Genomic DNA, 144179 nt, shown 5'->3' on the forward strand with positions numbered 1-144179 from the left:
GCACGGGGGGGGGGGGGGGTGTATTATGTTGGCCCTCACTGCTGGTATATGGGTGGGGGGGGGGTTCTTTTCTTTAAAATTATGTTATAAAGTAATATAACTTACTTGACCAGGAACTGAGCTGCATTAACAGGTTGTCACTGGTTCACCACTACACTGTGTATTGCAAGTCCAGAGCAGCTGATGGTGGGGTGCTGGGTGTCTTTACCCTGCAGATCTTTTATCTGGCCCAGAAAAAACCATTGTGATTTGCATTATTCTTCTGTACAGAGGGGGCGCTGTCATGTCAGCACAGCTGATCAACATATAGAACTCATTTAACTGAAGAGAGCAGAATATCAGGGAGAATAAGGGCAAATGCCAGTATCTTCTCCCTCTCAGCCTCCGACCTATCCCTTATTCTGAATGATACCTGTGGCCCCCCTCCCCCACTTTAAGCAGGATGCTTCTTCTAGATCAGGGGTGTCAAACTCAGGCCATCAAGTGGTTTCAAAACAACTATCCCCATCATGCCTGGGCAACTAAAGCTTTAGCTGTCCAGGCATGATGGGAATTGTAGTTTTGCAACAGCTGGAGGGCCTGAGTTTGACACGTGGGCTCTAGATCCAGGTTGCTGGAGGTGTGACTGGTGCACACAGCAGGTTGCAGTATAACCCACAGACTGACTGAGTCCCTGTCAGTGATGTTGCCTCTAGATCCAGGTTGCTGGAGGTATGACGGCTGCAGACAGCAGGTGGCAGTATAACCCAGAGAGACCTAGGGTGCGTTCACACTACGGAATCCTGATAACTCACCGCTCTCATCTCCGTCCTGTCTCATAGAGTCCATTCTATGGTCATACATGTCAATTCTTTGGGTGGACGGAGGAATCCGCTTGACTATAAAAAGGAGTCTATGGGACAGGTGGAGATGCGAGCGGGGGCAAGCAGCGGAATCTATGGGATGTTCTCCGCACGGATTCCTTAGTGTGAACGCACCCTTAGTCCGTGTTGCTGATGCTGCCTCTAGATCCAGGCTCCTGGAGGTATGACTGGTGCAGACAGCAGTATAACTGTTCCATCATAACTCAACACAAGTCAAGTTTTGGAGGCCTCATTAACATCTCCAAGGCCTTTGTTCTTTAATAGGGAGACTGTCTGGAAGTCTCTTATTACTATACAATTGATATTCTTAGAGCCCATTATTACCGCTGCTTACTGACACCAGGGTTGTTCCTTAAAGTATATGGTATGGTTTCGGAAAATGAAGCTTCTTTATTGTATAGTATAATAAAGGTGACATGGAGGCCATTTATTCCTATGAGTGAGCAGATGACTGGTGAAGGGGACACGCGGCGTCGCTCTCTCCAGAGGACTTACCTTTGGGACACCTTTAGTAAAGACTGCTTGGATAGTTTTAGGCTGGGTTCACACCATGTTATACCAATACATTGCTGATATACTTCACAAACCTGTCAAAAAGGGATGCCAATATATATTGTGGCATAGTAGCTTCTGTATAATTCATACCGGTAGTTGGTTCCAGAATGTGTCCGCAACCAGTTATGTGACATCACAGCTACAGAAAACAGAGGAAAAGAGAACGTATCACAATGGGATATTAAAGGGGCACTCCAGTGAAAATCAAGTCTTCCAGTACTTATCAGCTGCTGTATGTGTGTTGGTTGCTACGGTGTCAGCTCAGCCAAAGGTGTTCGTGTTGTGACGCCAGTGCCTGTCCAGCACTGTGATGTTGACTCCTGCTTGTTTGTGCGGCTGGCTGTGCTCCCCGAATGGTTAGCAGCCTGCCAGGTTGTAGTGGGTCCCTTGGGCTCTTGTCATGGTAGTCCTGAGTACTGACTGACCCACCCGGACTATCGGTACCGCCACCCACAGAAAGGGTAAAAATAACCCAAGGTGTGTGTATGGGTTCTGGTGCGGATGCGGAGTCCCAGTGATGTAAAAATAGAACAGCTTTACTGTTATTCAATCACACAATACACTCTTGCGGAATAGATAAATCTTAACATAGACTTTTAGTGCATGACCTTATTGTGTTTGAGAGTAGATTAGAGGTAGTTGTAGTGGTGCTTAAAGCGTAGAGGAGAGGAGTGAGGCAGAGGAGCTCCAACCCAACGTAACTGTGTGCTCTGCCGGAACCTTAAGATATACTTTGTATTGAAGTGTCTATTTGCAGTTGTGTTTAGACGTTGGTCTGACCACCTTTTGCCCTACAGTTGCAAGCTACCCGTCTTGTTAGGGTAATACAAGTCCCAGTCATGGTTATCTGGGTGTAGCTAAGTGTCTGGGGGTGTCTCAGTTACCTGCACTGCGCAATAGAATATGTAGGCCATCAGTCCTGGCTGCTTTGTCCTATCAAGGCTAGTTCCTCTTGTGCTCAGGATACTGTCCTGCTTTTAGACATGTTCTTGGCGTTGGTTAGGGTGTTCCCTTTAAAGTGCTTAGCACTGCATAGTAGGTATAGTAGTAGTTGTGGAAGAACTGGTTGTCTCTTGCTGCATCTGTACACTCTTGAGCCTAGACTAGACAGCACTGAACTGACTTTCTTGTCCCCGACAGGAGTCCTGGCATCAGCCAGACCCTGGCTTAACTACAGCAGGAATAGTAGGTTTTGTGTCTTTCCTCTCTGAGAAACTGATTAAAACTCAACTGCACTTCCTCCACCATGTAACTCCTCCTACAGGGGCTTCTGTAATCCTCACTGAGTGGTGGGGATAAGTGTGTGCGGGAGAAAAGAGAGAGGTTAAAAGTACGGAGCTCCTGGACCCCGTCCAGCTGTCATCTTCTGGTTCTGGGTACGTCACAGACTGGTGGGATTTAAGGCCCTATTACACAAAATGATTATTGGTTGTATTCGGATGGTATCGGTCGTTAATTGTCCTGTGTAATAGAATGCAAGGATCAGCCGGCACGAACGATGTTGGCAAATCGTTGCAGTCGTTTGTCTTTCAACATGTTGAAAGCCAAACGACTAATATAGCAGCGGTCTGCTGCTGCAGCTCCGTAGCATAGGAACGGCAGCAGCAAACCGCTGCTATGGGCTGCCCGGACGATCTAGTGATCACGCTGGCCGCCTACGGACTCACCCGCTCACTGCCACCCTGTGTAATAGCGGCGCCAGCGAGCGATGAGCAAGCACTCGTTTTCTCCTCCAGTCACCCCGTGTAATAGGGGCTTTAGCCCGCTCAGCCAATCAGCGACTGCGGAGGTGTCCAGCTCAGCCAATCAGCGACTGCGGAGGTGTCCAGCTCAGCCAATCAGCGACTGCAGAGGTGTCCAGCTCAGCCAATCAGCGACTGCGGAGGTGTCCCGCTCAGCCAATCAGCGACTGCGGAGGTGTCCAGCTCAGCCAATCAGCGACTGCGGAGGTGTCCAGCTCAGCCAATCAGCGACTGCGGAGGTGTCCAGCTCAGCCAATCAGCGACTGCGGAGGTGTCACGCTCAGCCAATCAGCGACTGCGGAGGGGTCCCGCTCAGCCAATCAGTGACTGCGGAGGTCTCTGGCATCCATCAGCCGGAGACGGCGGGGGTCCAGGAGCGGGATGCACCTCTGTGCAGTTAACAGGACAGGTGACTATAACTTGCTCTTTATCCCCCCCCCCCCATCATCCCCAGTGAGTTTTCACTTCCCGGCTGGACTTCCCCTTTAAATCCTGACTTTCCCCATTGTAAATAGTGTTCCTCCAGCCGCCTTCCATCATGGATTAGTTTAGCAGTATGTGGAGAGCCACAGGTGGGGGTGACTGCTCTGGTCACACCATAGAACCTGAAGCATGTAGAGTGCGGTACCGCAGCGGTTGTCTCATGCACAGGGCGAGCCTGCTGCGGTCCCGCTGTCGTCAGCTGTTACGCTGCTGGCCGCCCGCTCGAGCCCACTGGCCGCTATCTCTACTTGTCAGAGCTCAGCTGATGCCTTTGTCTGCGCTGGGATGTCCTGCGCATGCGTGAATGGTCAGGGCCGCCTGTCCTGTCCAGGCCTCCGTACAGCGCTCTGTTGTCAGGAGAAAGAGGCGCCCGCTGTACATACTGATGGGGAGGACAGGTGAGTGCATTTAGCTTAGGAGAAAACGGTAACGTCGGGGCCCACGAACGGTGACCGGGTTCCCGGAGGTGGCCGCTGTCCCTGGTGCTGGGCCTATCAGTGGCAGCAGGCCTGCCCCCTCACGTAGCTCCGGGCCTGCACCGCCCCCTCCCGGCCCAACTCCCTGCTGTCATCCCGGAGCCCAGCTGTCACCTGCACCAATGGGAGGAGGAGGATGATACCCGTTATACGGTTATACGCCGCACTGTGCCCGCCACCGGGGCCGTGACTGACAGCTGCTCCCGGGGAGAGAGAGGGAGGGAGGGAGAGCTGTCACTCACATACCGCCCCCCCCACCTGTGCGCCCCCACCCCGGCCTCCTTATATGTGACGTCACAGCCTCCTTATGTGTGATGTCAGCCTCCCTATGTGTGATGTCACAGCCTCCCTATGTGTGATGTCACAGCCTCATTATGTGTGATGTCACATCCTCCTTATGTGTGACGTCACAGCCTCCTTATATGTGACGTCACAGCCTCCTTATGTGTGATGTCACAGCCTCCTTATGTGTGATGTCACAGCCTCCCTTATCTCCAGCCTCCTTATGTTATGTCATACCCTCCCTTATCACTAGCCTCCTTATATGTGATATCATAGCCTCCTTATATGTGATGTCATAGCCTTCTTATATGTGATGTCATAGCCTCCTTATATGTGATGTCATACCCTCCCTTATCACTAGCCTCCTTATATGTGATGTCATACCCTCCCTTATCACTAGCCTCCTTATATGTGACGTCACAGCCTCCTTATATGTGATGTCATAGCCTCCTTATATGTGATGTCATAGCCTCCTTATATGTGATGTCATAGCCTCCCTTATCTCCAGCCTCCTTATATGTGATGTCATAGCCTCCCTTATCTCCAGCCTCCTTATATGTGATGTCATACCCTCCCTTATCTCCAGCCTCCTTATATGTGATGTCATAGTTTTTATAATCCTTCCACTGTTTGGTCCACACTGTGACAGCTCTTTGCACATTATATTTATACTGTAACATCACTCGGTGCTTTTATCTGTATGAACAAGGAAATTAAAGTGATAATAATCAGTTCTTAAAGGGGTTCTCTGGTTACATTTTTTTTTTCAAATCAACTGGTGTCAGGAAGTTATATAGCTTTGTCATTTACTTCTATTTTTAAATCTCCAGTCTTCCAGTACTTATCAGCTGCTGTATATCCTGCAGGAAATGTTTTCTTTCCAATCTGACACAGTGCTCTCTGCTGCCACCTCTGTCTGTCAGGAACTGTCCAGAGCAGAAAATCCCCATAGAAAACCTCTCCTGTTCTGGACAGTTCCTGACATGGACAGAGATGGCAGCAGAGAGCACTATGTCAGACTGGAAAGAATACACCACTTCCTGCAGGACATACAGCAGCTGATAAGTACTGGAAGACTGGAGATTTTTTAATAGAAGTAAATTACAAATCTATATAACTTTCTGGCACCAGTTGATTTTATTTTATTTTATTTTTTTCTGGAGAACCCCTGTATTGCTTAGATTTTTCTTACTGATAAAAGCCGGATACTCAAATATGTTCTTTGTTCGGATCTCTTTCCGTGTTCTCATTGTCTTTTTATTATTTCATATTTTGTACATCATTATGGGCCAGCCATTTTGCCCCAACAGTGACATACAGCAAGCCCCATGGACGTAGATACAATGGGACCTGCCCCATCGATAGGAATGGGAAACATGGCTGAGCATGCTCTGTGACCTTTGAAGAGGTCATTCCATAGGGAGGGGGAGGCTGAGCTGCTGTTGTCTTATACTGGGGCTATCTATATGCTGGCGTCACCTATTACCGTAATACAGATGATTTTATAGATCATCTTTCTTCATTACATACATAACAAAACGTTAGAGGGGAATTAAAAAAAAAAAAGGTGTCAGTATTATTTTATAATATAGACAGTAAGATGGGAAATTGGGAAAAAAAAAAACAATCAGCAAAAATTCTTAAAAATATGTTACCTTTTATATATCCGGCTGTGCTTCCAGATTGATATCTGCAGTAGTAATAAATGAAGAAGAGAATGGATCAACTAAAAATCACCAACATGATGGATCCAGACCAGTGCGGCTTTACCGCAGGCCGATCATGTCAGACTAATCACATTGATGTCTTTGATTATGTCACAGAAGTGATGGATGAAGATGCCGGGGACATCGCCTGTCTGGACTGCAGCAAAGACTCTGATACAGTTCCCCATAAAGAGCTGATAGAGAAGTTAGAGAAAATTGTACTTAAAGGGGGAGTCCGGGCAAAATAATTTTAAGACATGTTGTTGCCCAACAAAAGTTATGAAAATGATCGTTTAACGATTTTGAAGCAACGATTTAGTTTTTATAACGATCAGCGTTTAGACGAACGTCTAACGAAATAATCGGTGTTGCTATCGTTTTAAGATCGCATAAGCCCATCTCACACACAGGGTGAATCGGTGAAGGACTGTTTACACAAAGCGATCTGTGAATTTTTAGCGAACGACCAACAATGACTAAAGAACATGTTGAAAGATCACAATGAACGATTTTTCGCTCGTCGCTTGATCGTTTGCTGCGTTTACACCAGCCGACTATCGCTCAAATGCGATCGTTATTGCGAAACTTCTAACAATCGTTCCGTGTAAACGCACCATAATAGACACTTATTATGGGAAACGTATCTATAGGGAATTTTCCCTGCACTTACTACAGCATGGCGTGTTCAGGTCTCTGTAAAGCTGCCGACAGTTTGTGACGTGACATCACCAACTTGACAGAGACCTGAACACGCCATGCTGTAGTAAGTGCAGGGAAAATGCACTACAATCACACACGACGGATCCGCTGCGGATCCCTGCCCTGTAATGTCTATGGGCAGACATACTCGCAGCAGGATTGACATCCCGCTGCGAGTATGTCAGGACACCGCCCCATTAACCCCCCGCCGGACGGAGCTTATACATTACCTGCTCCGCGATGCGGCTTACTTTGGGGGTTCCCGGCTAGATATCCCGCTCAGCCAATCAGTGTGCTGCAGGGTTAACGAGGCGGTCAATTGACATCCCGCTGTGTGTATGTCTGCCCATAGACATTACAGGGCAGGGATCTGCAGCGGATCTCACTGCAAATTCACAGTGAGAAATCGGCTGCGGATCCGTTGTGTGTGTTTGTACCCTACGGGTATGTTCACACTTAGCAAATCAGGCGGAATTCCGCCTGTCTCAGTGTGTCATTGCCTGTCTATAGGAGAGCGTGTGCTCCTCCGCTGCCGCTGCTCTCCACTCCACATGTCACTTCTTTGAGTGGACAGGGGAGGAAGCGGACGTGCGCTTGGCCTTCCATTCATTCACTGCAAGACACTGAGCACGGCGGGGTTCTGCCGTATTTACTCAGTGTGAACATACCATAAGTGCGTCTCCCATAATAAGTGTCTATTAGTAATTTTCGTAACTTTTGTTGGGCAATAACATATCTTAAAGTTATTTTTCCCAGACTTCCCATTTAAAGGGGAACTATCAGCATGCTAGACAAATTTTACCTGCTTATAGCTCCATAGTGGGCATGGGATGCTGAGGATGAAGGCATGTCTTTTAGCTTCATCCTCAGCGCCATTCCTGTGCTGTTGTTTCCGGTAAGCTGTTAGGAGTACTGTGGGCATGGATACTGCCCCTCCAGCACCAGTCTGATCGTGAGGCATCGGTAATCCGTCTGTTAGGCGATCGGCTGGATCAGTGCTTGGAGGAGCGGGAGCCATGCCACCAGTGCACCTAACAGCTTAACGAGCACAACTTTCACTGCAGGACTGCAGCCGCTGATTGGCTGAGGCGGGACTGCAGCCGCTGATTGGCTGAGGCGGGACTGCAGCCGCTGATTGGCTGAGGCGGGACTGCAGCCGCTGATTGGCTGAGGCGGGACTGCAGCCGCTGATTGGCTGAGGCGGGACTGCAGCCGCTGATTGGCTGAGGCGGGACTGCAGCCGCTGATTGGCTGAGGCGGGACTGCAGCCGCTGATTGGCTGAGGTGGGACTGCAGCCGCTGATTGGCTGAACAGCAATAGTGAAGACAGATGGAAGACTGGAACGGTAAGTATAATTTCCCTGCTCCCCTCCCTACCAACACAGCACAGACCGCTACTGCTGCCGAGCTGGAGGCACCAGGTTAAATACTCGCGTCTCCCATTGATTTCAGTGGGGCTTGTGACTTGAATCGAGCACTCGAGTATCAAAAAATATTCAACTTGAGTAACAAGCATTGGAGTATTTTGGTGATGTCCAGCTACAAGCAACCAGTGATGACGTCACTAATATTGTCTTATCTGCCCATGGCTGCAGGGGTGTAACTACCACTGTAGCAGCCATGGCTGCATCGGGGCCCCATGGCCTGCTCATGCAATACACTGGGCCCCCTGAGCTGTCCCCATTTGCAGCATCTGGTGGCCAAGTAGTCCTCCCAGGTTCAGCAAATGTCCCTTTAACATGACAGTTTGACCATAGGGTGAAAGGCATAAAGGCCCCCCCCCCCCCCCCTTCAAAATGTAAAGAATAAACTAAAAAACTAAAGTACAAAAATTAGCTCTGACCTTAATGGAGAAGTCTGGCAACATTAATAATTACACTGTCGGCAGGGGATTGGGGGGAACATATACTTGTCGGTTGTTGTGCCCTCGCAGCGCTGCATCACTGGCCTCCCGGACCCGGCTCGACCTTCTCTCCATTTCTTAGCCAATCAGTGACTGCAGCGGTGACTGCCCTAGTCACTGACTGGCTGAGTGGGGCATCCATCAGCCGAGTGGGGACGTAGCAGGGGGGAGAGATGGAGAATCCTGGCAGGGGTCCAGGAGCAGGGCGGGTTGCGGCGCTGTCAAAGCACAGGAATCAGTAAGTATAGTTCCCACACCCCCTGTGTTTTTTTATTTTTTTAATTTGTCCGGACTTCTCCTCTAAAGGGAAATTGGCAGCGTTAATATGGGTCACAGGGCACTCCGAATGGTAAGTATGCAATGCTCCTATGATCGGCAGTATGCTTATATTCATATATGTACTCTCCATTTCCCTTTAAGGGGATAAGATAAGAGACCGGCGCTGATAGATGGATGAAAAAACATCAGTATACAACAAAAGGATTGGGCACTTGGAACCCAACATGCTCAATCCTTCTCTCCCCTGATATCTGCCATGGAGGTAGGGGGATTGGTTTGGCTGACACATCTAATATGTACGGCTAGCTTTAGGCACTATGGGTGAAGATTTATCAAACAGGGTGTAAAGTGAGACTGGCTCAGTTGCCCCTAGCAACCAATCAGATTCCACCTTTCATTCCACACAGACTCTTTAGAAAATGTAAGGTGGAATCTGATTGGTTGCTAGGGGCGACTGAGCCAGTTTCACTTTGCACCATGTTTGATAAATCTCCCCCCTTTTGTATTATGTTAAAAACCTGAAGCCTTGATGTCATTGTGAACAGAGCTTTACCTAATAACCCGTTCCCAATAGGATCTCATGACATCTGTGCGCATAGCGAATATTTTTATTATGGACGATTTTAACCTTTCTTCTTTTGCCCTCCTTCTGTTTCAGGAAGCCTGTAAAGCTGAGAAAAGAAGAAAATGCATCATGGTAACGGCCCCCCAAACACTACACGACAGCTTCAGCGCTCCAGGTCCTTCACTGGCAATGAAGGAGAGGAATCTTCAATGCAAACCAATCTGCCTCAGTCTCCTGCTCCATCCTTTGCACCAGCAGTCAGCTCTCCCGGACCCCAGTCCCCTAGTTACCAAATACAGCAGTTAATAATGAGCCGTAATCCAGTTGCCGGGCAAAATGTGAACATTACCCTACAGAACGTAGGACAGGTGGTGGCGGGAAACCAACAGATAACGCTGACTCCACTGCCTATCCCTAACCCGGCCTCTCCTGGATTTCAGTTTAGTTCCCAGCCAAGGAGATTCGAGCATGGTTCTCCATCGTATATTCAGGTTACGTCCCCAATGTCTCAACAGGTACAGACTCAAAGTCCGACGCAACCCAATGCCGTGCCAATCCAAGCATTACAGGGGGTCAGAGCAGCCACAGCCGGAGCCAGTTTGGGAATGTGTAGCCAGAGTCCCACACGTGGATTCGTGGACGCCAGTGTACTTGTCAGACAGATCAGCTTGAGCCCTTCGAATGGAGGTCACTTTGTGTTTCAGGAGGGATCTGGCCTTGCACAGTTAACACAGGGAGCCACAGCACAGGTACAGCTTCCATCTGGGGCGGCACAGGCCAGCATGAGAGAACGTAGACTGTCACAGCCACATTCTCAAACCGGTGGAACTATTCATCACCTCGGACCTCAAAGCCCCGTGGCAAGTGGAGCCAATATGCAGACGCTGACCACACCAGGCCACATAACCACAACTAATCTACCGCCACAGATAAGCAGTATTATACAGGGACAACTCATTCAGCAGCAACAGGTTCTCCACGGCCAGCAGCTGGGTAGAACCATTAGTTTCGATAGGACTTCGGGAGGAATGATAGCAGGAGTAGCAGGGGGTACATCTTTTGGCATAACAACGCCGCCAACGCCAACAAGTCCATCGCGAATGTCCGGTCCACAGGGACTCTCTAGTCTTCCCCTTACTCAGACAGTGAAGAAACAAAGTAAAAAACTTGAGGAGATCCCACCGGCCAACGCTGAGGACGCCCAGATGAGGAAGCAGTGTCTGGAGCATCATCACAAGACTATGAAAGCGCTGAAGGAAAACTTTAAAGATTACCTTATCGAGCTGTTTTTCCTGCAACACTTTCAAGGGAACATGATGGATTTTTTGGCTTTCAAAAAGAAACCGTCAATGGGTCTCCAGGGTTACCTCAGACAGAATGACTTGGATCTAGAGGAGGAGGAAGAAGAAGAACAATCGGAGGTTATTAATGATGAGGTAAGAGCCGTCTTGTTCCATTGTGAGATACTGATAGGGATATGTATTGGCTCTTATTAACCATTTCATTCCTAGTTTGTTGCAATCTTCTTTCTTACACTAAAATCTGCCTTTTATGCATTATGTTGATGCATGTACATGAGGATACTGTACCTATGACCAATGTCATCAAGAACCTAGGGTTCTAGGATCTATGACATAAATGCAAAATCTAGATGTTAAAATGGTCCCCAGATGATGTGCTAAACAAAAATTTTCCCTGTTCAGGGACCCCCAGTGATCAGCTGTAATCTGTGGGGAATCCCAGCTGTGTTCGGGTTTAGCAGGGATGTGGATCCTTCTGTCATCCAGCTGTTGCAAAACTACACTTCCCATCATGCCTGGACAGCCAATGCTTTAGCTTTGAGAACTGTAATTTTGCAACAGCTGGAGGGCCGAAGGTTCCCCATCCCTGCTCTACATCGCCGCAACAGTGGAGGTGAGTGATTTCCCCATACCCATTCATAGCAGAGAGAGTGTAATGCCTGCCAGGCTAAGTCCTCCAGAGTGACAGGAGCTCTTTATAATTACTCTTCTCTGACCAGGACATGAGGATTCAGAAGAGGGGACCCCCCCCCCCCATCCCTTAAAATTTTTTACTACATTGATTCCTTAAATGGGTATTCCGGGCTGGGGTTATTTTTATTGTATGGCCAGGGAGGGGGTAAATATATAAAAGGAGCCGGTCACTTACCTCCCTGGTTCCAGCGCCGGATCGCGCCGCCCCCGTTCTACCTTCCGGCTGTTGCTTCCTGGTCTGAGCTGCGGCTTGAGAAGCCGCAGCTCAGACCAGGAAGCGGCAGCCGGACGGGAGAACGGGGCACCGCGATCCGGGACCCGGTGCTGGAACCGGGGAGGTAAGTGACCGGCGGCTTCTTTATCCACCCCCTCCCCGGCCGTACACTCAAAATACACATAGCCCGGAGTACCACTTTAAGGGTGGGTTCACATGTACCATATCCACAGCAGATTTTGTCGCATTTCAGTAGATACCTTCCCTGTCACATCAATGAGATTACTCGCAACGGGATTGTCATTGGTTACATTTTGATTTTAATGTACATATATATGCAGTGGATGAAGAAACCATAAAGTTTTGGTGGAATCAGCGGCAGGTCACATCTCCTGCTGTTCTGCAGAAATTGCTACATATTAAAGGGCTGTTAGTTATTTGTGTCTTTGTATTACGGGTGGGACCTCTATTAGCTGCCTAGTACCGTCCACATAACAGGCCGAGAATGGAAGCCACTTTTTGTTTTTGACATTTAGATGGTTGAGTGTTTTGTTTATTTATATAATTTACACATTTTTATGTTTAGAATTTTTTTTTTTACATTTTTATTTGTAGTTATGTGTTGTGTATATTGCATTTGTTAAAGAAAAAATTATCATGAGGTTAGAAGGCTGTAACTTGCTGATATGTCCCTATAGCGCACGGGACACTGAGGAAGGTGTTAAGTTTCTCACCTTCATCCTCGGGGCTGTTTGTTTATGCTATTTATGCATTTAGTGCACTAGGGGTGGGACTACTGCCCCCAGTGCACTGATTCGGCCCACTCCATTAGAACAGGCCGGTTGACAGGGGGCTGATTGCTAATAAGGTATACAGAAACAGTAAGAAACTTACCTTCATCCTCAGCACCCCATGCGCTATAGAGACATAGTAGCAGGTTGGATTGTTTTAGCCTGCTGATCCATTTCCCTTTAGGGTGCCTTCACACACACCGGATGCGTAGTGGATTTCACGCTGCGGATTCGCAGCAAAATATGCTTCTATATGTAAGTTAACCCCCCTGACGGCCGGAGCATACATCACCTCCTCCCCACTCCGGCTTGCTTTGGGGGTTCCCAGCGTCTGCTCGTCCTGCTCAGCCAATCAGTGCGTGAACAGGACGTCCTGCCGAGAACCCCAAAGCAAGCCAGAGCAGGGAGGAGGTGATGTATGCTCCGGCTGCCGGGGGGTTAACTTACATACTTACAGCGGGATGTCAATCCTGCTGCGAGTATGTATTCTCATAGGGATGCACTGACACCGGATCCGCAGCGGATTTCGCTGCTAATCCGCAGAATGAAATCCGCTGCAGATCCGGTGTGTGTGATGGCACCCTTAAGAACAATCCATGCTCACAAATCAGTTTAGGGAACGTTTTTTCATTCAGTGTCCTGACGTTCCTGACCATCTATATACTATAATGTACAGTTAATTTCCTTTAATCCAGTATTATAGGGACCAGAAGGGGCGAGAATATTTGATATTCTAGATTACGGATTACTGTAGACGCTTCATAAAGAAACACAAATACAAAATGGGCCACTATTGTTATTTCTCATTCGTATCTTGTTCTTCTGGTCTGGTAGAATCCCATATTATATCGCGATGTCCTGCAGATCCTCAGGTGTTGGATTAAGGGAATTTCACTGTATTTAGTATAAACTTGGTATAAACAGGTGATGTAAGGCTATGTATGTGCATTTGGTATATGGGTTCTGTAGTAAATGTATATAGGGGGCCGTTGCTTCTATTGGTCAGGCTGTCCTACCACCAAGCAGACTTCCAGCGTCCGCAGCGCAGTCAGCGATACAGGTGAATACATTTCTGCTATACTTGTGTTTCTTTCTTGTCTTTCTTTCTCTCTTCCCTTCTCTGTTCTTATTGTTTACCCACTTCTTGCTATTGCAGTGCTCCTCAAGCCTTCCCCCTTTCCAAGGGTTGTGTGGTCAACTATACGCTCCAGCATCCATTGCTTTCTAAGTGTTGGGGGCGCCTTTGTGTGACACCTGTCTGTCATGCCACTTTGCCTTCCTTTTTAGAGGTTCACGGGAGCAAACAACCACCCGGTGTCGATCATTGCTAGGTGCACTGACACAGACCAAAAAAAAAATAATAATAATAATAATAATTTTAAAAAATCTAATCCTGACATTGCATAAAAGGCAATATTGTATGTCTGATTATTGGAATCCATATTCATATAGGTGAGGAAACAAAATGATTTTTCCTCTTCTTGAAATATTTCCTCTCAGGTAAAGATTGTGACAGGAAAAGATGGGCAGACTGGTACACCTGTTGCTATTGCAACCCAGCTTCCTCCCAATGTTTCTGCTGCTTTTTCATCCCAGCAGCAGCCATTTCAGGTACCTTTTTGATGGTTCTACAATGTGGCCTCATCTCAGATTTCCTTTTTTTTTTTTTTTTCTTTTTTTACATCCATTCCAGTTTTTTTTTCTAAGCAGATCTATCTACTTCCATATATTAAAGGCCATCATGTATCATGTAAACTCCTTCACCCCGAGAGAAACATTTACTGCACCAAATGTTGACCAAATAGGCGATGTAGTTGGGGGGTGACGCGGCAGATCCGTGTTTATGGGGGTCACGTGATCCGCCGACTATTAAACACTCATCCCACTGCTGCCACCAAGACTCAGGGGTGAAAGGGCCCAATGACAAAAGTTTTCAACCCATCGAAATGCATGAGCAACATTTTTTTTGGGTGATATTCGCACACGTACCAGTAATGTGTGGTTCTTGCATTTGTCTATTTTTTTATTTTTTTCATTTTTCTCGTGAAGCATTTTTTTTTAATTTCTGTCCATTTTGAAGAGCAAAATATGTAGGTTCCAAAGCACAAGACATTGACCTGAACTTTTTCATTTGTTAAGACAGCAGATTTATTGCACACATTTAACAAGCAGGTGATGTACATGTACAAGGTGGGAAACTGCAAATATCATGGTCGATATGCAAAGAGGAAAAATAACATGGCTACTAGACTGCATTTTATGACTGTTCCAGTCTATACAATATTAGCAGATATATATATAATCAGGACTGGTGCTAAAAATAAATCTACAAGTTGAAAGGGAAACTAAAGGCTCTATTACACCAAACTATTAGTGGCTGTACTTGGCCGATTACTGTCCGGCCAATAATCGTTTAGTGTAATATTGCATGTTGAAAGACCACGAGCAGTCGATTTGCACAATATCGGCTGATCGTGGTTTTTCAACATGTTGAAACGACCCGATCAGTGCAGCAGCGACTGCAGCAGAGTGCAGCTGACTTCAATGGCCAGCCCGAATCTAAGGATCATCCAGGCAGCCCCCCTCACCTCCCTGCTCGCTGTCTATGCCTATAATAGCACAAACAGCGATCAGGGAACGAGGAGGAAACAAGCTCTGACCTGACAGGCTGGCGATGGCTTCCTCCTCAATATTGTGTCATGTAATACGGCCTTAACAGCAGGTTAGAAGCTGCTATGTTCTCATAATGCACAAGATGCTGAGTAATTTTCTTACTTTCACCTCAAGCACCATTTTCACTAAATCTTGTCTTTAAAAGAGAACACCGTAAAAAAAATACACTGTGGGCAGGAAATGTGGGGAACATATTAAAAAATGTATACTTACCAGTCCCTGTGCCCCTGCATCGCCGAGTCAACAGGCTCCAGGACCCCCGCCGGAAATAATTTTCTCCCTGCTTTCTTGTACATCACGACCTGGGGGAAAGCACCTGCTCAGCCAATCAGTGACTGCTGCTGTGTCCTGTCCTGGCTAACCGGGGCACTCATCAGCAGAGTCATGATATTGCCAGCTGGGGTCCGGTATTTGAAGGGCATTGTGGGGACACGGGGACCGGTAAGTATGCATTCTTTATTATGTTTCCCCTGCCTGCACTTTTTTTTTCTCCACTGTGTGTCTTCTCTTCATTTATGAAGATGAGCAGCGGGCAGATGGGTGCACCAGGGTGGTAGTCCCGCCTCCAGTGCACCAAACAGCCTAATTTCCATATTGATTAAAGTGAGTTGTTAGCCAAAACGGGGCTGAGGATAAAGGTAAGACAATTATCTATGTTCCCAGCTTCCGTACGTTTTGAGAACAGCGGGCTTCCCTTTAAGAGGCGCACACTTCTTAATAATTTTGGCCATGTACCATATACTAAAATGTACCTAAGCATTGAGGCGGTGTAACCACAAATAAGAGAAACACCAGGAAACCGGCATCGCACCAGGATACATTCCCCGACAGTGTGTACACTTCTACATATAATAAAGGAGAACTTCAGGAAGAGTCATGTCCTCTCAGTGTGCTTCCATCATGTAGAAGATACCTTATTCCTTCAGCCGTGTTTGGGCCACATGACAAGGCTCTTGGGCCTCATAACAATGGGAGATAACCCGCCACAGGAATGGGATATCCTAAAAACTGCAGCCACGTTTGTGTTCTCATTACATTGGTAAACCTTCCATTGACAGTTTCCACCTATTAATGCCGCTGTGCTTTCTGTCCCAACCACTTAAATGTCCACTAAACTCATAGTAAAGTCCTTATGGGAGACTGAGGGTGCTGACAGAGCAGCCTGGTTGCATTGTGAGCTCTGGTAGTGGTCACACTGCATATAAGACGCCAAATTTACAGATATACTGTAGCTGGAAATAACACAGCCATTGGGGTTATATATGTAGAAGTGGCGAGGACCCACATCTCCGTTCTATGATCCTTAGGTTACTTCCCTCCACTCTTGTGTGTAATACCTGTGGGATCTCACCTATTAAAAGGGCAACTCCAGCTACTTTTTGGTTATTTCCAGTCTGACACAGTGCTCTCTGCTGCCACCTATGTCCATGTCAGGAACTGTCCAGAGCAGCAGCAAATCCCCATAAAAAACTCTTCTGCTCTGGACAGTTCTTGTCACAGACACTGGTGGCAGCAGAGAGCACTGTGTCATATTGGAAAGAATACACCGCTTCCTGCAGGACGTACAGCAGCTGATACATACTGGAAGATTGGAGATTTTTTATATAGAAGTAAAATACAAATCTATGTAACTTTCTGAGACCAGTTGATTTTAAAGAAAAAAAAAAAATACAGAAATATCCTGTTAAATTAAAGGATAGGACCAACCTGAGCTGCCCCCCCCCCCCCTCTCCTACCTCTATGGTATGTATGCCCCATCATAATTTATCTGCTGCGCTCTCCTTTACCTTTTCATTTTATAACTATTATTATAAGTTGATTGGACTCCTAGGTTTAGTGGAACTTTTAAGGCCGCTGCTATTGTGCATTGGGATACACATAAAGCTGTGACTATAAGCTGCATACCCCCCCGCTTCTCAAGTCCCATTGGCTTCTGCTGTTACTTGGCTTTGCCACATAAGTTGTCTTTGTTGGCTTTCTTCTCGTGTTTTTCCCCGCCCGTCCCTTCTCTCTGTTCTCTACTCTGCATCTCTACTCTCTTGATATCAGTATGTAGATATGACATGTTTCTTGTGACAAAAACAGGTAAATTGTTCAGATATGTAGAAATTATGCCGTGCACTGTATTATCGACTATAAGGAACGATTGTGCCATCATTTTCTCTCTTTCTGGTTTTCTATCACCTAAACCTGGGTGAGTGATCAACAAGTGTTTCTCATATTCTAAAAAATCCAGAACATCTATAGAGGTATCTATAGCTAGTATAAAAGCACTCAATATGGACCCGATAGTTTGGTGTGATGTCACATGGATGGCCGTGAACCACTGCCAACCAGAGAACAGCTGACGCTAGATGGCAGCTATTGTTCCGGAAGACTTACCAACTTACTTAGTCCTGCCCAGACCCCACATACCACTATGCGGCTTGCTTCACACTGCCTTAAAATCTTGGAAAAACGCCACTAAAAAAGCCATGGCTTTTTTTTTTTTTTTAAGCAAAAAAGCCAGCTGCCTAAGAAAAAGATAGCTCAGACATAAAGGTAAAAACGTTAGAAAAAAACACAAATAAAAAAATCGCATTGGCAGTTTTTTTGGACATCTGAAAAACGACACACAAAAGGGAATTGTGAGGGCACCCTGCTGCTGTTTTTCTGGCCGTTCTTTGAGCCAAAGCCAAAAGTGTACCCACCGGGAAGGAAAGGTCTTTTCCATTCATTTCGAACCACCCCCCCTCCCCAACCCTACCTTGAAGATCTGCCTGTCCCATAGGCTCCATTCTATTCAGGCATATTCCGCCATCTGCCCAAAAAAGAATTGCCATGTCAATTCTTTGGTCAGACAGTGGAATCTACTGTAGAATGCAGTCTAAGGAATGGGCCGATGATAAAGCACACGGAATCCGCTGGAGCTTATCCGCGTGATTTTTGTAGTGTGCAAGGGCCTGTAGAGTGTGTTCACACTAAGGAATAGGCAAGGGCGGAGGAATCTGCATGGAAAAGTTTCCGCGGATTTTGTCTCTCGTGCCTGTGTGCATCTCCACTAGTGCCATAGACTCCATTCTGTGGCCTGATGGATTCCGCCGTCCACCGATAGCATTGACATGTCAATTCTTACGGCAGATGGCAGAATTCGCCCGACCATAGAATACTCCATTCTATGGCACGGGCGGAGATGTGCACAAACGGGGGCGAGCAATGGATCGTTGATATAGGTTTTAACCTATAATTGTCGGGCGCATCGCTACGTGTAATGGCGGTGCACGGCCAGCGACTGACGATATACATTACCAATCCAGACTGCAGAGCTCCTCTTGCGGTCTTCTTCTCCCCGGGTCCCACGTGCTCCAGCTTCAGAGCGGCCTGTCAGCTGAGACGGGCCACTCTGAAACTGCAGTGCGTGGGACCTGGGGAGAATAAGACCGCAGGAGAAGCTCTGCAGCCTGGATAGGTAATGTATAAAGTTTATGCAAGGGCTGGAAGGAGAACGGTAACTATGTCCATGCAGCCCTTGTTAAACGATAATCGGGCCGTGTAATAGGCCTAGTAAACGAGCGCCGATCTAGCAGATCTGAGCTCGTTTACAGTTATTATTGGGCCCGTGTAATACTACCCTAAGGGTCTGCTACCCTTTACTCCGTGCAGTAGGAGCGGCAGCGGCAGACCGCCGTTCTCCTCTGCAGGCCACCCGATCTAAGGATTGTCCAGACAGCCATCAGACTGGGTGGGGTATAATAGCGGCCATGGATATCAGTGTCTTTGTTTCAAGTTACGGGGAAAATGACAAAGCAGCCAATCACAGCTCACCTCATATCTGTAACGCACCCTGGTAACATGAAAGCCGAGAGATTGGTCGCTGTGAGCACGTCAGACAGTTTTGATTTTTGGCAAATCTGATGGATTGGTGGTATTATTGAGCTGTCAGGTCAGGATGCAGATTTGCCCCAATCCAAGTCCAAAAATCCACAGCAGAAAGCTAAGGCTATGCCCATAGTACTGTGCAGATAACTAGGATCACTGAAGAGATGTAAAAACCTATTTTAAAGCGACTCTGTACCCACAATCTGTCCCCCCCCCCCCCCCCCATACCACTTGTACCTTCGGATAGCTGCTTTTAATCCAAGATCTGTCCTGGGGTCCGTTCGGCAGGTGATGCAGTTATTGTCATAAAAAAAACAACTTTTAAACTTGCAGCCCTGTGCCCAACGGCCGTGACCTAGAGTGTCTGTGCATTAGGCTGGCACACCCCTCCGTGCCTCCTCCCCACCCTCCTTATCATTAGGAATGCCCCTAGACCATTTTCTCCATGCTGAACATTGCACAGGTGCCTTAACGATCAAGCCTATGTGCCGGGCTGACACAGGTGGGGAATAGAAGACAATAGAATAGCTGGATCATTCCTAGTGATGAAGAGGGTGGGGAGAAGGGACAGAGAGGTTGTGCCAGCCTAATGCATACACAATCTAAGCCCCGGCCATTTGGCACAGGGCTGCCAGTTTAAAAGTATTTTTTTAGGACAATAACTGCATCACCTGCCGAACGGACCCCAGGACAGATCTTGGATTAAAAGCAGCTATCCGAAGGTACAAGTGGTTTGGGGGGGTCAGATTGTGGGTACAGAGTCGCTTTAAAGGGGTTATCCAGCGCTACAAAAACATGGTCACTTTTCCCCCTACTGGAGACCAGTTCAGGTGCGGTTTGCAATTAAGCTTCATTTACTTCAATGGGACTGAGTTTCAAAACCCCACCCAAACTGGAGACAACAGTAGGGGGAAAGTGGCCATGTTTTTGTAGCGCTGGATAACCCCTTTAAGACCTTGTTTTTCTGAGAATAACTACTGAACAATGGCATCTAGGCTTTACTGACATCTCTGATGCCCCGGCATTATCCAGTGACCCCTGCATAGCAATGTCACTGAAACCTACGCATGGACACTTGGAAGGTTACTTTGCATGAGAGATTTTTCTTTATTGCTTAGTAAGAATACTAGTGATGGCACTGTTGACACATACAATTATCAGGGGAACTAGGTATGTCTCTGTTATGGGGGCCCTGTGATTGACAACGTTATGGGGGCATTGTGGCTGTCACTGTTATGGGGGCATTGTAGCTGTCACTGTTATGGGGGCATTGTAGCTGTCACTGTTATGGGGGCATTGTGGCTGTCACTGTTATAGGGGCATTGTGGCTGTCACTGTTATGGGGGCATTGTGGCTGTCACTGGATATTAAAGGAGAAGGCCGGACAAAGTTTTTATTAAAGTATTGTATTGCCCCCCAAAAGTTATACAAATCCCCAATATACACTTGTTATGGGAAATGCTTTTTTCCCTGCACTTACTACTGCATCAAGGCTTCACTTCCTGGATAACATGGTGATGTTACTTCCTGGATAACATGGTGATGTCACTTCCTGGATAACATGGTGATGTCACTTCCTGGATAACATGGTGATGTCACAACCCGACTCCCAGAGCTGTGCGGGCTGTGGCTGCTGGAGAGGATGATGGCAGGGGGACACTGAGGGACACAGGGCACTGGAGGGACACTGAGCATCCCCCTGTCATCATCCTCTCCAGCAGCCACAGCCTGCACAGCTCTGGGAGTCGGGTCGTAACATCACCATGTTATCCAGGAAGTGACATCACCAAGTTATCCAGGAAGTGACATCACCATGTTTTCCAGGAAGTGACATTACCAGGTTATCCAGGAAGTGACATTACCAGGTTATCCAGGAAGTGACATTACCAGGTTATCCAGGAAGTGACATCACCATGTAATCCAGGAAGTGACATCACCATGTTATCCAGGATGTGAAGCCTTGATGCAGTAGTAAGTGCCGGGAAAAAAGCCCTTTATAAGCATTTCCTGTAATAAGTGTATATTGGGGATTTGTATAACTTTTGGGGGGCAATAAAATTCTTTCACCGGACTTCTCCTTTAAGATCTATTTTAAGAACCATAACCCATTCCAGCACCTTGGCATAACGGCACATCAGAGGGCTTCTGGTTAACATACTATTACATCAGGGTGATTATACAGGCAGTGCCTCTACCATCACTGGTGGACATATAGCTGCAGTCGCATCCGCTAGGGTCAAGAGGACCTCAATGCCAGCAGTGAACCCTCTCGGTGCTGCCACCATGCCTGATCACTGCACAGTACATTGGACTGCGATGTCACTATGGGGACAGCCCGGGACCAGAAAATATTTTCTAATAATTTTTAGGGGTACAAAAATGCTAAACAATAAAATAAAAAATAGGCTAATCATACTAATCATTTATCTGTTTTATTAAAAAAAATTATCTAACGCCTATAACCATGTATTCCATTTTTAGCTCCAGTAATAAAAAAATGATGGTTATGGATTTTTACTGTATCGCCCAGTGTTTTCCCATCCAGCTAAATACATGTGTATGTATACTGTACATGAACACAGACTTTACTGCACAAAGGACTTCTCCATGTACTCCATAATCCGCTAAACCAGTGATTTTCAACCTTTTTTGAGCCGCGGCACACTTTTTATACTTAAAAAATCCCGGGGCACACCACCAACCAAAATGGCACAAAATGACACTAAAACAGTACATATTATACATATAGTTCACGGAGTTCACTCTTGGGGGTTTTAAATCAGCTTCTTATCACCACAAGAGCTGCTTTTTAAGCCCTCAAGAGTGACATATGCCGGGCAGAGATCCTTTCAATAAATTATTCATTTTAAAAAAAGTGAAATAAAAAAGGATAACCCCCTCATATATACAATCCCATGTAACCTCATACATACAGTGCCATGTATTCCCATATATATATATATATATATATATATATATATAACAGTCCCATGAAAACTCATACATACAGTCCCACGTATATGAGCACATAATTATCAGCACCATATACTGTGGTGATGTGCACTGTATAGCCACAGTATATGGTGCTGATAATTATGTGGCTCATATAACTGCAGTATAAAGGGGTACAATGAGACGTACTATGGCCATGAGGCCAGAGTACAAGTGCCCCCTGCTTTGCCCTCATACAGTAATAATGCCCCCTGCAGTATGCCCCCATATAATAATAATGCCCCCTGCAGTATGCCCCCATATAATAATAATGCCCCCTGCAGTATGCCCCATATAATAATAATGCCCCCTGCAGTATGCCCCCATATAATAATAATGCCCCCTGCAGTATGCCCCCATATAATAATAATGCCCCCTGCAGTATGCCCCCATATAATAATAATAATGCCCCCTGCAGTATGCCCCATATAATAATGCCCCCTGCAGTATGCCCCCATATAATAATAATGCCCCCTGCAGTATGCCCCCATATATTAATAATGCCCTCTGCAGTATGCCCCCATATATTAATAATGCCCTCTGCAGTATGCCCCCATATATTAATAATGCCCTCTGCAGTATGCCCCCATATATTAATAATGCCCTCTGCAGTATGCCCCCATATATTAATGCCCCCTGCAGTATGCCCCATATAATGCCCCCTGCAGTATGCCCCCATATAATGCCCCCTGCAGTATGCCCCCATATAATGCCCCCTGCAGTATGCCCCCATATAATGCCCCCTGCAGTATGCCCCCATATATTAATGCCCCCTGCAGTATGCCCCCATATAATGCCCCTTGCAGTATGCCCCCATATAATGCCCCCTGCAGTATGCCCCCATATATTAATGCCCCCTGCAGTATGCCCCCATATAATGCCCCTTGCAGTATGCCCCCATATAATGCCCCCTGCAGTATGCCCCCATATAATGCCCCCTGCAGTATGAGAATATGCACCAATAGTTTTAAAAAAAACAAAACAACAAACCATCATACTCACCTAATCGGCGCTGTGTGTTCTCCCTCCTCTTCAGGCTCCGTCCTGTGAGCCGCGGCGACTGAACCTCCGGCAGGCGTGATGACGTCACATCATCACGCCTGCCGGAGAGGTCACGTCCCGGCCTCCCATAGGCTGCTGGCATGAAGTGCCGCGGCCTATGGGAGTCAATGTCAGAGCAGGACGCTGACAGGTCCTGCTCTGACATTGTGCGCGATTGAATGTTTCGCCCGCTCACTGTGTGAGCGGGCGGAACATCAATCCATCGGCATATCCCTAGAAGCTGCGCGGCCGCAGCTTCTAGGGATATTAAAGGGACAGTTTCTAATTTCCGACCGGGATCCCGCGGCACAGCTGGCGGGTTCTCACGGCACACCAGTGTGCCGCGGCACCCCGGTTGGGAAACGCTGCGCTAAACCACATGTAGTTTTACAGATGATCCGTATTTAACCACAAATTACTTCATGGCGATGATTCAAGGGATTCCTATGAGTAAATATTCCATGTAACTTGTGTTATATATGTTTTATTTTATCCCACGTAGCAGTCTCTGACAGGGAGCGGAGCAGTAGGAGCAGCAAATGCCATAGATATCGAGGCCTTTAAAAGACAACAAGCCCTTACGCAAGCAGGTAAGTCCACAGCGAGGTGTAGTCTATCACTGACTAACATGTACCAGTAAAGCGGGAAAAAAAACAATTGTTTTTAAATCTATACGTTATACAGATTTGTAAATTACTTCTATTTAAAAATCTCCAGTCTTCCCGTACTTATCAGCTGCTGTATGTCCTGCAGGAAATGGTGTATTCTTTTGTGTCTGACACAGTGCGCTCTGCTGCCACCTCTGTCCATGTCAGGAACTGTCCAGAGCTGTAGCAAATCCCCATAGAAAACCTCTCCTGCTCTGGACAGTTCCTGACATGGACAGAGGTGGCAGCAGAGAGCACTGTGTCAGACGGGAAAGAATACACCACTTCCTGCAGGACATACAGCAGCTGATAAGTACTGGAAAACTTGAGATTTTTAATTTAAGTGGTTAATAAGTAACCTGCACCTGTTTTTTTAATCCAAATTATTTTTATTGAAATATATGCATTTTTTCTTTAACAAACAAAAACTCCCCAGAGGGCATACCCTCCGACCCCTACCCTCCCTAACCCTCCCCCCACTCCTCAGTCCTGTCAGTTCCAAAGTCCTTGTGAGCATACATAGAAGTCTGCAGTCCACGGTTCTCGACCTCATTCCACCGCGTGAGCGGGTCTGCAATTGAAAAATGTTCACCAAGGGCAATTAAATGTAAAGCACGACCAAGTAGCCTGACTGGGCCATGCCCTGCACACCTCCCACCAGCCAGCGGAGACAAGGTACAGGCAGTGATAGCATAAATCGTCCTTCCTCCCTGCCCACCCCACCTCCCAGCCTATGTGTGAGAGCCAGTGGACCCTAGTTCAGGGATAGCCAACCATTTTCCCCAGAGTTTCTCAAATTTCTTGGATGCTTTTCGTTGTTCATACGCGTACCTCTCCATGCCAATCAGCCAATTAACCTTCCCCACAAATTCCGAGACCGAGGGAGGGGTCTCGTCCAACCAATGCTGCGCAATGAGTTTACGCGCCATAAATAGAATACGGGCTACTGCAGTTTGTTCTACAACAGGTAGTGCTACGTCTTCCACATATCCTAACACATAAACCAGTGGAGACTGTTGCAATTCCACTGAGTATGCTTTTTGTATGGCCGACGCCACCCCTCTCCAATAGCGGAACAGCTTGGGACAGCGCCAGAACATGTGCAGTATCCCCCCTTCATGAACATGACAACGTTGGCACATGGGTGTGTCCCGGACCCCTATGCGGAAGAGGAATTGTGGTGTGCGATACACCCGGTGCAACAGGTAGAGGTGTGATAGCCTATGCTGCTCCCCTAAGGACAGTTTAGGTGTCATTTCCATTATTTCTGTCCATTGACCTTCCTCTATAGGGCCTATGTCTGCCTCCCATTTCTCCCGCAACTGAAGGGGAAATCTATCTAGGTGCTTGGATATAATATGTCGGTATAAACAGGAGATAAGTCCCTTAGTGGACTCAGAGTCCCCTACAATGTTCATAGGTGGCAGATAATGTACGTCTGATGCCAATATTTCCCCTTCCGCTTCACATGCATGGCGTAGCTGTAAATATTTGTAAAATTGAGTATGGGGCAGTACAAATTGACTTTGCAGTTGGTCAAACCGTTTCAGCTGTCTGCCATCATACAATTGCATTACTCTCCTAATTCCTGTGTCTCTCCAGGCGGAAAACCCCTCCAGAAAATACAATTCTCCCAACCATGGAGTATCCCATATGGATGTGTATTGAACCTGCACCTGTTGATTTAAAAATAATTATATATATATTTATTTATTTTGTCGGAGTACCCTTTTAAGTGAGCATCTCTAACATCAGCAATGCAGTTCAATAGTCACTGTCACTTAGCATCATAGCAGCGTCAGAGGTTTTGATCAATTGGGTCGGGGGTAGAGACCCCTACCGATCGCTAAAACAAATGTGCAGAAACGCCCATAGATCATAGTTTTACAGGCAAACAATCTAAATATTTAAAATTAGGTTAAAAAAAGGGGCCAAAATGTTTCTTTAATCCTGTTTTTTTTCCCAATTTTTTTTAACCTAATGTGAAATTTTCACCACCTTATTGTACTACAGAAAAAGTTAGAACTTAAAAAAAAAAAAAACTTTTTTGAGGTGTTTACGTTCCTCCAAACACTTGGTATATATGCCAGAATCAATATTTCGGCACATAATCAGCAAAAAAAAATAAAAAATAAAAAGTTCCCGACACTTAATTTTTACTTCTGTAACAGACGTAACATTAAACTGTGTGGGAACTAAGGGACATTTTCACTTCAAATTTAAAGGGAAACTGTTTGCAGGTTTGATTAATCTAACCTGCTTATGGTGCGTTTACACGTAACGATTATCGTGCGAATTTGCGCGATAAATATCGAATTCGAACGATAATCGTACGTGTAAACGCAGCGAACGATCAAACGACGAACGAGAAATCGTTCATTTTGATCTTTCAACATGTTATCAAATCGTTGTTCGTCGTTCGCTAAAAATTCGCCGATCGTTCCGTGTAAACAGTCGTCACGCGATAGTCCGGCGCCGCCTGGCCCCCCGCTCATCCGCAGTCCCCTGCGCCGGCTCGATCGCCACCCCCGCCACCGCTCTGATCACCACCCTTGCCGCCCCAATCGCCACCCCCGCCGCCGCTCTGATCGCCGCCGCTGCTCCGATCGCTCGATCCTCTTCAGCCAATCAATGCTGAAGAGGAGCACTGATTGGCTAAAAAGGAGCCGTTTGAAATTCCCGGCTCCCCTCTTCAGCCAATCAGTGCACTGAAGAGCGGAGTCGGGGATGTCGAAGACCTGCTACACGGAGCAGGTAATGTATGCTCACGGCCGGGCCGGCGAGGGCGATCGGAGCGGCGGTGGGGTGGCGATCGGAGCGGCGGTGGGGTGGTGATCGGAGCGGCGGCGGGGGGGGGTGGCGATCAGAGCGGCTGCGGGCGCCCTATTGCAAAACGATTTTTCCGTACAATATATCGTACCGTCTAAACGCTGATCGTTATGAAAAAAAAAAACGTTACTCCGACATTGTTAATCGTCCGATCGGGCCAATTAACGTTTCGTGTAAACTTAGCATTATATCTCCCTATTGTGCACGGTGGAATGAGGATGAAGATAAGCCACTTACCTTCATCCTCAGTGCTGTTTCAATGCAGTTTGTAGTGTAATCTTGTGCCCCCAGTGCTCTAAACGGCCTTACTAGATGCTGAATTAAACTATAAACAAAGCGAAACAGGGCCATAGATGAAGGTAAGAGACTTACCTTCATCCTCAGCGCCCCATTTGCTATAGGGTGATATCTGCAGGTTAGATTCATCTCATGTGTCACTATTACATGTCAGTAGTTGATGAAAGTAATACTTACCCTTTAAGACTTGCCTGTTTTGCTCGGTTGTTGTCTCCTGCGTTGATATGGCCCCGATGACATGATTGCTGCTTATAATAAGAGAAGTCTTTCTGATCACCACAGACCCTAGCAAGAGACCGCGCCTTGACGTAACACGCCATGGAATGGTTTACCAGCATCCCGGGGTGGCATCTGGTGTATCCCTACAGCAGCTCATGCCCACTGCACAAGGTATCACCATCTTTTTGACATGAACGCTTTCTATTTGTTATGTATAGATATAGACCATTTTTGTTATTTCTTTTTACCTGCTTTACACCTGACTATTATTTCCTTGAAAAGATGTGTGTTTATAATCTCCTTGTGTTTTTCTGTCCAGGGGGAATGCCTCCTACTCCACAGACTGTACAGCTGACAGGGCAGAAGCAGAACCAACAACAATACGATCCCTCCAAGGGACCCCCTGTGCAGAATGCTGCCAGCCTGCATACCCCTCCTCCACAGTTGCCTGGTAGGGTGCAGACTCCCAACATTCCCATATCTTCCCTTCCAGCTGCCCTGCACCTGGCACAACAGCAGCAACAAATCACAGAAGGTCAGATTCAGCCTCAGATCCAGGTACAAGTCAAAACACAGAGCTCGGGGGTGCCGCTCCAGGTATCTCCCCAGAATCAGCTGCCATCGCAGATCTCACAGTCCCTGCAGCCGGCATTTCATGCTCCGATACCTATAACTGTATCCCAGACACAGGGCACAGTTCAGCAACAGGTAAGGAAGGTTGAGTTTGCATAGGTTTCTACCATCCAGGATTCCTGTCTATATTGTATACTAAACCTGAACATTATTGCAGAAAAAAAAGAAATTTTGAATCATCTAACTCATTGTTTTCTTTACCATTTCTTTACCATTTGCTGTATATGTGTATACAGAGGTTAGGGAGGGCAGTGTCTCCTGTGTACCTTGCATGGCCAAGAAAAACTTTGTTTGATGTCCCAAGTGTCACTGCAGCAAGTGCTCAGGAGGTGGGCCCTTCTTTTTAGGCTGGGTTCACACCACGTTCTTGCAATCTGTTTTTTGTAAAAAAAACGGATGAAAACTGATGAAAAAAACGGATGCAACTTCCATTATAAAAAAAAAAAAAAAAAAAAGGATCAAAACGGATCAGTTTTTTTAGCCTACACAAACGTGGTCGACCTCATTTTTGTGTCCACTAAAAAAAAAATGATCCGTTTTTTTTAATATATATATATATATATATATATATATATAATGGTAGTCAATGGAAAAACGGGTGCACACGCATGCATCCGTTTTTTCTATCCGTTTTTCACCTGCTTTTTGCGAAAAAAATTGGATTGCAAAAATGTAGTGTGAACCCAGCCTAAGATGCCCAGATCTTTCCTGGCCCCTCCTCTCAGCTATGATTGACATTCCTGGTGGTTTCCCATTGGACACTAGAGCTGTCCGTCATTTGAGAAGCTAGAAGAGCTCTATACACAGAGATTTCTGGGCAAGCAAAGTGAAGAGTCCACTTCCTTGACATTTGCCGCATTGGCTGCCAGGATGCAGTTTGTATGTCCAAAGCACAGGGTGACAGGACACTCCGCCGTCGCTTTACCTTTAAAGTGTAATTGGAAAACGGGATAATCTGGTATTTTTTTGGCTAGGCTTCAGTCTACATTGGCGTCCCCTATTTTCATTGCTTTCGATAGTTTTTTTTTTGATACGGAGAAGACAATGCATGAACTTTATAAGCAATCTATTGTTTCCCCAATAGACTGTGACCCTGATGAGGCCGGCTGCAGAGTCCCAACAACGTCTTACCAACAGCAACACACAACCAAGTTCGTTTGTGGCTCCTGCCGCTCTCTCTATCAATAGCTCCGCTGCATCCTTCTCACTGCCGACCAACAGAACCAACCAAGCAGCAAATAAAGCCCTGTCTGCCAGCGTCTCCAAAGCCTCTGCTGGTACAGTGGGCATTAAAATCCCGACTCCTGCACAGAGTGCTGCTGGGGCCACTCCAGAGAGCTCACAAGACAAACTGATGGAACAGGTGAGACAAGTATTACCAGCAATATTACAAGTCTTCTTAGTCAGCTACTTCACCTGCAGCATGTGTTATCCCATCCGAGTTAACGTTATTGTCTCACTTATTCAATGTATTATTGGAGTATGTTTGATGTTGATAAAGCGTTGCTGTATAAAATATTGTATAAAAGTGCAGCTGACACTTTCCTTCTTGTTTTATTTCTTGCACCCTCAATGGCCAAGTTTAAAGAGGAATTTTGGTTAATAATGATTTAACACTGTTCAGTCTCCTCCCATAATGTAAGCTTGTGTGTAATAGGTTTCTATTACATGAATTGGGCCATTTCTCCGCAGCACATCCTGACTCACACCCTGAAGCTGCTGAAAATCCTCACTGCCTGATCCACTCTGTCTCCACTTCTCTGTCCTCCCCCTCCCTTCTGAGACAGAGGTTACATGATCTGTGTATCTTCTCTTGCCAGGCTAACTGTAATGTGCCGTCTGTAACCTATCTATGTAGAAAGATAGATATATACATAGATAGATGGGTACTGTGTTAACTGCACAAAGCAGAAGCAGATTGAACCAGTGGGGGGCAGATATACGGCAGTTGGCTCTAAGGTGCAGTGCATGCTGGGAGATGTAGTTTCCTGGCAGGGTGCCATGATGTACAATTTGGATCATTTGTAAAAGTTTGAATCTGGGGCTAGGAGCAGCGTAAATAATTGTGAAAGGTGTCAGACAATCGGTGGGGGGGGGGATCAGTGAGTGCATCTATATGCTTTTCTTTTTAAAAGACTATTTCCTCTGACTGTTGTACTTGGTATTGTAATAATGTATACCTCATAGGAAAACCTTGTCCATCAGCGCATTGCAGAGCTTCGGAAGGAAGGTTTATGGTCTTTGAGGAGGCTTCCAAAGCTACAAGAACCATCCAGGCCCAAATCTCACTGGGATTACTTGTTGGAAGAGATGCAGTGGATGGCTGCAGATTTTGCTCAAGAAAGGATGTGGAAAATGGCCAGTGCAAAGAAGGTAAACTGAGAGAAACTGGACCATTGGACCATTTTACAAATCTACCACGCTTGTTTTCTACTATATACGGTGTAGTAATGGAGTGCCATTATTTTCTGCACCTACAAGCATTACACCCTGAGGCCAGGCTCACAATGTAAAATAATATTTGCATAAAAACAACCTGAAATAAAGAACATCATTATAGTCAGCTATCCATTGCTCCCTGAATTTATATATTCAGCTACCCATTGCCCCCTGAATTTATAGAGCCAGCTATCCATTGGCGATAGTTTTATAACCGTTACCTTTTCCTGTTTTCTTTGTATAGTTGGTAAGAACTGCTGCCCGCTACCACGAAGAAAAGAGAGTGAACCATGAACGAGCCCAGAAAGAAGAAGAGAACAAACTGAAGCGGATCGCTGCTACAATTGCTAGAGAGATTGAATATTTCTGGTCCAACATTGAACAAGTGAGATTTTACATTACAGTTATCCCTCAACTTACAAGATGCAATATTTTCAACATACAATGTTCCTTTCTGGATCATCGTAACTTGAGACCAGACTCAACATACAATGCTATGGACAGTCAGGATCTGCAGGACATGTAAATAACTAGATGATCAACCAATAAAACTGGCCATTTTACTGGTAAATCCCCAGTATTAGTGAAGTGCCTGCACTGGTTGGCTGTCTAGTAGTGATTCTCTGAGTATAGTGTGATACTACATGTCCTGTGCTGCTCTGTACCTGGGCTAGTTTTCCATAAAATTTTGGTCTCAAAATACAACATTTTTAACATAGAATGGTCGTCCTAGAACCAATTAATATTGTTGAGGGACCACTGTATTACATTGACTACAAGTTCTTTAGAACCAATAAACATTTCGACAATAGATGTGTTGTGTTCCCTGGGGTTAGTGAAGTCACCATCTCTGTGTTCTGTTTAGTATTAGTACTACTACTATTACTACTACTACTACTACTACTACTACTACTACTACTACTACTACTACTACTCAAGAAGATGTTCAGCAGAAAATTACAGTGTATGACGGAAAACTAACATTGAGCCTCTGTTACTGCCCAGTAATGTCAATGTTCATGTTACCCATTGCAATCCATTTGCATGGTGTAGTTTATAAGAAGAAAAAGTAGTATAAAAGAATCTTTATAGTTTACTGCTTGTAACTAGGCTGTATTGTTTTTCAGGTTAGAAATAGTTTACTGTCTGTTGTTTTCAACTATGCCACTAGTAATCCTGTCAGACCTGTCTAATATGTAACCTCTCACAAAGACCCTAACCACCCCTGATCTAGGCCAGATTTTTATTGGACAGATTTATAATTCTTTTATATGCACATGCTCCTATTTTAGAGATAACGCCTTGCTAGTAGTGAGATTGCATTATTAGAAATTTTATTTCTATATATTTTAGGTTGTGGAAATTAAATTACAAATGGAGTTTCAAGAAAAAAGGAGGAAATCACTGAACCTGAATGTAGACTCAATGAAAGGTAAGTGATACCTTAAAGGGGTTGTCAAGCAAAAAATCTTTTTCTTTCAAATCAACTGGTGTCAGAAAGTTATACAGATTTGTAATTTACTTCTATTAAAAAATCTCAAGTCTTCCCATACTTATTAGCTGCTGTATGTCCTGTAGGAAGTGTTGTTTTATTTTCAGTCTGACACAGTGCTCTCTGCTGACATCTCTGGCCGAGACAGGAACTGTCCAGAGCAGGAGAGGTTTTCTATGGGGATTCATAGAAAACCGAGACAGAGTTCCTGTCTCAGCCAGAGATGTCAGCAGAAAGCACTGTGTCAGACTGAAAATAAAACAACATTTCCTGTAGGACATACAGCAGCTAATAAGTATGGGAAGACTTTAATTTTTTACAAATCTTTATAACTTTCTGATACCAGTTGATTTCAAAGAAAAAGATTTTCGCTGGATAACCCCTTTAAAGGGATGAATCTAACCTGCTGCTATTTCCCTATTGCGCACAAGGTGATGAGGATGAAGGTATGTGTCTTATCTTCATCCTTAGCAATGTTTCTGTGCAGTTTGAAGTTAAATTGCTGTGTTAATAAGGTAGTTTGGTGCACTAGGGTGGGACCACCGCCCCCAGTGCACCAGTCTGCCCCCTGGCCAACCCCTTCTAGTGAATATCAGCGGAGCGGGTGCTGCCACCAGTGCAGTAGTCCTGCCCCCAGTGCTCCAAAAGGCCTTACTAGACGTTGGATTAAGCAACAAATTAGCATATTATTAGCATAGCGATTTAACTTTAACTGCATGGAAACAGCAGTGAGGATAAAAGTAACCTTCCTCCTCAGCCGCGGATTTGTCCAACCTGCTTATAGCTTCCCTTTAAAATTACAGATCAGTGCCACCTTTTAGGTATCACAGTACTGATATAATAGTGTGGACCAAGTGGTACAGCCAGCTTAGTAGTAACATGCATGCATTTAACAGTACTATTGTGACTTCCATAGATTATTATCTGTAAAGTTTGTGTGAATTTAGATTGACAGGATACATGTATCCCACCACTATTCCATTATGGCCTACCTCACTATACCCTGCACGTTGTAGAGTAAGAAGCAGCACTGTGCCAACTCTACAGTGCTAGTAGAAACATAGAAGATTGATGGCAGAAAAGACTATATAGTCCATCTAGTCCACCCCTGATGGAACCCAAATACTCCATTAAAGGCATAATGGAAGCCATGGCACATATGGGGACACATTCTAATTAAAAAGATTTTAAGTTAGGCTGGGTTCACGTTTTCCCTATCTGTTTAACAAATACATTTTATTGAAAAAACTGATGCAATTGTGTGCCGTCTGTTTGGATCCGTTTTTCCCTTGATTTCCATTATAAAAAAAAAAATGCATTTTTTTAACGTACACAAAAATAGTGTTGACTACGTTTTTTCTGTCCGTTAAAAGTAACCAATTAATAAATGATAGGAAAAACATAAGTGTGAACCCAGCCTTGTAGTTTTCCTTCCAAAAGTAGGGATATAGGTAGATAATCTATAGAGTGATTTGATTTCTGGGAAGTCTGCTATAATTGCCTTCTTTCATTCAGTGGGATTTAAAGGGGTTCTCTCATCGGCAGCCAGCCCTTTAAAAATGTGCATGCCACAGTGATCCCTCAATTCCCCCAAGTCTCATTCCTAGCACTGCTGGAAAGAAGAAGCCGTGGATTTTTAAATGCAGTAAATAACATTACAAATCTTGACTTACAGGCCCGCTGAAAGCAATCGAAGAGGCTTGTGTGAAACATAAACATGGAAACAATAAAGTAAGAGACTCAATGACTTGTTTCTTTATTAGTTTAATTTGCAACACAAAGTTTTTATTTTATTGTATGGATAAATAAATCTTAAATGTTAATGTGCAGAGTACGTAAGAGACCGGCCATTCCGTGACCGGTCTGGGTCATGGAACGGCCGGTCTCTGAAAACATCATCCTGATGAGCTTTGCAGCTGCAGAGTTCTGATGCGGGCGCATCCCTTCTGATGCGGGCGACTCCCCACTGCACACTATAGAGCGTGTGGCCGGATCCGCTCGCTCCGCTGTGTGCACTGACAGGGTTTTCTGCGGCCGCTATTCAATGAATAGAAAACTGACATGTCAGTTGTTTGCGGCACCGCAAGGGATCCCGTCCAGAGCGTATACTATGTGTATACGCTTCGGCCAGGATCCCACAGACAGCAAGGTAACATATATTTTCATAATAATCATGGCTGTTGTACAACGGCCATGGTTTTATGAAAATATATGTTGTGTGAATAGAGCCTAAAGGGAAAATATCAGCAGTTTAGAAGCCTCTAACCTGCTGATATGTCCCTATTGCACACAAAGCGCAAAGAGGATTAAGGGACGTTTCTTACCTTCATCCTCAGCACAGTTTCCGTCATATTAGCAGTTTATCTCCTATGCCAATGAGGTGTTTTGGTTTACTGTGGGCTTGGCTACCACCCTCAGTTCACCAATCCGCCCCGGTCACTGTGCTCTGCTATTTATTAGGAGGGCCGGGTGGATTATAGTTGTTCTGCCCTCAGTGCACCAAAACACCTAATTACCATATGAGATAAACTGTTAATATCATGGAAAAGTCAGAGGATGAAGGTAAGAAACTTCCCTTCATCCTCAGCGCCCTGTGCGCTATTGGGTTATATCAGCAGATTAGATGCTTCTAGCCTACTGATCGTTTCCCTTCAGACTTTGATCAGTGGGGATGTAATCTGTAAGGATCCTTTTACATTAAAGGAGAAATCTGGCGAAAATTTTTATTAAACTATTGTATTGCGCCCCCCCCCCCCCCAAAGTTATACAAATCACCAATATACACTTATTATGGGAAATACTTATAAAGTTTGTTTTTCCCTGCACATACTACTGCATCAAGGCTTCCCTTCCTGGATAACATGGTGATGTCACTTCCTGGATAAGAGCTCCCAGAGCTGTGCAGGCTGTGGCTGCTGGAGAGGATGATGGCAGAGGGATGCTCAGTGTCCCTCCAGTGCCCTGTGTCCCTCAGTGTCCCCCTGCCATCATCCTCTCCAGCAGCCACAGCCCGCACAGCTCTAGGAGTCGGGTCGTGACATCACCATGTTATCCAGAAAGTGACATCACCATTTTATCCAGGAAGTGACATCACCATGTTATCCAGGAAGTGACATCACCATGTTATCCAGAAAGTGACATCACCATTTTATCCAGGAAGTGACATCACCATGTTATCCAGGAGGTGAAGCCTTGATGCAGTAGTAAGTGCAGGGAAAAAAGCACTTCATAAGCATTTCCCGTAATAAGTGTATATTTGTAATTTGTATAACTTTTGGGGGCAATACAATACTTTTAATAAAAAAATTTCGACGGACTTCTCCTTTAAGTGATTTTCGCAGATGATTACCAATCAGCAAGTACACTGCTCATTTGTATTTTTTTTTACAAGGCGCGATTAATCGCTGCATTGATTGTTTTCATTAACATTCATTGTTATCACCGACACATCCCCTATTTACACAGAAAGATGTACGGCTTATAACAATTGATTTTATCGCTTTACAAACGATCCAATCAGCTGACGAGCAGACTATTTCCCGTGCCGATTGTTGACCAAATGAGTGTTTCTAGGAGCGCTTGTTGGCTATAGTTGGCCTGCGTACAGGAGCCTTCCAGTCAGCACAATGGACATAACATAAGCACATGTATGATGGAAAGATAATACAAGTAGATGTGAACTATGTGTGCGCAAATAACACAAAATAGAGACACACAAGCACAAACTGCTTCTAATATAATAAATGAGGCACAGATAAGTATCCTGAAATAGAATATCATCTTTGTCTTTTTTGACAGATTTCACCTTCTTGGAGAAAACGGAAAGCAAGTGCCTCTTGGAGTGATGGGGAAGGTTTGTTCATATCTGTTCAGTAAAGGACTGTACATTGATTTTAATAGAGTGAGCTGCTAGACATCTTTAGGCTGGGTTCACACTACGTATATTTCAGTCAGTATTGTGGTCCTCATATTGCAACCAAAACCAGGAGTGGATTAAAAACACAGAAAGGATCTGTTCACACAATGTTAAAATTGAGTGGATGGCCGCCATATAACAGTAAATAACGGCCATTATTTCCATATAACAGCCGTTGTTCTAAAATAACAGCAAATATTTGCCATTAAATGGCGGCCATCCACTCAATTACACCATTGTGTGATCAGATCCTTTCTGTGTTTTCAATCCACTCCTGGTTTTGGTTGCAATATGAGGACCACAATACTGACTGAAATATACGTAGTGTGAACCCAGCCTTAAAGAGGTTAGACACGTTAAGCTGACTTGTCCCCTGACCACAGGATAGGGGAGAAGTAAGAGATTGTGGTCTGTCCTCCTTACTCCCCGCCACATAGAGCCGCCATAGAAAATAAATGGAGCCACTGGCGAGAGCAGAGTACAGCACTTGGCTCTTTCTGGCGGCTACATAGGAATGAATAGAGCTGCGTGTCACACTCCGTACACATGGCTATATTCAAAACAAAGGAGCCGAGGGGCGAACAAGAGATCAGTGGAGGGTGCGGAGGTCAGATCCCCCACAATCTCTTATCCTTATCTTGTGGATAGGGGACAAGTTATTTTAAGGTGGACAGCCTCATTAAGCATTGGGCATGTGATAATGCAAAAATACCCTGTTGTTTAATCACTAGGTGAAGGAATGACCATTGCAGAGCAGGAAACCAAAGAAGGGACTATTGACCACCAGGCTGAACTCTCTGAATTACTACGGGAGGGTAAGGTTATTCTTCTCTATGTTTTGCTAATGAAAGACTGTTTGTATACATGGCGGAGGTTCTGTTAGGAGCCTCTGTTGCAGACTCCTTCAAAGATGCCGGACACCATGCCGAAAACCAAATGGGCCCCATTAAAGCCAGTGGGGTCTGTTGGACACTTTTCTTGTCTGGCATGTAAGGGATCTAATCATACTATTATCTATGTTGTCCTGCTTTTATGACAGAACACAACAATGATGACAATAAAATTATGATGCAGGTATGAAGGCTCCTCTGTCCATGTCCAGAACTGTCCATACCAGTAGCAAATCCCCATAGAAAACCTCTCCTGCTCTGAACAGTTCCTGACATGGACAGAGGTGGCAGCAGAGAGCACTGTGTCAGACTGGAAAGAAGACACCACTTTCTGCAGGAAATACAATACTGTGGATTTTACTGCAGATGTACAACAGATTTATTCCCTTTACATTGAAGGGGAGAAATGCGCAGTGAGGCCATGTTCACACAACGTAAGAGATCGGCTGGTCTCTGAAAAGATCATCCCGGCCGGTACTGCAGTACTGGCCGGATGATTTTTAGGGCCGCAGAGTTCTGAAGCGGGCACATCCGTGCACGCCCGCATCAGAACTCCCCACTGCACACTATTGAGCGTGCGGCCGGGGCCGCTCACTCCATAGTGTGCACTGACAGGGTTTTATGCGGCCGCTAAGTTTTCTACGTTGTCAGTTTTCTACGGCGCCGCTAAGGATCCCGGCCAGAGTGTATACCATGTGTATACACTCCGTCCGGGATTCCCTCAGAAGGCAGCACTACGTGAGTTTTGTAGGAATCACAGCCGTTGTAACAATGGCCGTGATTCCCACGGAACTTACTTTGTATGAAAATAGCCTGAAAATCAGAATCTGCTTAGACCTCTGATCCAAAACAGACCTCTCCAGTTTCACAGTGCTGTAAACTACATGTTTATTGTGGAGAATCTGCTGCCAGGGCATGGATCTGACCTTTTGTTACATTTCTATGTTAGTACAAGTCGCTCTTAGTGTTTTAATAACTTTTATTTATTTTGGCAGACATGAAAGACCTGAGCAGAGATTCAGATGTGCCTCAGAAACATACGATCCTCATTGACTCTTTACTTGACACAGACCAGTTTAGATCGGCTGACAGGGCAAGTCCTGCACATTCGAGCTCCAGGAAACACACTAGAGATATTGGAGATGTGGCCAGGGCAGCAGAGTTACTTCTTCCCAGTGGAAGTGCACGGATCACGTGTGCAGTAAGCATTCAGTACATATGTTCCTACTACCTATATATAGGCTGGTGATGGATGTTTAGTTGCAGAATACGCTGTTACTGTTGATACTGTAAATCTTTCTTCAACAAAAAGGACACAGAAATGAGGAATATTTCATGTTAATATTTTTAGATAAAAGTAAAACCCTGTGATAGATCCACTCGTGATGTCCCACAAAGCATTGCAGTTGTGATGACAAGAAGATCAGTATTGCATGTTTCTAACATGGCCATAAAAGAGGGCATTACCTGTAGTAATCTGTGTGCTGTCGCTAAGATGGACATAGACCTGAGATAAACTGGCTGTCTATCTGTCAGTCTGGAGAAAGCTCATATCTGGGGCCAGGATTTGACAGCTTGATGCCAGAACAGGTTTAACTCTATGAAGGGTTTATCCAGTGCTACAAAAACATGGCCGCTTTGTTCCAGAGACAGCATGACTCTTGTCTCCAGTTCAGGTGCGGTTTGCAATTAAGCTCCATTCACTTCAATGGAAGTGAGTTTCGAAACCTGCACCCAAGCTGGAGACAAGAGTGGGGCTGTCTCTGGAAGAAAGTGGCCATTTTTGTGTAGCGCTGGATAACCCCTTTAAAGGGGAACTCCAGTTAGGAAAGAGTTAACCTTGTACAATCCCCACCCATAACCTAAGCTTGTTTGTAATAGGTTTCTATTACATGAATTTGGTCATTTTGTCTGCAGCACATCCTGACTCACACCCTAAAGCTGCTTAAAATCCTCTCTGCCTGATCCACTCTGTCTCCATTCCTCTGTCCTCCCCCTCCCTTCTGAGACAGAGGACATGTGATCATTGTCTCCTCTCTGGGTCAGGAAAGCTGTAACACCCCATCTGTATCCCCACCCAGCACTGACATCTCACCCATCAAAGTTTACTGTCCAAAGCAGAAGCAAAATGAGCCAGTGGTGGGCGGGTAAAAGGCAGTTGATTCTGGGGAGCAATGCATGCTGGGAGATATATTTTCCTGACCACGATGTGCCATGATGTAAAACTTGGATCATTTATAAAAGTTTGAATCCAGGGCAAAGAGTAGCGTTGACAAGTGGGAAAGGTATCAAACGACCGGTCGGGGTCTGTGAGTGCACCTATATGCTTTTTGTGTGTTTTATTTTTTAAGAGATTATCAACATCCTATGAAAAAGTGATGCCAATGTGTATTGAGGCATTCTGATCCAAGCATAGTCAAGTAGCGACTACATTCAGGCCATTTCCCACTTGTAAACATTTATTTTGTGAGACTCAAAAGCACAGCAGACCATGCCCATTTACCAGCTGACTACATTTGAGCTATTAACCTAAATGTGGTGGCTACAGGTATGCATATATGTCCCTTTTTGACTGTATGCTGACATCTATCTATACCCATTGAGTGGCAACAGAAAGGGGCGACGCTGCCATCAGTGGCAGTGTTGGGAACTGTGGGGCTGCTCAAGCCCTGGTGCCAGCACAGTTACATATCACTATAATGAGCGCCCTATTCTAATGGGTATTAGTATTAGACATTGCACTTCAGGAAGCAGCCTTGTCAATCACCACTGGCTCTGCTCCAAGGTGCATGCATTACAATAGACATCAGAGGCTTAGTAGTGCTACAGTAGCAGCACTAGTGATATGTGACTGTGCTAGGTCCAGGTCTTGAGCAGCCCTGCAGTTCCCAACACATCCACTGGTGGTAGCAGTGGTGCTATGCCACCCCTTACTACTGCCACTTATGGATCAAATGTGCAATGTATTATTTATGTGTTGTATAGGGATTGAACAATTTTGACTTCCCAGGTGAAGCCACGGCCTTCTCATCTGCTTCATGGTACTCTGCGGGAGTACCAACAGGTGGCGCTGGACTGGATGGAGAAACAGTACAAGAAAAATCTCAATGGCATTCTGGCTGATGAGTCAGGACTGGGGAAGAATGTTCAGGTGATAGCTCTCATGGCACATCTAGCCAGTCGTGAAGGTAAGGAATGATGGGAGCTGAAAATACACTCTTATAGGAGCAGCAATTTATGTGAGATTGTGTCATTCTGTGTTTTCCACTACTGCTACCTGGGATCTATGTGTTGTAATATTTGCAGGTAACTGGGGTCCACACTTGATTGTGGTCAGAAGCTGTAAAATTCTGAAGTGGGAGCTGGAATTTAAAAGATGGTGCCCAGGTTTAAAACTCCTTTTATACTTTGGCAAGCAGAGAGAGCTAAGGAAAAAGCGACAGGTAAGGCAGTGTGTGGGTGTACTGTTCTGTTTTATTTTATATTTTTTTCTGCATGTAACAGTTAATCTCCCACAGCGTACAGCAAATGTATTACTAGACCCTAATCGACAGACATAGATTTAAAAAAGTGTCCTTTTGGCCTAATTTTTGGTGGTTTCCTTTACGCTTTACAATTTTTTGCTAGATGCAATCTGTGCTAATCCACATCATGTTAAGGCTAGGTTCAGACTATGTAACTGTGCGGCTGTATTTGCGGCTGTAATTGTGCGGCGGTATTTTTGGTGGTTCATGCGTACGCTGGAAAGTATCCGATATACGGCTGCACAGTGCACACTATGTATGAATCTACGGCCATATCGTAAACGGACCCGTAAAAAATGAACAAGACCATTGTTTGCGGCTGGAAATGCGGCCGTGGATTGACAGGCGGTCCGTACGGAGTACTTCAAAAATAGCCGGCAATGATGCCGAATGCCGATGCCTCTAATAGTTAATATATTAAATTAATAAAACACATTTTCTTTGTAATAAAGTCCCTTTCGTTGTTCAATAATTTAATTCTAACGAATCCATCATTGTGCAATTAAATATACTGTTAAAATAAATATATATATAAATAAATGTATATTTATATATATATATATATATATATTTTTTGACAGTATATTTAATTGCACAATAATGGATTCGTTAGAATTAAATTATTGAACAACGAAACTGATTTTATTTCAATGAAAATGTGTTTTATTAATTAAATATTAATTAGTACAGGAAGCTCCAGTAAGCCGTTAATTCATATTGCCGGCAATAGAGCATTCTGTACTAATCATCACTTTACTTTAATTAAAACATCAAATGTTTCTTCTAATTATGTTATCACAATAGCATTATTAGAAGAAACATTTAGAATTATATGTGCGCTCAGCTGATTGGCTGATCGGCTGAGCGCACTTATAATTAGCGGGTCCGCAGCACAGTGACTTCATTGTGCTGCGGACCAGCGAAGAGACAACATCGGGGTGAGTATAGAGCTCTCCCCACCCCCTCCCCAGCACTGCACCCCACCCAGCAAGGAAGGGGGGTCACTTAACCCCTTACTTGCTGGGATGGGTGCAGTCTGACATCAGTCTGGCCCCCAAGGGGTTAAGGGGGATGCAATACATCCTCCCTTAACCCCTTGGGGGCCAGACTGTAAGCAGCGATCTGTAAAGATGCTGCATACTGTAAGGAGCACAACACCGCTCACAATAAAAATAGGGGGGACCCTATGCGTTTTTTTAATTATTTATTTATTTAAAAAAAAACGCATAGGGTCCCCCTTTATTTTTATAACCAGCCGGGTTAAAAACCAAACGACAGCAGCCTGGTAACACCAGGGTGGGAAGAGCCATTGGTTTAGGCCCTCCCCAGCCTAAATCTTACCAGCCTGCTGCCGCCCGGTCCAGGAGCGCCAATTTTGACGCTCCGGGACCACTGGCACCCGGCTCTTCCCAGTACCCCTGGTGGCATTGGGTACTGGGGTAATAATGGGGGGTTAGTGTTAGCCATTTTATACCGGCTAACACTAGGCCCCAAGTTAGTAGTGGAAGCCATTTAATAGACGGAATCCATTACTAAGTCTATAAAGTAAAGAAAAAAAGACAAGACACAAGTTAAAAATTTTTTTTATTCAAATAAAAACACCCCCACACCCCTCATTGACCATTTTATAAAAAAACAACAACAATCGCTGGTCATCAACGTAGTCCACGGAATCCGACGTAATCCCCAGTATACCGATATCTGAAAAACAAAAAGGGAGAAACACACAAAAAACACACAAACAGGAGCACAACACCCATCATTGTGAGCGGTGTTGTGCTCCTTACAGTATGCAGCATCTTTACAGATCGCTGCTTACAGTCTGGCCCCCAAGGGGTTAAGGGAGGATGTATTGCATCCCCCTTAACCCCTTGGGGGCCAGACTGATGTCAGACTGCACCCATCCCAGCAAGGAAGGGGTTAAGTGACCCCCCTTCCTTGCTGGGATGGGTGCAGTGCTGGGGAGGGGGTGGGGAGAGCTGTATACTCACCCCGATGTGTCCTCTTCGCTGGTCCGCAGCACAATGAAGTCACTGTGCTGCGGACCCGCTAATTATATGTGCGCTCAGCCGATCAGCCAATCAGCTGAGCGCACATATAATTCTAAATGTTTCTTCTAATAATGCTATTGTGATAACATAATTAGAAGAAACATTTGATGTTTTAATTAAAGCAAAGTGATGATTAGTACAGAATGCTCTATTACCGGCAATATGAATTAACGGCTTATGGAGCTTCCTGTACTAATTAATATTTAATTAATAAAACACATTTTCATTGAAATAAAATCAGTTTCGTTGTTCAATAATTTAATTCTAGCGAATCCATCATTGTGCAATTAAATATACTGTCAAAAAATAAATATATATATAAATATACATTTATTTATATTTATTTTAACAGTATATTTAATTGCAAAATGATGGAATCGTTTAAATTTAATTATTGAACAATGAAAGGGACTTTATTACAACGAAAATGTGTTTTATTAATTCAATATATTAACCATGAGAGACATCGGCATCGGCATACTGCAGAGGATCGCAAACCCCGGTAATAGCGATTCATGTAAACTGTGTTCCCTGCTTTCCCAGATGCATCCAGAGGTGTTTCCATCACTTTCTTAAGATTTTATTTGTTATTTTTAGTTGAACCAGATTTCCAAGTAAATGACCGTATGTTTTCAGCCGCATGTCTATTTTTTCCCACAGCCGTAGTTTCATCCGCACATTTACAGCCGCATAAAAAATACAGCCGCACACATACATAGTGTGAACATAGCCTAAAGGAGAAGTCTGGCGATAATTTTTATTTATCTAAATCACTAATATACACTTATTACGGGAAATTCTTATAAAGTACTTTTTTCCCTGCACTTACTACTGCATCAAGGCTTCACTTCCTGGATAACATGGTGATGTCACTTCCTGGATAACATGGTGATGTCACTTCCTGGATAACATGGTGATGTCACTTCCTGGATAACATGGTGATGTCACACCCCTACTCCCAGAGCTGTGCGGGCTTTGGCTGCTGGAGAGGATGATGGCAGAGGGATGCTCAGTGTCCCTCCAGTGCCCTGTGTCCCTCAGTGTCCCCCTGCCATCATCCTCTCCAGTAGCCACAGCCCGCACAGCTCTGCGAGTAGGGGTGTGACATCACCATGTTATCCAGGAAGTGACATCACCATGTTATCCAGGAAGTGAAGCCTTGATGTAGTAGTAAGTGCAGGGAAAAAAGCTCTTTATGAACATTTCCCTTAATAAGTGTATATTGGGGATTTGTATAACTTTTGGGGGGCAAAACAATACTTTAATAAAAATTTTCGTCGGACTTTTCCTTTAAAGAAACACATACCAAGCCTGCAGAGTATATTGTTCTAAACTCCATATAGTAATTAGCTTGGTCAGTAGCTAATGGGTAGTGTTACATTACCTTGAGTGTATTTCTGTGGTGCAGCCTTCTTAAAAAATTTCAAGAATCTTTCCTTTTTTCTTCATAACTGCACATGTGGATGACTCCTGTGAGATTTTCCCCTTATGCCAATCTCTTAAAGGTGTATTACACCTACAAATACGTGTTTAATAATCTCCCCTCCTTGAGACTTACAAATTATTCCATACATGTCGTTTACTTTTCTGTCTCATTCTCCCAGTTCTGAGGTGCTGATTTCTGCTGAAGACACTGAAAATTGTGTGTGAGCTGTTCTCTCCATCTCCCCCTCCTCCCCTCTACCTTTCAAGATGGCTAATGTAAGCTTCGTCCCTGGCCGGCTGTTTCTGCACTGTTTCTGCACTCTGTGAGGCCAGAAGGGTTAATTACAGTAAGGTCACAGATTAACCCTGACGCGTCACTCAGTCACCGAGACAGACGGCCAGAGACTTGTTTACATCAGCCGTCTCGGAAGGGAGGGTGAGGAGGGAGAGATGGAGAGAAAAGTTCACATACGGTTTTCTGTGTCTTCAGCAGAAAGAAGCAGCTCAGAACTGGGGGAAGGACACTGAAAAGGTAATGACATGGAATAAACTATTAGTCTTTAGTCTTTAGGAGGTGGGATGATTCCACACATATTTTACCTGAGTGGAATACCCCTTTAACTCATTGTACGACTTTACTGGTTTAAATTGTTTTTTATTTTTTTATATTTGTACTGAAATACAAAACTAGTGGGATGACATGAAACATCTTGTATATGCTAATAAGCCTTTGGGGGGCCATCTCCCTTATCTGTCATACAATTTCTCATAGAACTGCAGAATGGTCAGAATGACACACTTCGTACCTCAATGCCCTTAGTTATTGGGCGTCTTGACTATTGCAAACTAGGATTTTATGCCTCTTAATCTTTGTTTTATAGAGATGGGAGGAGCCCAACAACTTCCATGTCTGTATCACGTCTTACAAGCAGCTGTTCAAGGGACTTCAGGCCTTCATGAAGATGAGATGGAAATACCTCGTCTTGGATGAGGTCCATCAGATCCGCAATATGAACGAGAAGCATTGGGAAGCCATCTTCAATCTGCCAAGGTTAAGCTGCCAACATTTTTTTGGACAGAGTTACAGTATTTAAATATTTTACTATAATAAGATCATGATAATGCGAGATATTTAAATAATGTAGTAAAAGATAATCAGATCCTATGTCAAAGACAGAGTTAGTTTTTTTAATTTTCCAGGTGAATAAATGCTTTATTAGGATTAGACTCATAATGACAATGAAATAAGATTGGCGTCCTCAATTCTGGTCAAATGTAAGGCTAAGGCGGGATTCACACTGCGCTTTTTGCTGTCCGTTAAACAAAAACAGATGGTAAAAATGGATGTAGTTTATAATGGACTTGCATTATAAAAAGGTTCGGATCTGCGGTACTCTTTTAGCATACACAAAAACGCGGTGTATATATATATATATATATATATATATATATATATATATATATATATATATATATATATATATATATACACCGCGTTTTTGTACTGTACTGATACTGTAAGGACGCTGTCTTCAAACCTTTTTTGCCTGGATAAAGAGCTGGGTACTAGCCAACCCGGCGGAGGACTGTGCATCCATTAGGAGATACCGCTGTTTCCAAGTGGGTTGGATCTATATTATATATATATATATATATATATTATAGATCCAACCCACTTGGAAACAGCGGTATCTCCTAATGGACGCACAGTCCTCCGCCGGGTTGGATAGTACCCAGCTCTTTATCCAGGCAAAAAAGGTTTGAAGACAGCGTCCTTACAGTATCAAAAAGAGTATTTTATTTAGTCAAATGCATACACAGAAAAAAGTTACGACATTTCGGCTCTAAAACATACTGAGCCTTTCTCAAGTGAGAAAGGCTCAGTATGTTTTAGAGCCGAAACGTCGTAACTTTTTTCTGTATATGCATTTGGCTAAATAAAATACTCTTTTTGATACTGTAAGGACGCTGTCTTCAAACCTTTTTTGCCTATATATATATGATACATATTTGTAATTTATTTTTGTTTACAAATCTCAAGTCTTCCAGTGCTTATCAGCTGCTGTATGTCCTGTAGGAAGTAGTGTATTCTTTCTAGTTTGGCACAGTGTTCTCTGCTGCCACCTCTGTCCATGTCAGGAACTGTCCAGAGCAGGAGATGTTTTCTATGGGGAGGTTTTCTGGTGAGAATAAACCACTTCCTGTAGGACATACAGTAGCTGATAAGTACTGGAACACTTGAGATTTTTAAATAGATGTAATTTACAAATCTGTATAACATTCAAATATGGATATATGGAAAATTAATAAACATATTTGTTATCGTAGCACGTGGAATTGTCTGATCTATTAAAACTATTGTTCCTAAATAGTGAATGGCGTAAACAACAGAAAGGAAAAGAAACTCCAGGATTGCTGAATTTTTTTTTAATTTATATATAGTAAAAAATAATAATAAAAAGCAATAAAAGAATTCCTATTTACAACAGATGTGATGGCAATAAAAACTATAGATCATAACACGAAAAATGAGCCCCCAACTAGCCCCGTAGGTAAAAAAAACGAAACACTATGGCTCTTATAAGGCCAGGAGGAGGGATACTGCTTCAGTGGGACCTAAAGCAGTAAATTAATTTTGAAATCTTGCAGTTTGCATTATGACCACTAAGCCTCAGACTAAGGGGAAAGTTCCTGTTTCTGTGATGAAAAGTCAACATCAGAAGTTAGTATACAATTTGATCAAAATATATTGCCTCATGTACCACGTGCAGGTCTCTGATACCCATGAGTTCCTACACTAAAGAGCGGTGCCTGCGGGGTGTAGGGGGACTAGTGGGTTCAGTTCTGAGACATTGGGGTTGCAGGGCTATTCTGTGCCCTCCCTGCCCTGTTGTCGCTCACTTTGCGCGCATAGCGGTCGCTGACCGACACGGTGTTGGTTTAGTGTAGGGACTCGTGGGCCAGAAGACCTTCACGTGGTACATGGGGCAATATGGTTTGATCAAATTATATACCAACATTCTGGCGTTGGTTTTTAACTGTAGCTAAGAGGCATTAGTGTCAGCCATAGGTGGGAGGTGCAGCCATTTTTTTTCTCTAGTTTTGCATACTATAACCCATAATGTTATTACACTCCAGAAATGTATCCAGACTTTTATTGAGTTTGCCATGATAACATCCGCTGCCATGGGGCTTGCTGTATAGCACTACATGATATAGTGTTGTAATAAATGGATTAGTGTGAGAAGTTGTAGGCTAGGAGTGCCTGAGGAACATGCGTGATCCCTGGATTTCTTATTTCAAACTGAAAGCTTTTGAAGACCCTTTTTTTTTATTTTCCGGAGGTCTCACATTACAGACCGGGAACAGGAACATCAAAGAAACGTGACAGAGTACAAGTAATAATATAGATAGAGATGGAAAAGCATTATTGATTTTTTTTTTTTTTCTTTTTTCCTAAAATATATATTTGTGTTTTTTTCTATAGCCAGAACCGACTGCTTCTAAGGGATACCCCACTGCAAAATACATGGAAAGATCACTGGACCATGGTACATTTTTTAGTCCCTGGAATATCCAAACCTTACCTGGATTTTCCTCTAAAGACCAGTGGAGAAGAAAGCCAGGAAAATTGCCACAAGCTTTTCATCATGTTGCACAGGGTTGGTTGGTTTTCAATAATATGTAGCTTAGACTGACAGCGTCAACCCACCAATATCAATTTGTCACGTCAGTTGTCAATGTCCCTTTGTTTTGTTAAAAAGTGCCTGCAGTTCAGGTGCGGTTTGCAATTAAAGGGGTTATGCAGCGCTACAGAAACATGGCCACTTTTCCCCCTCTCTTGTCTCCAGTTCAGATGCAGTTTGCAATTAAGCTCCATTTACTTCAATGGAACTGAGTTTGAAACCTCACCCAATCTGGAGACAAGAGAGGGGGAATGTGGCCATGTTTTTGTAGCGCTGGATAACGCCTTTAAGCTCCATTCACTTCAATGGAACTGAACAGCAAAACCCCGACCAAGCTGGAGACAAGAGTGGTGCTATCTCTGGAAGAAAGTAGTCATGTTTTTGTAGCGCTGGATAAGCCCTTTTAATATCTTTGTTTTTCCTGCACAGCTGCAGATTACTTAGTTCACTTGAATAGGGCTGCACTGCAGTTCCATCACGGCGGGTAACAAGTGTGTCACGGGGCATGGGTAACTGAAGTGGACACAGCACTCCATGAGTCCTGAATCTCCATCATTCTCAGGATGGGGTGGGATTCTAGAAGTCAGGCCCCGACCAATGCCATTACTTTATAAGATGGGAAGACACATTTAAACAATTATTTTTTTCATAGTTTTATGACTTCTATTTATTTTGTGTTTCTTTTGTAGACTGTTCGACCTTTCATATTGCGAAGATCGAAAAAAGACGTTGAGAAGCAACTGACGAAAAAATACGAGCATGTTCTAAAGTGTCGTCTTTCCAACCGGCAGAGAGCACTATATGAGGATGTCATTCTACAGCCAGGGTATGACAGAATTATGTCTTTAGAATTCCTGTTATCCTTCCTTAAAAAAAAAACGTACATGTTTGGAATTGTAATAAAAACAGTTATATTTTTAGCCTACTTATAGAGTTTTTTTTTTACTTAATGCAATGGTTTTTTTTTATATAAACACCCTTTTATAGTCTTTATTTTACATTTCATCCACACAATTAAAAAAAAAAAATACTGACACACAGTAGATCTGGAATAGAAATTACTTTGTGCACTTTTAAAAGGAAACTGTTAGCAGGTTAGACAAATCTATTATCTGCTGATATGTCCCTATTGTGCACAGGGCGCTGAGGAGGAAGGTATTGTCTCTTTCCTTCATCCTCAGCACAGTTTCTGTGCAGTGATCCAGCCCGCCCCTGGCTCTGCTGTTATTTTTTAGAAGGGGCGGGCTGGCCGGGGGCAATTCGGTGCACTGGGGCTGTTGTCCTACTCACAGTGCTTCTAACTGCCTTACTAGCTTAGGTATTCAACTACAAACTGCACAGAAACCTACCTTCATCTTCAGCACCACATGCGCAATTCATCTAACCTGCCGATAGTTTCCCTTTAAAGAGAACCAGTCGCCAGGATGGAGCTTATAAAAGCACAAGCAGTGCGTAATGGATGTTGTAATATCATTTCTTACCATGTATTTCTTTGCACAAAGTGATAACAGTAGATGTAGGAAACGTATGTAGGCCTAGGCCATCAATGAGTCCTAATGGATATTGGAAATTACACCTCTTTTTTCACCAGGTTTTTGCAGTTACTGTAATAGAATGATATCAGAATCCTATTGTAAAGTCTGAACTTTTACTATATGAGCACATCCTCATGTTTCATTATATAAAATGACTGTTGAGAAGTATTGTCTTATGTGGGACGTGTTCCCTTCTATATTATTCTTCTCCTTCTTTTGGACAGAACTCAGGATTCCCTTAAAGGGGGACATTTTGTCAGTGTCCTTCATGTATTGATGCAGTTACAAAGGATCTGTAACCATCCAGATTTGGTCGATCCCCGGTCTGGACATTCCTCCTATGCATTTGAGCCTCTGAAATATGAGACGTCATCACTTGTATTACAGGCTTTAGAACATGATCCCTGGAAGGTGAGAACCATATCCTGTCACATGTGCTAATCAACAGAACAGGGGAAAAGTAGAGCAGCCAATCAGGTTGCTGCTGTAGCTCTCGAGCAAACAGAGTTCAATTTGGCACTCAGGTAATCAGCGGTGATGCACGTAGACAGGAGCCAGTCCCACGTAACCAATAGTAATAAATTTCTCGACACTCGCCAATCAGCTATGCTTGTAGTATTTATTGCATCTTCAAAGATGAATAACAAATGGTACAGGACGCATTTCGGCTTACGAAGTTGCTAAAGACGCAAGCCAAAACGCGTCCTGTACCATTTGTTTTTCATCTTTGAAGTTGCAATAAACACTACAAGCATAGCTGATTGGTGAGTGCCGAGAAGTTTATTACTATTGGCTGCTGTAGCTCTGGCTGTCCAGGCATGATGGGAATCGTAGTTTTGCAACAGCTGGAGGGTTGCATGTTTGACACCTGTGCCTTTTAAAGGGTATTTACCATTTTTAACATGATATTTGATAACATGATATATTATAATGAAGATCCAGATGCTGATACCCCCAAAATGAAGAGGTAGGGGCACTAACCTGAGCACAGTGTGTGTCCCATCATTTGTGATTCACTATAGTGTATAGGATAACAAAGCATATGCCGAGCATAAGGTATATAACATTGTATAAAGTCTGTGGCACAGTTTTATCAATATGTCTGATTTGCCAATAGCAACAAATAATGGCTCAGCTTTTGTTTTACAAGAGCAATTTTGGAAGTGAACGCTGAGCCATGATTGGCTTCTATGGGCAAATAATGCAGTTTTTGTCTCAGAAAGATTGATACATCTGGGCCCATCATAACCACATATCGCATCAATTGGCCAATGGGCTTACAAAGAGGCCCATGACAATTGGTCATACATACAATTTAAAGTGACTCTGTACAATCTGTCCCCCCCAAACCACTTGTACCTTCGGATAGCTGCTTTTAATCCAAGATCTGTCCTGGGGTCCGTTCGGAAGGTGATGCAGTTATTGTCCCGTGGCCTAGATTGTGTATGCATTAGGCTGGCACACCCTCTCTGTCCCTCCTCCCTGCCCTCCTCATCATTAGGAATGCTCCAGGCAGATTGTCTCCTATTCCTCACTTGTGTGAATATTGAACATGGGCTGGATCGTTAAGACACCTGTGCATTGTTCAGACAGGAGAAAATGTTCCAGTGGCATTCCTAATGATGAAGAGGGTGGGGAGGAGGGACGGAGAGGTGGTGCAAAGTTAGAGCACAGATACTCTAAGCCCCGACCGTTGGGCATGGGGCTGCAAGTTTAAAAGTTGTTTTTTAGGACAATAACCGCATCACCTGCCGAACGGACCCCAGGACAGATCTTGGATTAAAAGCCGCTATCTGAAGGTGCAAGTGGTTTGGGCGGACAGATTGTGGGTACAGAGTCGCTTTAAGCTAGATTTGCCATTGTCTTGCCCACCTTGCAATGTTATTACATTACCAATGTGAACTCATGACTGCAGATCATATGGACTGAAATTTTTCTTGAAATGGAATATCTAGCATTTAATCATCTGGTTGAGAGGTCCAGCGTTCTGTGCAGATTAATTACATATTACATCTTTTATAGACATCTGAAATACAGAAAAACTCTAAATTCTCAGCAAAGAAACAATTAAAAAATAAAGTTCTGTCTGCATTCAGCCACCACTAGAGGGAGCTTAGAAGCTGACCTCATGCATGTTCTGTAAGGACTAAGTTTTTTGCAGGGCAAGCTGTAGATCTTATGGATCCACTTTTGGGTTACATTTTGCTTTTTTTTATTCCGTTTTGCACTTTTTCTATGCTCGTGCGACTGATTTTGTGTTTTTATCAATCAGAATCCAGATCTCTCTCTTTTTGATCTTCTGGGACTAGAGAATAAAATGACACATTATGAGACCCAGGTTCTTCCTGAGCTAAAGGTGACTAGAAGACTAATGGAGGAAATTTACAACTCTCCTGACCCTACACCTCAACCTAACCCAGTGAAGATTAAACCAAACAGGTAGGCTGGGTATTCCTTCTTTCTTGATTATTTTTAGAGATGAGCGAACCTTGAGCATGCTTTGGTTCACCCGGCCCAAACACTCGCCATTTGATTACCGGTGGATGAAGAAGCCCTAAGGCTTCATGAATAACATGGATACAGCCATAGGCCATAGACAGTATACATGCTTTTCAGGACTCCCTAGGGCTGCATCCAACTTCTCCATCCAGCAGTAAATGCAGAGCTATTAGGTTTGGATGAACCTGGAAGTGCTCAAGGTTCACTCTTCTCTAATCGTTTAGTTTTTTTGTGCATAATATAAAAGGTAGCTTGGCCAAAAGTATTTTTTAATATGTTCTTACTCATGGAAAGTTAGACAAATTTCTAATGTACATTAATTATGGGAAATGCACATATACTGCTATTTCCCTTAATTTAGTAGATCATGGAATCTTCAAATTCTCTCAAAAACCGTGACGTCACAAATCAGTTGTAATTCCAATGGAGTGTCCAGCAGTGGGTGCACTATATATAGAAGTCAATGAGTACCATTGACTTCTATATATATATAGTGCGCCCCCTGCTGGACACTCTATGGATTCAATGGATGTCCATGTAACACATGTCTATGTATGCACACATATACACTGTACTACTCCTCCCATCATCTGCTCATAGTATGACTTCTATATAATGCGCCACCTGCTGGACACTCTATGGATTCAATGGATGTCTATGTAACACATGTCTATGTATGCACAGATATACACTGTACTACTACTCCCATCATCTGCTCATAGTATAAGCTGATGATGGCGGAGTAGTACCATGGCTATCCCCACACATTCACATCCCTGCCGCCGCTGCCACATTGCTGCCACTGGTGCACTCACATGCCCTGCTGGGGACTGATTGCAGAGTTCACCGCCACCCCAGCCTCCTGCCAACTTGTTTCCTGATGTCACCCGAGTTGACTTCTATATATACTGCACCCCCTGCTGGACACTCCATAGGAATTACAACTGATTCGTGATGTCCCGGTTTTTGAGAGAATTTGAAGACTTCCTGATCTACTAAAATAAGGGAAATAGCAGTATATGTGCATTTCCCATAATTAATGTACATTAGGAATTTGTCTAACTTTCCATAAGTAATAACATATTAAAAAATACATTTTGGCCGGAGCTGTTCTTTAACAGAGTTCTAAGCTGTGGGTGGGGGGGTGGGGGGGGTGGGGGGTCACAAGTTGTATTGTGCATTTAGCTAAACACCAGAATAGTGTGCGTCTTACCACTATTTCTTACACCTAGTAACATGTTGGACCCTTCACCATACAGGTTGTTTCAACCAGTTCTTTATGGTCAAAAGCCTGAAGGGAGAACTGTGGCTTTCTCCAGTACTCCAGCATCTCGACTAGTCACCACAACTACTGCAACAGTCACTCAGCAGGGCCAGACGCGGGGACGATCCCCGATCACAACAACCTCTGCAAATCAAGGTATGAAAAGTGATGAGTTATAAAACGCTGGAGCACCTATAAATAATCCCTGTGTATTCCAACTGATCCGATTTTTTAAGGGACACAAAAATGAGGTTGACTACGTTTTTGTGTACATAAAAAAAAAAACGGATTTGTTTTTTATAATGAAAGTCAATGGAAAAACAGGTCAAAATGGATGCACACAAAGGCATCCGTTTTTTTTCATCCGTTTTTTTCATCCGTTTTTTTGCAATAAACTGATGAAAAAACGGATTGCAAAAACATAGTGTGAACCCAGCTGTACAAATGCAAAATACTGATAAAAATATTCTCATGTGGAAGTGGCCTTACAATGTGTTTTCTTGTGTGATTCTGTGAAGGTGGCCATACACCTTAGATAGCTGTTTAGTTTTTTGCTTTTGCAGGTGGTGAAGTGGTAAAAATCGCTCAACTGGCTACTTCTGGTGCAGCTCAAGGCAGAATAGCACAGCCCAAAACCCCAGTTACTCTGCAGTTCCAAGGAAACACATTCACACTGTCCCAGAGCCAACTGCGCCAGCTAACTGCTGGGCAACCACTGCAGCTGCAAGGTAACTATGTAGTGTAGAGGCCTGGAACATCAGGTCAACTTTGACTTTTTAGAATAATTCAAGGGGTTGTCCAGCGAAAATCTTTTTCTTTCAAATCGACTGGTTTCAGAAAGTTATATAGATTTGTAATTTACTTCTATTTAAAAATCTCAAGTCTTCCCATACTTATCAGCTGCTGTATGTCCTACAGGAAATGTTGTTTTATTTCCAGTCTGACACAGTGCTCTCTGCTGACATCTCTTTGCGAGACATGAACTGTTCAGAGCAGCAGCAGATTCCCATAGAAAACCTCTCCTGCTCTGGACAGTTCCTGTCTCGGCCAGAGATGTCAGCAGAGAGCACTGTGTCAGACTGGAAATAAAACATTTCCTGTAGGACATACAGCAGCTGATAAATATGGGAAGACTTGAGATTTTTAAATAGAAGTAAATTACAAATCTATATAACTTTCTGACACCAGTTGATTTGAAAGAAAAAGATTTTCGCTGGACAACCCTTTTAAAGGGAGACTCTGGCAAGAAAGTTTTTGTTTCAAATCAATTGGTGTCAAAACGTTATATAAATTTTGTAATTTACTTCCATTTAAAAATCTCCAGTATTCCAGTATTTATCAGTTTATAAGTCTGGAGAGCAGGAACGGTTTCCTATGGTGATTTCCTGCTGCTCTGGACAGTTCCTGTCATTGACAGTGGTGGCAGCAGAGAGCACTGTGTCAGACTGGAGAGAATACACCATCTCCTGCAGGGCGTACAGCAGCTGATAAATACTGGAAAATTTGAGATTTTTAAATAGAAAAAAAAATTGCCAGAGTTCCCCTTTTAAAGATACATGCAGAGAAGATCCCCTTATATATTTTGTGAGTTATAGGAAGGTGCATGCTGATGAGAAAATAAATTATCATCATTCTCAAGTGAATTCTTTTGCGAATCATTCCCACAAGGGAAACTTGGACTAAATTTGAGCTGCTGACGATGATACGAGATGAAAGAAAAGGTTTGATATGTTTTTGTACATATTCACAGGGAGTGTTCTCCAGATTGTCTCGGCTCCTGGACAGCAGTATCTTCGACCCCCTGGGCCTGTAGTAATGCAGACAGTGACTCAAGGGTCCTCCATTCAAAATGCAATAAATTCTTTAGGAAACCAGCATCCGTCCAATGTACCATCTCTGTCTTCTCAAACAGGTTTGGAACGATTTTATTGGCATATATGTATAGTTATGTCATTTTTGTTTTTTAATCTTCATCCAGTCCATTAGTTGTGTGAAATGTGAGCAAGGTGACCTACAAGCCTGGGGTGTTCCAAAGCTGCAGGTTTCTCATGCCCTCTCACTGCTTTATTGACAGTTTTTTACCCTATAGACAGAAATACTGGCATTATTTCATATAGCTCCAACATATTCCAAAGCCATACACCAAACCCTTTATACAGGAGCGTAACTAGAAAGGGCTGGGTCTCATAGCAGACTTTTGATTGGGCCCCCATCCCACTGTAGATATTGCTGAGTAGATAGCATATGTAAGGCATCTCCCCTAGTGTCCCCCATAGTACGCGTGTCCCCCAAAATAGGAATCTCCCCTAATATTGTACTTACCCAGTATATAGTGTGACCCATGGTAGACATCTCCCTTTGGTAATATGATGACCCATGGGAACCCTGAGGCGGCGGGCCCTGTAGCAGCCGCTATGACTGGTACAGTGATAGTTACACCCCTGCCTCTAGACCACTTTATATCATGGAAGCCATTAGACATGTTAGTATTTATTGGTGTGTGGGAGGAAACCAGAGTCTCCAGAGAAATCCCATGTTAACACAGGAAAGAAATTACAAACTCCATGCAGATCTTCCCCTTGGTCAAAATGTGCTGGTGCTAATTTACTGTTATTGCAGATAAAAAAAAAGCTCAGAGCTGTAGCAGCACCCTGCAGGGGGTCTGAGGCAGAGATATACAAAGCCTTAATTATTTTATGATCTATACAATATTGTAGGGAACCATTGTTATTCTGCAGGACTTAAAAACAAGCTTTTGGAGATAGTGGTAGACAACACCCCTAAATGTACAATGTAAATTGCAGAGGTAGCCTGAATGGCCTCTATGACGGTGATATCCACACAAAAACATGATATAAGATACAAGGCTATACATGTATGCAGTGTTCTCTAATTTAGGCTGGGTTCACACACAGTATATTTCAGGCAGTATTTGGTCCTCATGTCAGGTCCTCATAGCAACCAAAACCAGGAATGGATTGAAAACACAGAAAGGCTATGTCCACATTATGTTGTAATTAAGTGGATGGCTGTTATTTAATGGCAAATATTTGCTGTTATTTTAAAACAACGGCCGTTGTATTGAAATAATGGCAGTTACTTACCGTTATATGGCGGCCATCCACTCAATTTCAACATTGTGTGAACATAGCCTTTCTGTGGTTTCAATTCACTCCTGGTTTTGGTTGCCATGAGGACCAAATACTGCCTGAAATATGCTGTGTTTGAACCCAGTCTTAAAGCGTAACTGTCATTTCAGAGTCATTTTTCATAGAACAATAAATATGAATAGTGCAAGCGATTTTAAGAAACTCTGTAATAGGTTTTATTTACCAAAAGAGTTTCCTTCTGTACTGAAAAAGCAGTTTTCCTAGCTCCCCCCTCACTTCAGAAGAAGCAGGATTGCTGTATCCATTATGCTCTATGAAGAGGGGAGGGGCTGAGAGGAGTGAGTGAGTACAGAGCAGTCCTGCACCGCACAACACCCTGCAATCTTCTCTCAGCAAGTTTCTAGATAATCACTGACCTTTCTGACTCCTGAATCCAGCGTTTTAGATGCCCAGTCTACAAAAAATTCATGTCTCCTCTTCCTGCTCACTCATCTCCCTTGGCCCCTCCTTAGGATATAATGGACACAGCAGAACCCGTTTTTACTGGCTTCTCTGTAATGAAGACGATTTGCCTGATAATGAACACATAAGAAGTGAGGGGGGAGGCTGGAAAACTGCTTTTTTGAGTACAGAAAGAGGCTTTTTTGCCTAATAAAACCTATTATAGAGTTTCTTAAAATTGCTTATACTACTGACTTATGCAAAAAAAAAAAAAAAAATTAGTTACACTTTAAATTGCATTACCTTACATAGTTACATAGTTACATAGTTACATAGTTAATACGGTTGAAAAAAGACACATGTCCATCAAGTTCAACCAAGGAGGGGATGGATACAGGGAAGGGGGAGGGGTGATAGGTTCTATACATATGCATTTATATTATTTTGCTCTAAGAACTTGTCTAGCCCGGTTTTGAAGCCCTCTACTGTTTTTGCTGTGACCAGATCCTGTGGTAGACTGTTCCACAGATTCACAGTTCTCATGGTAAAGAAGGCTTGTCGCCTCCGGAGACTGAACCTTTTTTTCTCCAGGCGGAGGCAGTGCCCTCTTGTCCTTTGAGGGGGTTTTACCTGGAACATCTTTTCACCATATTTCTTGTAGGGGCCATTTATATATTTAAATAAGTTAATCATATCTCCCCTTAAACGTCTCTTCTCCAGACTAAACAAATGTAATTCTTTTAATCTCTCCTCATAACTAAGATGCTCCATTCCCCTTATTAGTTTAGTTGCCCGTCTTTGTACCCTCTCCAGCTCTAGAACATCCTTTTTATGAATCGGGTTCCAAAACTGGACGGCATACTCCAGATGAGGCCGCACCAAAGCTTTATAAAGCGGTAATATTATATCCCTGTCCCGAGAGTCCATGCCTGTTTTAATGCATGACAATATCCTACTGGCCTTAGAAGCAGCTGACTGACATTGTGTACTGTTCTGTAGTCTATTATCTACAAGTACACCCAGATCCTTCTCCATCAGCGACTCTCCCAGAGTAACTCCCCCCAGGACATATGATGCATGTGGGTTATTAGTACCCAGGTGCATAACTTTACATTTATCCACATTGAACCTCATTTGCCAAGTGGACGCCCAAACACTCAGAGTGTCTAAGTCATCCTGTAACATCTGCACATCCTCCATAGACTGTACTGTACTACAAAGCTTGGTGTCATCTGCAAAGATAGAAACATTGCTGTTAATTCCATTCTCAATATCATTAATAAACAAGTTAAACAGAAGAGGGCCCAGTACTGACCCTTGGGGTACACCACTTATTACCGGGGACCATTCGGAGTAGGAATCATTGACCACCACTCTCTGGGTACGATTATTAAGCCAGTTTTCAATCCAGTTACACATTAAATTTTCCAAACCAATAGACTTTAACTTACCCATCAGACGTCCATGAGGAACTGTGTCAAACGCTTTTGCAAAATCCAGGTACACTATATCTACAGCCGCGCCGCAATCCAGGCTTCTACTTACCACTTCATAGAAACATATTAGGTTGGTTTGACAGCTTCTGTCCTTAGTAAAACCATGCTGGTTATCACTTATAATACTATTAGCCACTACATATTCCTGGATGTAGTCCCTTATAAGCCCCTCAAATAGTTTCCCCACAATGGACGTTAAGCTTACGGGTCTATAGTTACCTGGGGAAGTTCGAGAGCCCTTTTTGAAGATCGGCATTACATTTGCCTTACGCCAGTCCCTCGGCACAATACCAGTAAGCAAAGAATCACGGAATATTTCATACAAGGGTAGTGAAATTACAGAACTGAGTTCCCTAAGCACTCTGGGGTGCAATCCATCAGGCCCTGGAGCTTTGGTTACATTGAGTTTGTTTAATTTATCTTGGACCATATCTATAGTAAACCAGTTCAGTACATTACATGTGTTAGCAGCACTGGCCCCACCCACCTCAGTACTGGCCCCACCCACCACAGCTCCATCCTCTTTTGTATATACAGAACTGAAGAACCCATTAAGTAACTCGGCTTTCTCCTGATCCCCAGTTATTAATTCCCCGTCGCCATTATTTAGGGGTCCTACATGCTCTGACCTTGGTTTTTTTGCATTAATATATTTGAAGAATTTTTGGGGGTTTCTTTTGCTGTCTATGGCTACCTGCCTTTCATTGTGAATTTTTGCTGCTTTTATTACATTTTTACAGGTTTTGTTGACTTCTTTGTAATGTTTAAATGCTACAGCTGACCCCTCTGATTTATATTTTTTGAATGCCCCTTTTTTCTCATTTATAGCCCTTCTAACCTCGGTTGTAAGCCATGTGGGATTGGATTTTAACCGTTTATATTTGTTACCCATAGGAATATATTTGGCAGTACAGTTATTTAATGTGGATTTGAAGATTTCCCATTTATTAGCTGTATCCGTATGTGACAGCAGCCGCTCCCAGTCTATGCCCTGAAGTTCTGCCCTTAACCCAGGAAAATTGGCCCTTTTAAAATTAAGAGTTTTTGCCCTCCCAACATGTTTTATTCATGTTTTATTCCATGATTCAAAGGGAAACTGACGGCATATATCCGTGCTACCAGTTTCCAGAGGTTGATCACAGGAAGATTGCATACATATTCTGTAACATTGTCTATGTCTGTGACACTGCCGGGAATTAAGAAGCTGTTTATACGAGAATGCTGGATCACAGAGCATCACCAAAGGTATGTGTGCAATATGCCTGTGATTGGCGTCTGGAAACTGGCATCATGGATATATGCACATTCATGCTGTCAGTCTCCCTTGTATGAATACAGGTTAAATAAACACAAGAGTTAATAAAAAAGAGTCGGCTGTTGCACAAGACATTCTACATTGTATTGGTTTATTTGTTACAGGAATTCAAGGAAGAAGCATCATGCCTTACCCTGGTGGTGGTGATCCTGCGTCTTCTCTCAAAACCTCACAGAGTTCACTTACCCCAGCACAGGTATCCCATCCCCTATATACATTCTTACATGAATTTTTAAACATAACAACTGTAAGGGTGGTATTACACGGGCCGATGGGGGCCCGATAATACCTGTAAACGATCGGTGCTAGATCGGCGCTCGTTTACTGGGCCTATTACGCGGCCCGATAATCATTTAACAAGGGATGCAAGGACATTGTTACCAATGTCCTTGCAGCCCTTGATTAAACTATATACTTTACCTATCCACGCTCCAGGGCTGTTCATGCGGTCTCCTTCTTCCCCGGTCCCGCGCGCTCTAGCTTCAGAGCGGCCTGTCAGCTGAGAGGCCGCTTAGCCTATCACAGGCCGGGACCGCCACGGCCTGTGATTGGCTGAGCGGCCTTTCAGCTGACAAGCTACTCAGAAGCTAGAGCGCGCGGGACCTAGGGAGAAGTGGACCGCAGGGGCAGCCCTGGAACGTGGATAGGTAAAGTATATCGTCAGTCGCCGGCCACGCACCGCTATTACACGTAGCGGTGCGCGATCGGCTCCCGACAAATATAGGTTCTAACCTATATCAACCATGAGCCGATGACAACGATCATCAACTGATCATTGTATTTATTACACGGAGCGATAATCGTCTGAATCGGGCCGATTATCGTTCTGTGTAATAGTACCCTAAGGGTGCATTCACACGCACAGGATCTGCAGCAGATTTGATGCTGTGTTCAGTTATTTAGATAAAATCTGCTGTGAATTCGCAGAATAAAATCCGCTGCGATACGTTTTGTGTGAGGCTACCCTTAAAGTTATTTTAAGGGAGATATCAGCAGTTTCCCTGATAAGTTTCCCTTTAATTAAGTCCTTATAGGAGGCTAAAGGGAGTGCATGGCACTTGTGATAGCTTGTCGAGTGATCATCCAACAGAGACGCACTGCATAGCATAGAGCGTATGCATCCTTTTAGCCCCACTATCAGGCCTTTAGGCACAATTAAAGGGATTTTCCAAACAAAATAAACAAATTAGATATCCTCCGTATAATCCTCAGTCACTACACAGTGAGTGGGGTCAGAAGAAGTTGGCTCTGTCCACTGTATAGTGTCGGGACCTGGTTCCTGCAGCTCAGCTGCCCTCTACTTGAATGGGAGCTGAGCTTCAGTTACGCGTTTCCGCTGCTACAGAGTAAATGGAGCTGACTGTTTTTTGCTTCCTGCTAATCACGGACTAGTGACCGATCCTGAGGATATCTCATCAATCTTTTTTGCCTGTAAAACCCCTTTAAGTAATTACTCTTACACCCAATAGGTTAGGGTGCTGTGGGATCTCAAAGGATAGCCCAAAATAAAGGAACTATAGCTTTATAAAATGAAATGCCTATATTTAAAGGACAACTCCCATGAAAAACTTTTTCCCAGTAATTGAAGCACATTACAAAGTTATATAACTGTAATGTGCTTCAATCACCTATCTGCCCCCCTTCCCTGTCTTTTCCTCCCTCCACCCCCCACCAGGAAGTGAAGGAAACTCACACATACCTAATTACTGTCGTCACCAGGCTCTTCTCTCAGCTCCTTCTTGTGACGATGAGTCATCAGCAGGAGGGCTTCTCTAGCTCCTGTTACACCAGCCCCCCCCCCCCACCTTGTCAGGTGACTCAGCTTGCTTAGCTCCTATGGCCATCTGAGTCCATGTCACTTGCTTATCTTCCCTAGTGACATGACTCATTCACTCACCGAGTCCAATCAGCAGCAGGAGAGAGTATGAGGGGAGGGGGGAGCTGCCTATGTGCCAAGAGTCTGTCACAAGGGAAGATAAGCAAGTGACATGACTCAGATGACTTGCAGTTGATCAGCCAATGGGAGCTGAGCAAGCTGAGTCACCTGACAAGGCAGGGGAGGGGGAGGCTGGTGTAACAGGAGCTAGAGCAGCCCTCCTGCTGATGACTCATCGTCACAAGAAGGAGCTGAGAGAAGAGCCTGGTGACGACAGTAATTAGGTATGTGTGAGTTTCCTACACTTCCTGGTGGATGGTGGAGGGGGGCAGATAGGTGATTGAAGCACATTACAGAGTTATATAACTTTGTAATGTGCTTCAATTACTGTGAAAAAGTTTTTCATGGGAGTTGTTCTTTAATTAAAACTTTCTGTGAATTTACTGTCGATACTTTGCTTTTGTTTCATGCAGGATTTGTTGGAAGAAAAGCAGCGTATATTAAGAGATCGCCTGGAGCGATTGTTTACCTGTAATGAACGGCGCTGTGCTCAGGCTCCTATTTACGGGAATGACCTGTTGTCACTTTTTCAAGTGTCATCTTCTAGATTTCATCCACCCGTGAAAGAAACACAGTGGGGACGGGTGGGATCTCTGAACTGTTTGTTATCTTCTCACTGTTCCAAAGACATCAGTGACCCTTTGGGACAACTTATTCTATCCACGGAGCAGCAAAAGGCAATACTGGAACCCCTTGCAAGAAGGTATTACAGCTTAAGAGGACACATACATTCTTATTAATATTTTGTAGTCCCCCCTTGTTCCCCTTAAAACAGCTCTGACCTGTCAAGGCATGGAATCCACAAGACCCTCTGTAGGTGTCCTGTTGTATATGGCACCAAGATGTTTGCCGTCATCCAGGCTTAGAAAAACATGGCCACTTTCTTCCAGAAACAGCACTTCTGTCCTCAGTTTGGGTGTGGTTTTGCAACTCCGTTCCATTGAAGTGAATGGAGCCAATTTGCAGCACTGCACACAACCTAAGGACATGGGTGGTGAAGTTTTTTGCTCTCTATACCTGAATAACCCCTTTAAGTACTATAAAGAGGGAGGTGAGGCCTCGGTGGATTAAATTTTTTTTCTAGCACATATTACAAATGCTTACCAGACTTAGATGTGGGGAATTTGGTGGCCAAGTCAACACCATGGGGCACATTTATTATTGGGCATGATATAATAACAGAGTACAAATTGGCCACCTACCGCCCCACACCCCCACTTGAACTAATTGTCCGCAAACGTTCCTTAACAGTATTCACCACTGCTTATATCTTACCATGAAGAAGTGTACTTGGTCTGCAGCAGTGTTTAGGGAGGTGAAAAGTAACAAGCAAGTAAATGCCAAGTTCTAGAGTTTTCCAGCAGATTATTAAAAAATTGTGTTTTATCAGACCAGCCCACTTTCTTGCACTGCTCCATTGTTCATTTCTGATCACATGCCGAGCATTTTTTGCTGTGGTTAGGGATTCTCATAGGCACTCTGACTGTGTTGTGGCCTCTTTCTGTCATAGCCAGCATTAAAGGAGAAGTCCTGTGAAATAAAAAAAAAAAACTGAACAAAGGCAGGGAGATGGGGAAACATAATAAACAAAGTATACTTACCTGTCCCCGTGCCCGTAGCGCCACTTGTAGGTCTCGCTGACAGCTAGCGTCCTTCCAGCTGCAAGGTCATGTAACAGGCTGGGAAATTGCCCGCTCAGCTAATCAATGACTGCGGCAGGACAGGCTTAGCGGGCAATCGGTCAGCTGGGCCATGACGTTGCAGCTGAAGTAGCCGGGTATGTGACGTACCTGGATACCAGCTGCAAATGACAGCCTGCGGCCATTAGCGGGACTCGGTAGTGGCGCTATGGAGGCACGAGAAGGGTAAGTATACCTTGCTTATCAAGTTCCCCCACCCCCCCATGCTGGCATGGCTGGTTTGAATTTTACGGGACGACTTTTAACTTTTTCTGCAATCTGTGTCACGGCAGCTTTTGTTGTTGGATTGGACCAGAATGACAAGTCTTTACCCCATCAATGAAAAACGTACTGTTTACTTGCTGCTTTTTGTATGCCACCTCTTCCCAGACGCCACTGTCTCAGGCTCCTTGTCAGCTGATGTCTTAATGTGATGGCTACTCAGTGTATATACTGTAGTTATGCTGTTAGAATGTGGTACAACGTTCACTTTTTAATATATTTTTGTTCCACAGTGCACTGTGTGTGGTGCCTGCCGTTGTGGCTTCTCCTCCCGTTTTGACAGTGCCACATCCTCCACCCTTGTATACGCACAAAATGAGGATGCTAAGTCACAACTTGAAGGAACAGGCAGCACCTTACTTGCAGAGCTTGCGAGAACGAACATTTCCTAATTGTGTGCAGACCCCTGACCTGCGGCTCATCCAGTGTGATTCAGGTGGGTTGCTGTAAAGGTTAAAGTGTACACATGGCAGAGGTGGCTGAGACAATTAGACAATTTTTAGATCCCCTCTCCATCTAAAACTACAGAACAGCTGTAATGGCCATTTACAGAGTGCAGCATATTTCTCTCCAGTTTGTCTTTTCAGGACTTCCCCTCTAAGATATCTTTTTATTGTTTGTCTTAAAGAGGACCTGTCACCCCGGCTATCGGGGTGAAGCCTGCCCGTCCTCCCGGTGGAGCCCCTTATACTTACCCTTCCTCGAAGTCACGATCTCGGACCCCGTCCTGTCCCCAGAAATCCCAGTCGGAAGCCGTGTGCGCTCTCACCAGAAATGAGCCCGACTCCCATAGAGAATTACTGCTCCCAGTCATTCTCTGTGGGCGTTGAACTCATCACTGGTGAGCGCACGCATTGGCTTCTGCCAGGGATTTCTCGGCGGCAGGACTGGGCCCGGGACCAGGACTTCGAGAAAGGGGTAAGTATAAGGGGGTCCACCGGGGGGTCGGGCGGCCTTCACCCCGGCAGCTGGGGTGACAGGTGCCCTTTAAGTCTTTAAGAAGTTAAATAGGTGAGCTCCTCTTTTTTCTCCAATATAAAAGAGATGGATATTCGCACTGACCATTTTCTTTTGCTTATAGGAAAGCTTGAAGCATTGTCAATACTTCTCCAGAAGCTGAAGTCAGAGAGTCGGCGTGTTTTGATCTTCTCTCAGATGTTGCTCATGCTGGACATTTTGGAAACCTTCCTGGACCTCAACCGTTTCACTTTCTTGAGGATCGATGAGTTTGCAAACTATGAACAGTGCCACGTATGTATCTTGCTGATAAACAAGATATATATATCAGTGGGAGAGATAGGGATTTGATACACTGAAAGTTTATCAAGTTTTACCACCTACAAAGAGAGATGTGTAATTTTTATTGTAGGCGCACCACTGTTAGGGTGCCTTCACACCTACCGGATCTGCAGTAGATTTGACGCTGCGAGTTAGCAGCGAAATCTGCTGCGGATCCGGTACTATGAATTTGAATGGGTCCCATACAAGCAGCAGATCCGCTGCATGTATGGGACCCAGCCCCTTTAACTCCCGCACCGCCGGCCGAAACCTGACCGCCCGCACTCCGCAGCCCGGCACCCCCTCTCCCTTGCACCCCCGAGCATACATTACCTGCTTGGCGCCGCGGCTTAATTCAGGGTCCCGGCTCCCCTCGCTCCTCTTCAGCCAATCAGGGCTGCCATGCACTGATTGGCTGAAGAGGAGAGAGGGAAGCCGGGAGCTTCATACAGCCGCGGCGCCGAGCAGGTAATGTATGCTCGGGGCTGCAGGGTGCAGGCAGGGGGCTGGGGTGCTGGGGCTGTGGGTGGTCAGGTTTCGGCCGGCAGTGCAGGAGTTAAAGGGGCCGGGTCCCATACACGCAGCGGATCCGCTGCGTGTATGGGACCCATTCAAATGCACAGTACCGGATCCGCAGCAGATTTCGCTGCTAACTCGCAGCGCCAAATCTGCTGTGGATCCGGTAGGTGTGAAGGCACCCTAAGAGAGAGTTAATTTAAAAAATTCCAGAAAAATCGCATTGTATGATTTTTAAATACAAACTTGGCAAGAAAAGCCGTGGGTCAGGCCCTTTTTATAAAATGCAATATACTTATTTTATTTGTATGCAACTTGTTTCGAGGGTCCAGCTGCCTTCTTCATCAGGCATCATACCTGGTGAAGGGGGCAGTTGGACCCCTGAACACATTACATTTTTGTTTTTCTTTATCAAGTGTTCCAGAATGCTTTCAAACTTCATATCTCTCTCAAAGAAGAACACTGGGCTGGGGTGATTTTTGGCAGAGTGCTGGGAAGGGGGAGTATGAAAGAAGGAAAATGCTCTCACCTTCCCCGCTCTATCACTGATGCCGGTATCCCGCAACTCCAGCCCCGGTCTCAGCCACTTCTGGGACGTTACATATTAGGCCGCTCAGCCAGTCAGCGGCCAAGGTGAGACCCTGCACGTCACATCTCAGGTCCCCACTCAGACCCAGAAGCATCTGGGACAAGGGAACCAGAGCTGCGAGATACTAAGAGCATGTTACTTCTTTCATCCTCCCCGGCACTCTGCCAAAAAAAATCACCCCAGCACGGAGTTTTCCTTTAAATATTAGCTTTGAATCCGAATATGAAACTAAACAATGTTTGTTAAAAAATTCTGCAATAATGTTTTTACACAGGATCTGATGAGAAGCTTTAACCAAGACCCCAGAATATTCTGCATCTTAATATCATCCCAGTGCAGATCTCTTGGAGTTCCCTATGTGGAAGCAGACACTGCAATCTTTTATGACAGTGATTTAAATCCTGTGATGGACTCTAGAGCTCAAGCATGGTGTGATCAGATTGGCAGGACAAAAGATGTCCACATATACAGGTAAGAGCATTTGTTTTGATACCTAAAGGTCCTTTTACACTGGCCGATTATAGGCCACACAAGCGTTCATGTAAAGGGGCATTTGATCAGCTGATGAAACTGATTGGATCTATTGTGGGTCATTTTACTCATTTTTATCAGCCACCTATCACCCTGTGAATTGAAAAGGGTACCAGATCAACTGGTGCAGACTTGTAAATTATTTCTATTAGAAAACAAGTCTTCTAGTACTTATCATCTGCTGTATGTCCTGCAGGAAGTGGTTTATTCTTTTCTGTCTGGCACAGTGCTCTCTGCTGCCACCACTGTCTGGAACTGTCCAGAGCAGGAGAGGTTTTCTATGGGCATTTGCTACTGCTCTGGAGAGTTCCTGACACTGACAAGGGTGGCAGCAGAGAGCACTGTGTCAGACTGGAGAGAATATACCACTTCCTGCAGGACATACAGCAGCTGATAAGTACTAGAAGACTTGAGATTTTTAAGTAGAAATAATTTACAAATCTATATAACTTACTGGTACCAGTTTATTTGAAAACAATTTCACCCTCAGAGTACCCCTCTAAGCAGCCTGATGCTGATCAAGCAGTGTAAAGGCTCTCGTATGATAGGAGCTTGTTTACACACATGTATCAATTAATGTTAAAGGACCCTAAGACATTGAAAATACTATATACATTGGTCTATGTTAAACTTATTCATTTTAAACATAGGCTCATAAGTGGAAATTCAGTTGAAGAGAAGCTGCTGAAGAATGGCACCAAGGATTTGATTCGAGAAGTTGCAGCTCAGGGAAATGACTTTTCTATGGCTTTTCTCACTCAGGTATGTTTTTTTTAAACTTTTCAATGTTTTTATTAGTTTTAAGAAAGCTACATACCAGGCACCCGCAGCTGACACATGCCGGCTAGTTCTCCACATACTGGGCACCCGTAGCTCACACATGCCGACTCACTCTCTGCATACCGGCCATCCACAGCTGACACATGCCGACTCCCTCTCCGCATACCAGCCACCAGCAGCTGACTCAGGTATGTTTTTAAACATTTAAATGGTCCATTCACCGTAAGAAAAACATGAGACAGAGACAGCACCACTATTTGTCTCCAGTTCAGGTGTGGTTTACAATTAAGCTTCATTCACTTCAATGGAACTAAGTTGCAAAACCTGCACCTAAACTGGAGACAAGAGTGATGCTGTCTCTGGAAGAAAATGGCCATGTTTTCCTGACGTTGGATAACCCCTTTAATTAAAGTGACACTGTCACCCCCTTTGTGCATTCTGAGAGCTCTACACAGGTGTAAAGGGTAAATTTAGCGGTTTTCATACCTTATTTTATATCATACGTCATGGTGCTTGTTCAAGTAAAAAGTCATCTTTTATCAACTGCAGATCGTGTTAAGTGGGCGGGGCCTCGCGGCATTGGCCCCACTTAGCCCCGCCCACAACGCCACAGTTGGCCCTGCCCCCTCGCCACCCCCTTTACGTCGGTCAACCAATGGGCGTAACGGTCAACGGGCCAACAGTGACATTGTGGGCGGGGCTAAGTGGTGCTAATGCCGCGAGGCCACGCCCACTTAATACAATCTGCGGTTCATAAAAGGACACTTTTTACTTGAACACAAGCACCATGATGTATGATATGAAATAAGGTATGAAAAACGCTAAATTTACCCTTTACACCTATGTAGAGATGTCAGAATGCACAAAGGGGGTGACAGTGTCACTTTAAATGCGAACGGATTTGTTGTGACTTTTTAAATTTTCACTAAAGCTAGCCATTCTGAACGTCAGCCAAATAGATATTCCGCCCAACCCCTCCTATATTAATGCAGGCTCTGCTTTTCTGAGTTTGCATGTGCCCTCAATGGGGAAACAGTGGGTAACCTTTCCACAGCATCTGGCATCAGGGGAATGTTGGCACATCTTCATTAAATGATCTGTTGGTCCTTCTAATATTGGCAGCTTATGTGACATTAAAAGTGTAGTTCATCAAAAATAAATTTCTTTCAAATCAACTGGTGCCAGAGATTTGTAATTTACTTCTAATAAAAAATCTCCATTCTTCCAGTACTTCTATCTGCTGTAGGTCCTGAAGGAAGTGGTGCATTTTTTCCAGTCTGACACAGTGCTCTCTGCTGCCACCTCTGTCCATGTCAGGAACTGTCTAGAGCAGTAGCAAATCACCATAAAAAACTCTCCTGCTTTCCAGACTGGAAAGAATACACAACTACCTGCAGGACATACAGCAGCTGATAAGTTCTGGAAGACTGGAGATTTTTTAATAGAAGTAAATTACAAATCTCTTGCACTTTCTGGCACCACTTGATTTGAAAGAAAACATTTTTTGCTGAACTACCCTTTTAGGCTGGGTTCACACTACGTATATTTCAGTCAGTATTGTGGTCCTCATTGCTACCAAAACCAGGAGTGGATTGAAAACACAGAAAGGATTTGTTCACACAATGTTGAAATTGAGTGGATGGCCGCCATATAACAGTAAATAACGGCCATTATTTCAATATAACAGCCGTTGTTCTAAAATAACAGCAAATATTTGCCATTAAATGGCGGCCATCCACTCAATTACAACATTTTGTGATCAGATCCTTTCTGTGTTTTTAATCCACTCCTGGTTTTGGTTGCAATATGAGGACCACAATACTGACTGAAATATACGTAGTGTGAACTCAGCCTTAAAGGGAACCAATCACACACAAATTGGCCATAAAGATAAGGAAACGTGCTGGTACATCAGCCAGCTTGCTTCCTAACCATCCCCCTGTCCCCTCCGTCCCATGAACATTCAGCCCGCAAAGTTAGTTTAATAGTGTCCCGCGCTGTATGCAAATTACCATCTAAGTAGTCAAGGTGGGCGGGCGGCTAGTCAAGTAGTCATGGTGGGCGGGGGCTTCGTCATGTAGTCACAGGCTCCTGGGCCGCCTCCGGTGCTGTAATCACGCCCCTCCGGGCGTGTTGTAAAGCGGCTCCTGGTGACGTCACTCGGGGGGGCCGGCATTGCACGTCGGCCACGCCGACGTCTTTACTAAGCTGCGCATGCGCAGTACAGTGGGTGAAGCCGCTGCTGTACTACGTCGCGCAAGCGCAGTACAGCAGCGTCTTCTCAGGCTGCACTGCGCATGCGCAGCTTAGTAAAGACGTCGGCGTGGCCGACGTGCAATGCCGGCCCCCCCGAGTGACGTCACCAGGAGCCGCTTTACAACACGCCCGGAGGGGCGTGATTACAGCACCGGAGGCGGCCCAGGAGCCTGTGACTACATGACGAAGCCCCCGCCCACCGTGACTACTTGACCAGCCGCCCGCCCACCTTGACTACTTAGATGGTAATTTGCATACAGCGCGGGACACTATTAAACTAACTTTGCGGGCTGAATGTTCATGGGACGGAGGGGACAGGGGGATGGTTAGGAAGCGTGCTGGCTGATGTACCAGCACGTTTCCTTATCTTTATGGCCAATTTGTGTGTGATTGGTTCCCTTTAATGTGAATGGGAAATTAATGATATCACCAGGGGCGTAACTAGAAATGGCTGGGCCCCATAGCAAACCTTTGATTGGGGCCCCCCCTACCCCAAATCCACCCCCACCCCTGACCGACCACTACGCCATCAACACACCCAGATCTACACAGGTTCTGTACTCCATATAAATTACAGTGTAGTTACATCAGGTGACTCACAGGGGACGTCTTCTCTGATCGGAGTTCTTCCCTTTTCATCATCTTCTCCATCTGTCCTGGGCCGTTATGAGAACTTCTCGGAGCCACGAATCCACAGAATCTGCCAGACAGACATATTAGGCTCCTCACACTGACACCATCCTCATCTGTATACAAACTGCACATCTGTAATGGCCCCTTTGTACCCTCTTTCAGTGAGTAGCCCTGACTCCTTGTATAGGAACATATATATATATATATATATATATATATATATATATCCCTTATAGTATATGCCCCCCTCTGTGTAGACAGCTTATAGATTGCCCCTTGTCCAGTGCTCCGTATAGATGGCTCCATGTGCATCACCTATATCAGGGGTAGGGAACCTCGACTCTCCAGCTGTTGCAAAACTACAACTCCCATCATGCCTGGACAGCTAAAGCTGTAGTTTTGCAACAGCTGGAGAGCCGAGATTACTTCTGTGTAGTCCTCTTAGAGATGACCCTGTATGTTGTCCACTCCCCCATATAGCCCCCTTATGTTGTCCAGCCCCCATAAAGCCCCCTTATGATGTCCAGCCCCCCCCCCCCCGTATAGCTTCCAGTGTTGTCCATCCCCATCCCACATAGCCCCCAGTATTATGCATCCCCAGCCCCCACATAGCCCCCAGTATTGTGCATCCCCATCCCCCATATAGCCCCTAGTATTGTGCATCCCCCCACATAGCCCCCAGTATTGTGCATCCCCATCCCCCATATAGCCCCCAGTATTGTGCATCCCCAGCCCCCACATAGCCCCCAGTATTGTGCATCCCCAGCCCCCACATAGCCCCCAGTATTGTGCATCCCCAGCCCCCACATAGCCCCCAGTATTGTGCATCCCCAGCCCCCACATAGCCCCCAGTATTGTGCATCCCCAGCCCCCACATAGCCCCCAGTATTGTGCATCCCCAGCCCCCACATAGCCCCCAGTATTATGCATCCCCAGCCCCCACATAGCCCCCAGTATTGTGCATCCCCATCCCCCATATAGCCCCTAGTATTGTGCATCCCCCCACATAGCCCCCAGTATTGTGCATCCCCAGCCCCCATATAGCCCCCAGTATTGTGCATCCCCAGCCCCCACATAGCCCCCAGTATTGTGCATCCCCAGCCCCCACATAGCCCCCAGTATTGTGCATCCCCAGCCCCCACATAGCCCCCAGTATTGTCCATCCCCAGCCCCCATATAGCCCCCAGTATTGTGCATCCCCAGCCCCCACATAGCCCCCAGTATTGTGCATCCCCAGCCCCCACATAGCCCCCAGTATTGTGCATCCCCAGCCCCCACATAGCCCCCAGTATTGTGCATCCCCAGCCCCCCACATAGCCCCCAGTATTGTGCATCCCCAGCCCCCACATAGCCCCCAGTATTGTGCATCCCCAGCCCCCACATAGCCCCCAGTATTGTGCATCCCCAGCCCCCACATAGCCCCCAGTATTGTCCATTCCCAGCCCCCACATAGCCCCCAGTATTGTGCATCCCCAGCCCCCACATAGCCCCCAGTATTGTGCATCCCCTTCCCCACATAGCCCCCAGTGTTGTGCATCCTCAGCCCCCATATAGCCCCCAGTGTTCCCCTCTGATAAAAATAAACAAAATACAACTCACCTAACCACACGCTCCCCCGTCGGTCGCCGGTCTCCTCTTCTCTCTTCCTCCGACCAATAAGCCGCTCCCTGCTGAAGTCCCAGGCAGCGCCATCACTGAGCTCAGGCTGCGCCCCGGTGGCTGGGACTTCCTGTACAGGGAACGCAAACCGGAAGTCCCAGCCGCCGCGGCGCTCAATGATAGCGCTGCCCGGGACTTCGGCAGGGAGCTGCACATCGGGCGGAAACTCTTGTGATCGCAAGCAAAACGCTGCTTGCGGTCACAAGAGTGATTGACAGCGCGGGAAGCCTATGGTTTCTCGCGCTGTCAATCACGACACTTAACACCCGGGAGGCCCGCTCGGCCCCCGGGTGCTTCAGACAGTCAGCTCTGGGGGGCCCAGGCCACGGGCCCCCTGGTGCCAGGGGCCCCGTAGCGGTCGCTACGGCGGTAGGTCCGCCCCTGGATATCACCACTATATATCTTTTTCTTTATGAGGCTATGTTCACACGTGGTATGAGACCGGCTGTTCCTTGACCCGGCCGGGTCACGGAACGGCCGGTCTCAGAAAAGATCATCCCGGGTCATCTTTAGCGCCACTGAGTTCTGATACGGACGAATCCATGCGCGCCCGCATGAGAACTCCCCACTGCATACAATTGAGCGTGTTACCGGAGCCTTTCGCTCCATATTGTTCGCTGACATGTCAGTTTCTCGCTGCGCCACTAGGGATCCTGGCCGGAGTGTATACTATGTGGATGCACTACGTAAATACCACAGAAATCATGGCCACTGTAACAAAGGCTGTGATGTCTGCGGATCTTTCGTAGTGTGAACATAGCCTGATAATGCTTGTTTGAGGTAGCATCTTGGACCACGTTCTTTTTACTTTTTAACATGGTTATCTTCAGATCTAAAAAAAAAAAAAAAAAAAAGCTGCACTGTTTGGTAAAGTACTCATTATTCTGTGTGAAAAGACATTAGAGCCTCTAATTCCTCCTTCCTAGTGTCTAGAACTATGTGCCGCTGTATGTGACAAAGATTGATTTCTCTCCTTCCAGCAAACCATTCATGAGTTATTTGAGCTTTATTCGCCTCTGGAAGATTCAGGATTTGGAGAGAAGGCAGAGGAATTTGTAATGCTTTCTCAAGAGCCACCTCCAGCAGAGACCATAGCTACCAAATTTGCTAAACCATTTATAGAGGTAAGAAGGAAGCACAATACTACCTGAATTATCCATGATGTGTTATTACGCAGATAATAAAATGTTACCCATTTCCGTATAAATATAAAGGCTTTGAAGAGCATCGAACATGGGGCTGAAATAGACATGGAGTTGTCTGCGCCTGAGACGAAAGAAGAACAAGACCTTAAGGTGGAAGAAACGGGGAGCAGTACCGAGGAGACTTCCAAACTGAAGGAGTTGGCTGCAGTGGTGGAGCAGGTAAGATACAGAATACATAGTTAGGGTAGCTTCACACGTCCCGGATCCGCTGCGGATCCATGTAGTGTGAAGATCTATGGGGTTATATATCTGCAGCGGAATTTTCATTTCACTATGTAACCCGGCCCCTTTAATTCCCCGCCACCCGCAGCCCCGGCCCGAAGCATACATCACCTGCTTGGCGCCGCTAGGCTTGCTGAGCCCCTATTTTGTAAGATTTGAAACTTGTCATTTTTTGGGGATATGTTATAGTTTGATTCTCTTGCGCTGTGGGCCATTAGGCTATGCCCCCATCTATTAAAGGGAATCTGTCACTAGGTTTATGGTGCCTCAAATCAGAATCGTCTTAGGGCTGCCTCACTTCCTCCACCTCTAAATGCTGATTGACAGCTGCCTGCCTATATACAGTATATATAGACAGCATTGATAACTGCCAATCAGCAGTGTGCATGTGCTCATGAATATCCAGGACTATTGAGCACATACACATAATGGAGAGGACTAGTTTGCCATGCTCTGAGGCATTGTTATTTAGGGGTTATCTCCATATCACCTGAACAGAACAATATAAATGATAAATATGTGTATAGGTAGAAAAAGTCCAAGCACTCACCGAATGAAATGATCTCTTTGTGCGTTTATTCAGATATCACAGGGAGGGAGCGGTGACCAGGGTGCGGGAGCGTGTAGCAGACAACTGTTTCGTGCCTCAGCGCTTTGTCAAGTCTTACTAAGCACTGAGCACTGCGGCCATTGATCAGTGCACCTTCTTAAGCCCCTTATCCGACTCCAGCACACAGCCACTGTTTGAGCAGTATTCAGACAGTGTCGGCACCTGTATCTTCCTTAATATTCAATATAAGTGATAAATAATTCTATTTATTTTAAAAGAAAAAAGATTTTGTAACTAAATTAGCTGGACATAAGAGGATATGTGTATGTAGGTGTGCGCGTGTGTACGATCATTAAACATGACCCCCGCTGTGTCTTCCAGCTCACCCCCATTGAGAAATATGCCTTGAACTACCTGGAGGAATTTTATACATCTATTGCTGCAGAAAAGCCAGAGAAAACAGAGGTTGGTATATGGACAAATGGACGGTTACAAGTTACCTGTTTCATGACAGTTATTAACAGTAAATTGGGTCATTTGTGACTTATTGTACTGTATTATGTATCATGTGTGACTGTATTATTGTACTGTATTATGTATCATGTGTGACTGTATTATTTATCATGTGACTGTATTATTGTATGATGTATCACGTGTGACTGTATTATTGTATTATGTATCATGTGTGACTGTATTATTGTACTGTATTATGTATCATGTGTGACTGTATTATTTATCATGTGACTGTATTATCGTATGATGTATCACGTGTGACTGTATTATTGTATTATGTATCATGTGTGACTGTATTATTGTACTGTATTATGCATCATGTGTGACTGTATTATTGTACTGTATTATGTATCATGTGTGACTGTATTATTGTACTGTATTATGCATCATGTGTGACTGTATTATTGTACTGTATTATGTATCATGTGTGATTGTATTGTATCGTATTATGCATCATGTGTGACTGTATTATTGTACTGTATTATGTATCATGTGTGACTGTATTATTGTACTGTATTACGCATCATGTGTGACTGTATTATTGTACTGTATTATGCATCATGTGTGACTGTATTATTGTATTATGTATCATGTGTGACTGTATTATTGTACTGTATTATGCATCATGTGTGACTGTATTATTGTACTGTATTATGTATCATGTGTGATTGTATTGTATCGTATTATGCATCGTGTGACTGTATTATTGTACTGTATTATGTATCATGTGTGACTGTATTATTGTACTGAATTACGCATCATGTGTGACTGTATTATTGTACTGTATTATGTATCATGTGTGATTGTATTGTATCGTATTATGTATCATGTGTGACTGTATTATTGTACTGTATTATGTATCATGTGTGATTGTATTGCATCGTATTATGTATCATGTGTGACTGTATTATTGGGCTATGTTCACAGTTGGTATGAGATCGGCCATTCTGTGACCGGGCTGGTCACGGAACGACCGGTCTCAGAAAAGATCATCCCGGGCGGTACTGCAGATGATCTTTAGCGCTGCTGAGTTCTGACGCGAGCGCATTCATGCGCGCCCGCATCAGAACTCTCCACTGCACACAATGGTGCGCATGGCCTGAGCCACTTGCTCCATTGTGTGCACTGACAGGGTGACAGGCTGACATGTCAGTTTCTCGCGGCGCCGCTAGGGATCCCGGCGGAATGTATACCATGTGTATACACTCTGGACGGGATTCCCTCAGCCTGCAGCACAACAAAAGTACATCAGAAATCACGGCCGTTGTAACAACGGACAAATTTCCAGTTCAGTGTATAAATATGTGTATGGAGCAGCCATTACTCGCACTCCTAGCTGCACATAACAACAATGCATTAGGAGATGGCGCCTCTATCTCCATAGCACTGAGACCGAGAGCCATAGAATATAATGCAATGTGCTTCTAAGCAGGCGGGTTCATCTCCTAATACATAGTTATGAGCAGCCAGGAGCACGGGCAATGGCCACTCTGTACAGGTATTTACTGCCAAAGTAGTGTAGAAAACTAATGATTGCACAGTGCTGGACTATAATAATTATTCACGAGCATCGCTGCTTCCCATTCTCTATCCTCCCGCGCCAAACCCGAAAGTGAGAGCGGAACGCAGCTGGGCCAACCTGAAAAGGGCTGAGATGTGATAACCCCTTTAACTTGTTCTTTTTTCAAAAGGATCTAAACATGTCAAAGAAAAAATGGGAGGTGCAGAGGATAAAAGAGGACAAGAAATGGGAAGAGAAAATGGCCTGGGAAGAAGCAGATGAAGAACTACTGACCTACACTAGAGAAGACGCCTACAACAAGGTAGAGCCACAACATACTTTGTGTCTATGAGCATCTCACACCTCTCCATATGAAGTTACTATAACACATTGGGGCAGATTTCCTAGACTAGACAATGTAAATATTCACCAGATTTCTTACAATGGCTCAGGCTGTTTTGATAAATTTGGCACATGTGTTCAGTCTTTGTTTTTCTAAGGGTACTGTTACATGAAGCGATTTTTTGACGATAAATGAACTCAAACGACCGCTATGGCAAACCACCTGAAATCGTTCACCCAATTACACGCAACAATGATCGTTACTTATGATCGTTATTGCGTTCTCCTGACATCGCCACTGCGTTTGCTGTTACTGCGAAAGACCGAACGACTCCTTATTACATGGGATCGATTTGCAAATGATCAACGATAAAACTTCTAAATAAAAAAAATCTATTAAACGACCAACGATTTCTCGTTGGTCGTTTAATCGTTGTCTGCTATTACACTAAATGATTATTGTTCAAATCCGAACGATTTAACGATTTTTCGAACGATAATCGTTCCGTGTAATACCACCCTAAGTTTCCACCTATTAGGTGGCTAATCTGTGCCAGAATTCTGCTGCCATTTTGGAGCAGACGCATGCGTGTTTAACAAACTCCAGCAGAAAATGTCTAATAAAATAATAAATGTGGCTCACAGCATGTTTTGGTGTGATTTTAGTATTTTCAATATTAACTCTGCCCTACTGTATGTAACAAAGAAAGGGCTACAATGGCAAAAACAAAAAATACGGTGCAGGTAGGGGTTTGGGAAATATAAAAAGGAATGTATACTTCCCAGCCCCCATACCCCTGCAGTGGAGGACTGGCTCCTGGCCCCCCCGCCACATTTCATTTTCTCCTGGCTTCCTGCTACGACCTTGGGGAAATGACTGCAGCAGTGTCCATCAGCCAGGTCGTGAAGTTGCAAGAGGATGCTGGCGGGGGTCAGGGAGTGCGGATGCGGTGCTGCGGGGGCACGGTGACCAGTAAGTATACATTCTTTATTATGTTTCTCTAACCCCCTGCTTGCACTGTATTTTTTGTTTTTGCCCGGAGTACCCCTTTAAATAATGGTATGTCATGTTCAACCAATAGTCTGTTGATCTGTAAGGTGATATAGGTGTGGTTTGCTCAGGCAGCAGCATAAGCAAAAGATAGAGCTGAGAAAACAAGTCATTAATAAGTTTTTGTTTCTACCAGGAATTTATCTATGACAATCCAGAGGGGCAGACCGAGGTGATGCCGGTAAGTGTCTTAGGGTCCTAAAACATGACCCGATCTTTGCCATCTGCAGGCACAAACGAGCACCAATCAGTGAGATGCATTGCCTTTACACTGCAGCCGGGCCACACAAACAATCTCTGTATTGTTAGTGCGGCCATTTAAATATATTGCTATCAGCTGTATATCCCTGGTTTAGGCAGAACAATGTGTGGCTAGGATTGAGCTTATCTAGCTACACTCACTGTAAAGGAAATCCCTACAATTATGGACTGAGTTGCAGACTTTATTGTGCTTACATTTCCAAGTGTGACTATCTAAGTGCGCAATAAGATGCCGGCTGGGCGCCTGCCAACCTGGGATGACTTGCTAAAATATAGAAGTTAGTGACTTTATGTTAGAATAAGATAAGCTGTAGTCATGGTAACAATAAACCATGAATAATTATGAAAATAATACCAATCACAGCGAGACATCACTCTAATTTGTTCACACACATCAAAGTATTACTTGGTCTGCTGTGGATCCATCCCAGTGCTGCTTCATCGGGGGCTGTCTCTTCTTCATCAGGAGGAGGGGCTGTGAGTGACCATCTGCTTTCATTACACCTAGATGGTGGGGGCCGTATCTCCTATACTTTGTATAGAGAATCATTGTAATCTTAGAGTGATGTGTGTATTCATTTGTTATCTCAGTGTCTGTTTGAACATGTATCCATAACATCCTGTATTTATCGGAGGGGATTGCCCCCCTTAGTATTTTCACACATACATTCACCTGTCCGCATAATATAAAGAGTCTTTATTCCTCCATTTATTATTTAGGACTTAGCTGATCATAGAGATACTTCTTTTGGGGTCATCTGGCTATGCATTGCACATGTACTGTGACCTTTTCTCGTATTCAAAACATCCCTTAAAATAAGTCAGGAATCTACGGCATACATGCTTGTCTAAGGCTTCATTTACTCCTGCCCCTAATTCCTTAAACATCTGTATGTTAGAGCCTCCCCCAAAACAACACATCGTACAATATCAATTGCAGAAACACATGTCTCTGCTTCTTAGGTCACATTCACATGTTCTGTGAATATGGTCAATGCACAGAAGATGTGCTACGGACCAGATTCATTGCCCTCCCTGCATCATGGACAGTATCATTAAGATGCCGGGAGCACCGCAACTATTTAAATCTTTGCAGTACTGTACTGACACAGCCCCAAGGCTGTGTCAGTACAGTACCGCAAAGATTTAAACAGTTTCACATCTTTAGTGCACGGACCATATTCACGGAACTTGTGAATGCAGCCTTAGGCTATGTGCACACTTAGTAAGAGACTGGCCGTATCGTGACCCGGTCAGGTCACAGAACGGCCAATCTCTGCAATGATCATCCTGGCCTCCTACTGCAGTCCCGGACGGATTATCTCTAGCCCCGCAAAGTTCTGATGCGGGCGCTTACGTGCACGCCCGCATCGGAACTCTCCACTGCTCACTATGGAGCAAGCGGCCGGATCCGCTCGCTCCACAGTGTGCACTGACAGGGTTTTCTGCAGCCCCTATTCAATGAATAGCAGCCGCAGAAAACTGACATGTCAGTTGTTTGCGGCGCCGATAGGGATCCCTTAGACAGCAAGGTAACGTATATTTTCGTAATAATCACGGGCGTTGTGTGAACATAGCCTTACTCAGTGTGGCCCCCATCCATTGTGTGTCTCTTTTCAACCGTCGCCATATACAGAGAACGTCCCGACCCACTACCCAGGTAGTTATAATTTTAAGGAGCTAATAGCAAGATGGCCAGATAACATCAAGATAGCAAGATAACATCTTACTAATATGTATTTTGTAATATGTAATTTTACAGCACTGTACAATGTACGTTTAACTGTTTTGTGCCATTCCTTGTTCAGATCTGGACACCACCCACTCCCCCACAAGATGAGAATGACATTTATATTGACTCTGTTATGTGTCTGATGTATGATACCAACCCTATCCCAGAGTCTAAGCTGCCACCAGTCTATGTGAGGAAAGAGCACAAGAGACATAAGGCAGATCCTGCAGGTTGGTTTGTGATAACTGTATAACCAATGTAATATTCATCATTAATGTACGATCATATGTGTATATATAGGCTAGTATTCAAAGGGATATGCCACCATTATACAAATAACCTTAAAGTGTCACTGTTGTTAATTTCTTTTTTTTTTCTTTGCATAAATCAATAGTCCAGGCGATTTTAAGAAACTTTGTTATTGGGTTTATTAGGCAAATATGCCATTATCTGCATTCAAAAAGACTTTCCCCAGATTCCCCCCCTCCCTCCTCTCTCATCCACTGTTCATTATCAGGAAATCTCAATGTATTACATCAGATGGACCCTGTCTGTTCCATGGAGAGGGGAGGGGGGAGGAGGGAGATTAGACGGCAGCAGAGAACAAAGGATTACACAGCAGGGAGCCCCTATTCAGAGGTCAGAGAGGTCAGTGCTGACTTCAGAGGAGATAGCCTGTGATGTAACTGTAAATTAACTCTTTGTTGTCCTGTTTTGGTGCCTCATCTCCCTCCACCCTCCCCTCTCCATAGAGAACAATGAAGACAGGGTGAGAGCTTCCAACTGCTTCCAATCTCCACTAGTGTCTGAAAATTGTACAGATTTGTAATTTACCTCTATTTAAAAATGTCAAGTATTAATCAGCTGCTGTATGTCCTGCAGGTGTATTCTTTCCAGTCTGACACAGTGCTCTCTGCTGCCACCTCTGTCCATGTCAGGAACTATCCAGAGCAGAAGAAAATCCCCATAGAAAACCTCTCCTGCTCTGGACAGTTCCTGACATTGACAGAGGTGGCAGCAGAGAGCACTGTGTCAGACTCGAAAGAATACAACCCTTTCTGCAGGACATACAGCAGCTGATAAGTAAAGGAAGAACCTGTTCATAATAAGCCTTAAATATCTCTATATATAAATGTCATATTTTGATGACTATTAAAGGAGTTCTCTCTCTCTGACCCTGAACTTTAGCGGCAATGGTAAAAATATATGGAGCTCTCGCAGACCTGCAAACAAATACTGCAGTCTTGGTCAGTGAGATGAGTTCTCCGCAGCCTAATGTTACTGCATAGGAATGTGCATAATATCTACAATGCCTTTTACTTGGTAGCGGTTTCTGTAACAAAGGAGGAATATTTATATGTTCTGTATATGCTTAGCCGCAGGTCGGAAGAAGAAACAGAGGCATGGAGAATCAGTGGTTCCTCCTCGATCCTTATTTGATAGAGCGACCCCTGGTATGCTGAAAGTGAAGAGAGAAGGCAAAGAACAAAAGAAGAACATCCTCCTCAAGCAGCAAACCCAGTTTGCCAAACCACTGCCGACCCTGGTTAAACCAGCAACTGAAACGGGACCCGACAATCCAGAATGGTTGATCAGTGAAGACTGGGCCTTGCTGCAGGTGCGTAAACACTAGCCCATTGGGGGGATAGACTTTAGTGTAATTTTACTAGTGTGTACATCCATACTTTATTCATAATATGGAAACATTATCAGAACACCACAATATAAAACGTATGGCTTTCCCATGATGCATATCGAAGTGTCCAGCCCTTTGAACATCCAGTAAGGTTATGTCTGTAACCTGGACAAACTATCATACTGTATATAGCCTAGAAATGTACACACATAGTTTTGCAGTCATTATTCACAAAAAGAGTCTATTCACCTGGCACCACCTTCGTCCATAGATTCCGTGTGCTGGTTGTGGGCTAATATAACCTGGTTCACACTATTACAGCACTGGCCTGGGGTGCACACTTCCAATACGATCAAGCCAAGTAATCCAAGTAAACAAAATAGAAAAATAGAAGAGGTTGCACTCACTAGTTTTCAGTTGCCAATGGCAACTGAAAACTGGTGAGTGCCACCTCTTCTGTTTTGTTTACTTGGAGTTTTGCAGTCATTTACATCATTTTGATATTTATTCTTTATTTTGATTATTTTCTTGTGTAAATAAGTAAAAACGTGTTCAGGGGGAAAGAAAACCCATGGTCGCTTTTGGGGTGATTTGGTGGCCCTCAGACCTCCACCAGTTGACAACAAGGCTTCAGTCACACGTCGGTATATTTGTGCAGACATCATAGAGGCAATGTCCATAATGTCCACAAAAAATACGGATCCCATAGGCTTCTATTGGTGTGTTAGTGCTGCAGTTACTATCCACTCTAGGACATTTTTTTGTTTGTTTGTTTTTTTTGGTGTATCAGCCAAAAATGTAGAAAGCAAATTTGTCTGTAGTTGCAGGCAAATTTTGTGGACGTGTGAATGAGGCCTAATGAAGGACAGTAGTGCTTGTCTATACATATGGCTGTGCTTAGAACTGCGGCTAATAACCAATCAAATGTGGCTGCTAATCGGTGGTATCCCATCTGATTACTGTGATAGTGCCGACTATAATAGATGAATTCATGATACTGACATTACTGTACTTTCTCAGGCTGTTAAACATCTCCTGGAGCTCCCCCTAAATCTTACAGTGGTATCACCAGCTCACACACCAAACTGGGATCTAGTCAGCGACGTGGTGAACTCATGCAGCAGAATTTATCGATCTTCTAAACAGTGCCGCAGTCGGTATGAAAATGTCATCATCCCAAGAGAAGAAGGAAAGGTGAGAAGGGATTTATTTTCTAGTACTTTGGTATCCATTTATGTAATAGGGATGCTCTTGGGCCACCTACTGGAGAGTTAGAGGGGTTGGGCCACCTACTGGAGAGTCAGAGGGGTTGGGCCACCTACTGGAGAGTCAGAGGGGTTGGGCCACCTACTGGAGAGTTAGAGGGGTTGGGCCACCTACTGGAGAGTCAGAGGGGTTGGGCCACCTACTGGAGAGTTAAGTTAAAGGGGTTGTCCAGCGAAAATCTTTTTCTTTCACATCAACTGATATCAGAAAGTTATACAGATTTGTAATTTACTTCTAGTAAAAAATCTCAAGTCTTCCCATACTTATTAGCTGCTGTATGTCCTGCAGGAATTTTTTTATTTTCAATCTGACACAGTGCTCTCTGCTGACATCTCTGGCCGAGACAGGAACTCTGTCTTGTTTTTCTATGAATCCCCATGGACAGCTCCTGTCTCAGCCAGAGATGTCAGCAGAGAGCACTGTGTCAGACTGAAAATTAAACATTTCCTACATGACATACAGCAGCTGATAAGTGTGGGAAGACTAGAGAATTTTTTATAGAAGTAAATTACAAATCTGTATAACTTTCTGACACCAGTTGATTTAAAAGAAAAATATTTTCGCTGGACAACCTTTTAAACAATACATACTGAATCCACCCCCCTCCTCCTGGAGACTAACAATTCATTTCATAAATGTCATTACCTTTTCATTCTTCTTCCCCCAGTTCTGCAGTTCTGAGCTGCTGCTTTCTGCTGAACACACTGAAAACTGTGTGTTCAGCAGAAAACTCTTCGTCTCCCCCTTCTCTCCCCTCCCTTCCGAGACTGCTCATGTAAACAGCCTCCCTGGCCATCTGTCTCTGCACTCTGTGTTGCCAGGAAGGTTTATCACAATGAGGTCATCAGCAATTTGACCTCAGATTAATCCTCCAGTTATTACAATTCAGAATCAACCAGGCAGGGACACTGTTTACACGAGCCGTCGCAGAAGGGAGGGAGGAGGAGGGAGCAGAGATGGAGAGAACAGCTCACACACAGTTTTCAGTGTCTTAGGCACAAAGCAACAGCTCAGAACTGGGGGAAGGAGACTGAAAAGATAATAACATGTATGGAATTAAAGGGGGGATAATTCAACATTATTCAACCAATCAGCTGTTTTGTCGGACTCTTATGTAAACAAATAAGGTAGACAGCTCAGCTCCATTGCTGTATCGGACCACTAGCTCCAACACCGATTGCTCTACGCAGAATGAATCCGGTATCATGGCTCTGGTTAGATATTCACAGGGCAAAACACAGAGTCAGTGTACTGAAAACCATAATACATTTTATTCACAAATCTTATGGAGTTTCCCCTCCTGCAAAGAGCAGAGCGGTTCTGCGTATCTATTTTCCCAGTGAAGCATTGCACGGCTGCCACTACACCAAGATTTCCTGTTGACAACCTAAAGACTTTACCATTATATGTACATCCTTAGTTGGAGACCTGCCCATCAGCTCTGCTCTCTAGAACACCCAACACCCCACCAATCAGCTGTTCAGCATCTGCACTATAGTGAGAATAGAGCCTGAAGGAGTTGGCTCTGTTCCCTGTGTAGCGGCTATGCTGGTGCACTGCAGCCTCGACTCCTATTGACTTCAGTTGGAGCCGAGGCTGCAATAATGCAGCACTGCCGCTATACAGGGAACAGAGCCAATTCCTTCAGGCTCTATTCTCACTGTAGTGCAGATGCTGAACAGTTGACCGCACCCCACCATCAACTATTGATAGCCTATCCTGTGTTTTTTTTTTTTTTTAACGTGTCACTGTCGTCTTTTTATTTTTTTTATTTTTTGCAGAAATCAATAGTACAGGAAATTTTAAGAAATTTTGTAATTGGGTTTATCAGGCAAATCTTCCATTATCTGCATTCAAAAAGACTTTTCCCAGCCCCCCCACCTCCCTCCTCTCTCTCATTCACTGCTCATTATCAGGAGATCTCGACTCTTTTACATCAGTTGAGCCCTGTGTAACCTATGGAGGGGGGAGGAGGGAGATTAGTCACCAGCAGAGAACAAAGGATTACACAATGGGAGCTGTGTGAAAGCTGGTATTCAGAGGTCAGAGAGGTCAGTGCTGACTTCAGAGGAGATAGCCCGGTGATGTAGCTGTAAATTAACTCTTTGTTGTCCTGTTTTTGTGCCTCATCTCCCTCCACCCCTCCCCTCTCCATAAGAGAGCCATGAAGACAGGGGGGAGAGCTTCAAACTGCTTTTTCATTATAAAAATGCTTTTTTTCTACTAATAAACCCAATTACAAAGTGTCTTAAAATTGCCTGTACTATTGATTTCTGCAAAAAAAACAACAAAAAACGACAGTGACACTTTAAATTTTGGACTACCCCTTTAATGGACTATTTTCAATTTGTGATGGTAAGATTATTTTGTACTGGACAGGACAGGATACACCGTACATACAGATTGGATATATTGACCTTCAGACTTGTTGTTATAGTTTTAAGTAATCCTATATATGAATTATATTGATCCGGTGTCCCTGTTTTTTTTTCCAGCTCATGTTTGAAGCCAACCCTAAGAAGAAAACTAAGAGCATATACAAGGTTTGTGCCCGTTATATATTTTTTTTTTTTTTACTACATCTGCATTTTATAATGTCATTACTTTAAAGGGAACCTGTCACCCCCCGTACCGGGGTGACAGGCTCCCGACCCCCCGTTAGAGACCCCTATACTTACCTAATCCCGCCGGGTCCCGCTTCTGGAGGTGGTCGGGTCCCGGAGATCTCAGCCGCTGCAGCCCGGCGCGCGCGCTGAGAGATGAGTCCAACACCCATAGAGAATGACAGGAGAGTCCAGCGCTCCGTCATTCTCTATGAGCGTTGGACTCATCTGTCAGCGCGCGCGCCGGGCTGCAGCGGCTGAGATCTCCGGGACCCGACCACCTCCAGAAGCGGGACCCGGCGGGATGAGGTAAGTATAGGGGTCTCTAACGGGGGGTCGGGAGCCTGTCACCCCGGCACGGGGGGGTGACAGGTTCCCTTTAAATGTTTTCTTAACCACAGTGGCATCCAGTCATTGTAATGCAGAAGATGTCAGATGAACTTTCGACATGTTTAAACCCTCGACACACCATAATAATTCTGCTGGAAGCAGATTACTCTCCAGTACACAAGGTTCCCCCCTTCTCATTGAGTAGTGATAAATTCCAATCATTTTCCAATTACGGCTTGCCCACCGTTGTCAGGGATTAAATTAGAAATATCGCTAACTTCTACTTAAATTTAATTTATGGGGGGAAAATAACATCGGCTGTTGTACATATTTCAGAGGGAATGAATTTTGTTCAATTATATCAGTATGAGATGAATTATTGATAGGAAATCTAGCAGCTCATTTTGCCGAGCTTCAATATTGTGGCACAGCCTCATATTATAACAGGAAAAATAAGTTTGTGTAAGAGCAGCTGCTATTGTCTGGGGGGTGGGGGGATGGGGGGATGAGATTATTGTGCAATGCTATAAATTCTATGCACAACTGGTGGCTACATTATCATTATAATTTACGGTAATGTAAAGTAGTAATAAGAAAATTTCCCATAGCAATCATGTTAAGTTGGATATTGAGAACAATAGACTTACTGGTGTCAGGGAGTAAACGGCTCTCCATTCACATTACATATCATAAAAACCATGATATAGTTTTATAATTGTGTGAACGCACATTGGACAGATGCGGACATTAAATCTGCAGCCGATTACAGGGCTAACACAGTGGATGATGGGGTTTGTGAAATCTCATCTAAACACAGTGGAAAGTTTAGACAGATTTTCAAATCTTCAGCATGTTAAGGCTATGTTTACACATAGTATAACAACGGCCGATGTTTGAATGTTCCTGCGTTGATTTAAGTATTGGTTTTTCATACACACCACGGATGAGCAGACGGAAGTTTAATAACTGACACTGTGCCCGTTATTAAAGGAGAAGTCATGCGAAAATTTTTATTTAAAAATTGTATTGCCCCCTAAATGTTATACAAATTACCAATATACACTTATAACGGTAAAAGCTTATAAAGTGTTTTTTTCCCTGCACTTCCTACTGCATCAAGGCTTCACTTCCTGGATAACATGGTGATGTCACTTCCCGGACAACATGGTGATGTCACTTCCTGGATAAAATGGTGATGTCACTTCCTGGATAACATGGTGATGTCACTTCCTGAGTAACATGGTGATGTCACGACCCCACTCCCCGGGCTGTGGCTGCTGGAGAGGATGATGGCAGGGGGACACAGGGCACTAGGGGGACAATGAGCATCCCCCTGCTATCATCCTCTCCAGCAGCCACAGCCCGCACAGCTCTGGGAGTCGGGGCGTGACATCACCATTTTATCCAGGAAGTGACATCACCGTGTTATCCAGGAAGTGACATCACCATGTTATCCAGGAAGTGAAGCCTTGATGCAGTAGTAAGTGCAGGGACAAAAAATCATTTTATGTGCATTTCCTGTAATAAGTGCATATTGGGGATTTGTATAACTTTTGGGGCTCAGTACAATTCTTTTAAAAAAAAAAAAAAAAATTTTGCCGGACTTTAATTAAACAGTCATTTTTTGCACAGCCGCCCCTAACAATGGCCGTTGTCAGTGTGGCATGTGCATAGAACGAACAGCAATGCATTGATTTCAATGCAGTGACACATAGGCTGAAAAGAACAGCCACTGTTTTCATTGAAAACAGCAGCTGTTCTTTAAAAGAATAACAGAGGAGTCCTGCAGCATCCGTAATGAAGCTTTATTCACTTGATCTCATACAGAAATGCTACATTTTGACCATACTACAGGTCTTTATGAAGCATGAGGTGCAGAAATGCGACATTTCAACCATAGCACAGGTCTTTATTGTATTTAATAAAGACCCATGTTATGGTTGAAACGTTGCATTTCTGTACCTCTCATGCTTGATAAAGACCTGTAGTATGGTTCAAACGTTGCATTTCTGTATCATATTGTGTGAATAAATCTTAATTGATTATACTACGAATGCTGCAGGACTCCTCTGTTGTTTATGTCTCTCTGATATGTCAAAAGTTTTGTTTATGCGTCTGATTTGACGCAGATTTCCATTGGAGAAGGTAAAATCCAGACCAAATCAGTGCAAATCCGCAACAGAATCCACACATTTTCTGCATTAAATCGATCTAGTGTTATAATTTAAAGGGGATATCCGGAGAGCAGCAAAGGTCCTACCTCTTCTATTCTCCAGCGCTCCTCTTCCTCCTTTTGACCTCCTCTGCTGATAACTTCCGCAGCCGAGGGGGTGGGGGGTGGAAATATGTTGCATCTGCTGCAGGCAATGTCCAATAGACACCCCATGTCGCTGCAACTTTGGCAACATCAGGCATCTATTGCTAATGTGTCGGACATTATCAACAGAGACGGTCAGAGGGAAGAAGAGGAGCGCCGGAGAGCAGAAGAGGTAGAACCGTCTCTCCTCTCTGAATAATCCCTCCATATTACCCATTTAGTGGTTCACATGGTGACACACTGTTATTGCTGTTTGATAAATGAGTCACTACAGTAAGTGCATTGTGTTTGCTTTATAATTTGTAGTCTTATTACCGACCTTTAGAATACTATATAAAGATATTATTTTCCAGTTCCACAAAATTTAATACAAATAAGCAGCTCTGGGCGTTCAGTCACATTATGCAAACGGTTACAGTCATGTAAGACAGGCAAGGTAAACTACTAATTCTCAATTACCAACTCATTGAAAATCCTGTAATAACAGATGTGCAATTAAACAAGAGCATGATGGGAACATTCAGATGCTGCTAGCAGCCTTATATTTCCCTATTAAAATCTAACAGCCGTTTGGTTTATGACCAGATAGCGATGGTAAATGAAGCATCGGAGAATAAACACTGAAAGCAATTAAAAACTGGGGGGTGGGGAATCTTTAGCGTTTTTTCATATTAAAGAAAAACTTTTAGCGGAAGCCTATATTTTATGTTTAGGTGTTTGCAGAATGTTCCCTTCCACCCGTCGACATAAAACTCTGGTTACATATACTACTTTTTATCTTCAGACCAAGAACAGTCGCCCTCTGCGGACTAATCAGATCTATGCCCAGGATGAAGGCGTTACGCACACACAGCTATACACCAACCGCTTCGAGCTGATGAAAATGACAGCAGGAAAGAGGAGCCCACCCATCAAACCGCTGTAAGAACTTATTACAAGTCAAAATTAAAGCGGTTGTTCACCAATTTTATTTTATTTTTTTCAAATCAACTGGTATCAGAAAGTTATATAGATTTGCAATTTAATTCTATTAAAAATCTCCAGTCTTCCAATACTTATCAGCTGCTGTATGTCCTACAGGAAGTGGTGTATTCTTTCCAGTCTGACACAGTGCTCTCTGCTGCCACCTCTGTCCATGTCAGGAACTGTCCAAAGCAATGGTAAATCCCCATAGAAACCCTTCCCTGCTCGCCTGGCTGGAAAGAATAAACCACTTCCTGCAGCTGATAAGTACTGGAGGACTTGAATTTTTTTAATAGAAGTAAATTACAAATCTCTGGCACTTTCTGGCACCAGTTGATTTGAAAGAATTTTTTTTTGTGAACTACTATTTATGTGGGACTGTTTATTTGAAGGGAAACTGTCAACTAGAAAAGCCATCCTTAACTGCGGACATAACTACATAGCTATGTGAGCAGTGAGACTGTCAATTGTAGTTGTCTAAGGCTGCAATCTCCTTGTAAAAATGCTTTTTATTGCTGCTATGAAGTGTCATAGAAGTGTGGCCAGGGCACTGCACTACACAGGAGTGTCCTGGCCCCGCCTCTATGACACTAAAGAACAGTAAAGTAATGTTCCCCAACATGTGGCTCTCCAGCTGTTGCAAAACTACAACTCTTTTCAGCTGTCAGGGCATGATGGGAGTTGTGGCGTTGCTGCTGCTGGAAAACATACGGGTATGTGTACACTGTAGGAAAGTTATGGAAAAAATCCAGTCCTAATAATACAAAAAAATGCATTTCCATGCACTGTAGAGAAATGTGGAATAAACACAAAACATGAAACATTTAGGCCAGTTTATTAGTTTATTAGCGTAATATGGCCACATTAATATGTTCCTACCTTACCGCTTTATATTGTGATTGCATGAAACAGAACTAACTTACCTAAATGTAAATGAGGCCACACAAAGCTAACTAGATCCACCCTAGACCACCATATGTAGTGATATTGACCCCTCCACTGTCTTAGTCAATTTTCCTTGTCTAAACCAGGGGCGCTTCTTATAGTCCAAAAATCATACCTAGTAATTGTAAATAATACATAGGGGAATATCTTATAGAGCTATAACAATAAATAATAAACTTTTCATTACTTCTAGCCACCACTAGGTGGAGCATGCTGCATACAGATTTATACAGCTCCCACTGAACTCGGCAATAACTCCATCTTTACAAAGCGTCTAAGAATTTTCATCATGAACTCTTATAAACATGAATTCTTGGGAAAGTGCTTTAGAAGAAATAATTTAAATCAGCTCGTAGTTTAATATTCATATTTTAATACATATTTTACATGTTTCAGCTTGGGAATGAATCCATTTCAGAAAAATCCAAAGCACGCCTCTGTACTTGCTGAAAGGTAATTATTTCAAAGAAATCTTCTACCTAGTATGTAAACAGTGATGCACCATCATTCCATTTATATTTTGCCATCAGGGAAGGAGACTGAATAGATAATAAGTATGGAAGGAATTGTTAGTTTCACCATGGAACATATGAAAAGTTATTTTGAGAGCAACACTCCTTTAAATCACTGTTATGTGTGTGAAATGCTGGGATTACATGCGTCTTGTCATTTAAATGTTTTTGAAGTCCTAGGGCAAAAAGTAAATATCCAAGAAAAAAAAAAAAAGCAAAAAAAAAAAGTTTACAACGAAAATAAAAAATAAAATAAAACCTTCCATGTTTTAATTTAGAATTTTATCTGAGCATTACGAACCCAAGTAATAGACAATGTATCCATATCACAGATCATGGGAGAGAATTATATTGGGGTTTATAGTTTTTGGTTAACTGTGGTCAGTCCAAAAAAAAAGTGTTTTTGTATTGCTTTGTAGTCTCAGGGGATATAGATATTTTACTCTGTACTTTGTTGGGAAAAAAAAGTGTGTATACTAGATAAGAGGTTTCATAATCACACCCCCTGAGCCCACCTTTCACACCATTTTACCATCACACCATCCATCGTACAGTTCTCTGAAAAGCATAGACAGTATTTAAAACAGTTAAGCCTGGGGCTGGGCGTTTAGTCGAATTAATTCGATTAATTCCACCTTAGGGAGGCTCACAATTAGATTTTTTTTAAGAAAGTCGCTAATTTGATTTTCCTAAAAAAAATCATTGCGTGCTGTGACCTGCAGGGGGAGTAGCAGAGGTCAGGGCTCGGGAGGTGCTGTTCCTGATTGCCTCCAGCACATTGAGGAGGAGGAAGGACGAGGTTCACAGTGCTGGGCCCCAGAGCTGCAGCTAGAAGAGCCCCGGGAGAGCGCCCCCTGCTGGATTCAGCGCTACAGAGGGTCTTTGCTTCACCCCTGCCACCTGCACACAGAAGTGGAGATCCTCCAGCAGCAGCAGCTAGGACCTGAGGAGACACAAAGGTCGCAACCAAAGGAAGAGGAAGGAGCAGGATAGCGACCCTAGAGCCAAAGTGCCATGCCTACCTTGCACCAAGCCTATCTGTACTGTACTACTCCCCTTAGCTACTATACCACTACTGCTACTGCACCCCTAATCTACTACTACTACTACTACCGTCAGCTACTATACCTCTACTACTACTACACCCCTAATCTACTACCACTACTACCGTCAACTACTATACCTCTACTACTTTGCTCTTCATCTACCACTACTACACCCCTCTACTACTATTAGATTTTACCATATCACCCAACTCTAGTTAAACCCCTATATCTCAGAAACCAGGGGGCATGGCAAGAAAGTAAAAAAACTGTTGGACTCAGGGCACCTAAGATAACAAGGTGATCTAAATAAAAAAAATCCTTTTTTTGGACTGACCACAGGTCCTCTTTAAATAATTTAATTTAAAAGAAAAAAAAAATAATATTTTTTACCTTCTTTACCTACATAGAATACTGGTTGGGTTTCAGGACTGTATTTGGAGCTCAACCTATGCCTGTGTAAAAAGAATAAATAAAATAAATAAATATATATATATATATATATATATATATATATATATATAATTTCCCAGAAGATTGTGCCATTCTAAATGCAGTTCTGCTCTTTATCCTGGTTGGTCAGTAGCATATGGGCCATTGTTTTAGCATCTCTTCGGATTTTTGTTTTCCTGTTGAGATTTTTTATAGTTCAGTCACACCAGAATTATTTTAGTAAGCTTCTTTTCTCTTATTTTCAGTGGAATAAACTATGATAAACCTCTACCACCTATTCAAGTGGCCTCCCTCCGTGCTGAGCGCATTGCTAAGGAAAAAAAGGTATTTTCGCCTCCCAGTTCTTTTAAAGAATAACTGTGCCACTAGCCATTATGTTCCAATAACCAGACTACAGTTCCTTGTGATTTAGGGATGTATTACACGACCCAATGCGTAGTGTAAGCGAGCGACGATCTGCTTTAGCTCAGTTACTGAGCCTATTACACAGCTCGACAGTTGGGCAGCAAAGGCTGCACGGAAATAGCTAGTGATGTCCGTGCAGCCCTTGCTGTCTATGTAGAATATAATAAAGCTATACTTACCTGTCAGCGCTACCCGGTGTCTTTTATGGCTTCTCCTACTTACCAAAGCTGCCACTGGCACTTGTCACATGCCACTGACCGAGATGGGACAGTGCCGTTGCCAGTTATTGGCTGAGCGGCCTGTCAATTCAGAGACAGCCTTAGAAGTGCCAGAAGGACACCAGGGAGCATAAACAGGTAAGTATAACTTTATTATTTTCTACATACTTTCATCAGCTATTGGCCGCGCACCTCTTGATTTTTAAGTTTCATGAAAGACAACGTCCAGCCTGTGATCTGCTCCTCGGTTGATCATTGTCTTTATTACACGGTGCGATATCTGCCTGATATTGTCTGATTCCGCTCTGTGTAATAGAGCGAGTCTGTAAGTACATTTATGCTGCCCTTTGAAAGATGCGTCATGAAGTCCTGACAGACTCCCTTGTTAGGAACAACTGTGTTTTACTCTAAAATGCTGCCATAGTTTAAAGCCAAGCCATGGCACCCAGGGAGGCGTCTGTGGAGTCTTTTCAGCTTTGTTTGATTTTTGTGGATTTCTCATAATGTAATAACTTATAGAGCAATACCACTAAGCTGTTTATAACCCTCACTCCCATGAGTTCAGTTCAGGTGCCCTAAAATTAGTCTTTACTGACACATTGAATTTCCTGCCGCACTATGTGGGCTGGACTAGCTACAAGGCCTCAATGTCTCTTGTTGACTTTCACCTATAGCACATAATGTTAGACAAACTGGTTGCTTGAGGCACCCAAGAGCTAAGAGCCCAAATACACAGGGCGAATATCAGGCAACACATCAGACTGAGGCCGAATATATTTACACAGTCAAGAAGTGCTTATACCTGTGCCACCTTTACCTCTTTTTAATATTCATTGTATAATGTAAATGTTGTGCAGGCATTAGTAGAGCAGCACCATAGGGCCCAACAACAGGCAGGTCCTCAGGCTCCACAACAGCCTCTACAAAATGGGCAACAACCATCAACCCCGGCAGTTCAGCCTGTCCAGGCTCAGCCTCAACAGCAAGTGGTGCAGCAGCAGGTCGTTCAGCAGCCACAAGCCGTTGTTGCCAGTCCAGCTGTTACCAATGTACCAACCACAGCAGTCCTGGTAAGTTGTAACCCTAGCCACTTATTAGTTCCAAGTATAACCTAGAACTGTGTTCTTCCAAACAAAGTGGACCCCCTGTACTACTATACTATAATTGATGCAGGATACAAAATGGATAAGTGAACTCTGGGAATGAATGTGTAAACCAGGCAGTGTCCACCACCTCCTTCTTCATGCAAGTATAGAAGCATGCGATGTCCAAAAATCAACCTTTTATCTGAAATTCAGAATTAGGTTTATTACTGAAGCATTATTTTATAATATTTAGGGCTAAAATAAAGGCTTAAAGGAGTACTCCGGCCCTTTAAAACCTTAAAATATACTAAAGATTTAAAGCGTAACTGTCATTTCAGGGCCATTTTTCGGAAAACATTAAATATCAACAGTACAAGCGATTTTAAGAAACTCTGTAATAGGTTTTATAAACCAAAAGAGTTTCCTTCTGTACAGAAAAAGCAATCTCCCAGCCTCCCCCCTCCCTTCAGAAGAAGCAGGATTTCTGTCTCCATTATGTGGCTATGGAGAGGGGAGGGGCTGTTAGGAGTGACTGAGCACGGATCAGTCTTGCACAGCACAACACCCTGCAATCTTTTCTCAGCAAGTTCATAGATAAGCACTGACCTTTCTGACACCTGAATTTAGCGTTTTAGGTGCCCAGACAGTCTACAAACAGCTGACCTTCATGTCACCTCTTCCTGCTCCCTCATCTCCCTCGGCCCCTCCCCCCTTCATAGGCTTGGAATGGAGAGAGCAGAACCCGTCTTCACTGGCTTCTCTGTAATGAAGACGTGTTTGCCTGATAATGCACAGATAAGAAGTCAGGGGGGGGGGAGGCTGGGAGATTGCTTCTTGAGTACAGAAGGAGGCTTTTTTGGCTGATGAAACCTATTACAAAGTTTCTTAAAATCGCTTATACTACTGATTTCTGCAATAAAAAAAAAAAAACATGACAGTTACGCTTTAATGCTTACCTCACCCTGCTCCCCCGGCATCCTCCTGCAGTGTCTCCGGGTGCCCTGCTGACGCCACCCCTTGCAAGTGAAACTCATCTCAGTGAAAGCCCTCCCAGCCAATCAGTGACTGAGGCAGGACTGTGCCACCGCCAGTGATTGGCTGAGTGGGATGTCACTGCAGAGACGATTTAGTGTCAGAAGAGGCGGCGGTCAGTGAGGGACCCAGAGACATTGCAGAAGGACACAGGTGGCATGGTGAGGTAAGCTAGTTTATAATGTTTTATATAAGGACAGCAATATATAAAAAGTTTTTAAATATCCTTTAAAAGCAGTACTCCATATATAATATGTATACTATAGCTATATACACGCCAGCTGGACCACTGCATTTAGAGCAGAGTGGTATTTGGTAACCTATGAAAAAAACAACAATGGCGAAAAATAAAGAACAGCATATCAGGAGAAGGAGACATTATTGTATTTGCAAAAATATTCATTTTGACGCGTCCTACAAATATAACTATATTAGTTGAGATGGGATTACCCTATTAATCTAATAGGCCCAGATCTATAAAAGTGTGTGAAATGGAAACTGGTGTAAACTGCCCAAAGCAACCAGTCACAACTCCGCTATCAAAACTGAAAGCTGAGCTGTGATTGGTTACTGAGGACAGTTTACACCTGTTTCTGTATTACGCACCTGGATAAATCTGGGCCATTGCTTTTTCTGACTGTTAGAAAGAGGAAATAAATCAGTTATTATGACACTTTAGCCAATACTTTGCTGTGTCTTCATGTTGCGTACTTTACTTGTGTTTTTTACAGGCTGGAACCATTAAGACAGCAGTAACAGGGGCAAGCATACCAGCTGGTAAGTTACCTCGTTATATAGTAGTGTCTTACAACTAAATTTAAAGGGACCCTACTCTTTTTTTACAAAATTGTGCTGCACATGTGCCAGTTAAAGTATGCCCTCCTCCTCCTTCCTATGTGTACCAGTCCCTGCCAGTGATAATCCTGCCTTAGGGTCCTTTTATACAAATAGATTTCTTGGCAGCAAATGGGTGCCGATCAGTAAGATAGGCGCTTGTTTGCAGTGCCTTTACAGCACAATTAATCGAGCTTCTGGGCTGCACGAACAATCTATGCATTGTTTGTGCGGCCATGGAAACTGACAGCAACAATCTTTCCCGTTCCACTCTCTGGCCGCCATTGTATCTTTAGGCTGCCCTGCCTCCTCCGGCTCTCAATCATTCTGGAGCAGGTGGCGGACTGAAGATACAGCGGTGGCTAAAGAGCAGGACAGGAAAGCGGTATGCCGGATCACACAGCAGCGCACTAGGTAAGTATGTACTGCTTGTGTGACCTGGAAACTGACTACACGGATATATACACATCTGTGCTGTCAGTTTCCTTCTGCTATCGACTGCACATCTTCTGTCTACACAGGGAGATGTTTGGCCGATAGCGATAAATCTTGCCACAGTCCAACATATGTGATCAGCTGAGGATTGGCCACTTTCCCGCTCCTTGGCCGATTGCTGTCACTTTTACATGGGTTTCTAGCAATGCTCCTGGCTAATAATTATCCCTTTACCACTGTCCTCTGCTAGCTTAGTGATCAGCGTGGGAAGGGGGTGTACAGAAGGTGTTCTTCACAATTTTTACTATTTGTTGTGCAGGCATTGTGTAAACCTCTTTGTTGGTCCATAAAGCACAATAATAAATTTGCATTTAAAGGGATTGTCCACTTTATCAAAGGGAATTGTTATTCAATATAAGGCGGTCCCTTGTACAGGCTCCTTCTCTCTGGAGCAAAGTTACAGAGTGGTTCGAACAGGCACCATGTTAAAATTAACTTTACAAGTGGTGGCGCTACAACGAAATTAAACACTTCCACACAGGTAACAACTATTCGTTGGGAGACCACAAGAAAAAAATAACTTTGCTATCAGCTTATTGTCACAGCACTAGTTAGGAATAGCAGCTCAGTCACCCACTGTGCAGGGAACTGCTATGTGGCTCCATTCACTTAAATAGCGAGGTCTGTGTTGCAGTTTCCTGCTCAGTGGGTGGCTGGGAGGGCTGCTGTGCTGGAGGAAAGCTGACGGGACCTCTGCTTATTCATTCTCAGGATTGGTGAGGATATTAGCTCTAGTGTATTGTTATAGCATATGCTAGCTACAAATCATCATAAGCCTTCCTTCTCAGATGTGTCTCTTCTCTGTGTAATACATGCTATCTTATTGACAGCTGCGGTTAGCGGAAATGTCATTGTCAATACTGTGGCGGGTGTCCCTTCTGCCACCTTCCAACCTATCAATAAGAGACTGGCATCTCCTGTTATTCCAGGCACACTGACTGTAAGTATAGCGTAATACCTTCCTAAATATTCACCGGAGAAGCATAAACTACTTAGGTTTCTTGTTACAATCTGGAATTTTACCTAAAATCGCCTTTTTACATATGCAAAGGCCTTGAGCTCTGTACAGCGAAGACAAACCGAGAAATAACTCAAAGGCTCCGAACCTTCTTTCTCAAAAAGCGTAAAAACGCATCACCATAGAGTTATCCTCTGTTCAGAATGTGAGCGGCTTAGAAACATAGAAGATTGTCGGCAGAAAAAGACCACTGGGTCCATCTAGTATTTCCCTTCTTATTATCTTAGGACAGATATATGTATATCCCAGGCAGGTTTACATTCACTTACTGTAGATTTACCAACCACATCTGCTGGAAGTTTGTCCCAAACATCTACTACTCTTTCAGTAAAGTAAGATTTTCTCATGTTGCTTCTGATCTTTCCCCCAACGAACCTGGTTCTTGAGTTCAGTTTGTTTTTTATTTTAAAACACACTTCCCTCTTGAACCTTATTTAGTCCCTCAACATATTTAAAGGTTTGGAACATGCCCCCCTTCCCTTCTTTCCTCCAGACTATACAGATTTAAATCCTTAAGTCTTTCCTGATATGGTTTATCCCTCACACCCTCCACCATTTTTGTAGCCGTCTTTGGACCCGTTCTATTTTATCAACATCTTTTTGTAGGTGACGTCTCCAGAACTGGACACAGTATTCCAGATGTGATGTCACTAGAGCTCTATACAGTGGGATCATAATCTCCCTCTTCCTACTAGTTATACCTCTATCTATACAGCCCATCACATCATTATATATACAGCCCAGCATACCATTATATATATACAGCCCAGCAATCCATTATATATACACAGCTCAGCATACTATTATATATATACACAGCTCCGCATACTATTAAATATATACAGCCCAGCATACCATTATATATATACAGCCCAGCATACCATTATATATACAGCCCAGCATACCATTATATATATACAGCCCAGCATAACATTATTTATATATATATATATATACACAGCCCAGCATACCATTACCATTATATATATCTATTTAGCCCAGCATACTATTATATATACAGCCCAGCATACCATTACCATTATATATATTTATTTAGCCCAGCATACTATTATATATACAGCCCAGCATACCATTATATATACAGCCCAGCATACCATTATATATATATACAGCCCAGCATACCATTATTTATATATATATATATACACAGCCCAGCATACCATTACCATTATATATATCTATTTAGCCCAGCATACTATTATATATACAGCCCAGCATACCAATATACAACCCAGAATACCATCACCATTATATATATTTTTTTAGCCCAGCATACTATTATATATACAGCCCAGCATACCAATATATATATATATACAGCCCAGTATACGATTTGCTTTTCCACTGCCTGGCTGCACAGGTGAGAAGTCGCTACTACTAAATCCTTCTCTTCTGAAGTCTTTGCCAACACAGAAGCTCGATATAATTCTCAGAGCATTCCTCCTTGTTATTGTAAGCTTTTTTTATTTTGACTGCTATTAATAAAATTAATTTCTTTTAGGCTCCTGGTGGGACAGCACAGGTCGTCCATGCTCAGCAAAGAGCAGTGGCCACCTCAGCGACACCTACAGAGATGGTGACAATAGCAACAAATCAAGGCGTCCGAGCAGTAACCCCAGTGACTGGTGGGACTGTGGTGTGCAGCAGTATCACCCCTGTCCAGACACAGGCCAGGTCCATTGTTACTCAGGTGACAACAGGTATTGAATCATTTTAGACTTTTTGTTGTTGTTGTTTTCTTCTTATATGTTGGTTGCTTTGCACAATAAAGATTTTTCTTGTCTTATTTTTGTGTCTGTTTCCTTTCCAGCTACAACAGCCGGGGTTCAGCTTGCCAGTAAAACCATTACTCCAGCTCAGTTCCAGCTTCTTCGACAACAGCAAGCTGCCCAGGTACAGGTGCCCCAGATCCAGGCTCAGGCACAGTCCCCGGGGCAGATAAAAGCTGTTGGTAAATTATCGCAGGTAGGTCGGCGACTGGTTGTTCTTATTTGCTATATCTCATCAGTGGTTATCGGATATTCATTATGTATTCTTTTACTGGAAATAGGAACAACTACTCAAGCTGCAAAAGCAGAAAATGCAACTTCCACAACAGACACCCCAGGCAGTAGCTCAGCAACAACAGCAGCAAACGCCTCCGCAAGGAGCTGCACAGCCAGCACCAGCTCAGGGGCAGCAGCAGCCGCAGCCAGCGCCACCACAGCAACAGGCCCAGCAGCTGACTGCAGTCACTGCACCAAGAGCGGGAGCCGTCCTCACAGGAGCTGTCACTAATCTGCATGTGGCTCGCCTGGTAGGTTCCAGCTGTTAGGAAAGAATATCTCAAAGGTTCAACTCTTTTCTGCACTTGTACACTGGGGTGTAGCTAGAATTCTGGGGGCCCCATAGCAAAAAATTTTAAGGGGCTCCCCTCCCCATCTCTTGCGGCCAGAGACAGAAGCCTGGCTGCAGCCACAAGAATGACTGGCAGAGCAGAGAGCCAATGGCTGCTTGCTATGACAGTCCACTGTTTTTGCTTAACCCCTTATGTGCTGCATTTGTGTGTGTAAGTGACCCAATGTTCAGAAGACAAAGAGATATCTGCTTTACTGCTGGTGCACTGATAACCCCCTGACCTCTGCAGGGAGCTCTGCACATTTTCCTTTCCTACTTGATTGCAGCAGCTGGAGAACAGAGGTCAGGGGTTATCGGAGCAGTGAAGCAGAGATCTCTGTCTCCTGCTAGTTAACCTTGTTAACTTTTTTGTGTTGCAGCATGTAAGTAAACACTGGGTCACTTACACTTTGCAGTACATAAGGGGTTAAGCAGAAGGACACACACTCTTACCTTCCCCCCCGGCCCCCCCTCCTGAATGGGCCCCATAGCAACTGCCTACCCTGCCTCTATGGTAGCTACACCACCACTGCTTGTACAACACTGGTACTTCTGAGGGTTGCTGAAACTAAAACAGTCCTCAATCATAATCTCTCTGCTATATTTAGACATAAGCACTTCTGAATCCATGTATAGTAGTTCTAGCCTTTGCCTCTATTCTGATAGGACTCTGCCCACAAGTCAGCTGTTAATAACAACCAATAATAATAATAATTATTTGTATAGCCAGAATCCGATTTCACCAGATTCCGCAGCGCTTCCAACCTATTTTTGCAGCCAGGTACAGAACATTAAAGGGGTAGTTCTCCAAAAAAATTCTTTCAAATCAACTGATCCCAGCAAGTGCCAGAAATGTGTAATTTGCTTCTATTAAAAAAATCTCCGGTCTTCTAGTACTTATCAGCTGCTGTATGTCCTACAGGAATTGGTGGATTAGTGGTGTACAATGCTCTCTGCTGACATGAACAGTCCAGAGCAGTAGCAAATCCCCATAGAAAACCCCTCCAGATTGAATGAAGAGAATACCATTTTCTACAGGACATACAGCAGCTTATAAGTACTGGAAGATTTGAGAATTTTTAATAGAAGTAAATTACAAATCTCTGGCACTTTCTGGCACCAGAATTAAGATTTTTTTTTGTGAACTACTCCTTAAAGCATAACAATGTTTGTTGTCACCTTCATCAGTTAAAGTCCCGCAAAAATAAAAAATCACAGGCAGGGGGTGCAGAAAAATAATAAAGAATGTATACTTACCCATCTCTGTGCCCCGCAGCACCACTTTACCAATCTCTGACAGCCACTGGCGTCCTGAAGCTCCTGTTGGTGCAGTGTCACTTACCCAACTGATGAATTGCCTGCTCAGTTATTGTGACTGGGGCGGGACACTGGTGCAGTCACTGATTGGCTGAGCGAGCAATCCATCAGCCGGGCCGTTACATTGAAGCGGCAGGATCTGTGACTTACCAGGAAACAGGCTGAAAATTACATCTGGTGGCTGTAAGAGAGTGGTGAGAGCAGTGCTATGAGGACACTGGGACGGGTAAGTATACTTACCTTCCTGATTATGTTCCCCTATACCCCTGCCGGCCTGTGATTTTTTTTTTTCTCCTTTTAAATAAATGTCTTGCTTTTTAGTGTTCTCCAGCTCTATGCTTGACCATTCTTCCCACTTCCAACACTTTATATGAAGAAGTGACTGTTCACTCGCTGCCTAATATATCCCCCCACCTTGTGACAGGAGCCATTGTCATGTGATCATTAGTGATGAGCGAATAGTATTCGATCGAATACTACGTTATTCAAGCTATCAGTAAAAAATCGATTGACCCTCCCACCCCCCTGGTGCTTTTTCCAGCCAATAAACATGCAGGGGGAGGGACAGGCACTAGGAATAGGCAGGCCTTTTAAAAAAAGCTTTAACTGTGATTGGCTGGCTAAACCATGTGACCTCCTGAGTATACCAATAGGGGATTTCAGATTTGTGTCACTTGCTGGTTGGAGCCAGGGAGGGAGAGGCTGTATACCAGGGAGAGAAAGCTTTTAGATGAAGTAAGGTAGGAAGGGACCCCCAAAAGCCCTTGTTAGGGCTAAAACTATAAAAAAAAAAAACTGAGATTTACAAGCTGTTGTGAGACAGTGTGTTCAGGGTCCTATTAGACGAAGCGATTTTTAATGTTTACCGATAAACGATTGCAAAGAAGATTGTTTATCGTTAACCTGAAATCGTTCACCATATTACACAGAATGATGGTCGTTAGTTCCGATTGTTATTGCGAGCGTAACTACTCCATCTGATCACAGCAAAGCAATAAACAATGTGCAATTACACTGAACGATTAGTGAACAAATGCGGAATTTGAGCAAACGATTAGCGAACAATAGTTAGCAAACGATAATCGTCCAGTGTAATAGGGTAGGAAGGGACCCCCAAAAGTTAGATGTACCCTGGCATGCTTCCCCTGCTGTCCCAGATGCATTCCAGAGGTGTTGGCATCATTTCCTGAGGTTTCATTGTGCACTTGGTGACACTTGGTGGTCGAATATTGATTTTAAAGTCCCGAGTATTTTTCTTCCATAGACTATAATGGGATTCGATATTCGATCGAATATCTGGGGCTATTCTAATCGAATTTCTAATATTCGAATATTTCATTTTTCACTCATCTCTAGTGATGATCAATGTTATTCACTTACCCTGGTGATGTGGATACAGCTGAGGGCTCGTATAGGAGTCACTTGCCAAATGTCAGTCATAAATTATAATAAAATGTTTTGTGCATTTGTACGTTTTTTTTCCAATGAGATCTATGTAGCTTATTTTCTTTTCTTCTGTATGTTACACTTTATGTCTACTTACATTTCACTTACCTTTTCAGCTTCAGGCCCAGGGGCAAATTCAGACCCAACCAGGGCAAACTGCGCAAGTGGCGCTAGCGAAGCCTCCAGTGGTGTCGGCCGTTGTGTCATCCACAGGTGTGACCACGCTACCTGTCACAGTGGCTGGAATCAGCGTTGCTATTGGTCAACCCCCAAAAGCTGCAGGTATTCTGTCTAGCTTTTATATTAATGGATCATAACAATCATTTAAAAATTTGTTTTAGTGTCCCCTTTATAGTCAATCCAATATCACAGCGGATACTGGGAATGAAACTAAATAAGGCTCTATACACACTAGCATCATAGTACACAAAGAAATATGCCGCTGACTTGTAATGAGAAGAATAGCACTGCCAATGATGTTAGGCTGGGTTCACACTATGTTTTTACAATCCGTTTTTTCATCCGTTTTTTGCAACAAAAAAAAAAGTATGCCTTTGTGTGCATCCGTTTTGATCCATTTTTCCATTGACTTCCATAATAAAAAAAAAAAAACGGATCCATTTTTTTTATGTACACATAAACGTAGTCAACCTCATTTTTGTGTCCATTAAAAAAACCGATCTGTTTTGATCCGTTTTTTTTTTTTATATAATGGAAGTCAATGGAAAAACGGATGAAAACGGATACACACAAATACATACGTTTTACATCCGTTTTTTCATCCATTTTTTGCAGAAACGGAAAATAAAACGGATAGCAAAAACATAGTGTGAACTCAGCCTAACGGTGCTATTACACAAAGCGATTTTCAACGATAAACGACTAACGATAAACATTTGCAAACGAGATCGTTTACCTGAAATCGTTTACCATATTACACAGAACGATGGTCGTTAGTTACGATGGTTACTATGACTGTTATTGCGATCGTTACTATGATCATTTACTCCTTCTGATCCTGGCATAATAATGAACAATGTGCAATTACACCGAACGATTAGTGAAAAAATGCGGAACTTGAGCGAACGAATGTGGAATTACAGCGAACGATTAACGATAATTTTAGGTTCAGATCTAAATAAACGATCAACCACATTGGAACAATTTTTCAATCGTTGCCTGCAATTACACAGAGCGATTATTGTTTAAATTCGAACCATATAGCGATTTTTCGCACGATAATTGTCCCATGTAATAGGGCCCTAAGGGTAATATAGACACAAAGTTAGAGCTGTGCTTTTGTCCTATAGGTGGGCAGACTGTGGTCGCTCAGCCATTGAATGTACAGCAGCTCCTGAAATTAAAGCAGCAACAGCAGCAACAAAAAGCCTTGCAGTCTGGGGCCTCTGCAGGACAGACCTCCGTACAGCAGCAGAAGGTAAGAACTTTAACTACTTATAACCATATTTTGGTTTCAACACAATTAACCCCTTAGTGACCGCCGCACGCATATTCACGGCGGCCACTAATGGGCTTTATTCCGATGCGTACGCCTTTTAACGGCGGGCGCATCGGAATAAATTACCGCCCGCCGGCGGCTGCAGGACGGGTGATTAGCGGTCAGTATGACCGCTGACACCCTCCTGTAACTGCCCGGAGCGGAGGATTCTCCGCTCCGGGCAGTTTAACCCGTTAAATGCCGCTGTCAAAGCGTGACAGCGGCATCTAACGGGTCCCCGTGGATCCCGGACGGCGCCGCAGGTCCACTTCCGTGATCGCGATGTCCCGCGGCGCCGTCCGGGGTCCCGATGTCTCCATGGTGATCCCGGGGTCCTAATGAAGGTCCCCGGGGTCACCATGGAGATGCCTGATGCTGACAGGGGTGGCCGTGGCTATTGCCTGTCAGCATGAGGCATGATACAATACATTGCAGTACATCAGGTACTGCAATGTATTGTATCAGTGATCAAAGTATTTTACACTAGTGTACAGTAATGTACACTAGTGTAAAAGTAAAAAAAAGTGAAAAAAAAGTGTGCACCAAACACAACACAGCCCCCCCCAGCCCCCCCCCAATAATAAAGATGCATTACATTCCCCATACCCAATAAAACGTGACATAAAAGTGATCAAAAACACAAATCCTATACATATTTGGTATCGCCACGTCCGTAACGACCCAATCTATAAAACTATATCAATAATTATATCGCACGACACACGCTGTAAAAAAAATATAAAAAAACAGTACCAGAATAGCTGTATTTTATCAATCCACTTTAGAAAATACGTCATAAAAGAGATCAAAAAGTCATATACATATAAAACTTGGTATCAATAGAAACTACAGATCTTCCCGCAAAAAATAAGCCCAAAACCAGCTCTGTCGCGCAAAAGATGAGAACGCTATGGATCTTGCAATGCGGCGACAGTTTTTGTGGGTTTTTGCTAGGAAGATGGTTTCTATTGCGCCAAAGTGATAATAGTTAAAAAAACCTATACAAATGTGGTATCGCCGTAACCGTACCGACCCAGAGAATATATGTATTATGTTATTAGTGACCGCTGATACGGATTTTTACGACGATCACTAATGGGCTCTATTCTGCTGCCATCAGCTCTTTATGGCGATGGTGCAGAATAGTGCAGCGGCATCGGTAATGCCCGCAGCCCACTCCTCTCAGCTACCGGAGGTAGCTGAGGGGTTGCGGCAGAGTGTGGGGTCAGTCCTGGCCAGTCCCCTCACCGGCGATCGCCGTTATTACCAGTATAACGGCGGCCACCGGTAACAGACATTGCCAGCGCAGCTGAACGCTTTCATCTCTTCTCACCGTGAATCCACAGTGAGAGATGAGAACATGTCCCCCCCCCTGTCCCCAGAATTAACCCTAGTGACCTGGTCACTGACCCTCCCCTCCCAGGGCGGCCATCTGATCCAAGATGGCCGCCGCCATCTCTGTGAACAGACTCTGTTCACAGTGATGGATTCCTAAAAATGATGAAAGCTTCATTCTCTCCACCACCGGAGGTGGCGGAGAGCATGGGGCAATGATCGGTGACCACCCGGTGTGGTCCCAGTACAAGTGATCAGCAGTATATACTATATACCACTGATCGCTTGTTCCAAATGGTTCCGGCACTTTTTTACGCCTGTCACCGAAGTCAAGTGCCCTGGATTACCCGTAACCACCCTGGATTACTTGTAACCACCCCAGATTACCTGTAACCACCCCAGATTGCCCGTCACCACCCCAGATTGCCCGTAACCACCCCAGATTGCCAGTAACCACCCTAGATTGCCTGTAATCTCCCCAGATTGTCCGTAATCTCCCCAGATTGCCCGTATCCACTCCAGATTGCCCGTATCCACCCCAGACAGCCCATAACCATCCCAGACAGCCCATAACCATCCCAGACAGCCCATAACCACCCCAGATTGCCTGCCACCACCCCAGATTGCCCGTCACCACCCCAGATTGCCTGTCACTACCCCAGATTGCCTGTCACTACCCCAGACTGCCTGTCACTACCCCAGATTGCCCGTAATCTCCCCAGATTGCCCGTAATCTCCCCAGATTGCCCGTAATCTCCCCAGATTGCCCGTAATCTCCCCAGATTGCCCGTAATCTCCCCCAGATTGCCCGTAATCTCCCCCAGATTGCCCGTAATCTTCCCCCAGATTGCCCGTAATCTCCCCCAGATTGCCCGTAATCTCCCCCAGATTGCCCGTAATCTCCCCCAGATTGCCCGTAATCTCCCCCAGATTGCCCGTAATCTCCCCCAGATTGCCCGTAATCTCCCCCTGATTGCCCGTAATCTCCCCCAGATAGCCCATAACCATTCGAGATAGCCCGTAACCACCACAGATTGCCACATACTGCCTGTAACTACCACAAATTGCCTGTAACCACCCCAGATTGCTCGCAACCAGCCCAGATTGCCCGTCACCACCCCAGATAGCCAGTAAACACCCCATAACCACCCCATACAGCCAGTAAACACCCCCAGATTCCCCGTGACCACCCCAGATTGACCGTAACCACCCCAGATTGACCGTAACCACCCCAGATTGGCACAGACTGCTCGTGACCACCCCAGATTGCCCATAACCCCACCAGATTGCCTGTTGCCACCTCAGATAGCCAGTAAACACCCCGAGATTGTCCATTACCACCCCAGGTAACCAGTTAACACCCACATATTGCCTGTAACTAAAATGACACTCCTTCTCTTCTGAGCCCTGCTGTGTGCCCATACAGTGGTTTATGCCCACATATGGGGTACCGTTCTACTCAGGAGAACCTTCGTTACAAATGTTGGGGTGCTTTTTCTCCCCTGTTCCTAGTGAAATTGAAAAATTTCAAACCAAACAAACATGTTATTGGAAAAATTCAATTTTTTTCATTTTTACAGTCTAGTTTTGAATACTTTCCTCCAATACCTGTGGGGTCAAAATGCTCACCACACCCCAAGATGAATTCCTTGAGGGGTGTTCTTTCCAAAATGGGGTGACTTTTGGGGGGGTTCTATTCTTCTGACACTACAGGGGCTCTGCAAAGGCACCTGGCGCTCAGAAACTTCTTCAGCAAAATCTGAACTGGAAATGCTAATTGGCGCTCCTTCCCTTCTGAGCCCTGCTGTGTGCCCATACAGTGGTTTATGCCCACATATGGGGTACCATTGTACTCAGGAAAACCTGCGTTACAAAATTTGGGGTGCATTTTCTCTCATGTTTATTATGAAAATGAGATACTTTAATCTTAACAAATATATTATTGGAAAATTTCTATTTTCCATTTTTTTCCGGCCTAATTGTGAATACTTTCCTCCAGCCACTGTAGGGTTAAAATGCTCATTATACCCCTAGATTAATTCTTTAAGGTGTCTAGTTTCCAAAATGGGGTCACTTATGGGGGTTTCCAGCATACAAGCCTCCTAAATCAACTTAAAAAAAGAACTGGTCCCTAAAAAAATCAGTTTTGGAAATTTGATGAAAATTTGATAATTTGCTGATACATTTCTAAGCCCCGTAACACCCTAAAACAGTGAAATATGTTTACAAAATGAAGCCAGAATAAAGAGGACATATTGATAATGTGACTTACTAACTAATTTTTGTCATGTGCCTTTTTTTTTTTTAGAAGCAAAAAATTTCAAAGTTCGTAAAGTGCAAAATTTTCTAATTTTTCATTATATTTTGATGTTTTTCACAAAAAACACACAAGACAGTGACCAAATTTTGCCACTAACATAAAGTACCATATGTTACGAAAAAACTATCTCAGAATCGCTAGCATACGTTAAAGCATCACTGAGCTATAAGCGCATAAAGTGAGACAGGTCAGATTTTGAAAAATGAGCCTGGTCATTAAGGCCGAAACAGGCTTGGTCCCTAAGGGGTTAAATAGTTGTAGACCATTTTTCTTGCCGTTTTTTTTTTATTGTTTGGGGAAACCTGCCGACTGGAACCCCCAATAATTCATAGACTCAAAGAACAGCACTGTTTAAAGGGGTTGTTCACCAAAATTTTTTCCCTTCAAATCAACTGGTGCCAGAAAGTGGCAGAGATTTGTAATTTACTTTTATTACAAAATCTCAGTATGTCCTGCAGAAAGTGGTATTTTTTTCCAGTCTGAGGAGCAGGAGAGGTTTCCTATGGGGATTTTACTGCTCTGGACAGTTCCTGACATGGGCAGAGGAGGCAGCAGAGAGCACTGTGTCAGACTTAAAGGAATACACCACTACCTGCAGGACATACAGCAGCCGATAAGTACTGGGAGATTTGAGATTTTTTTTTTAATCAAAGTAAATTACAAATCTCTAGCACTTGATTTAAAAGACATTTTTTGGTGAACAACCCCTTTAAGCGCAGTGTGCCCAGTGGAATTCCCTGCCATCTGCCATCTGTGCTATGAACTGCAGGAAAGGTCATGTAAATGCGGAGGCAGGGAGCGCCATAGTACAGGGAAAACTTTAAAGGGGACACTGCATAGAAGCCCCTTCAGTTTTCAGATTGTGGGGTCCAGGTAATCATTGTTCCGTGTGATGAGAAAAGCCTTTTCAGCCAGTGTTCATGCACATTAACTATTATAAAAGTCTCAGTATTTGTCAGTAACATTGGGGGAGATTTATCAAACATGGTGTAAAGTGAAACTGTCTCAGTTGCCCCTAGCAACCAATCAGATTCCACCTTTCATTTTCCAAAGAGTCTGTGAGGAATGAAAGGTGGAATCTGATTGGTTGCTAGGGGCAACTGAGCCAGTTTCACTTTACATCATGTTTGATAAATCTCCCCCATTGTCTTTTGTACTTTTTAGCAGATGACTCAACAGGTCACTGTCCAGGCCCAGCAACAACAACAGCAGCAGGCCCAGCAGCAGAAGTTAACCTATGCCGCTCAGCCAGCCATTAAAACCCAGTTCCTCACCACTCCTATCGCTCAGACTCAGAAATCGCCCGGTGCCCAACAAGTGCAGGCGCAGATTCAGGTACAGGTAACTACTGCTTACCTACACGCAGGCATAAGTGGCAGCCTACCCATTCATGTCATGTTTTTTTTTTTTTTCCATTTCACAGTTAAGTGCATGAAAACATACTCAAAGATGTCTTTTTAGCCATTTATATTACATGGTAGTGCTGATCCCTATGGTAATGTATTCAGCATTGTAAATATAAACTTAGGGCCATAATTCATCATTCTATCGGGGGCGCGTCACAGAGGGGAGGGGATACCCCTTTCTATAAATCGTAATATAATACATGGACATCATTAAAGGGGTAGTGCGGTGAAAAAATTTTTTTCACTAAATAACACACATTACAAAGTTATACAACATTGTAATGTGTGTTATTTATGTGAATGACCCCCTTCCCCGTGTTTTCACCCCCCGGCACTTGACCGGAAGTTTAATACTGTATACTCATGTAATCACTGTCGACCCCTTCCGTCCCGGCCGCCATCTTGGGACGATTATGTCAATCTTTAGGAGAGCGGCCTGACTGCTCCAGCCCTCCCTCATGGCGGACCCCTTCCAGCACCTCATCCGCTGCTCAGCCGCAATTGGCTGAACATAACCGAAGATGTCTGGGGCTACATCCAATCACGCGCTCCGGCAGCCTTTTGATTGGGTGTAGCCCTAGATGCCCTCTGTTATTCTCAGCCAATCGCAGCTGATGATGCGCTGAAGGGGGGGGGGCGGCATGAGGGAGGGCTGGAGCAGTCAGGCTGGGCTCCTGAAGAGTGACTTAACCGTCCCAAGATGGCGGCCTCTTTGCATAACAAAGCAATTAAAAGCCCGCACATTCACACTAACACCTTAACACAGTGAATTGGTACATTTTGTTTAATCAAACGGTGTGCTAAGAACCTCATTTAAAAAAAAAATAATAGGAATAATAATTAAAACGCTATATGACACTTGCACTTTGCTGCAGTAATTTTCTGTTTTTGGCCCTTCTATGTATTACATGACTAATCACTACAGGCTATGTAAATGTCTCAATCATAAGATATATCATAATATCTGCATAGTCTGGAGGAAAGAATGGAAGGGGAAGCGTGATGGAAATGTTAAAGGAACAAATAAGGCTACATTTACACGTCCGCAAATGTTGCAGATCTGTGCTGCAGAAAAAAGGGGAAAGGCCTAGTGCGGACCGTAGTTATGGCACAGACACACCAATAAATTTATATGGGATCCACAATTCTAGCTAGTGTAGCCATTCTGACCATTCCTCCTTTTTTACAAATACTTTACACTTTTACTGATCCACAAAAAATACGGACAGCTGTTGGAGCATCTGTAGGATCAATACTCAGCAATACTTGTTATAATCATTAAAGGGGTATTTCAAGTATTAAAAAGCGTATTTTCTGTCCACAGGAAAGGGAATTTGTGTCGGGTTGCCATCTTTGTGGTTCCCTAGACAGTGAATGGAGCGGTGGTGTAGGCTCACTGCTCTGTTTCAAGACCTGGGTTCTTGGGGGGGGAGAATCAACCTCTGGGACCCCGTGATCTGTGACTTAAAGTGTCACTGTCGTTTTTTTGTTTGTTTGTTTTTTGCAGAAATCAATAGTCCAGGTGATTTTAAGAAACTTTGTATTTGGGTTTATTAGGCAAATATGTCATTATCTGTATTCAAAAAGACTTTTCCTAGCCCCCTCCCCCTCCTCCTCTCTCATTCACTGCTCATTATCAGGAAATCTCGACTCTTTTACATTAGTCGGGCCCTGTCTAACCTATGGAGAGGGGAGGGGGGAGGAGGGAGATTAGTCGGCAGCAGAGAACATAGGATTACACAGCAGGACCTGTGTGAAAGTCGGTATTCAGAGGTCAGAGAGGTCAGTGCTGACTTCAGAGGTGATAGCCTGCAGATGTAGCTGTAAATTAACTCTTTGTTGTCCTGTTTTGGTGACTCTTCTCCCTTCACCCCTCCCCTCTCCATAGACAATCATGAAGACGGGGGAGAGCTTCAAACTGCTTTTTCATGCTAAAAATGCATTTTTCGGCTAATAAACCCAAAAACAATGTTTCTTAAAATCACCTGTACTGTTGATTTCTGCAAAAAAAAAATTAGATGACAGTGACACTTTAAGATATGACTTAGAGTACCCCTTTAACCAGCTAAACAAGAATTTATTGTTGGCAAAATCTGTTGATTTGCCATATTTTATCCTCTTACTTCCTTTCTAATATTAATAAAGAGATCATTTCATCGCTTCATCATCTGCTCATTTCCTCAAGGTTGCAAAGCTCCCACAGGTGCTCCAACAGCAGGCCGCCGCGGCTAATATCCAGCAGATGGTAGCGGCCACTCAGCAGGTTAGTGGGTTTTCCATCATGTGCACATTTCTGCATTTTACTATGCGTCACAACATTTAGAGCGTGTCTGCATGTTCTTATTCTTAGTGAATTGAAAAAATGATATAAAGGGAAATAACTAGAATGTATTTTAATTGTGTTATCTAATCTTTATTTTAGGTCCAGTCACAGACTGTTACACTGACCCAGGCCACTGCAGCAGGTCAGCAACAGGTTCAAGTGTTACCAGCTGGGTCCACGGCCGCCCAAGTGGTGCAGCAGAAAATCCTCCAGCAGCAGCAAGTGGTGACAGCGGCATCACCGCAACTGCAGACCCCATCTAACCAGAGCCCAGCGCCAACATCGGCAGCTGCAGATGCCCAGAATCAGCAGGCAAAGCTGCAAGTCAGAGCATCTACCGTCCGCATCAAAGCTCCGACTAAGCCTAGCTGAGAAGCCGGCAGGAAAGTACAGGAGCGCGCACCTTCAGATGATTTCTCACACTAAGCACCTGTCAGTAACTTCTAGTATTGTCATTTTTTTTTTTCATATCCTGGAAAATATTTCAATTATCTGTTGATATTATTGAAGTTTAGAAACTGTGAAAAATATGAAGAAAAGGGAAATGAAGAGAAGCTGTGCCAGTCCTGCTCCATTCACAAAAGATGAGAAGCAAGATGGTTCTCAGACGAAAAGGAATGTAAGGGAACTAGAGATGGGCGAAGCCGGCTTTGTTAAAGAGGGTTATCCGGCGTTAGAAAAACAGGGCCACTATCTTCCAGGAGACAGCACCGCTCTTGTCTCTAGTTTGGGTGCAGGTTTTGCAACTCTGTTCCATTGAAGTGAATGGAGCTTAACTGCAAAACCACATCTGAACTGGAGACAAGAGTCGTGTTGGCTCTGGAAGAAAGTGGCCATGTTTTTCTAACACTGGATAACCCCTTAAGGTACGTACGAAGCTGAACGAGCCTTAAGGTATGTACGAGCCTTTTGAATCCCGCTATCTGCCCGCTCCAGCCTTAGGCTATGTGAACACACAGTAAGAGACCAGCCCTTCTGTGACCCAGCCGGGTCACTGAACGGCCAGTCTCTGAAAAGATCATCCCGGCCAGTACTGCAGTACCGGCCAGATGATCTTTGCAGCTGCAGAATTCTGATGTGGGCACATCCATGTGCGCCCGCATCAGAAGTCTCCAGAACAGACAATGGAGCATCCGGCCTGAGCCGCACGCTCCGTAATGTGCACTGACAGGTTTTTCTGTGGCCGCTATTCAATAAATAGCAGCCGCAGAAAACTGACATGTCAGTTGTTTGCGGCACCACTAGGGATCCCAGCCGGAGCGTATACTATGTGTATACGCTCCAGCCGGGATTCTATAGGCAGCAATTGCACGTATATTTTCGTACAAATCACGGCCATTGCACAATGGCCATGGTTTTACGAAAATATACTTTGTGTGAATATAGCCTATGTATCCATGTTTTCCATGCAGTCCTCAGGCTGTATCCATCTTCTCCACAGAGCAGGCAGAGAGATTCAAAAGCCGACCGTTCAGCTTCGCTTATGTCTTAAAGAGAACGTACAGCGTTTTTTATCCTTTTTAGGTACTTTTTAGCATTTTTCGTTCTTAGCTGTTTATTTTGCATAAAACCATCTTCTAATTTAGGAAGGATCTTGGTACATTGACTATTCGTAAATGTAGCCAAGAAGTTTGCAGTTTACTTGTATTTATTTGATCAGTAGCGTCCAGTGTTGGGATATTTCTTTTTGGGTTTCCGTTTTAACATTTCAGTTTTCAAGGAAAAAATAAAAAAAAGGGAAGATACAAGAAATGGAACAAAGACATAGAGTGAAGCCTCGCCACCTCCCAGTGCTTGTCCACAATCCATGACTATGGACGGAAGTAAAGCTTTAAGCAGCAGCTTGTCTTGTGCTGTCTTGTAGGAGGAGACATTCAAGTTCAGTGTTCCTAAATAGGTACTTGACAGGCGGGGTATGAATCCAATGGCATTGCCAGTGTCTCTGCCTGGTAAAAGACATTGCGGGACATTGTGCAGAGAATTAGCTGCTCTGGAATGATGCTAAACTTTGTGTGAAATCCCACTAGAGTGCTGTATATAGCGACTTACAGCAGAAATACTGATGTTACTTTTTGTTGTTTTGCACTTTTTATCCTTCATGTAGTCCAGTCGTACGTCCGCATCGTTGTATGTTTTGTTTGTTTCTGCTATTTCCACGTTTTTTTGTTCTTCTTTTTAAATAATCAACTTGTGCACTTTTGGGAATATTTGATCTTACCAATAGACCTCCATGGTTTGATGTATGTAATGTCGGCCATAGATGACCTAAAATATCAGTCGGATCCAGGGATAACAATATTTGGGTTGTTTGCTGTTGAGCAGAAAATACAGCTTAGCAAACCACGCTCTAGGGATGGAAGATGTTTTACAGAGCGTTGTCAGTGAGACGTTTGGACGTGTGTAGCCAGCTTTGTAGGCTGCTACAGTTCTTTTTACTACTTTAAAGCAATGGCTGTTGTTTTTTAGGTCCCAATTTCTTTACTGATTAAGGCGAGTCTGTACCACTGGGCATTGCTACCAAACCGCCAGTACCACTTTGATGTCCTTATCAAGAGATGTCAGGTCCCAGGGTCAGTATTCGGAGTAAAAAAAACACTTTAAATTCATACAGTGCGGTGTGGTGTCAGTGAGGTGGTGCTTAGAGCGTCCATGCCCTAGGCCTGCACCGTTTCTCTCCCCGCCTTTCTTCTTTTTTTTTGGCATGCCCCTGGGATGGATCTCCATCTTTGGTGTGCTGAGGATCCAGCCCAGGAGCATGCTGAAAAAGAAGAAAGGGGGGGGGGGTAAGAGGCGCAGCAAGCTTATGGTGTGTATGCTCTAGGCCCCACCTCATTGACACCCTGCCGCACTGCTGTAAAAACAAACAAACAAAAAAAACCAGAGCTTTCTACCCTGAAAACCCCCACCCCCAAGAAACAGGCAAACCCTGGGATCAGACATACCTTGATGAGGACATCAAAACAGTAAGGGGGGGGGACTCTGTCTGGTGGTACATTACATATTCGTTTTACTAGGGACAGAGCATCATTATTCTGACACTAAGCTCTAAATCCCCAGTTTAGCTATAGATGCATGGTCCACCACTAGGGGAGCTTTAGAGTTTACTGCATTCTGATTTATGGCATTAAGTGGACCTGTCAGCAGCTTTGAGTAAAGGCAGTGCACAATAGAGCTTCTTAACCTGAATCAGGAAATATAAGGACCCTCTTACACGGGATGGTTATCATGTGGAAAATCGCTATATCGTTATAATTTAATCGATAATCGTTCTGTGTAATTGCAGGCAACAATCGGAAAATCGTTTGTGTGTCGTTGATTTAGATCTGACCCTAAAATTTATCGTTTGCTAATCACTCGCTGTAATTCCGCATTCGTTCACTAATCGTTCAGTGTAATTGCACATTGTTCCATCTCCTGGGATCAGATGGAGTTAACAATCGTAACTAACGACTATCGTTCTGTGTAATATGCTGAACAATTTCAGGTTAACGATAATCGTTAAAAATCGCTTTGTCTTATGCTGCGTTTACACAGACAGATTTATCTGACAGATTTTGGAAGCCAAAGCCAGGAATGGATTTGAAAAGAGGATAGATCCCAATCTTTCCTTTATGACCTGATCCCTGTTTATAGTCTGTTCCTGGTTTGGGCTTCAAAGATCTGTCAGATAAATCTGTCTGTGTAAACGCACCATAATAGGACCCTTTAAATCTGTTGCTCCAGCGCTGAGATATAAGAGAGATACATTTTAGAGATTTTATACAAGTAGGATTAGAGGTAAAGCCCCCTGGGCTGCAAAAGCTCGGCCCATAAATCTAAACAGAGTGGCTGTTTAAGGAAAGGGCATAGGGGAGTTATTAAGGAGACCGGGATGAACGTTACTAATCTTCTAATTTGCATAAAACATTTAAAGTGTATATCTCAGCACTCGGGTGACGGATCGAAATAAGAGTTTTATGTCTTCTTTGATGTGCTCTATTGTGCATTGCCTTTACTGTAGTCAGCACAATGGTGCTGACAGGTACACTTTAAGGTACACTTAGGGTCCTATTCCAACAGACAATTATCGCTCAGATTATCGTTAAATCGTTCGAATCTAAACGATAATCGTTTGTTTGAATAGCAGTTAACGACTAACGACCGAACGAGAAATCGTTGATCGTTTAATAAGACCTGGACCTATTTTTATCGTTACTCGTTCGCATTGAATAAGAAGTTGTTCGGTCGTTGCAGTAGTGACGAATGCAATAGCGACGACAAGACGGCCGCAAGAACGATCATAAGTAATCATTATCATTCCATGTAAATGGGTGAACGGTTTCAGGTCTTTCGTAATAGCGGTCGTTTGGATCGTTTATCGTTAACGATTATGTGAACGATAATCGTCCCGTGGAATAGGGCCCTTACACGGAGCGATTAGCTGCCGAATCTGGCAGATTCAGGTAGATATCACCCAGTGTAATAAAGACATTGATCAGCCAAGGAGCCGATCATTGTCTTTCATCAACTTCAAAAATCATTGGTCGCTGACCTCACGTAGTTCTGTATAATATGAGGTGCACGGCTGATGAAAGTATATGGAAAATAATAAAGCTATACTATACCTCTCCACGCTCCCTGGTGTCCTCCTGGCTTCTCCGCAGACGTCTCTGAAGTGACTGGCCATTTAGTCAATCACTGGCGGCAGCACCGTTCCGTCTCAGTCAGTGATTGGCTGAGCGGCCTGTCACTTCAGAGACCTCTGCAGAGAAGCCGGAAGGACACTGGGGAGCGCAGAGAGGTAAAGTATAGCTTTATTATTTTCTATATACACAGCAAGGGCGTTAGCGATGTCCGTGCAGCCCTTACTGCAGGATCGTTAAGTCATGTAATAAGCTCTGTAAGCGAGTGTTGATCTAGCAGATCGGCGTGCCCTTACACTATGAATTGGGCAATGTAATACAGCCCTTCATCAGTAAAAAGCTGCTGACAGACCTGCTTAAAGGGGAACTATCAGCAGGTTAGACAAATCTAACCTGCTGATAGCCTCCCATTGTGCATGGGCGCCAAGGAGGAAGGTAAGTTTGCAGAGTGCCCTGGGGCGGGGCAGTGCTCCAAACCAAGGATTATACTGCTAACAGCACGGGAACTGCATTGAGGAAGAAGGTAAGAGACATGCCTTCCTTCTCGTTGCTCCTTTGCGCAATAGGAGGCTATCAGCAGGTTAGTTTTATCTAACCTACTGATAGTTTCCCTTAAGGCTATGTTCACACTGATTAAATGCAGTTTGACATGTTCCTGCAGCCAATATTACCATATCAGCCGCACGAACATCCTTTTATTTTATTTGGATTGCAGACACATTTAGCTTTGCCTGCAATACAATTAACCATTGAAGTCCATGCAATGTATGGCCGTGTGGACAGAGTGGGAACAACAGCCGTTGTTCCTGCATGAGCTGCCGCAAATATTTGACTAGTCAATTATTCCTGCGGCCATTGGGAAACAACGGCTGCTGTTCTCATGCAGTTCAATGCAGAGCATTATTTTAAGCCAAGAACGGCCATTGTTTTAATTATTTATGTTAAAAAGAAAATACACTGTGTGAACATAGCCTTAAAGTGGAAAGCTGTATCCAGTACTCTCCTCAGCTTTCCTAAATGGCTTCTCCGGCCAGCCTGGAATCCCTCAGCACTATGGCTGTGATACAAGGGGATCGCTCACAGTACAAGACATTTTTCATACTTCAGCAACACCTAGGGACTTTCCATGTTTTATTGTCACAACCTTCCTGTGTTGCTGTGCATGCCACATCTTTCGTCTTCCTGCTGTTCAGCAGAACCCATTAGGCCTTAAAGGGGTTATCCAGCGCTACAAAAACATGGCCACTTTCCCCCTCTCTTGTCTCCAGTTCAGGTGCGGTTTGCAATTAAGCTCCATTTACTTCAATGGAACTGAGTTTGAAACCCCACCCAATCTGTAGACAAGAGAGGAGGAAAAGTGGCCATGTTTTTGTAACGCTGGATAACCCCTTTAAGTGGTGTATATTTCCCGTACCCAAAGCAGCTCCAGGCACTGTGCTGTAAGTATAGGTAATATTTAGCATCATGCCTTTTCTAAACCCACAGATATTCCCTTGTTTGTGGTTTACATTTCAGCCTAGAGTCTTATGTTTGCACATATTTAATGCGTTGTGTAGCGAGTAGATGTCCGTTCGTGTTAGATCTGACTAGGACGTATAGTTTAGCCTAGCGTAGTATAATTTGTCGTCGGTGTGTAGTTATGCTATCATTTTAGACAGCATATTGTTGCAGTCACTTTTTTGGCATAGGTTGTATTCGTTTGACCACATTGTAAGCACTTGCAGTTCCCGAGTTTACTGTGCCACTTTATAGTCTCATGAATTTCTTATCACGTGAAAGAGATTAGTACGAATGCGGTTCCAGAAGCGGAACTGGTAAGAAACTTGAATGAAATCTATTCTGTATGACTGAAGGAGACTTCTCCCACCGTTTTATTTGTATCTGCATGAGTTTCTGTGATCTGGTGATGCTTTGTCTGTGTTTTTTTTTTCTTTTATGTTTTTTTTTGTTTGTTTGTTTGTTTTATATCTCTCTATATATATGTGGATAAATTAAAATATGGTCACCCTTTTTACTGCTGGATATGTCTGCATTAAATTATACGTCCCTTGGCAGTAAAATGGTTAACAGCTTTGGTTTCTTTGAACCATACTGTGTTCAAAAATGTACATATACAATGAAAATACATTTGTACGTGCTGTAGATCCATAGTGAGTGACGCATAGCACATTGCCAGTGTAATAAACTGTACATTTTTTATAAACCTCTTCATTTGTCACAATGTATTTTTTTTTTATACGGTTAAAACCTACAGTTTGCACCTATGTGCAAGAAGGACCTGACAGGGGTGAAGTGCTGTCTTACCGTGTTTCCCCGAAAATAATACAGTGTCTTATATTTTTTTTGCTCCCAAAGATGCACTAGGTCTTATGTTTCCATGAAGAAGAATTCACATGCACAGCAGGGACAGAGGGTACGGTAGGGCGGCTTCTGGCCACCAGGGAGAGCTCACCACAACACAATCGTACAGCACAGCAGAGACAGCGTACGGTATGGAGGCTTCTGGACACCACGGTAGCTCACCACAACACATTCTTACAGGACAGAGGGCGGTATGGTGGCTTCCGGACACCAGGGGGAGCTCACCACAGCACAATTGTACAGCACAGCAGGGACAGAGTACGGTATGGCGGCTTCCGGCCACCAGGGGGAGCTCACCACAGCACACTTGTACAGCACAGCAGGGACAGAGTACAGTATGGCGGCTTCCGGCCACCAGAGGGAGCTCACCACAGCACACTTGTACAGCACAGCAGGGACAGAGTACGGTATGGCGGCTTCCTACCACTAGGGGGAGCTCACAACAGCACAGCAGGGACAGCGTACTATATGGAGGCAGGCAATAAGATAAGGGCAGACTGTGTGCAGCTCTACATCTGGCGGCAGGTGACGAGCCTCTTGATGCCTTGTCTGCACATTTACCAATGTCAGCCACAGAAGGGAACATCGGAGTTGGTGGCAGGTGACAGTCTTCATGTCTTACATGCAGCTGCATGCCCTGGTGTTCTGTTCAGCGGCCATGTTTCCAAACAAAGGCTTTGCTAGTTCTTACCTTCGGGAGACGCCTTATATTTAGCAATTCAGCAAAACCTCTGGGTCTTATTTTCAGGGAAATAGGGTATTTATGAGCTGCTTAGAACAAAGGAAATTCTGTAGTGCACAACAACATATACTATTACTAATGGTTGGATTCATAGAAAATGCTGGAATTGGGCCCCCTTCACACCACCGTGGCCATTTTTATGGTCAGGAAGTCCGGAAACTATCAGTAGTGGAGGAAAAAAAAATCTAAATCATACTCACTCACTGCAGGCACTGCATTTGTGCTCACGGCCAGCTTTCCCTTTGCTCCTCTGGCTCTGCGTGCACTCAAGTGACGTCACTTGTGTGCCGCAGTGCTGAGGGCGTAGCGGCCTATGGCTCCTGCCTGGTCAAACACGTCTCTGCATTTAAAGGGATTATCCAACACTACAGAAACCATGGCCACTTTCCCCCCTCTCTTTTCTCCAGTTCAGGTGTGGTTTACAGTTAAGCTCTATTCACTTCAATGGAACTGAGTTTGAAACCCCACCCAATCTGGAGACAAGAGAGGGGGAAAAGTGGCCATGTTTTTGTAGCACTGGATAACCCTTTTAACAGTGTGCGCACCTAATTAGGAGGGCTTTTAGTTAAAGGACCAGCAATCCAACAATAGATTAGGAAGGCATACAGTTAAAGGACCAGCGTCAGCACCTGGCGGCACTTGGCCATGCTGCCATGCAATGCATTCGGAATTCTGGACAGATTTCAAATGTGCATCCGTTGTCTGGAATTTTGGATGCCCTATAGCAGTGATTTTCAACCTTTTTTGAGCCGCGGCACACTTTTTATACTTAAAAAATCCCGGGGCACACCACCAGCCAAAATGGCACAAAATGACACTAAAACAGTACATATTATACATATAGTTAATAATATAGATTCTAAATGTATTTATACTCACTGTGAAACCTGGGCCTGTTTTCTTCTCCCCCCTGTGCTTCTCTCCTGTGCTTCTCTCCACCATACTTCTCCCCCCTACTTCTCTCCTGTGCTTCTCTCCACCATACTTCTCCCCCCTACTTCTCTCCTGTGCTTCTCTCCACCATACTTTTCCCCCCTGCTTCTCTCCTGTGCTTCTCTCCACCATACTTCTCCCCCATGCTTCTCTCCTGTGCTTCTCTCCCCATGCTTCTCTCCCCCATGCTTCTCTCCTGTGCTTCTCTCCACCATACTTCTCCCCCCTGCTTCTCTCCTGTACTTCTCTCCCCCATGCTTCTCTTTTGTGCTTCTCTCCCCCATGCTTCTCTCCTGTGCTTCTCTCCCCCATGCTTCTCTCCTGTGCTTCTCTCCACCATACTTCTCCCCCCTACTTCTCTCCTGTGCTTCTCTCCACCATACTTTTCCCCCCTGCTTCTCTCCTGTGCTTCTCTCCCCATGCTTCTCTCCCCCATGCTTCTCTCCTGTGCTTCTCTCCACCATACTTCTCCCCCCTGCTTCTCTCCTGTACTTCTCTCCCCCATGCTTCTCTTTTGTGCTTCTCTCCCCCATGCTTCTCTCCTGTGCTTCTCTCCCCCATGCTTCTCTCCTGTGCTTCTCTCCACCATACTTCTCCCCCCTACTTCTCTCCTGTGCTTCTCTCCACCATACTTCTCCCCCGTGCTTCTCTCCACCATACTTCTCCCCCCTGCTTCTCTCCTGTGCTTCTCTCCCCCATGCTTCTCTCCTGTGCTTCTCTCCACCTTACTTCTCCCCCCTGTGCTTCTCTCCTGTGCTTCTCTCCACCATACTTCTCCCCCCTGCTTCTCTCCCCCATGCTTCTCTCTTGTGCTTCTCTCCCCCATGCTCCTCTCCTGTGCTTCTCTCCCCCATGCTTCTCTCCTGTGCTTCTTTCCCCCCCATGCTTCTCTCCACCATACTTCTCGGCCATACATCACGGCCCGCCGCAGCGCACCACGCAACCGTCCACATTATAATCCGCCACTGATCACTGCGCATTGCCGGGGAACAAAACACAGGGGCACCATAGTTTGGGGAACCTTCCCCGCGGCACACCCGACCATGTGTCGCAGCACACTGGTTGAAAATCACTGCCCTATAGGGTATTTTGGACAAATATAGGCCATGTCCTATATTGTCCGGCATGGACACCCTTCAGAAAAAAATCATGAAGGGTATCTATACCCAATAGGACACTATGGGTCACTCATGCCCAGGCAGCACCAGAAGAGCAAACAAGAAGCCAGCTGGGAGCATAGATGCAGCCTGTAGTGGGTGAGTGTGATTACTATGTTACTATTTTATTACTATATTACTATGAATGAAGCATGGGCCCAGGAGCAGAAATGGCTTTACCAGTATTACTCCTTTTGCTATTTTATACCATTGTTCACTGAAATTTTCTTATCTCGATAATTACACGCAGCTCACTATGTAAAGCTCCATCTGCATGCCCAGCAGCACCCCTTTCATCCTGCGCTGCCGCCCTTACACCTACCAGGTTGTTTATAAAAGATTGTATGCCTGGATGGAATTGTCTTTCTGCAGCCATGCATGGGAATGATAGTTTATAAAGCGTACTCAGATCTTGATTGCAAAACTAACAAACAGCACCGTGGTGTTCTCATCATGATGTGGGTTATTACTCTGTCATATTAATGAGAATATCTTCTCCTATTATGAGATAGGACTAGACAGCTGCTGAAATATCTCAGGCAGGCCATGGTATTCCAGGTATAACACTAGTGAACCGTTCTTCCTCCAGAGACTAGATACAACACAGTCTAGCTGAAGATGTCACGTCAACCACAAACGTCTCAAAAAAACCGAACCCAAATCCCTCCCGGATACAATCCTGTTCTGAAGGGTTCTTTCATGTCGCTTTGCACAGTGTCACAGTTTGGATTTCTATCTGTCTTCATGCTCAACTAGAGAAGTCTGACACTGGATCTGTATGGCTTTCAATTAGAAATGCTCCATCAAACCTGTCTGATTATGGGGGAGAGTTGTACAGTTCCGGTAAGAATCTTGATAAGTTTCAGGAAGAAGTAACTGTGAGCCTGATAAATGACAGGAGTACATGGGGTCTCAGGGAAGACACCTGTAGCCATGGCCTATAGATGAGAAGAATTGGAAAGTATTGAGTATGGCTATTTTCACATGTATAGAAAAAAAATACATTTCCTGCAGAAAAGCTATACAATACATTATATAAGGAATCTCACATTGCTTTGTTGATATATCATAAAGAGAACCTGTCTCCTCTCCCGATAGCACAATAATTCTACATCTTTTCTTAGCACTCTGCGTTTTTTCAATCCTTTGTTATTCCTCCAGAAAATATATAAACAACCTATAACTGGACTCAGTGGCGTAGCTACCATAGAGGCAGAGGAGGCTGTTGCTATGGGGCCCATACAGGAGGGGGGCCCCGGGGGAGAAGGTAAGAGCGTGTGTCCTTCTGCTTAACCCCTTATCTACTGCAGTGTGTGTAATGTTTACTTACATGCTGCAACACAAAAAAAAGGGTTAACAAGCAGAAGACAGAGATCTCTGCTTCACTGCACTGATAACCCCTGACCTCTTTTCTCCAGCTGTCAATCAAGTAGGAAAGGAAAATGTGCAGAGCTCCGTGCAGAGGTCAGGAGTTATCAGTGCACCAGCAGTAAAGCATATATAATATATATATATATATATATATATATATATATATATATATATATATATATATAATATATATGCAGTGCTTTGTGTTGTGCGTAGGGGTGGGGGGCCCCTTAAACATTTTTGCTATGGGGCCCCGTGAATGATAGCTACGCCCCTGACTGGACTATATCATTCACTTGTCAGTAAGATGTATCCCTTAGCACATAATGGACGGACTTAGTATGGGCAGATCCCATTGAAAGGGGAATTTAGTCATACATTTACAGGAAGAACAAGATAAGAATAGCTCTATGAAAAGATACTCCATAATGGTTTATGGGAGATGTGATCTCTCACCTGTACACAATTCCCCCATCCATAGTATCACCCAAACAGTAAAAGGGCTGCTTCGTGTCCCCCACACTTTAGATAAAAAAACCTAAGTGTTCCTCTGGGATGTTGGGTCGTGACATCACCATGTTATCCAGGAAGTGACATCACCATGTTATCCAGGAAGTGAAGCCTTGATGCAGTAGTAAGTGCAGGGAGAAAAGCACTTTATAAGCATTTCCCGTAATGTGTGTATATTGGTAATTTATATAACTTTTAGGGGGCAATTCAATACTTTAATAAAAATTTTGCCGGACTTCTCCTTTAAACCCACTCTTTGTGCCCTATCTCTGCAGTCACCACTTTTTGTGTGCCCATTCATTGTAGTTAGTCCCCACACTTAAGTTAGACCCCTTTTTGTGCCCATGAACTGTGGTTTTGCCTCTGAGCCACACACATTAAAGTTAGGGCCCTTTTGTACCCCCATGCTGTAGCTGTAGCTCTTTTGTCCTCACACTGCAGTCAGGCCCCTTTTGTGTCTCCTCATTCTACGGAGTCCTCTCTATGTGCCCTCAAAGTGTAGTTAGGCCTCTCTTAATGCCGCCACAAAGTAGTTATGCCCCCTTTGTGTCCCCACTCTGTGGCTAAACCTTTTTTTTGTGTTCCCACACTGTATTTATACCACTCTTTGTGTGCCCAGTACTGTAGTTAGGCATCCTATTTGTGTCCCCAAAGCTGTAGTTAGGCTTCTCCTTGTGCCTCTACTTTCTACTTATGTCCCCATCCTGTAGTTAGGATCCACGTATAAAAAAACAACTCAGACTCATTCTCCCTTTTGAAGTCTCCCCGTACCGGCAATGCATTGATCTAATTGCTGTGGTGGTACAATTAGGCCCTGTACTAGTCCTAACCTTGTGTTTGCTGTAGGCATTGAGTGGCCTGGCAGCCTAAAAGAGGAAGTGATGGGATAGGATTCTGTAGGCTTACTGCTCTGTCTTACTTTCCAACTATATGTGCTTTGTAAGGAGGCAAAGACAGTTAAAAGTGGCTCATGCTCCAGATCCCCTATAGGCCCCCTTTTCTTCTACTGCTTACAGAGGTGGCCAGAGGGCCAATATTTCAGTTACTTCCTGGGCTCTCCTGTGATCCTCCAGTCCTCCTGTGTGGGGAAGACAGATGGTATAGAACAGGGGTACTCAACAACTTTTAGTGAAGGTCCACTTACCGGGGTCTATTGTCAGGTGAAGGTCCGAGCTGAACATCAGTAAGAAATGTGTTTTGTTACTTTTCACAAACGTTCAACTATTTACATACAGAATTGATGCTTATTACTGGGAAAACTGGCCCCCCTGTTGCTCCCCCAGTAGTATATAGCCTCCCTGTGAGCTCTCCCCCTGTAGTATATAGCCCCCGTGCGCTCTCCCCCTGTAGTTTATAGTCCCCCTGTAGTATATAGCCCCCTGTGACCTCTCCCCCTGTAGTATATAGCCCCCTGTGCGTACCCCTGTAGTATATAGCCCCCTTGTGATCTCTCCCCCTGTAGTATATAGCCCCCCTGTGACCTCTCCCCCAGTTATATATAGCCCCTGTGCACTCTCCCCCTGTAGTATATAGCCCCCTGTGAGCTCCCCCCAGCAGTATATAGCCCCCCTGTGACCTCTTCTCCTGTAGTATATAGCCCCCTCTGAGCTACCCCAGTAGTATATAGCCCCCCTGTGACCTCTTCCCCTGTAGTATATAGCCCCCTGTGAGCTCCCCCCAGTAGTATATAGCCCACCTGTGTGCTCTCCCCAGTAGTATATAGCCCACCTGTGTGCTCTCCCCCTGTAGTATATAGCCCCCCTGTGACCTCCCGCCCTGTAGTATATAGCCCCCCCTGTGACCTCTCCCCCCTGTAGTATATAGCCCCCCTGTGACCTCTCCCCCCTGTAATATATAGCCCCCCTGTGACCTCTCCCCCCAGTAGTATATAGCCCCCCTGTGACCTCTCCCCCTGTAGTATATAGCCCCCCCTGTGCGCTCTCCCCCTGTAGTATACAGACCCCCTTGAGCTCCCCCCTGTAGTATATAGACCCCCCCCCCCCAGTAGTATATAGCCCCGAGACAAAAAAACAAACAAATCACAACTCACCTAGCACCTTGCTCCCCCGCCGCACCTGTCTTCTTCTTTTCTCATGTCGGTCCGGCCCCTGTCTTATTTGCACTCTCTGGGGATGTCCCGGGGATTCCCCAGCAGAGCTCCCACCAGAGACCTCAGTGTATGCCGCTGGCCTGTACTTCCGGGAAGTTCAGGCCGGCGGCATACACTGAGCTCACAGGTGCGCGCTCTGCTGGGGAATCCCCGGGACATCCCCAGAGAGCGTGAATAAGCCGGGGGCCGGACCGACACTGCCCCCAGCCCCACAGGCGTACTGACATCTAAGGACAGTCCACCTATGGGGGAGGGGGACACATGGGAGCCGGGGCGGTTGGGAGGTCTGACCAGGGGTATAGAACAACATGCTATCTAGCCTTAGAATGAAGACGGTTTAATAAGTAAATATCTAGAAATGGCTTATACCATTCTCCACTGAGAATACAAGACAAACAAGGAGGTCCGGGGGAAGGAAGAGCTGTCAGTCTATTTAACGTATATGGGCACATAAACCTAAATTAATACTTTTTTTTTTTCCCAAAAAGGGTGAAACTTCTTCCTCTTAGAGGGGTTATCCAGTGCTACAAAAACATGGCCACTTGCTTTCAGAGACAACACGACTCTTGTCTCCAGGTCAGGTGCGTTTTGCAATAAAGCTCCATTCACTTCAATGGAACTGAACAGCAAAACCTGCACCTAAGCTGGAGACAAGAGCGGGGCTGTCTGTGGAAGAAAGAGGCCATGTTTTTGTAGCGCTGGAGAACCCCTTTAAGATTGCACCAGGCGTTGAGAGCATATCTAATCTCATATATATTATATATATTTCTGTGTGCGAATATATATATATATATATATATATATATATATATATATATATATATATATATATATATATATATATATATATATATTTATTTATTTTCTTTGTGTACTATTCCTCACAGCTCCATCTACCATCCCCATCACCCGGGTTTCTATCTCACAAGCTGTTAGGACTCCTCCCCCTCCGCTCACCGCCTACCACCCGCGCATGCGCATCAGAGGAGCGTCGCCTTCCTATGCTATACACGTGAACAAACATGGCGGCGCGCATTGGAAAGCGTGGAAACCGGGTTCGGGGCAAAGACGGGGATTCCGTGAGGCAGGAGCTGGACACGAAGCTCGGGGAGGTGCTGCAGAGCCGCGCGAACGCCAACTCTGTGTTTGATATCCTGGAATATCTGGAGGTAATGGAGTGTGTGGCTGAGGAGTCGCCGGTGCTGGACATGTGATGTATGAGTATCCTGGGGGGCTGGAGACCCCCACCAACCCCTGATATAATGGCTGCCTGTGTATACCAGGGGGTAGAGGAGGTTTATTGATGGATGTGACTGCAGGAGCCACCACCATAGCCAGGAACAGGGACACCCGCATATAGATAGGTGTCCTGCTCTGTTGTGATGTGGACTCTTATATATGCAGCATCTCAGTATTTGTTTCAGACTTTCCCATTGAATTCAGTGAGATCCTGCAGCCACGTCTGATGCCTATAGGGAATCCGACCCTAGTGTCATCCTGCCCAAACCACAGGCAGCATGAAACACCGACAGGCTCCCTTATCACAGTGATGTATGACTCATGGGCTGTGCCATTCAGAGTTATCACAGTGATGTATGACTTATGGGCTGTGCCATTCAGAGTTGTCACAGTGATGTATGACTCATGGGCTGTGCCATTCAGAGTTGTCACAGTGATGTATGACCCATGGGCTGTGCCATTCAGAGTTGTCACAGTGATGTATGACTTATGGGCTGTGCCATTCAGAGTTATCACAGTGATGTATGACTCATGGGCTGTGCCATTCAGAGTTATCACAGTGATGTAGGACTCATGGGCTGTGCCATTCAGAGTTGTCACAGTGATGTAGGACTCATGGGCTGTGCCATTCAGAGTTGTCACAGTGATGTATGACCCATGGGCTGTGCCATTCAGAGTTGTCACAGTGATGTATGACTTATGGGCTGTGCCATTCAGAGTTGTCACAGTGATGTATGACTCATGGGCTGTGCCATTCAGAGTTATCACAGTGATGTAGGACTCATGGGCTGTGCCATTCAGAGTTGTCACAGTGATGTATGACTCATGGGCTGTGCCATTCAGAGTTATCACAGTGATGTAGGACTCATGGGCTGTGCCATTCAGAGTTGTCACAGTGATGTATGACCCATGGGCTGTGCCATTCAGAGTTGTCACAGTGATGTATGACTTATGGGCTGTGCCATTCAGAGTTGTCACAGTGATGTAGGACTTATGGGCTGTGCCATTCAGAGTTGTCACAGTGATGTATGACCCATGGGCTGTGCCATTCAGAGTTATCACAGTGATGTATGACTTATGGGCTGTGCCATTCAGAGTTGTCACAGTGATGTATGACCCATGGGCTGTGCCATTCAGAGTTATCACAGTGATGTAGGACTCATGGGCTGTGCCATTCAGAGTTATCACAGTGATGTAGGACTCATGGGCTGTGCCATTCAGAGTTGTCACAGTGATGTATGACCCATGGGCTGTGCCATTCAGAGTTGTCACAGTGATGTATGACTTATGGGCTGTGCCATTCAGAGTTGTCACAGTGATGTAGGACTTATGGGCTGTGCCATTCAGAGTTGTCACAGTGATGTATGACCCATGGGCTGTGCCATTCAGAGTTATCACAGTGATGTAGGACTCATGGGCTGTGCCATTCAGAGTTGTCACAGGGATGTATGACTTATGGGCTGTGCCATTCAGAGTTGTCACAGGGATGTATGACTTATGGGCTGTGCCATTCAGAGTTGTCACAGGGATGTATGACCCATGGGCTGTGCCATTCAGAGTTATCACAGTGATGTAGGACTCATGGGCTGTGCCATTCAGAGTTGTCACAGGGATGTATGACTTATGGGCTGTGCCATTCAGAGTTGTCACAGGGATGTATGACTTATGGGCTGTGCCATTCAGAGTTATCACAGTGATGTATGACCCATGGGCTGTGCCATTCAGAGTTATCACAGTGATGTATGACCCATGGGCTGTGCCATTCAGAGTTATCACAGTGATGTATGACTCATGTGCTGTCCCATTCAGAGTTATCTCAGTGATGTAGGACTCATGGGCTGTGCCATTCAGAGTTGTCACAGTGATGTATGACCCATGGGCTGTGCCATTCAGAGTTGTCACAGTGATGTATGACTTATGGGCTGTGCCATTCAGAGTTGTCACAGTGATGTAGGACTTATGGGCTGTGCCATTCAGAGTTGTCACAGTGATGTATGACCCATGGGCTGTGCCATTCAGAGTTGTCACAGTGATGTATGACTTATGGGCTGTGCCATTCAGAGTTGTCACAGTGATGTATGACTTATGGGCTGTGCCATTCAGAGTTGTCACAGTGATGTATGACTTATGGGCTGTGCCATTCAGAGTTGTCACAGTTTCATCTTCAGCCAGGATCCAACCTCTTACACGGCACAACAAACCGAGCGGCCGGGCTGCCCGAACGATCCTTGAATCATTCATGCAGTCATGGAAACTGACAGCAAGGAGATTATATATCCATGCTGTCATTCTCCAGATCAATACCCACCAGCCCTGCTGCTTGTGATCCGGCACTCAGCTCATATGCTTCTCCCATCCTGTATCCTCAAGCTGTCAATCATTCTGTAGGAGGTGGTGGTGGTCTGCAGATACAGGGAGGATGGGAGAGCCGGATGCCTGATCACACAGCAGTGTAGGAGGTAAACACACGCGGCTTGTGATCTGGAATAAAAAACTTGCCTGTATATGAAAAAAATTCAGTAAGCGAATCGGTACATTTACTTTAAAAGCTGCCCAAAAATTGGGATCAGGCGTTTTCCCGGTCCTTGACTATTTGTTGTAATCAGCCGAAGGAGCGTTTCTAGCAGTGCCCTATGCCATGGGTAGGGAACCTTGGCTCTCCAGCTGTTGCAAAACTACAACTCCCATCATGCCTGGACAGCTAAAGCTGTCCAGGCATGATGGGAGTTGTAGTTTTGCAACAGCTGGAGAGCCAAGGTTCCCTACCTCTGCTCTATGCCAATAATCTGCCTGTGTAAAAGGCCCTTCAGATATCAGAGTGGTCTGTCAGTCCTAAATGACAGATTTCTTCTTATTTGTATATAATATAATAAGAATCTATAATGATGTTATAGGGGTTAGGGGTCAGGGGTTAGGGGGTCAGACAGTTGCCTAATACATGGGGTCAGCCAAGGTTTTCCCCTGTATGGCTGGCATCAGTGTCATTGAATAACTTGTACTTTCTGTCTTGTTTAGTCTGAGAATGAAGATGAAGTTCTCGCTGCGGTTCGGACCTGCGCCAAACTCTTTGAATCTTTACTGGAGAAAGGAGAGCTGTATATTGGTGACCTTCCAGCGGAGGAGGAGAGTTTACCAGGTAGGCGCAGTCTTCAGAGCTGTAGTAGTGACTGATCGATGGAGGTTTCACATTTTGGCTGGAGTAATTATATATTTGGTGCCAAAAATTGATTCCAAATGGATATAGCAAAGGGAAGTTCTCCTATAGTTTAGGTTTGAGCTACAGATGAACAGATGCTCAAGTCGGATCACTCGGCATTTGATTAGCGGTGGTTGCTGAAGTTGGATGCAGCCCTAGCGAGTCCTGGGAAACATGGAGACAGCCATAGGGCTGCATCCAACTTCTTCAGCCACCGTTAAGCGAAAGCTGAGTCGCGTTCATATCTAGTAATGGATTCCTAGGGTAGAGTCACACTGCCGACTTCTCCCATTAGATTTACTTTACCTGCCTTTCTACCTTATAACATACCGCTGTGCCATTTATGTGAACTTATCTTTGGGCAGATTCCCTGAGTGCAGAGGAGAAGTACAAGATCTGGATCCGTCACCGTTATAACAGCTGTGTGTCCTGTCTAGTGGAGCTTCTGAATGCCCCTACTTTCCAGGTTCAGGTCAGTATGATTACAGTCTAGCTAACAGTGTGTAATAATTACTCTGAGACACTGTTCACACCAGCATTTAGCTGCCTTCTAGTTTCTAAAAAAAATAAATTATATTTTGCTAAAAAGTGCCTGCGTCTTATAGTCTACAGACAGTGGCAGGCGACTGACTGCTTCCCTGATGGTCGGGCATAGGGCTGATTCAGTGCTGTGTGACCTGTGCAGTGACTGACAGTATCACAGATCAGCAATCACCCCTAGATTCCTGCATGTAAACACCCCTGGGAACCCAGAATGGAGCTTGAAGGACCTGCAGGACCTTCAGTGACATTACAGTCATGTCATTAGTCACATGATACAAGTATGCACTTGTAGGGACAATCTGTATTAAAATTTGTGTGTCTGTATGTAGTAGAGCTGTTTGTGTGTGATGTAGGAGAGGTGTGTGTGTATACATTGATATAGAACTGTGTGTATGTTTTTTTTTTTTTTGTTTTTTTTTGTAGCAGAGCTGTGTGTGTGTGTGTGTGTGTGTGTATAGTGTGTTGTCATGGAGAGTATTGAAGTGGCCCTGTCATTTCAATAAACTTGGACCCATTTACTGCCTCAGACCACCAGGGAAGTTTAACCCCTAAACGACCAAGGGGTGGCGACCCCGCTCTGAACCGACGCGATCCTGGGTGATATCTGCAGCCCGGGACTGCGGCAATTAGCGGGCATGGTCCAATCGCCGTACCGGCTAATTAGCCATTTAAATGCACATGTCAAAGATGACAGCTGCATTTAAAAGGCTTGTTTTGCCCATCTCTGGTGGTCTAGTGGGGGATCGCAAGTGACATGGAGGAGCACGTGCTCTCCTATAGATGGGCAATGACACACTTCTGCCGTGGAATTCCGCCTGCTTTGCTCAGTGTGAACATACCCTTAGGTCTAATGGTCATTGTCTAATTACACTTAATTAGTGTAAAAAAAGTTCCATTAAAGGGGTTGTCCAGTGACAATCCGTTTCTTTCAAATCAACTGATATCAGAAAGTTATATAGATTTGTAATTTTCTTCTATTAAAAAAAACTCAAGTCTTCCCATACTTATCAGCTGCTGTATGTCATGCAGGAAATGTTTTATTTTCAATCTGACACTGTGCTCTCTGCTGCCATCTCTGGCCGAGACAGGAACTCTCCAGAGCAGGAGAGGTTTTCTATAGGGATTCATAGAAAACCGAGGCAAAGTTCCTGTCTCAGCCAGAGGTGTCAGACTGAAAATAAAACATTTCCTGCAGGACATACAGCAGCTGATAAGTATGGGAAGACCTGAGATTTTTTTTAATAGAAGTAAATTACAAATCTATATAACTTTCTGATATCAGTTGATTAGAAAGACAAAGATTTTTGCTGGACAACCCCTTTAATACCCAATTCATGTGTTCATGTTGGCTGAAGTTTACTCATCTCCTGCTGCAGGAACTGGCGCTGTGTATGCTGATGAAATTTGTCCGGCTTGAAGGAAAATTTCCATTGGAAAGTGCCAATTGGAAAGACAGTTACCGTTTTCCGCGTCGCTTGCTGAAGGTGAGCCGATGTTAGACTATAACCGTGTCCCATGTTCTCCTGATTCCGTTCGTAGGATTACATAGTTTTCTCTTTAGTTTGTTATAGACGGCTTACTCCAAGAAGACAAGGATTGTTCCCCTTTAATTACTCGGTTCCAAGAATTTTTGGAGTACGATGATGTCCGATACTACACTATGTCGGTGATCAATGAAAGGATTGCGCAAGTAGTCCAGAGCACCAAAGAGGTAAACTGGTTGTAAGCTGGCCTAAACCGAAGCTGTGGCTGCCATTTATATAGTATAATTCATATGACTGGGTGATGGGACACTGAACAAGAGAGAAAATGATGAGGGGGGACTCCAGAAACCCTAACTGGTATAATACTGGCTGTAACTGTGATTATGATCATCATGTGGTTATTATGTTTAAAGGGAAACTTATCAAGAAAATACCACCTAAGCTATCGGCATCATGTTATAGAGCAGAAGGAGCTGAGCGGATTGATATATATGTTTATATGATAAGATTCAGTATAACTTGTAATTTATTGATTGAAATCTCTGATGTTTCCATGCTAAAGAGTCCAGTCCATGAGTGACTCCGCCCACTGGACTCCTTATCACAGCATGATCAGAGATTTTACTCAACAAGTTACATATTATACTGAATCTTTTCCCATAAAGTTATATATCAATCTGCTCAGCTCCTCCTGCTCTATAACATGATGGTGTTAGATTAGATAGCATTGTCTTGGTGACAGGTTCCCTTTATGTTATACGAGTTTAGCTAATGCATACGTTATAAAAATGTTTTTATGTTTGTTTTTTCCCCAGCCTTTACCATCTGCCTTCCTGAACAATGTGTTTGGTCTCCTTTCATCCATTAACATGCCAGTTAATAGTGAATTATCTAACTTTCTCATAGAACAAAAAGGTGAGAATTTTTTTTACTTTTTACAAGTATGGTAGGTAGCGGTCATCCTGCAAAAGCCTTGTTGATTAGGGGGAAAAAAGTTAAAGGGGAAATAATTTTAAGATATGTTATTGCCCAACAAAAGTTATGAAAATTATTAATAGACACTTATTATGGGAGACGTACCTATAGTGCATTTTCCCTGCCCTTACTACAGCATGGTGTGTTCAGCTCTCTGTAAAGTTGGTGATGTCACGTCACATAAACTGCCGACTCCTGCTGCAGCGGTGGGACAGACTGGAGCAGCAGTAGTCGGCAGTTTATGTGACATCACCAACTTTACAGAGAGCTGAACACACCATGCTGTAGTAAGTGCAGAGAAAATGCACTATAGGTACGTCTCCCATAATAAGTGTCTATTAGTCATTTTCATAACTTTTGTGGGGCGATAACATATCTTAAAATTATTTTGCCTAGACTTCCCCTTTAAGCTTTCAAAAAGCAGTGGTGAAAACACTAAAAAAAAAAAAAAAAAAAAAAACCTCTTACTGTCCTTAAAGTGGAACTCCGGCAAAAAAAAAAAATCCTTCGAATCATCTGGTGTCATAAAGTTATGTAGATTTGTAATTTACTTTTACTTAAAAATGTAAAGTGTTGTATGTCCTGCAGGAAGTGGTGTTTTCTTTCCAGTCTGACACAGCGCTCTCTGCTGCCACCTCTGTCCATGTCAGGAACTGTCCAGGGCAGGAGAGGTTTACTATGGGGATTTGCTACTGCTTTGGACAGTTCCTGACATGGACAGAGGTGGCAGCAGAGAGCACTGTGTCAGACTAGAAAGAATACACCTCTTCCTGCAGGACATACAGAAGCTGATAAGTACTGGAAGCCTGGACATTAAATTGAAGTAACTTACAAAGGCCTTCGAGAGAGTCTGGATGGGTTTCCTGAAGCACAAAGTAAGTTCAGAGAGTCCTCTCTATTTGCTCTCATAGTTAGAAGGAAGTATTACATTGTATTCTTATGTGTCCCATCATCCTCCAGCTTTCAGTGAGTCTCTACAAGAAGGTGCTTCTCATCCTCCATGAGTCCATTTTGCCTCCCATGAGTAAACCTGCTTTGATGATAGACTTCCTTACAGTGGCTTATGATGTTGGTGAGCAGAAATAAGGTCTGCTTTGGACAGTTCCTGACATGGACAGAGGTGGCAGCAGAGAGCACTGTGTCAGACTAGAAAGAATACACCTCTTCCTGCAGGACATACAGAAGCTGATAAGTACTGGAAGCCTGGACATTAAATTGAAGTAACTTACAAATCTAAATAACTTTTTGGTCCCAGTTCATCTGATTTTTTCCCCCACAGTTTTCCCCTTTAAAGCAAATACACAAGAAGCTATACATTTAATTAACCCCTTAGTGTCGTGCCAATACACCTTTTTATAGCATTTACTAATAGGCCTTATTCTGACCAATACTGTGTAGTCAGAATAAATTGGTGCTGGGCTCTCGCACCGACATTGTCGGAGCTCAGCTGTCTGTTTGATGGCCGCTCTCTCATTGTAACTATCCGGAGAAGAGACAGGTCCTCTCTTGATAAGTTACCACCAAAAATCCCACTTTTCCTCATGTTGTCGTATCGCGTGACTGTAATGTGTTTTTCTTTTATCTATTAGAAAAAGTAGATGATTGGAAGCCAGCGAAACTGAAGGTATGTCCAGTTCTCTTTACATGTGTCCTAACAGGGTCCGTTCACACTACGGAATTTGCACAGAATTTGAAGCGCATTCCACGCAAATTCCGTAGTGTGAACAGACCCTTAAAGTGTCACTGTCGTTTACATTTTTTTTGCAGGAATCAATAGTACAGGCGATTTTAAGAAACTTTGTAATTGGGTTTATTAGCCGAAAAATGCATTTTATCATGAAAAAGCAGTTTGGGGGGGGGGGGGGGGGGACGGGAACGGGTGGAAGGAGGTGAGGCACCAAAACAGGACAACAAAGAGTTCATTTACAGCTACAGCACCGGGCTGTCTACTCTGACAGCCAGCACTGACCTCTGAAATACCGTCTTTGATGCAGCTCCTGCTGTGTAATTCTCTGCTCTCTGCTGGCGACTAATCTCCCTCCTTCCTCCCCCTTCCCCTCTCCATAGAACAGACAGGGCCCGACGGATGTAAAACAGTCATGATTTCCTGATAATGAGCAGTGAATGAGAGAGAGGAGGAGGGGGGGCCTGGGAAAAGTCTTTTTGAATGCAGATAATGGCATATTTGCCTAATAAACCCAACTACAACGTTTCTTAAAATCGCCTGGACTATTGATTACTGCAAAAAAATAAAACGACAGCGACACTTTAATTCAAAATGTTTGACTTGACAGTGATTGCTCATCCTTTATATTCTAGGAACATAAGAAGGCCTTCGAGAGAGTCTGGATGGGTTTCCTGAAGCACAAAGTAAGTTCAGAGAGTCCTCTCTATTTGCTCTCATAGTTAGAAGGAAGTATTACATTGTATTCTTATGTGTCCCATCATCCTCCAGCTTTCAGTGAGTCTCTACAAGAAGGTGCTTCTCATCCTCCATGAGTCCATTTTGCCTCACATGAGTAAACCTGCTTTGATGATAGACTTCCTTACAGTGGCTTATGATGTTGGTGAGCAGAAATAAGGTCTATAGATTTCTTTACTACTGTTATTACCACTATTGTGACCTCTAATGGCTCCTGTTTCTGTTTCTGAACACTTCTTCAGGTGGAGCCATAAGCCTCCTCGCCCTCAATGGGCTTTTTGTTCTGATTCACCAGCATAATCTGTAAGTAACAGCAATGTGGTATTACACTGAATACTTCTACAGCTCTATCTATCTAGTGTGTGTGTGTATATATATATATATATATATATATATATATATATATATATATATATATATATATATATATATATATATATACACACACACACACACACTAGATAGATAGATTATAATATATTGACATCCCTGTAGGACTGGTAACCTGATAAATATCACTTATCTTCATAATGTCTGTATTACATGATAGTATATTCCTGTACATATAGAGTTTGGGACCCCACATTAATAATACATCCCAGTTATACAGGTGTCTTGGATGGAATTAGTAGATACCAATAGTTCCTTCACTTAAAGGGGTTATCCGGTCAAGTAAAATACATGTTGAATCATCCCCCCCCCTCCTGAAGCTAACGATTCCTTCTATACTTGTAATTACTTTTTCTGTCTCCTTCCCCCAGTTTTGAGCTGCTGCTTTGTGCTGAAGACACGGAAAACTGTGTGAAAGCTGTTCACTCCCCCTCCCTTCTGAAACGGCTCATGTAAACAGCATCCCTGGCCATCTTTTTTTACACTCTGTAATGGCGGGAGGGTTAATGACAATGATGTCACCAGCAACTTGACCTCAGATTAACCCTCCCGCCATTCCAGGGTACAGAGACAGCCTGCCAGGAACACTGTTTACATGAGCCGTCTCAGAAGGGAGGGGAGGAAACTGTGTGTGAGCTGTTTCTCTGTTTCCTCCCCTCCCTTCTGAGACGGCTCATGTAAACAGTGTTCCTGGCAGGCTGTCTCTGTACACTGGAATGGCAGGAGGGTTAATCTGAGGTCAAGTTGCTGGTGACATCATTGTGATTAACCCTCCCGCCATTACGGAATATAGAGAGATGGCCAGGGATGCTGTTTACACAAGCCATTTCCTTCAGCACAAAGCAGCAGCTCAGAACTGGGTGAAGGAGGCTGAAAAGGTAATAACAAATGAGGAACGAATTGTTAGTCTCCGGGGGGGGGGGGGGGGGGGGCGGGGGGATAATTCCACATAGATTTTACCTGACCGAAATACCCCTTTTAAACCTGTGGTGTGGAATCCCATATGCTGCTATCTTTGGCTGCAAACAACAAGCTAGTGCAGTTCTTTATCATTCACCAATTTTATGTGACTCCTATATACTTGCAAAACCAAAAGATACCTATTTTATATAGTGAACCATTTTGACACAGACGTTTAGTCTTAAAGTGGTTGATGTACCAAGTAGGATTCTGTAGAGCAGGGAAGAGGAAGTCTGCGGCCCTCCAGCTGCTGCAAAACGCTTTGCTTTTTAAGATACCTCCCTATATCTTTATGTATGTTTTTTCTTTTTATTTTTTTGCATTTGCTTCTTAATTTTTTTTTTTTTTTTTTTTGCAGTAATCAATAGTCCAGGCGATTTTAAGAAACTTTGTAATTGGGTTTATTAGGCAAATCTGCCATTATCTGCATTCAAAAAGCCTTCCCCCAGGTCCCCCCTCCCTCCCCTCTCTCATTCACTGCTCATTATCAGGAAATCTCGACTCTTTTTTTTTACATCATTCGAGTCCTGTCTGTTCTATCTAGAGGTGAGGAGGGAGATTAGTTGGCAGCAGAGAGCAGAGAACAAAAAACTACACAGTCTGAGCTGTGTGAAAGCCGGTATTCAGAGGTCAGAGCTGAGTCAGTGCTGACTTCCGAGATAACCGAGATAGCCCGCTGATGTAGCTGTAAATTAACTCTTTGTTCTATTTTGGTGCCTCATCTCCCTCCACCCTTCCCCTCTCCATAGAGAACAATGAAGACAGAGGGAGAGCTCAAACTGCTTTTTCATGATAAAATTTTTTTTTCCGCCTAATAAACCCAATTACAAAGTTTCTTAAAGTCGCCTGGGCTATTGATTTCTGCTAAGAAATAAATAAATTAAATGACAGGTACACTTTTTTTCTGCAATAAATAGTTAAAAACCACCTGTAGGATATATAATCTCAGTCGAATTAACATTGCAGGAAGGTTCTTGTGGTCGGTGTCCGTATCTGGTATTGGGCGTATATAAGGATTTTCAGCCTCTTTAGAATACACAGTGTAGCAGCTTTCTCCCGTGTTGTGTGACCTGGCATTCATTGCTGAGCAGCAGTGCATGTAATTGATGCTTGTCCCACCAGAACAGAAACCTATTCCCTGCATTTACGCCTAAAATCAATCAAAGCAACAACAGCAGCCAAAAAGTAATCAAACAAAATCCATCCTAAAAAAGAGTAAAAGCTGTTCCTTAATAGAGTGCTCCCAGGACGGTATACGGGTATGTGCACAGGCGGTCATACCTATATGCTATTGTGTTCATGCTTCCCGTACTTACTGAGGGTTAGGTGACCGTTCCCATGATTCATCTCTGGCATGGCTTCTGTATACACTTGTCTACATGCCCCTTTATTACATGGTGTGAGGTAGTGCCGTAATTACTTAATGGCCCGGAAGTGCTAAAACTTTCTATGTGAAAACTTGGACATGGACAAATGTGGCAGATTTATCAGTGGTGCGGGCTGTCTGCTATATCCGTCGCATTCTGAAGATTGCATTTACTCTTAGTTTATACAAGCTAATAGTTTACCTAAAGTGCACCAGAAAATTGCACCCAATTGTGGTGCTTTTTTTTGGTGCACAGTGCAGAGACTTAGACCACTCCCCTTTTTGTACTTTTTGAAAGTATGTCTGTCTAAATTGTGTAATAAATGTGGAGAAAAGTCATGTATGCCAGTTTATGGACACAGACACATTAGTTCTATTACACATTGTGCTTGCTGCACAGCATGTGAAACACAATCCATCCCATCCTTCACAGCATGTGAAACACAATCCATTCCATCCTGTGCAGCATGTGAAATACAATCCATCCCATCCCATACTGCGCAGCATGTGAATCACAATCCATCCCATCTTGCGCAGCATGTGAAACACAATCCATCCCATCCTGCGCAGCATGTGAAACACAATTCATCCCATTCCATGCTTCACAGCATGTGAAATACAATCCATCCCATCCTGCGCAGCATGTGAAACACAATCCATCCCATCCTGCTCAGCATGTGAAACACAATTCATCCCATTCCATGCTTCACAGCATGTGAAACACAATCCATCCCATCCTGCACAGCATGTGAAACACAATCCATCCCATCCTGCACAGCATGTGAAACACAATCCATCCCATCATATCCTGCACAGCATGTGAAATACAATCCATCCCATCCTGCGCAGCCTGTGAAACACAATCCATCCCATCCTGCGCAGCATGTGAACCACAACCCATCCCATCCTGCACAGCATGTGAAATACAATCCATCCCATCCTGCACAGCATGTGAAACACAATCCATCCCATCCTGCGCAGCATGTCAACCACAACCCATCCCATCCTGCACAGCATGTGAAATACAATCCATCCTATTCTGCGGAGCATGTGAAACACAATCCATCCCATCCTGAGCAGCATGTGAAACACAATCCATCCCATCATATCCTGCGCAGCATGTGAAATACAATCCATCCCATCCTGAGCAGCATGTGAAACACAATCCATCCCAAGACAGGGAGGGAGGGTTAGAGTTCTGTATATATAAACGCACAAGTAGGGAGGAAATGCCTGTAGTATATTAAATGCATGGCAGACCTGCTTACAGAGGCATTTCTCCTATAGACAATACATTAGTGACTCCTCTTACAGAGTATAAGCCGTATGCAGATCATTTTAGCCATTCTCTCTTGTATTACTGTTCGCCATCTGTGGCCACTACCTCTCATTGATGTCTTTTGTTTGATCTTTCAGAGAATACCCAGATTTCTATAAAAAGCTTTACTCCCTGCTGGATCCCTCAGTGTTTCATGTGAAATATCGCGCCCGCTTCTTCCATTTGGCCGACTTGTTCTTGTCATCCACGTAAGAGTTACAGCTCCCCCTGAGGTCTCCTAATTGGCGGATACATGGGAAGTCTTCCCAACATCTTACAATTTACATCTCTTTATATGTTCTTCCAGGCATTTACCTGTGTACCTTGTTGCTGCTTTTGCCAAACGCCTTTCCCGACTGTCGCTCACGGCCCCCCCGCAAGTCCTAATGATGATTATCCCGTTTATTTGTAACCTTATCCGGAGACATCCAGCTTGTCGACCCCTTATTCATCGACCCACAGCTGAAGGAGGTTAGATCTATCCTAAGATTTATTGGGCCTGGGATACACTAAGGCTTTTTATAGCGCACTTATAATCTCCAGTCTTCCCATACTTATCAGCTGCAGGAAGTGGTGTATTCTCTCCAGTCTGACACATTGCTCTCTGCTGCCACCTCTGTCCATGCCAGGAACTGTCCAGAGCAGGAGCAAATTCCCATAGAAAATATTTCCTGCTCTCCAGACTGGGAAATGAGAGAGAGTTGTAAACTGAATTATTCTTGTTTCACTTTTTTTTAGATTTGGCATCTGATCCCTTTATCATGGAAGAACAAGATCCGGCTAAATGTCGAGCTTTGGAAAGTTCTCTCTGGGAGCTGGAGGTAAAGCTGATACCTTCATCAGAAGCCTCTATAATGGGGTGTTGACTTTGAAGGGTTCTCCCACATCAAATTCTGTGTGAAGCTCCACAGCGTGTACAAAAATAAATTATTCATAGCAATTCATTAAACTTTTGTTTCTAAGATCTTAAACTGCTGTAATTGGTAGCGCCCCCTACTGGTGGATCCTGCAGCCTCTAATGGACATACAAGATCTGTTTCTAGGCTTCTCACCAGGCTCATTGATACCTGTATGTTTTTATACTATAAACTCGATTGGCTTCTCTTAGACAGAGAATGGATTTATGTGTAGTACCATTTTTCCTTTCTCAGGCTATGTTCACACAATGTATATTTTCGTAAAACCACAGCCATGATTATTACTAAAAATATACGCTACCTTGCCGTCTATGGTATCCCGGCCGGAGCGTATACACATAGTATACGCTCTGGCCTGGATCCCTAGTGGCGCCGCAAACAACTGACATGTCAGTTTTCTGTGGCTGCTATTCATTGAATAGCGGCCGCAGAAAACCCTGTCAGTGCACACTATTGAGTGAACGGCATGGAACTGCCGGTCTCTAACACGGTCTGAACATAGCCTCAGAATATATACAAGCAGAAATGCATATAGGGAAATATATTAAGTTTAGTAATAAATATAAATAGCTGGTAGATTAGTTCTCTTAACACTATTTACTGGTAAAATCTCTGAAGCTGTGTGAGGTACTACTTTCTTTGTAGGTCAGTGGAGGGAGACAGGAGAAGTGAGCTGTGGGTAATTATAAAGTTAATAAGGGCCAGACTGCAGCGCTTCCTGAGAAACACAGCTGCTTACAAGGGGGGCCGGACCAGAGCAAAGGGGATATAAGCTTCAGAGGGTGAAAATGACACTGGCTGTGAGTGGAGAGTGTGGTTTTTTTTCACATGAATGGCAGGTATTACTATGAAGCTTTAGTTCTAAATTTCTGCCTAAATTTATAAAAATTGCATTTTGGCTTACCTGCAGCCACCACTAGTTTGTGTGCTACAGCATACAGTTATACAATGGAATAAAGTGATTGTGCTTTAGGGGTGGCTGCAGGCCATCAGTACCTTATCACTTAAATCTGCAATTAAAGGGGAAGTCTTTTTCTTTCAAATCAACTGATTTCAGACAGTTATACAGACTTGTAATTTTTTTCTATTTAGAAATTTAAAGTCTTCCCATACTTATCAGCTGCTGTATGTCCTGCAGGAAGTGGTCTGTTCTTTGCAGTCTGACACAGTACTCTCTGCTGCCACCTCTGTCCAAGACAGGAACTGTCCAGAGCAGGAGAGGTTTTCTAGGGCAGTGCTTCTCAATTCCAGTCCTCAAGCCTCACCAACAGGTCATGTTTTGAGGATTTCCCATACAAAGAACACCTGTGATAATACCTGATGCTGATGAGTATAATTATCACCTGTGAAAGACTAAGGAAATCCTCAAAACATGACCTGTTGGTGATTTCTAGGGGGATTTCCTGCTGCTCTGGACAGTTCCTGACATGGACAGAGGTGGCAGCAGAGAGCCCTGTGTCAGACTGGAAAGAATACACCACTTCCTGCAGGGCATACAGCAGCTGATAAGTATGAGAAGACCTGATATTTTAAATAGAAGTAAATTACAAATCTATATAACCTTCTGAAATGAGAAAAAGACTTTTGCTGGGAATACCCCTTTTTCACTTTTTAAGCCACTGTTCTTATTGTATAACTGTGCTCATTTAACAGAACAGCGTTATTCTTTTCTCCCCGTCACAGCCTGGGCAGTCCTTGATTATTATTTTTATTTTTCTCCTTTTTAATAACCCCAGGCTTTGCAGAATCATTACTACCCAAATGTTGTGAGAGCTGCCAATGTAATTAGCCGGGCCCTGTCCACACAGGAAAGTGATGTGTCTGAGCTCCTGGAGCTGTCATCCTATGAGGTAGGGAGAACGCCGGCATAATAAGAGAGCGCTCCGCTGTCGTCTCCTAGTAACTAATTCCTGTTGATGATGTCTGTATTTATACAAAGAGGCTGAAGTGATTGAAAGAAATAATCTGTTTCAGCCACAGGGGACCCAGGCGTGAAGAACAATATTTAGATCCACCCACAGGATGCATAAACAGTATGGTTATAACCAGACCCTGCACGTAAAGGACATCTATACGTAAAGACCCCCCCCCCCCCCCTTACACACACACACACACACACACACCTCTGACCTCACTAAGATGATCCAAGTGTTTCAGACTGATCTGTCTCTGATCCCATTTCCACCGTTCACTCTTAGGGTCCTATTCCACGGGCCGATGGGGGCCCAATCAATAATGTAAACGAGCGTTGATCTGCTAGATTGGTGCTCGATTACTGGTCCTATTACGCAGCCCGATAATCGCTTAGCGAGGGCTGCAGGGACATCATTACCGATGTCCTTGCAGCCCTTGTTTAAACACCATACTTTATCTAACCATGTTGCAGGTCTTCTCCTGCGCTCCTTCTTCCTCCCGGTCCCGCACAGCAGCAGCTTCGGAGCAGCCTGTCTGAGCAGAGAGACCGCTCAGCCAATCAATGGCCGCTGCGGTCCTGGCCAGTGATTGGCTGAGTGGTCTGTCAGTTAAGACAGGCTGCTCCGAAGCTGCTGCTGTGCGGGACCGGGACGAAGGAGCGCAGGAGAAGACCTGCATGTTGCTTAGGTGCTTGTGAAATCGTCGGTCGTCTATTTCACGCAGCGATGCGCGGTCGGTGCCTAAAGATTTTAGGTTTGAACCTAAATATACAATCAGCCAATGACACGATTATCGGCTGATCGTTGTCTCTATTCCATGGAGCGATCATAGGCTGAATCGGCCGATTATCGCTCTGTGGAATAGGCCCCTAAGGCAGGAGCACATTGCTATGGCTGAAATTGCAAGCACATAAAAAACACAAAAAATGTAACAGCTCACTGCGATGGCAAGATACAGACTCAATTCAGAAATAAAAATCACTAAAAGCAGCACCCCCAACTGGTTACCATTTAATAATATGAACCATCCCTCCACGATAATGTGGCCTCATGCCCAGGATGGACCCTACACTGGACTTTGGCCTTTCCATGGCAAATAATACGCCTATGCTTTGGGCATGCAGGACCTGACTAATACTGGCAGAAATACTAACCACCTGGGTGAGATGGGTGGAGTGCACGACCAAGTAGAGGCGGTCCCTCCCCCATCTGAAACGTAGTGGGATGGTACACAGTATTTGCAAGTGGTAACCAAGAGTCTCATTATTTTTATGGAGATTTTTATTAGCAGTTGGAGGGCTGCTGTTAGCAATGTTCATATCTGTATTGGGTCTGTGTCTTGCCATTAGTGGTGAGCTGTTGTGTTTTTTTGTGTGTTCACATACCCTGAGTCACACTTTGTAATATACAAATAGTTAAACTTATATACTGCAACTACATAGAAGCATGGGAAGGGAGTCTGACTTTGTTCCAGCTAGCAGGAAGGAGTTTTTTTTGTTGAAATGTATTTAAGGGGTACTTTGGTACTCCTATTAAATGAGCTGATGGCAGAAACTTATATAGATTTATAAATTACTTCTATTTAAAAATGTCTAATCTTCCAGTACTTATCAGCTGCTGTATGTCCCGCAGGAAGTGGTGTATTCTTTCCAGTCTGACACAGTGCTCTCTGCTGCCACCTCTTTCCATGTCAGGAACTGTCCAGAGCAGAGGAGGATTTCTATGGGGATTTGCTGCTGCTCCAGACAGTTCCTGACATGGACAGAGGTGGCAGCAGAGAGCACTGTGTCAGACAGGGAAGAATACACCACTTCCTGCTGCAGCTGATAAGTACTGGAAGACTGGAGATTTTTAATAGAAGTAAATAACAAATCTGTATAACTTTAACACCGATTGATTTTAAAGCGAGTCTGTACCCACTGTGCTACCCCCCCCCAAACTACTTATACCTTTTTGTAGCCTTTGTGAAGTCCTTTCAGCAGGTATGTATGGGCACGCTGGTTGTGCTTTCAAGTTGCGGAAAAAACAAACTTTAGTTGAGGAGATGCCGTGTCTAAGAGGCGGGGCCACGAGGTTTCGTGCCCTAGGGAAGCGCCGCCTGTGTGGTGTTGTGCGCCTCTCCGCCTGCCTCCCGTTCCACCCTCTGTCCACCCTCACAGGAATCCTTGGCATTGCGCATGCCCCCCCCCCCCCGCATACTGTGTTGCCGCCCAAGTCCTCTTCTCGGATTCTGCGATGGTATCCCGCGCAGACGCAGTGACGCACCTGGCCTCCTCCGTCATTGCGCCTGCGTGGGATACCATCGCAATTGTGCATGTGTGCAGAAGCTGAGAAGAGGACTCGGGCAGCGGGTGGTGACAGACATGAGAGGTGGTGCAGGGACAAGCGTGTCACTACTACAGGTCGTGGATGACGCGCAGAGAAAAACCCACAGAGGCGTCACTGCAGCGGCGCCGGGGGTCAAAACCACAATGCATGCGTAATGCCAACGATTCCTGTGTGGGCGGAACGGGAGGCAGGGGGAGAGGCGCACAACACCACCCAGGCCGCGCTTCCCTAGGGCACAAACCCTCTTGGGCACGGCATCTCCTCAACTAAAGTTTGTTTTTCTGCTTCATGAAAGCACAACCAGCGTGGCCAAACATACCTGCTGAAAGGACTTCACATAAGCTACAAAAAGGTATTAGTAGTTGGTGGGGGGAGGGTTGGGGGGGGGGGGGGTAGCACAGTGGGTACAGAGTCACTTTAAAGGAAAAGATTTTCAGTGGAGTACCCCTTTAAGAGCAGTGTGAATAGACCACAGTAAGTCAGAGCTCTCGTCGTCGTCAATGTCTATTAGATGAGCTAGTAAAGTAGTTTTGCATTTCTATACTTCCCTCTGGGTTTTCTATGTTACCGTACAGGAAGCGGCATTGCCGTGTCTTCTCTGTAAAGATTATATGAATACATTTTTTTCTGTGTTTCAGCTTTTTGAGAAGGAGATGAAGAAGAAGTTCCATTCTGTGGCTTTGGAGTTTGAACCTGTCCAAGGTCTCCTGGGCCGGAAGCACGATCTCACCGCAGACCACTTCTCTCTATAATAGCAAACCGTTTTGTGCGAGATTCCTCTATTGTTCCATTCACTGACACTGATGTATTATAAGAACCTCATTCTGTATTTGGAATACATTGCTTTAGCCTATGACTAGCTGTACTGTGTGATTTTTTTTTTTTTTTTAATTTGATTAATATGAGGGCTTCTGAAATCTGCCTGTTCTGTTGCCGAGCAACCGTCTGTGCGTGCTTTAGGGGACTAGTAAGTATCTCCATCGTTCTGTTTGATCCTGCGTTGTCCTTCTGTCTCCTATACCGTCAGCTCCTTCTCTCCCTGCAGGCTGTATGGTAGTAATACGCTGGCTAAAATAAATGGCTTACATGTGTCATGAGAGAAAATAAAAATAGGGTTATGATGGGTGTTAAAGGGGTAGGTCACCCAAAAAATTTTTTCTTTCAAATCAACTGGTGCCAGAGATTTGTAATTTGCTTTCTATGGGGATTTGCTACTGCTCTGGACAGTTCCTGACATGGACAGAGGTGGCAGCAGAGAGCACTGTCTTAGACTGGGAAGAATAATTCCTGTAGGACATACGACAGATGATGAGTACTGGAAGACTGGAGATTTTTTAATACAAGTAAATTGCAAATCTCTGTTGATTAAAAATAATTTCTTTTTAATATCAATTGTGCAACTTTATATTTTTCATTAAAAAGAATGTTGTGATATCAGCATCTGTTCATTGTGCATGGAAACGTAATCCCATTGTCTTTGGAACAGCTGTCCCCCTATTCAGGGCTTATAGATGTAAGGGTGCATTCACACTGCAATTGTTTTTTTTTTTTTTTTTTAATTCTTTATCACAACGTGTTGGACAGATCACAGCGGTAGCCCGTCACACATGCAAATGAAATCCAATGTGTACAATAAACATTCAATACAGTGGGTAAATGTTAACAGTATAAAAATCTAAACATAGGGGGAGATTTATCAAACATGGTGTAAAGTAGAATAGGCCCAGTTGCCCCTAACAACCAATCAGATTCCACCTTTCATTCCTCACAGACTCTTTGGAAAATG

At 44.2% G+C, this 144179-nt stretch overlaps 2 protein-coding genes across 18 annotated transcripts; both read left to right on the forward strand.

Annotated features, from left to right (window-relative positions):
- Positions 1 to 3917: 3917 nt before the first annotated feature.
- On the forward strand, positions 3918 to 114276 carry LOC138785263 (E1A-binding protein p400-like). Of its 17 annotated transcripts, none has more exons than XM_069961019.1 (53): positions 3918 to 4041; positions 9647 to 10989; positions 14053 to 14163; positions 23618 to 23705; positions 27153 to 27278; positions 27427 to 27815; positions 28825 to 29103; positions 29928 to 30113; positions 30424 to 30564; positions 31533 to 31611; positions 33347 to 33402; positions 35470 to 35524; positions 36319 to 36402; positions 37473 to 37678; positions 39488 to 39665; positions 39784 to 39920; positions 44359 to 44528; positions 46965 to 47139; positions 47853 to 47989; positions 48923 to 49109; positions 50971 to 51137; positions 52457 to 52617; positions 53025 to 53189; positions 54212 to 54373; positions 58928 to 59019; positions 61173 to 61462; positions 62954 to 63156; positions 63802 to 63971; positions 65378 to 65574; positions 66285 to 66396; positions 71943 to 72086; positions 72177 to 72326; positions 73321 to 73404; positions 75144 to 75275; positions 76483 to 76527; positions 78416 to 78569; positions 79716 to 79957; positions 80996 to 81169; positions 83737 to 83784; positions 87276 to 87412; positions 88796 to 88852; positions 90653 to 90731; positions 91888 to 92100; positions 93879 to 93924; positions 95307 to 95416; positions 97017 to 97215; positions 97326 to 97480; positions 97566 to 97811; positions 100771 to 100936; positions 101965 to 102092; positions 106975 to 107148; positions 109399 to 109476; positions 109636 to 114276. In XM_069961019.1, exons 2-53 carry the CDS (start codon positions 9676 to 9678, stop codon positions 109906 to 109908), a joined length of 9051 nt encoding a protein of 3016 aa, XP_069817120.1. In that variant the 5' UTR covers positions 3918 to 4041; positions 9647 to 9675; the 3' UTR covers positions 109909 to 114276. The 17 variants fall into 17 exon arrangements, with proteins under 17 accessions (XP_069817120.1, XP_069817124.1, XP_069817119.1 ...); XM_069961023.1 differs by having other exon boundaries at positions 29946 to 30113; positions 106972 to 107148; XM_069961018.1 differs by having other exon boundaries at positions 106972 to 107148; positions 109636 to 114275.
- Positions 114277 to 124334: 10058 nt separating this feature from the next.
- Positions 124335 to 143786, forward strand: NOC4L (nucleolar complex associated 4 homolog). Its single transcript, XM_069964031.1, has 15 exons — positions 124335 to 124511; positions 127597 to 127717; positions 128143 to 128249; positions 129697 to 129804; positions 129882 to 130031; positions 130620 to 130719; positions 132369 to 132403; positions 133099 to 133149; positions 133235 to 133346; positions 133444 to 133504; positions 137334 to 137444; positions 137543 to 137706; positions 137974 to 138056; positions 139889 to 140002; positions 143032 to 143786. The coding sequence occupies exons 1-15, from the start codon at positions 124365 to 124367 to the stop codon at positions 143143 to 143145; spliced, it is 1578 nt and encodes a 525-aa protein (XP_069820132.1). The 5' UTR covers positions 124335 to 124364; the 3' UTR covers positions 143146 to 143786.
- Positions 143787 to 144179: the final 393 nt, after the last annotated feature.

Source organism: Dendropsophus ebraccatus, chromosome 3 (assembly GCF_027789765.1).
Source record: "Dendropsophus ebraccatus isolate aDenEbr1 chromosome 3, aDenEbr1.pat, whole genome shotgun sequence".
Taxonomy (NCBI): domain Eukaryota; kingdom Metazoa; phylum Chordata; class Amphibia; order Anura; family Hylidae; genus Dendropsophus; species Dendropsophus ebraccatus.

What these genes read in the sequence shown, in the direction of transcription:
- NOC4L (XM_069964031.1), top strand. Translation starts at nt 124,365, where the DNA reads ATGGCGGCGCGCATTGGAAAGCGTGGAAACCGGGTTCGGGGCAAAGAC. An exon ending in TAGTCCAGAGCACCAAAGAG is followed by an intron (nt 130,032 to 130,619) that starts GTAAACTGGTTG and finishes TTTTTTCCCCAG; the next exon opens with CCTTTACCATCTGCCTTCCT. An exon ending in GGAAGCCAGCGAAACTGAAG is followed by an intron (nt 132,404 to 133,098) that starts GTATGTCCAGTT and finishes TTTATATTCTAG; the next exon opens with GAACATAAGAAGGCCTTCGA.
- LOC138785263 (XM_069961018.1), top strand. Translation starts at nt 9,676, where the DNA reads ATGCATCATGGTAACGGCCCCCCAAACACTACACGACAGCTTCAGCGC. An exon ending in CTATGGCTTTTCTCACTCAG is followed by an intron (nt 66,397 to 71,942) that starts GTATGTTTTTTT and finishes CTCTCCTTCCAG; the next exon opens with CAAACCATTCATGAGTTATT. An exon ending in GAGAAGACGCCTACAACAAG is followed by an intron (nt 75,276 to 76,482) that starts GTAGAGCCACAA and finishes TGTTTCTACCAG; the next exon opens with GAATTTATCTATGACAATCC.